We start from the raw sequence: 131,537 nt of genomic DNA on the forward strand, positions 1-131,537 counted from the left end.
TACGTGTGAAAACTTTCAATTCACTTTAGTAGTTGCCCGTGGAATGGCTTTCGGTGTCTTAAGTTCTTTGGAACTACAAATAAAAAACCGTCTGATAAGAGGCAATAAAACGAAATTGCAGCAATCCATTGCAGGTTTTAACAATTCGAAGCCACATGTTGCAGCCTGTCAAAGTCTGAGTTCCGCTGCCGAAGCGCATCGCGTGATTTGTGCCACATCTACATATATCTAAACTTCCCTGCGGATAAAGTTAACATGACAGTGAAAGCCCCAAACTTATGGCAAATATTGAATTTTGAATAACAACATGACATTTGATTTACTGCTGTCTTGTATTTCTGAAAAGGAATACTAAAATGTTTAAACTAAACAAAGAAAGCTTTGAAGGATAATGGAGCGCAACAAATCGAGTATCAACTAAGGAACTTAAACAAAATGAGGTAAATACCATTTTCATCTTTGAACTTACTGGAAAAATCCTATTTATGTGTGTACTACTTAATACCCATATATTTACTCGCACTTAAGTATGCATGGTAATGGTAATGGTAATCGACTTTTGACGTGTTCAATTTGATGCGGACCTTTGGACTTCTGGACTAAGGAGTCGTCTGTATTTGTTTTGGCCGCCAGGCCACAAGGTCAGGCCGTCGTCATCGTCGAAATTAATATCTGTAGGTCAAAAAGGTTAGGTGCCGCTATGCTAGTGTGTTCAAGGTAAGGCCTAATCGAAAACCCATATACCAGGCTCAACTGGTGGGTTCGATTTAGGGCGTAGCCAATGGCATTCGGATAAACAATCTCTAACTGGCTATGTACGTCGTCCTCATTATTGGGTTGACCCTATTCGAGTAGCCTGGCCTGGGATGTGGAAGAGTCGGGATAGCTAGAGCTTCGTCATCGAGAGACGTGACTAACAGGGACAGACCAAAAAAAAAAAGCCTGGAAAAGTGTGTCACCACGTGGGCCCCTGGGCCAAATCTCAAGTTTTTCCAACTGCAGCCGAAAAGAAAAACCCCCATGCACACGGAGGTTAATATGAGAAATGGGTTCAACATCTGCTCCGAGTTCTGGTCTTGGGTTTTGGGCCTGGGATTCGGTAAACTCGTTTAGGTTGCCGCCCTCATTGTGTTTTTTCTTCATTTTTGGCCGTGTATAAATATCCTATAGACAGCAGACAGCGGCACTGGAAAAATATTTTAATGTACCTACGATAGGCTGCTCCGGCGCTCTGCCGGCTGCATAGATGCAGGTCACAAGATAAATAGCACAGAACACGATTACACATATTGAACAAGCTGAAAACATGATCGAATTACTGCAATTTCGTGTGTAGCATTTTCCGGGCCAACGCCGAGGAACCAACCCGAAAAACATTGGTTCTGTAAATGTTTTAATTTGTTCCGGGGGAGGAGATGGGAGGGGGCTCTCGGCCAAATTAATTAAACAGACGTACATAAGTCATTAATCGAAAACATGTCGGTTTTAAATATTAGCATAGTCACGGCTTGGTTTCTAGACAACCATTACAAACAATGACCTTTACAATATTTTCCTGTCGGCAAGAAACCCATATCCAAATTACTCATTTCGAAAGATTACAAAATAATAAATGAGACCATTAAATCCACACCTTTATGTTTTCAAAATCTGTAAGGATATTAAATGTAACAAAGCATTTAAAAAATATAACGAAAACCTTAAGTATCACCTCGATATCTCTGACGAAATTTAAAATATATCATAAAATGAACTATTATGTTCAAGATAAAAAGAAATCATTAAGGATTTAGATATAAAAATCATTTATATTAGATATTATTAAATCAAACCATTAAATCAACACCTTTAGGTGTTCAGAACGTAAAGATATTGCACGAAGACATCATAAACCTTTTGAACATCATTAAGTAAACCCTAAGGATCAATCCCTCACGAAATTTTAAATAGGATCATAAATTGAACTATTATGTTCAAGACAAAATAAGTTCATTAAAGATTTAGATATAATACACTGTTTCTTTTTAATAGACAATCTATTACTTTTCGCTTCAAACCGTCAATGTGCTTTAATTTTGCGCCTTAAAAATGGTAATAAAATCACCAAAATAAGCACCGATATATAACATGCTATAATGACTTCATGGCTTAATTCCGAGTGTTTTTAAGTCACGAAAAAAGCTACAAATTACCTATTGTATAAGCCAGGGCGAATTTGTGGCCAATACTCGTTGTTAAATAATTGAAAGAAACGCCATTTGCATGTGCGAACGCAACCGAACACAAGAGCTCCAGGATTAATTGCGGACTCGTCCGCTTCCGATAGTTCTCAGGCTTGTTTATTATTGGGAATATATCAAGGTTCATTCGAGTGGATGTGGTATGGATGTGGATCTGGCTATGATGTTGTTGTACCTACCGGCGAGCGAAACGGGTTTGCTGTGCTGCTCCCACAAAAACAAGAGTGGGTTTTGCTTTGCTTTTGGGTTTGTTGTCGAAAGAGAAAGACAGCGAGAGAGAGAGGGAGAGAGAAACCGGCTTTCTGCGGTCTTTCTGCGGAGAATTCTCCCCGTCAAGATAAGCTCCACTAGTCCAGCTCGGCACTCTTTCCGGACCATTGGCGGCGGCAGTAGCACTTTGTCGTCGGCGCGCTTTACAACAGACCCGGATCGGATCGGCTATACCTATAACCAACGATTAAATCGTGATCGCGATCGGAATTGGAATTGAAATCGGGATCGAGTCGAGTAAAGTCAAGCGGTGGTATAATTGCGGCAATTTAATGTGGACGGTGAACTGCTGACGCTGCTGTACATACTTTTCAGTTTTGCAACCGGAGACTCCACTTTAATCGAACAATCGGACAAAAGAACGTTTAGCAAATTCGCCAAGTTCCCGAAATAATCCATGCCAGTATCGAGTTACGCCAAGAATGGTTTCCTAGTAGTGACTGACAGGTCTGCCGTCCCGAGATCCCCATTAATTTTCGAACCGATCTGATCGACTTTGATCTAATCCGAAGGCAAGGTCGTTCGGGGTTCATTCGAGCGAAGCACCAAATTGGTCATCTGAGCAGCTTAGAAAACACGGATCATCGAGAGCAGCGGTTCGGTTTCAATTTTCGTTCGGTTTTTTTTTGCTTTTTTGCTTCACATATACGATTTATTGAAGACGTGCTGCTGGACGCGGAAGGATAGTTTGTGAGAGAAAACACAAGAAAAACGTTGAAAAATGTGCCTCTAAATTAGACCCCAAATGTGCTGCAGCGATTTTAAGACATGGACTATTAATATTCAGTGCGGGTCCGAAAATGTCAATCACTTGATTACAGACGACAAACAAAATCAGTGAAGTGCTCGAATTCGGGTTGCATAAATAAGGCGACCACATGGAAAGTTGAAATTAAAAGTCAGACTGTGAAGATACGACGATTTTTCACTGGAGTTCGCAACGCAGCTCTTTTTAACCATTCAAAAGGTATAATTGAACTAGTTTGTATGTACATATTTAATCAACTGTGCGAGGGAGAAAATATATAAATCAAGTCTCTGCTGACGAGATAAATAATAAATAACAAATAATACAAAGGTGGAGGTAACAATAACTCTGCTTTGTAATATTATATTAGGTGATTTTTGAAAAATACAAAAAGGAGGTGCCAAAAAAATATACACCAAACAAAAAAGTTAACCATATTATACAATATAGCCTTTAAGTATCCTAAATAAATTGTTCAGAGATTCGGTTAATGATCTTAACTATGAAACATCGTTTATAAATAGACTAATCGTATTTCAACAGACCCCCCAAAATATCCCAATCTTTCGAACCTTTTTCCTGAAATCAATGATCTTGCTAGATGATTTCCCAGTAAACACCTATTTTGCATCTAAATTGGGGGATAATCCCCCATAAATACTCGAAACATGGAGCCATATGGTGAATCTAATCAAATGGTTTGCTCGGTCGGTCCATGTTGATGGATTACATAACGATGTACGTTGTACATTCATCTGTAAGCGACTGTTGCTGCAGGAACTAGCCAAGTCGGTAGAAATATATATAGATATCTGTATATATATCTGTAGCCACGCAAACACGATGGCTACCAGCCAACGCAAAAGCAAACAGAAACTCAAACTCGACTCAAACTGAAGCCCAAACTACATACCTGGGCACTTACCTGAGCGGCAAAAACAACATCGGAGCGACCTTGCCTGACCCACTTTACTCGGGGCAGTGCCAAAATTGACAGCTTTGCGGCATTTTAAAATTTATGCTGCAGAATTATCCATAATGGCTGTTTGGCTGTTTTTTTTATGTGCCGTACCGTGCGTGCCTGAGCATCGAAAATGTGCATTCGTGCCTCGTTTAGCAGTTGGTCCCGGTTCTCGAAAGTTAAACTTTTCCCGGCCATCGATCTGCCGCTTGCTTTCATATATAAAAAATCAGACACGCCGCTGAGGGGTGCAGTCATACGGCCATATAGCCATAGAGTTATATGGCATATAGTCATTTAGTCAGCCTGTCAGATGGGTCGACGGTCTATGATTTATATTGTATTTTCTTACAAGCCGAGCGGAGTCGGGCATACATATTTATTAATTGGGGGGCAGGCTGTTGGCCTCTACTAAAACGCCAAATTAGACTACTGGAAAGCCATTCGATCGCTGCATCCCGATTAACAGTGCCCCGAGATGGAGACGGAGTCGGAGCCGCTTAAAGTTAATTACATCGCGTTCGTTGCCTCAGTCTTTCGATTGCTGCGAGGCAACGGGACGCACATCCACGTACTTTGGCTGGTCGTAATGGCGACTAGTTCTCGGCGGTTGCCCAACAGTCTGGAGTCGTTAAAGTGTCGTTCAACCGGGGTCTTAAAATCACAATTCGGAGACTGAATCCGAATCTGAAGCCTTTTGGCCAACCGACCCGACCGACCGACCGCATGCAGAATGAAGAACAATAACCGCGCGAAGGCACATAAAGACATTTATTTATGCCCGACGCCCACAATGTCGCCGCTGCAGTCTGGCCCACAGTCAGCAGTCAGCAGTCAACAGTCAACAGTCCGCTCGTACTCGTCTCGTACCGCTCTTGGCCTAAACACTCTTGGCCAACTCTCAGCGCGTCCCATTTGCCAAAGTGGAAATAAATTTTTGCTTTATTGAGGAGAGCAATTATGGCCTACAACGACGCGGCGATCCCTTACAACGGCTGCAAATAGATTTTCTGTTCTTCAAAACAGCCCTGGCCTCCGCTCCAATCCCAGTCCGAATCTTGGTTGCCTTGCACTGAACGAAAAGCGTTGTAAATTGGGGTTTAAGTCTGTTAAATTGATTTTTATGGCGGTTATTTAAGGGTCAATGATTAGATAAATCACTCTTTTACATTTTTTTTGTGTTTATAAAGATAATTTAACTTTATGCAAAATCAAAACTTAACTCATGACCTAATTATATTCTTTGTTTAAAGTAAATGTATAACTTAATCTTTATTAAATATTATTTTTTAGATTTTATTTTATATGATTATTAGCTTGTATGACATGTCAAAATAGCCAGTTAAGGTAAATAAATAAATATTCAGCATTTATTAAAAGGATAATGCATAAATAACCTTCATTTTCCCAACTAAAAAATCGTATAAATGTATATACAGATATGTTATACTATAGGATGCAATTAAACAGTAATATTCAAAATATTATAAAATAATTGTGAAGATAAATGATACATTTATCATATAGCATACATTAGCAATATATTAAGAGGTGTAGTCAATAGTGAGACTCAAGAAGTATTTATTTTATAATTTGCATAAGAGTCCCAAGCAATCCTTTATTCCGCCAGTGTCGTAATGCCTCAGAGGCCCCTGGTCCGCCAGCCAACCATCAGTCACAGTCTTTGTCTGGCCGTCTGCGAGGCTTCCTTCATCCGTTGACGGCTGGTAATCCAGACTGAGCAGACTGAACCGAAGGCTGGCCAACGGCAAAGGCGTTTTTACGTTCGTATGGGCATCCACTATATAGGACGTGCAAGTCGGCTGGGATCGGATCAGATCGGTTGGTTGGATGGATGGATGGCTGGGCTCCTACGGAGCGAGCCTGGCTGTTTCTGTTGATGCGGCTTTACTGCAATCCAAACAAGCATTAGAAGTCGGCGGGATGGGTATTTAAACCGCGCTGGCAATGCGAAAATAAATGTAAATCAACTGGGCAAAGAGTGCTAGTGCCGGAGTGCCAGGGCCTGAGTGCATTTTCTTATAAGAGTTCACATAAATTAAGCCAATTAATTTCGTGTCTGCCAGCGGCCCGTGGCTGGGTGCCGATAAAGTCGAGATTCAATTTGAGTACTCAACACGCTGGAGGATCGGATGGGCGATGGGCGATCGCCGATCGCAGTGCCCCGGGTGGAATAGGAGACTCTGGGTCTTTGGAACTCGGGATCACTGTATCTCAATGTGGATCCCCGCTCTGGAACCAAAAGGCACAACCATCTCCCTGTATCTGTCTTCGCTGTCAATCCCACGCACCATTTTATGACGCTGCTCGCTGGGATTGCTGTTATTGCATTCTTTTATTTACATTTTTATTTTATTTTCACTGCGTTTTGGTAGGGATTGTAGGATCGTAGGAACCGTGGCCCGAAAACAAAGCGGCAGCATGACGGATACAAAAATGTAGAGTCGACAGGCGAGACGAACGAAAGGTTCGGGCGATGGAGGAAGGCGCGGGCGATGACGATGATGTTGGGGTTTCTTAATATCTATCAGACTCGATTCGAGATCCAAGACGTTGGCGTTGGCACCCCGACTAATCGAATAGTCTGTGGTCCAGCCCCCGTGGTCTGCGACTCTATGGATCCACATCCGAGTAAAATCTGCAGCTGAATACGAGGGTATTGAGGGACCCAAACAAAACACTGTTTGTGCTCTTCATTTACAATCGACTGTGAACTGCAGGCTAAGTTTCTGTACAGAGTTTCTGAGTTTCTCAGTCACTAGTAGCCTATGAACCTCGTCTAGGCCGCAGTGCGTTCGTTGTTAATTATAGGAAAATGACTGAAACAAAGGCGAAAAAAAACGCTGAAAGCCAACTGCTTGGAATTGTTGAGATGAAAGGAAAACATCATAGTCGGCCCCGACGATAATTAGAAAATCTGGGGAAACGGCCACAGTTCAACAAAAAAGTTTTCAGTCATCCATAACACGTACATATCTCTAATGTTGGTGATAAGTGCCAGTGTTATTATTCTCAATTAGGAACAATTTAAATGATGCCTTTAGTAATTATGATCTATGTGCAGCAAATGTTCCAAAACTAACTCACATTTAAAATATATAAATTCAAGACTTGCTTTACCGCATTTTAAAGCATGTTTGCTAAGAATTTACAAGGCACAAAGAAAATTCTTAGAAAGCACTTAGGTATTTGAGTCAACATTGATTTGCAGATAAGAAACCAGTTATAAGCTGAAAAGCCACCAAGCCTTGGATAGCTTTATAATTACTTTCACAGTTATCAGCATACAACATATCATATATCAGCTTAAGATTATAACTCCTATATCTTTTAAGATTGGTTTTATATTTCTTAAGGTTTTAAGAGCCCATCAATAAACCTTGCCCACAGGCGATTGAATAATCAGTGTTTGCCCAGCACTTTATGGGCCGCAATTAAAATACAGGAATAATATATTAAAAACGCTGCCGTTCTCAGACATGCAGTAGTTGTTATCCCTGTTGTTTCCATTTTGCTCAGCTATATTGCCTTTATGCGTATTTATTTTACCCAGCGAGGCGCACCCAGAAACACGCCCGCAGCTGCCGCAATAAAAACTTTATAGATGCAGATATGTACGTACACTGCAAAAATCGACTGCGAATACATGAATAAATGTACGTGAGTATGCTGACGAGCTGACAGACAGACAAAGGCCCAAAGACGGAAAGGAACGGCCGGCGGGTCTGGGTTCGGGTTCGGGCTTGGGCCCAGTCCCAGTCCCAGTCACAGTCACAGTTCCAGAGCCCAGACCACAGACCCAGCTAAGACCCAGCCCCAAACCCCATCGCCATCCCAATGCCCCACCCCCTGAAGTCCAAACAGGAAAGGATAGACGGGGCTTCTAGCTTGGTGAAGGACGGTCGACGGTCGCATGGGGGACACGAACGAACCACGAAATAAACGTTGATTACGAGTCTGCGCCGCTAGCTGCCTTCGCCGTCTGCTGGCGGTTGCACTGAGAAAAAATACTTGTAATTCAAGTACTTTATGAAAAGCGAACAGGATATGTTTTTGATCTTTCGGGGGACTTTACTTCCAGGTTGAAGATCTATTTTCTCTTTTTCAAATCAAAATACCTGACCCTCAAAGGCATTAAATTCAAGAAACATGTTTAACTTTGCAAGCAAGCACTTGGGAATTATAAGGAAACTTGTAGTTCTAAAGAAAGCTTGCTAAAATATGCTTGCTTGCTATTGTTCTTTGCCATCATAATTTATTCGTTTCTTAGGAAATATCATCATCTGAGGTTCGTAACAGTCTACAGTTTCCTATTTAGTAGTCACTTTATATAACTTATTTATAAAGATATAAAAATATTAAAACATTTAATACCTTGAAAGTACTAGGTCGATTCATCCGATAGCAAAAATAGATATTGGTCTGTAAATTCCCTAATAATCAAGATGCCAGTCCTTGAAAAAAGTTCCTAACTTAATAATCAATTTGTAATTCAATTCCAATTCAACCTAGTTTTTCTCAGTGCAGCAGTTTGTTGCTGCCCGCTGTCTGGCTGCGAGCTCTATTGTCGTGAAGCAGATTAGTTTGCCATCAGGTTCAACTTTATTTGCAACACAAATTTTCATTCTACTTGTGTGCAGCCACGGCGCAGTCGCAGCCAGTTGCAGTGGCAGCCCAGCCCGAATCCAAAAACCGAGTCTCAGTCCGAGTTCGAATCCAAGCCAGGTCCAAAAAAAATCAGACAAAAGTGCACAGCTCACGAAGCTGCGTGCCGTGGAAGTTGCAGTTGGATTTTGAACCGGAGCCAGGCCAGCCCGAAAATTGAACAACGCCCAAAATCTTGTTTTGCTCCAGAGTGAACTCACGAGCTTTTGGCTCCGCCGCGCCTGCTTTGGAGTGGGGATACTATAGACAGCCTCTATATCTATACCATAGGCTATAGCCTGTAGACCGCAGCCTAGACTGGAGACTAGACCACAGACTTGGCCCAAAAGCAGGAAGGCATCTATCATGGGCTGCGGGTCGAAGTTTACATACCCTTCACTTGTGACACCACAAAATATGCGGTCTGCTAAAATTTCAGACAGCCCTGGCGACTTGCAACCTATAAAATCGAAACTGTTTCATAAAAAAGGGAAACAATAAAGTTGCCACTTTTCCATTTCTAGCTTCCGGTTTTGAATCAAAATTTTTGATGGTTCTTTTTATCGATGTCGATATCCTTTATGGAAATGGCTGACTATAAACCGGACCTTAAATTAACAGGAAATAAAAATGGAAATGGAAAGCTAGCTAGCTTGATTTCAGTTTCTTGCAGGGAAATTAAGGAACTAGATTGTTAAGAAGACTTGTTATAGGAAAGGTTAAAGAAACAAGTCTTAAAATAAAGGAATATTTGTATTTTATTTTATTAGTATCATAATACTTCTTAAAAATATAAAAAATTGAAATTAATCCCTAATAGGTCATATTATGGAGATGATGATGATAATACAACCAAAAGCAATTGCTTAATTTTTTAACAACGCCACTAATTAGGTCATCAATTGAGAAATCAGGCCCCAGAAGCAGGCACTATTGTTCCCAAGTGTTCCCCCATTTCAAAGGCATTTCTGAGCAGCACAAATTAAGCCATTTTGGGTGGTAATAAATTCAACTGACTCATACTCCTTTCTGCGGAGAAATGTGGTCTTGCCTGAATCCGCGGCGTTATGTGAACGATTGTTTAATCCTATATATAGACGGGTGGAGAAGTAACAAATAGCGTAGAGCTTGTAGCGAAACATCGAGGCGTTGGCCGCAGATCCAGCTCGAGATGGAGGCCCAATCCAGAGACCGGGCTAACTTCATTGCCAGTGGTAGCAAAGTTGGCCAGGCAGGCTGTCTGACTGCTCCGGCTGCTATATGGTATATGTGTTAAGAGAAATTCGGTCAAATGGCACAAATATTGTGTGTGTTACAATTGTTGCGCAACAGCAATAGCAACAGCAGCCGCAGCCGGGAACTGCGAAACTGGGAACTTGGTATTGGAATTGGTATAGGAACCGAACCGAGAGTGGAACTCAACTGGGCCTGGCCTCCGATATATACTCGTACTTGCAAATGAATGCATTATCGGGCAGCCAGGCCAGTCAGTCCCAGTCCCAGTCCCAGTCCAGTGTGCATATATAACACAGATTCATTATACTGCAGCCTTTCTAAGCCAAATGCGGGCAGCAGCCAGAAAATATTGCAACACGCTGGCGACCAAAAGCGAGGGTGTCGGGTGGCCATAGCCTCGCCTCCAAACTGCAAACTGCAAGCTCTGTGCTCCATGTTCCAAGCTCCAAAACTTCCAAGTCGGGCTGCCTGGGATCCGACTGACATAACTGGTCATTGGCTTGTGGCTAAGGACTCGGCGATGCCACTTAGATGCAGCTGCACAAACTGGAAATTGGCAAATACAGCTAGCACGAACGGCGGACAAGACGGCCAAGACGGTCGAGACGGCCAAGAAACCGGATTGCCAATAGCTCACCGCCGAGCTGAGCTGTTCGCAAAAAAGTCTGAGCTCGCAATTTAAGCAGCCGTCGTTCCGTTCGGTTCGGTTCGTTTCGGGCCAAAAGGAGCTGCTCTGCTGCACTGGGGGAAAATTCTGAAATAGGATTTGCTTATTAACATTCCATTGTTTCACCCTACCATCAGTCAAGGAATGTCGCAAAAATATTTGAAATTCTCTATCCTCCTTATTAAAGTGTTTATCAATATAGAACTATAATTGGTTTCGACAATTTTGGATGATGATTTCAAATTAGTTATAATACAAGACTTTCCCACAAGGTACAGATAAGAAGTATTGGAACTAAAAATAGTCAATTATACGTTGCAAATAGAATAAGCCAACATATTGGCAATAATGGTATGGGCTTAAAAATATTTTGGAATTAAAAAAATTACCGGGTTAGAAGAACTGTTCTTAAAGTGGATAAGCATCAAAAACGTACCAATAATCCATGATTGGGTTCATAGTTCGGTCAGTATTTATAAAACATAAGTTCTTGACAACAAAAAAATTAACCATATCACATCACTCTATTAAAAAATAATAAGAATAGATAATGTCCACATGATAAAGGAACTACAATTACATATATATTATGTAAAGGACTGTCTTGATAGTTTTGCCTATTTTTTTTAATATTTCTGAGAGCAGGCAATAAAAATAAGTTTCTCAAAATATTAAGAGTAGAATATGTCGTTGGATTGGTATGAAAAAATGTTATATAGCAACCATATTGATTACCCTATCAGTAACATTTTCTCCCAGTGCATCACCTCCGCTTCTGTGTGAGTGCTCTGGGTCTCTTGGCCAGTTCTGTAATTACGTGGAGCACACACGTGAACGCTAAGGGCCAACAAATGGTTTCAATCCCAGTCCCAGTCCCAGGATTTGGTCAATGATTTCGCCGCGGCTACTGTCTGCAGGCTCCGGTCGATTTTCCTGTAATCGAGCATCCAGAACGGACGTTTTTCTTTGTGTCCCGAGATTGCCACTGGATGTCGGTGTCCGAGCCCCTCAATTTGCTCAACTGCTGGGTGCTGGGCAGCCAGGCACCCAGGCACCCTGGCACTCCAATAAGTGCAAAAAAGAAGAATGAAAGACTCTACACTGTCATTTCAACACCGTTTAATGTCCGCTGTCATTTGTGTCAGCGTTACGCTCCGAGTTTTATCATCTTTCACGCTGTTTGTACTTACCAATTTGAGCAATTTGGGCTAAGAAAACGAAAGCCGTCGCGATCTATTTCTCGATTTCCTTCGCTGGCTGCTGTCTTTTCATCTCCACCTAAGTACCTGGTATAGAAAAAAAGCGAGAACAAGCACATTCCCTAGGGTTTATGGAATTTTCATTAGAATAACGAGTTTTAAGTGCCGGACAAGAGCAGCAGCGGCAGCAGCAGCAAGTAGACCAGAAACGACCGCGATACGTTTTGAAAGAGTCTCGGAGAAATGCGTCTAAAGTACCGCTTGTAATTGTCGCACATGATTAAACGTAATAAAATTTTTTCGCGTTTAGACAGACGAGACGTGACCGCTTGAATGACCGCGTTACCAATTCAAGAACTTGGCTTGCGATGATGACGATGAACGATATGATATGACGGCTCGAGAACGAAACTTTAGCCCAATTATCTTCTATACATGGGGAGGTTCTTTCGGCACATACTCATGTACAGACAATTCAACCCATCCACATAATCCCACTCCACTCTCTCTGAATCGGATGAATCGACTTTTTATCTGGGGTCTCTTAATTGCGACAAGTTACATAAAGGTCATCACAGCTTTATGGTTATTTGCTGCTGGTTTTTTTTTACGAGTTGATAACGATCTTTCAACTGCAGTATAATTTAGCCCAAACAAAACGAAAGTTATTAAGTTGTCATATTAGTTTTAATTTGCTGAGAGACCCTATACATTTTGAAGATCGTGAGTTAAGTTTATTTCAGCACATTGTCAAGCTGTTGAAGAAGTTTTAATTGGTGTGGAAATATTTATAACTAATTTGGGAAATTATGATTTGGACCTCCATTTTTAATGATAGGTGAGAAAGTAATGCCCTTTAAAAAATGTTGGAAAGTGAGCTAATTCAAAAAGGTCATTATATGAGTTGGAAAGCCTTTTCATGAATCGATTTATGGTCTCCATTCTTTCGGCGAAACAAAAGTAATTTGGACAGCCATAACCTTTTCAAGTGTTAAGTTCATAATTTATGCCCATTTCAACATATTGCCAAAACGCTTTCGGCCCGCTCATTTCTCTTGCTCAAATACATATATGGCACGAAAAAAAAAACACAAGTACAAGCGGCGGAAAAACATTGACCAACTGGTCTTAATCGTTGTGAAAAGTCGCTGCTCAGAGCGATTGCATAAAGGCCTGAGTATTTTGTTAATTAATAATATTACAACTCGGCCGGCTGTTTGAGCATTTTGTTCACAGAGTGCCAAAAACAGAGTGGGGAGTGCGACAAATAAGCAGTCGTAGATCTCTTAATTGCATTATTTATCAGCCAGCCTCCGCTGCTCACTGCGGTTAAGTCGTACAAATTGGCCTCTTCTGTTGGTCATGGCTATGGCTTAAGGAAAAATGAAAGTGCAGCAGTATTAATTATGAAATCTAATTCGGTTTCGTAGCGCTGCCCAGTCCGCCCCGAACGGAAAATGAAAGTTGGTCATTCAGCCGTCTCGTGAACCGGACGCCAACTTAAAAACCTTAATACATAGTTCACACTTGCACACCCCAAGCTATCCGATCCGATCCAACTGCAGTCCAGTCCCGACTTTGGGCTTGGATTCGTCTTGGCCCACAAAAGTTATGCATTTGAACGATGATTCGACGTGGTTTTAGGCCGTGGTCAACGCGTTGCACAACCACTCTCGTTCCACAAGTCAACCTTTTGAAAATCCATAGATGTAGATCAGATGCCCCGATACCATTTAATCGATCAGTGATGATGCATTACAAGTCTTTCTTTAAATTGGCCCTCTAATTGAATTGCCTTTAAGCCCCGAATTAACACTATGCATTTGATACGCAATGCGTTGTAATTAAATTTAACAAGGTTACCGTTTTCGGTGGCAAGGAAATTCCGATTAGGGTTTTTCCCGGGGTCTTACATAACATTTCATAATTGATTTGGCGCTCTAGATCAAATTACCTATTACAGTTTAAAAGAAGTTATGGTATATTTTATGCTACATTTTGTGACATTTTAAAACAAAAATGTTAAATAGATCGTCAACCCAATAACATATCTTACTTGTACAATAATAATTTTACACGTTCATTTTGTACTATTTAATAATTAACATAGCTATAAGACTTACAAAATTAGTGCTCAGTTATAAATATTGTAGAAAATATTTACTAGTCAGTTATACAAGTAAGCGTGCACAATTATTGATATTATTATTACTATTATTGATAGAAATCTATTGTAGCTTTAATTGGTATATTTTAAAACTTTCATCCATTTGGATAGAAATAGTTTGGTTTTTTAACATATTGAACTATAATATGTTACATTTCTTGATTAGTGTTTTACCACATTGACATAATTTCGAAGAAGAGAAAATGCTGTTTGATTAAGCGAAACAATCTCTAAATTTAAGCCTTAACTTTTTTTCTATATTTGGATATTTTTTGGTACTGATGAATGAGCTGTAAGAGCTCCTTAGCTTTTTCCAAATACTAAGCCCCTTCTTTTTTGGCATCCCCCACTGATTACAGAAATGGCTTCCACAAGTAGCAGTCAGCCGGAGAAGAACCGATCACATGTCCCGCTTTGCCGCCTGGGAACGGAGCCGATCAGTGGGACGAGTGCCGCTGAGGAGCCCAGTGGGCAGAGGGAATGCTACTACTACACCCCAGCTACCTCCCCGCACCACCATCTCTACAGCCACCACCACAATCGTCTGAAGCAGCACCACCGGCACCACCATCATCATCATCATCATCATCATGATCATCGGCATCAGCATCAGCATCATCGGAACCAGCAGATCCAGCACCACTGGCCATCGCGACTGGGTCCGATTGGTCCCTGGCTGGGCGCAATGACCGCCTATCGACTGCTGACAATCAGCCTCCTAATTGGCATTCTGTGTCCACATCACGTCCAGGGAGCGGACCCCAAGTTCGATCCGACCACGCGCATGCGCCTGGTTCTGGTGCCGGCGGACGCACAGGTCAACTCGGTAATCTACAGGTTGCGTGCCACCGACGAGGAGTTCGACTATCCGCTGACCTTCGAGTTCGTGGGCGATGCCAGCGCCTCCACCGTCAAGGTGGAATCGCTACCCTGCACCAAGTACAATTCGGTGTGCCAGGCGAATATCGTACTCCAGCGGCGATTGGAGCCGGGCAGGTACTATGACTTCCAGGTATCGGTGAAGGACACCAAGGGCGGAATGACCACGCAGCTCTGCTCAATTACGGCCACCAATTTCACCACGCCGCACGACCTCATCTTCCCGCACAAGCCCGGCATCATAATGATACCCGAGGTGAGAACACTGCCCATGCCCATCCACATGTGCCCACGGTCAGAACGTTTCAATTACCAATTACAAGTAACGCCCGTGCAGACATCCGTCGAGGGGAGCCCATGGGCACTTGGAAAAAGTTCTAACGTCCATCTATAGGAGGTAGAAAAAGTGGAGAGCAAGTGGATATCGGTGTTGATTTGTTAGGAATACTTAAAGATCTCCAGTTTTAATATTTCATTACTATTCTTCATAGAAAAATCATTATAAATACAATTACTGTAGGACTTGGAAAAAGTTACAATAGGAATCTAGGATGAAGAAAAACTCTTGTTTGTTCTAGAACTTTAGGTTTTATAGTTATATGTTAGAAATAATAATATGATAGATCTTAACTTAATGATCAAAGGAATATTTCTAAAAAACCATACAAATTTATCAAAGAATAAGAACCTTTATATTACAACACCATTACTAGACACTTTTTGTCCCAGTGTAACCACTTTAATGAAGCAGTAATCAGATAAGCCATTAGAAGCACGTCTCCCAATGGGAAGATGCTATTCGTTTTTCATAAGCGATCCTCGTACACGATAATCATTGTTATGGTGCAAAATTACAAGCGGATTCGGACAGGGTCAAATGTGTAATTTACTCGACCGAAATATCATCAAAAGTTATAAGCCTCAACCCCGATTTATCTTTAAAGGATGCTAAACGCGGCACGGAATTGGATTATGTAATTGCCCGCAAGAATCCGCTGTTTCAGAAACCAGTCTACCTCGAGTTATGGGTAAGTGGAAAAGGAGATGACGATGGAGTTGGAGACCCCTACTAACCCAACGGATCTTATGATTTATGGATCGTACTTTTCGCCAACAGGGTTCTCCACTGTTTGCCATAAGACAAAAAATCGTATCTTCCGAGACCACAGAAGGCACCGTTTTCCTCCTGGGACCACTGGACTTTGAGAAGCAAGCCATGTACCACCTAACGATACTAGCCAATGTGAGTAATGAATTTTAAGTATTTATAAAAGATATAATTAGTAATATTATGTAATGGCCGCAGGATGCCTATGCTGAGCCTGGTCAGGATAGTCGCAATATAGCGGGAATGGAGATAGTGGTTATAGTCCAGGATGTTCAGGATCAGCCACCAGTGTTCACATCTGCTCCCCCAGTCACCAAACTGCCACCGGGAATACTGCCAGGCGATAAGGTAAAGCTATACCCCTTCTATAAGATATAGATATATATTTAATATTCTATACATATGACTTACAGATATTACAAGTTCATGCTGAGGATGGCGACAAGGGCAATCCCCGGGAGGTTCGCTATGGATTGGTCTCCGAGAACAATCCGTTCACCTCGTTCTTCGACATCAACGAAACAAGCGGTAAGTAAAAGATCTATTACCATGCGGAAGTATACTTAATTTCCAAGGCTGGAACATTTATCACGGAGATAACACACTTTAATTCCTCTGGCCAAGGGGTGCACATCGCACTAAGAATGCTTATATAATAGTTACTCTCGCCATCGTCCACTGTAATAAAATAAGATAACATCTTCATGGGACACTGATAGTGCATAGATAGTGAAAATTTTCAACTTTCTGCGGGCTCAGATGCATCGCGATGCAGATTCCCATAGAGATGTGATGTGGTGGGGCCCAAGAGCTTTTGCAAATATAGTCGCAGGAAGCAAGAAAAATGGTCTGCGCATGGGCAGCGGACTTAAAAATATTGACCACAAGTAAAGCAAGCAAAATAAATTGGACGAAAATCAGAGACCACAGGTAACAGCAACAGCAACAACAACAACGACAGCAAGGCGAGGAATAAGCCGCAGAACAACGTCAGGTAACCGATATTAACATAACTACCAGGTGGTGCAGAGGTGCAGTGGTGCAGTGGTGCTGCGGTGGTTCGGGAGGGAGTCGTCGAGTCAGGCAACCCGCTTTGTCGTCAGACTCGTTAGATAGAAACCCATCTTCGCCCCGCCTCCGGGGCCTCCAGGCCCCCCGAATCGGGAATCGCGATTCCAGCCAACTTCCTCCGACGTCAGCGGCAATACCCGTTCGTTGCGGCCAAGTTCTGTGCCGCAATTTGGCCCAAACCACCACAAGAGACTTCCTTGTTTCGTGCTAGTCTCGTCTCGTTGGCAGTAGCACTTTGATGACTTTGGCTATAAGGCCAAGAAGCTCTCCCCCTCTCGAATATAATGGCCAGGCTGGCTGTCTTCGAGGTACCCCCAACTCCTCCTCCCCCCACTCAACCCACAATTTCTTTTTAGCCATGTGCAGTGGGAAGCGCTTTGGCGAACGGCCTTTCAGAGGCCTGCCTGCCTGCCTGCCATGAAGATTCACAGTTTACTGGCTCTTCCAAATGAATTTCAAATTGGAATCCCTTTGGGGCAAAACAATTAACAGCCTTCTGCTCGATATTCCCACTGGCCGGGTTTATTAAGAGTGTTGTACCTATTTTTAGGCGGGCAGACACGAAATAATTATCTAACGGCCATAACGCATAAATATATATTATTTATTTGTCCTCCAGTCTTATTAGTTATTCAAATTGTTGGTGGCAAGGTTAATAAGCCAGTTCCAGACCTTGAGAATCTTGGATAATCTGCCGAAAGTCTATGGGTGGGAAACTTTTCTTTCAGGCTGCACAGAATCTTTGCATATTAACCAACGAAACGACCACCGGGAAAAAGTACAAGGCGACTGTAAGAAAAAAGCGTTCAATAAAAAATTGGAAAAAACATAATCAACGTGAACTGAACTTGGCGTGGGAACTACTGACTTTCTGCACCATTTATCAGATTTACTGATGACGGCTGGGTGAAAGAAAAAAGCGTTTATGGTGCCACAGACAGAATCTAAGCATTTACAGCTGCCTGGAGCTTTGAGTTTTTCCAGTACGCAAAACATCCCGGAAAAAATGTAAAACTAAAAAAAAAGGGTTTAAAAAAGTGCATTTCCCATAATTGACCTTCATAATTACCTTTTTGATGTGAATGATGGGTCTTTTCTGATAAAGTTATAGCTACCGTTTAGGAATACCACTGTATAAAACAGATAACAGATTTAGTTATTTGACAAAATAGTGTATTATATATTTTGCTAATTACTCTAAAACAGATTTTTGCCTAAGTTTAATTTCTATAGGTTACATTAGTCAGTTTTTGTGTGATACGTAGAATTATTTCACTTCGGATGCCCAAAAATGAAGATAGACTGTTCTCTGATTATAATGGTAATATAAAAAATCGTTATACAGTAATTGAAATGTGTTAGGAATTGCATTCTTATTAACCTCTACAACCCGTAAACGACGTCTTGAATTAATCAATGCTTCGCTTTATTTGGATTGCAGGTGAGATCTTCCTGATGCGACCCCTCGAGGACATTGCCTTCATCACGCATGTGGGTGATCCGGTGCTGCTCACCGTAATTGCGGAAGAGGTTAAGGTGGGTCGTGACGAGCCGCCCGCACTGGCCTCCACGGTCCAATTGGCGTTCTTTCTGCCCGATCGCACCAATTCGCCGCCGTACTTCGAGAACGATCAGTAAGTACCAGCAGGTTCCCATCGCAGCAGCCGGGGGGTATTAAAAAAAAAAACAGACTTTGGGGAAGTGGGGACTGAAGGGCAAACCTGCTTAACCACTATAGATCCCGGGTCCCTGTTCCCTGTTCCCTCCGAGTGCAATTTGGAGAAGTAGGAGTGATGTTGCTTATCCAAAAAACAAAACCCAAAACAAAAAAGACACCACAGAGCTGCGACCAACACAAACAACAAATTTTAGCCGCGTCCATTAGCATAAAGTCCTAAAATTCTTAGCATAGGCAACCACGATGACGGCGACAAGGCGACGACTTAGAAGACGACCAAGTCGAAGACGAGGACTATAAACTCTTCTGCTGAAATCAGCGACTGCAGCATCCATTTATGCGCACTAACTTTGAACTCGAGTCCGTCCCAGCCGAATTCCCGACAAACTGGAAACAGCCAACTGCAAGTCCAGCTGCAGTCGCAAAAAAAGCGATCTTGAATGAGGAATAGTTTTCAAACTGAGGAGAAGCCATAGATCATAAAATGATTTCCGAACTTTTCGACTTAAAGATTACATTTTTAATGAACCCTTTTGATGTTTATTATTTTCTTGATATAGGGAATGTGTTATGAGACGGATTTGTTAGATATTTGCTAAAATTGGACAAGAAGAAAGTCATAGTAAGGTGCCTTAACAAAAAAATGTTCCCTAAATTATTTAAAAAAACTAAAATATTCACAGTCAATATTTTAGAAAATCTAACAAATCTATCCTTATAACGCTAAAAACCTCTAATATTATATATTTCAGAAGGAATATCTTCAATAAGACATAAGAATATGCTTATTGCCTAGCAAGTTAGCCATTAAGTTCCCAAAAAACACTAAAGCCGCTAACAACCCCGAAGATTATATACCTTAGAAGGAATATATTTAATCAGTCATAGTCTTAGCTTACTGCCTAGCAAGTTTTCCATTAAATTCCCCAAAAAATAACAGAGAGATTGACCAATTTTTTTGAGGACTGTAGAGGTAGCTTGTCGCACGCCTTTACAACAGTGTACAGGCGTTCACGAAGTTCTTTCCCCATGCTAATCTCTGGCTCACGACTTTCCTCCGCTCCTCCCCCTCCCGCAGCTACGTCTCGAGGGTGGACGAGAACGCCCCCCAAGGCACCGCACTGACGTTCGTTGATCCCTACGTGCCGCGGGTCTACGACGATGATACGGGCAAGAACGGCGTCTTCTCGCTGACGCTGCTCAACAACAACGGCACGTTCGAGATTAGCCCAAATGTGGCGGAACGGAGTGCGGGATTCCTGATCCGGGTGCGGGACAACTCCATGCTGGACTACGAGCAGCGGCACTCGGTGCAGTTCCAGGTACTGGCCCAGGAACTAGGGCCAGCCACCAATCTCTCCGCTCTGGTCAACGTTACGGTGTACATCAACGATGTTAACGATAATGCTCCGGTTTTCGAGCAGCCCGCCTATACGGTGGAACTGCCGGAGAACATGACGGCGGGCACTAAGGTGGTCCAAGTCCTGGCCACCGATCCGGATTCCGGTTTGGGTGGCAAGGTGCGATACACAGCCGTTCTGGGCTATCTGAATACCTCCCTGAATCTGGATGCGGAGACGGGGCTGATCACGGTCTCCACCAACAAACACGGCTTCGATCGAGAAGTCATGCCCGAATACCATCTCTACGTGGAGGCCAGGGACATGGACGGCGAGGGGAATCGGGCTCAGGTGCCATTAATACTCAAGCTAATCGATGTCAACGACGAAACGCCCATATTCGACAAGGATCTTTACGAGTTTATACTCACACACGACTTGATGGGCTTCACCACCAGTGCAGTGATCCATGCGGAGGATAAGGACGCCACTGCTCCGAATAACGAGGTGCGCTACGAGATCATCAATGGCAACTACGACAATCAGTTTGTCTTGGACAAGGTGACCGGTGAGCTGACGGTCAGGGAGAAGATCAACCTGCGAGCCAAGAAGAATGCCAAGACGAGAAGGCGTCGACAGACGGCGGGATCTGAGGATGAGGATACCGACATATTCATCCTGACAGCCAGAGCCTACGATCTGGGTGTTCCGGTGCGCTTCTCCACCACCACCATTCGAATTTATCCTCCAGAAAGCCGCAAACGCACTGTGAAGTTTGTGGTGCCGGGACACAATCCGGACAAGGCCAAAACCGAGGAGACACTTTCGGCCCTCTCCGGTGGCAAGGTGTACATCCACAACATTCGGCCCCTGCGTCCGGATGAGCCAGGTGCCAAGGACATAGCAGCTGGGAATCCGGGCATCAAGGAGCGCAGTGTGGTGACGGCCACCGTGATTTATGACAGCTCCTCGGTGGTGGACATATCGGAGATTCAGCAGAGATTGTCCCAGCACAACAACTCCTATGCCATCATGCCGACGGACTCCTCGCGCACAGACGTAAGTGAATCCTTGGGGACGCAATGCTTCATTGCCTTTAATAGACCCTAACTCCCTTGCAGACCCAGTACAAGGCCGAGAACAAGGTGCTCTTCTGGCTGCTCATCCTGCTGGCCACCCTGGTGGCCCTGACCATCCTCATCCTGCTGCTCTGCTGCATCTGCTCCTGGTGTCCACTGTACGGGGCGGCGACGTAAGTAGAAGAACATAATATATAAATTAGATGGGTGGATTACATGGTTATAACAAAATTTCTTTAAAAAAGTTTTATCTTTGCAAAAATCGGAGTAGCATTCGCTTAGTTTACGTTGGCCTAGTGTACATAATTGTCCAGATTTTTAAATCAAGCATATTAATATTATTCCCACCTATCAAATCTTTATAACTGGCCTCTGTTGACTCTGTCGCTTAGTCGCAGTGATTAAAGCTAAGATGGAAATTGTGTAATTGTAAATACTGCACATTTGGAGTCTATAAAAGCTCCTTACGAATGCACATTTAAAAAGCCTTACAGTTTAATGGTTGCAATAATATTTATTAAAAGCTGACTTTCGAATGCTAAATTGGTCATGGGTGAGCCGAACTGCTAAAGTTAAACTGGCATACATAGCCTACCCATATGCAAAGTGGTCAAATATTTACGATGCCCAATAAATATTTGAAGCTGTAAACACGCAGTTGCATTTTGTAAATTGTAAATGCCGGCTTGAGTTGATTAACTGAGTCAAATGGGACTTAAACTAACCAACGACTATGTATGTACTCAGTCAAAATCCAAAACCGATTGCCTAAGATCAACTGGTGAACAAGTATTTTTAACATTTATGGGATAATTTACATATAATCAACAACACATCACAACCATTCTATCTATGTATAATCTTTTATTTTTCTCTTGTAGCAAAAGAATAGTTAATATCAGTAGAACTGAAGACGATGTGCATCTAGTGCATAGGGAAATGGCAAATGGAAAACAAACAAAATCTGTTCAGGTAGATTTTGAACTTTTTCGAATTCAATTGTAGTCGTAAACGTAATGCAAACGCACTTACCAAAATTTCAAATTGCAAAAGCTATCAATTTTAAGTTTTTCATTTTTGATTTCCTTATCGACTACGAAATTTTTTCACTTTGCACAAAAAAAACGATGGATATGGAAGTCTCTCAAAGACGTTTAATCTAACCTAAGAACTCATTTCAAGAAGCAGTTATAATCTATGTTCCATGTACTATGATCTATGTTCAATTAAAAATGTTTTGATATATCTACTTCATTTCTAAATTAATAATTATTCTTGTCAAGAAATAACTGCTTAGTGAAAAGTTCTCTTGATTCTTTGCTTCATATGCATTATTAATAACCTTAGAAATACAGTGCTTTTTAGGGCTAGCAAAAATCCTTAAAAACTAAAACTGAATCCCTGACCATCTTGCAGGTCGCAGAGTGGATGGGAAGACGCGATGCCTGGTCGGCGGAGAAACCTCCAGATACCCGAACGAAGCCCACCCGCTGGGAGTTCCACGATGGACGTGAGCAGCTTGACGAAGACGTAGGAAGGGCCCAGGATATCGGCGATGGACGTCACATCCAATCCGCCGAAGAGCAGCAGCGACGAGTTCGCATTAAGTATGGTTATAACCTGAAATTAAAACCAAACATTAGCTAAACTTTCATTTCTAAACTTTCAGAAATAACCGCACAGCCAAAGACGATCTTCATCTTAATTTCCATAACTCTAGGACTAATCTGATCAACGACCGCGACGTATACATGGAGGATGTGATTGAGAACCGGGATCTGGCGGAGGACAGGGAGCACATAACTAGGACTCGGGTCAACCGGCAGGAGTACGCCCGGAGGAAGCAGTACGACTCGGAGGTGCGCCACATAGACGATGATTCCATGCGGAGGCACGAGATTGACCGAGGAAGTGACATTGACTTCAACACGGCCCACAACAGTCTCAAGAGCAAACGGGAGCTGTTCATCAAGGACGGCAATGTGGAGATCCTTCAGCTGATGACCCGGGATAAGACCAGGGATGGCTTAAATCTAGACGATGACAATATCTACGTGAATGTCCCAGTGAAACCAGCGGGTAATCTCTCCCATCCGCAGCTCCTGATGGTGGACAACTCGGGCAAGGAGATCCTAATGCGCAGATTTATCGAAGAGCAGCCGGATGGCAAGCAGATCATCAGAGAGCACTATCAGATTGTCCCAGGCGCCACATACATTCAGTCCATGCCCAATGAAGTCCAGCAGGGATCGACATTGAAAGGTGACACCTTTCCATTGGGAAAATCGGGACCAAATAGCATAGTTTACTCCCAACTGGAACCGGAGGTTAAGGTAATACATACGCAGCCGGTGGAGGCAGGCGAAGGCGTCTCCCTGGAGCAGCAGATGCAGCCGGCGGTATCCAATCAGTCCCTCACTCACGAGCTGGAGAACTCACTAAAACAGCAGAATGCCCTGCTGCGGCAGATTCTTCTGGAGAAAGAGAAGCTGGAGAATGCGTACACCCAGCATGAGGTGGCTTTGGAAACGCAGAGTCTTCCCGGCCAGTCGATGGCCATAGGAACTCAGACGGATTGCGATGCTGGCACTCAGACAGAGGGACCGGATGCCGCCTTGGATCCAGAGATCACCCAGGCGAAACCCTCCCGTCGGAGAGCACGCAGCGAGAACGACGAGTCCATGTCGGAGGATGGATATGAGTACGTTCGCTTCAATCCACCAAATAGTCCCGAGGGCGTCTACTGGATCAAGCGGAGGAGGACGAAGAAACGACCTAGGCAACCTCGCAAGAGAATCGTAATGGTGGAGGAGGTCAAGCGCAAGATCCGTACGCCCATCAAGGAGGAGGAGGAGGTCCAGGAGAGGAAGAGGCGAGTGCCGCCCAAGAAACCCCTGAGGGAGACCAAAACGAGTATCCTGCGCAAGCAGTTGAGCGACGAAAGCCGCAAGGATCAATCCCGAAACGGGGAAAGTCAAACAGCCAGCAATCGCCACAGATCAGATCGCGAGCTGGTCATGGAAATAACCGATTCCATGGACGAACTGGCCAGTCCGGGATCGCACAGCATCCGCAAGATCCAGGTGGAGAAGTACTACAAGCACTCAGATGCTGATTTCGATGAGGACGACACGGAGTACTCAATCGATTCGGATGGGGATGAGATCGTGATCAGAACCAATTACCCCAGTCGACAGCAGGAGAACGATAGGTACCGCAGGGAGGAGAAGATCTATGTGGAGCCAGAGGAGCTAGCGGGACCCAAAAGAGCTCCTAGGAAGCCCTCTCCCACGGACTCCCAGCCAGAAGCCATGCCGCGTCTATCCAGACGCGATAGTTCCAAAAGGAACTCCTCCCGAAAGCAAACCTACTCGGAACCCCCACACAACCGAGTGTCCATCTCCAAGTACGAGTCCACCGTTACGGAGAATGGCAGGAAGCTTATGTCCACCTCCACGGAAATAGTTGGATCCAAGAGATCCCTAACCGATCGAAGTTATCAAAGCGAAACGGAGTTGGCGGGTCTTGAGCCGGAGGAAAGAAATGTACCCAAGTACATGGAGTGGTACTACAACAAGAAGAAGTCCTCCGTCAGTGGACGCACCTCCACGGAGTCGTCCAAGTCGCAGCCATCGAGCAAAAAGAAGGTGGGTGCTGCGGAGAAGCGGGTCTCGAAGACCAGAATCACAGTCCATCCCAAGGACCAGGAAGACGATGAGGATCCTGGTGGGCGATACAAGCCGGAGCCAGCGCCCAGGAAATCCCCACCGAAGGGCAGTCGAATGCTGAAGGAGGACCGAGCTCTCAACAAGCAGCACAAACCAAAAATCGAGACTGACACGAATCACCCACTGCTCCAGCACTCGGAGCACCGCTTCGAAAGGGAGAACGCCCTGGAGGTGCCTGCCGCACCCACCAAGCTGCCCCACTACATGTATCCCGAGACGCCGCCACATGCAGCTGCCATTAGTAAGGAATCCAGTAAGTCCAGTAAAGAACCGAGGCCCAAGCCCAAGCCATCACCCATCCGGGAGAACGAAGTCAAGGTGTCCAACTCGAAGATCTACGTGGAGCAACGGGGAGCGGGTAATCCCACACAGAAGCAGCTGAATGCCTCGACCCTGGAGGATGATCACGACTCCGGAATAGCCATGAACTCGCTGCTCAATAGCCTAGGACGACGAAATCCCATTGCCGAGAAAAAGAGCGTCTTCTCCATCGCCTACGACGATGTCAGCCGGGTAAAGAAAATCAACTCGGGGGGCGAGTCGCCGCAGTACTCGTAGGACGATCCGATCCATTCCAAACCCTACAAAAGGAACAATCATATGTGATAGCCTCAAAGGCTCCCTACCTGCGAATCATCGAACCAACACTATCTGCAATACTGTATAATATACACCAAAAGCCAGCATATGTTATCCCCCATATTCGTAGTCTACGGGATGTTGAGAAATTTTCAACTCGTTTCCGTGCACCGAAAATACTTGTACGTTAGGATCCGGATCGGTTAGCCGCTTTCATTTTACTCATAAGCCGACAGATGTAGTTCAAAGTTTTATATTTAACGTTATACCTTATAGTGTGGTTCGGTCGAGAGAGATTACTTCTCTAATCTTCGAGGCATTTGGCACACGATCTATTCGGTGACCATGCCCCGCCAACGTATTCAACTCTATCCTATATGCATAATATATACTCGACTATGTATGACCAAAATTGTTAAGAATATTTATATGGATAATGTTTAATGGATCTTTGTACATACATACATTTGTAGTTATAACCCACAAGTCATTACCAAGTGCTTTCCTAACAGAAACTTGTGCAAATGTGTATGTACATAAGCTAATGTATATTATGCAGTCGGATAAACAGATGCCTGCCATATTGAAAACACTTGCAAATATAATCTAATAAACCAGAAGCAAGTTTTTGTAAATACTTTAAATATAAGCTTATGCAAATAAATCAAATTAATCCCAAAATAGTCGTTTTATTACGGGCAGCTGGTCTACAAGATGCAAAAAAATTATATAAATTCTTTGGAATTCCAAATCAACTACAAAATAATTTTGTTTTTCATAAATAATAAACAGATTTAATAGGAATTAATTAACATTATCATTACATTATTAATTTACGGTTCTCAACGGGAAGTGAGTTCAAAATAGTACACAATTTCATTATATATCTGCAAAATAAAATCTCGCGTGAGTTCTGGCCTTACACCAACAAATTTAACTGGTTTGATGAAATTTTACCAACGGTGTAATGGTTATAATACTATGTATTTTGCATTTTTTTAAATGTTAAGAAGGTCAGAAATAATATGACGTTCTTACTGATGTTTTAAGTGATAACTGCTCAATTTTTTCCAACTGTTTGCTAAAAAGAAGTCCCCCTTAAAGATTGCAAACAAACATCTAGGGTTAATTGTAATGGGTTTTTATTCTTCACGCTCCCTTCAACTTCGCACCACGAGTGTTATATGTTTGTATAAGAGCTCAGAAGTTGAGGAGTGCGTACAGCATTCACGCTTTTCATATTAAGTACTTCTTTGCGAACCCCAGAAAAACAAAGAAAACACAAACTCAAGAACTCTCACCCTCAACTTAAGAATTCTCTTCTACTGCCTTGAACATTTGAGCGAAGTTACAAACAAAGTTGTTATTGGAGTTATAAGTTATAAATGCGACCTTAAACCAGTTTTAACTTTATAAAGTTAATTGAACAAAAAGGAAAGAGAGTTAAATTGGCAAGTTTTAAGTGTTTAAAATAAACTTAATTCAACTTTATTTTCCAAGTCTATAGTTCATAAATGGTTCCAAGAAAATCTTCATAAATTTGTAGAGTACAAAATTATAAAAAAATATAAGTACAAACACAACAAAAACAGAAAACAACACATTTAAAAAAATATTATTTACCAACAATTTCACCAAGTTTTACCACGGTGCGACGTCGAACTTGTATGGCAGAGAAGACTTCGAGCCGAACTGGGACGCTAAATATACTCATTCTCTTTGGGTTTAGTTAAACAAATTTTGTCGGCAAAAGCGGTTGACTGTGAGTTGAATGGCTTCCTTGAGGGTGGTGGAAATTCTCATTATATATTTAATTGCAGACGATACTCGAAGTTGTTTATTTTGATCAGACATCTTTCCAACAGAAAAGAAGATCAACATGTGCAAGTGCCTAGCCGGAAACGTAGCCTGCTGGTAAGTTGCCTTAAATAGATTAGTATTACAAAAGTCTAGCCTCTTGTAAGTTTAAGATAAGAGAGATTTCCGAGTGTAAACAAAAATCTAAAAGTAAAGCACCATTTAGAAGACTCGCTCAAGAATTATAAATAAATCGAGAACCATGAGTAAGACCTCAAATAAGATAAGAAAGTGTGCAACCACCTGATAGCTAAAGTTTCCTCCTATTTACATACATATTTTAAAGACTCCTATGAGAAGATCTGAATATAGAAAAAGTGCTCCCAGGGGAGCTGTATTTATATATAAAACAACAAGAGAACAATGCAATTTTAAAGCGGAAGCAGAATTCAGAGAAAACTGGAATACCCTGTGCGAATTCTCACTTGCGACTCTTATACATACAGGTTTCCATATCACAAATAAAAGCAATGAGAGCAGGTAAACAAACGAACCGCATGAGAATCTATAGGTACTCAGATCCGTTCTACCTGAAAGTGTTTCCACTTTCGATGGCGAATCATCGCATACATACAGCTGGCAGAATGAATTACTTAATTGTCCATGGAATCATACGCATAGTTGCTGTGAAAAAAATACGTACATGACATGCAACATGGTATCGTATCCACAGAAGACTACTTATTATTATTCCAGCTCACGCTTCCCTAAGCTATATATATGAATATACATACGCATATATACTTATGTGCTTGTTCATATACGCGCACAGTGGCCACAATTGAAAGCCCGCGTATTTGCGTATCTATAAGATACAAACATACAATGTGGTCATGTCGAGCATTTCGCAGTGCGTCGCATTAGTTTTTGCTTATGTACCATCTGGCTCCAGAAAGTCCTGGCTCCATCGAGGCGCGACGGAATTATTCCTTAAATACATATATCTACCCCCAGGAATCGCCATGACCCCGCCCCGTTGGTTTAAGCCAACAACCGGCAGCTCGTCGCCGGTTTCGCATTTCCCTTGGAATGCCAGCTCTTGGCCCTCAAAAAGTGGTAGCTAACTCCCTGATGGGGGTGAAAATGTAATCCACGAATGTTATTTGGGGTGCATTTTTATTAGACAACTTTTCATGCGTAATTAATTCGGAAGTATTGCATCATTTCTATGTGCTGCCAGAAGAACCCTTGGCTTTTCAACTATTAGGGCTAATGAGAGCAATTACACTGACCATGACCATTTAAGAACTAATTAAAATATCATTTTAGCCTATTTTCCAATTTACTTATGATTCATGAATACATAAATAGGTTTCTGATGGTGATCTCATTTGAAAATGCTTTAAAGAATGTGAGGGATGTATGTAAAATATACAGACAATGACTTTATCGCGTTTCTAGGAAAATATACAATTTCTTCCAAATAGTTTTATAAAACAATTACAATTTAATATATGTACTCTTATCTTTTCAGCTGCTTCAACTGTGCGCTTAGTGTGCTTATTTCAGTGATCAGTACATTTTTGGTGGTCATCATTGTGGTCGGCTTGGCCGTCTACTTTATTTACTACTACGAGAAGGAGGACGATGTTACCAAGTACACAAACAAAGTAACCGATAACATCCAGTCAGGATTCGACAAAATCAAAGATGCCTTGAGCAAATAAAATAAGGTAGGTACCTAATAACTATGAACAATAAACGATGTTCTTTCCTAAACCCAAAAAAATTATTATTTCAGATAAGTTCGCATTCAAAAATGTTCCATGCTTTGCATAATTCCATTAATCCAGATTAATTGCCACCAATTTACACAAACAAACACCGCCGGAGCCTTTTAGAGGAGTATAATTGTTAAACGTTTTCAGTAACAGTACAAATAAATATTACACCCCCTCTAATCATTACTGTGAATCTCCATTTAACAGAATGTTTCAACACAAAACAATTGTATGATTAAATATTTAAGATGCTTAAATTAAAAAAAAACAATAATGAATGAATAAATTTTAAAATGGTTTTACAATTAAAGCAAAAAATGTATAGCCTCTAAATTAATTGGGTACACATGCAATTTTTAAGGGAGGGGATTTATGCTTTCCAAATTTAATTAAATAATCGCCTAATACGAGTAACGGATATTGAAATTAAATATTGTTACATATTTCTTTTAGCGCACCTCTATAATGACAATCAAAACAGCATTGTCGACCATTATGGGTACATTATTTATTTTTACGAAAAGACGGATGTTCTAGCCTTTCATTTGTGATTAAGAAGTGTAACAAAAATATTTTTTGACAATATTGAAGTTAAAGATAATAAGTAAACTCCTTTTTCAAAGGGTCAATCCCAAATGAAAATATAAATATTTACATTGTCATAAAAATAAAACCGTGTACTTCCTAAAGTGCAGATACCGTGGACCTGCCATCAGAACAATGTCCCTCAGCCCAGCGGGCAATCTCCAATAAAATCGATATATTCAGAACCATTTCGAAGCCATCGACTCGATGAACTTCTACCAGGCTCCCATAAAGTTCAGACGTGCTGCCAATCGTTCGACAACTTCGATTGGATCCAAATCAGCCCCTTCGTCGCTCCGAAATGGAAACCCAACACGATGGCGGAGTGGGAAATCCAACATGGTGGAGCGGTGGAAACTCAACACGCAGGGGAAATGGGAGGTCATCGCAAGGAGTCCCCTTTTTCTGGAAGTCTGGTAACGCTCAAAACCAAACGGATAAATTGAAGATACAGGTTAAAAAAAAAAAAAATGAAACACTTTCCCTAGGAAATGTTCATTTAAATTAAACAGAAAATTTTAAATTCCGAGTGTGACCAAATGAATAGAGTCCCTTATTCCGGAATTACAAAATCGTATTATGGTCCAACAAATAAAGAAAATATAGGATCCAATATATTCCAATATAAACAATAATAAAAATGAATAGATCTGATACAGCTGTTTGTGACGATTATGAGCACCCCGATAGTCTAGAGTATATATTGGAATCGGTGTTAATGCCCAGCGATGGCAGTTTAGATTTTAAAACTTTGGCGGACGAGTACAATTCCGTTCTTCTGAACCAATGTCAATGCAATGGAGCCTGCGAAAAGAGTGAAATATGTCCCCATGGAGGTCAATATGAGTACTTGAGGGATGGTGTAGAATTAGTTTTAAAAAAATCCTCAAATCCCGTCATCGAGTGCAATGATTTATGCAAATGCAGTCGAAACACCTGCTCCAATCGACTTGTGCAATACGGTCCAAGAAAAAATCTGGAAATATTCGACTCTCCAGTATACGGATCCAAAGGTCTGCGCACTACAGTAAACATTCCAGAAGGTGGATACATATGCGAATATGCCGGAGAACTTTTGACTGCATCTGAGGCCAAAAGACGCTTGAACATCAATGAAGAACTTGGCCTGATGAACTATGTCCTGGTTTTGAATGAATACACCAGCGAAACGAAGCAACAGGTGACCATCGTGGATCCTTCTAGACGTGGGAACATCGGGCGTTACCTAAACCACAGCTGTGAACCAAACTGCAACATAGCAGCGGTACGAATAGACTGTCCCATACCGAAAATAGGTGAGTTTTATTGCTTGTTTTGCTCCAGCTTGTGGAGTAATGTATCGTATATCCCTAGGTATTTTTGCAGCTCGGGATATTCGGGCCCAGGAGGAGTTGTGCTTTCATTACGGCGGAGAGGGGGAGTATAAAAAGTTTGCATATGGAAAGACTTGCCTCTGCGCTGCCCCAAATTGCACGGGATTCATGCCAAACACTGCAATTGAATAAGAAATAAGTTAGTCTAGGGATGGGGATATAAATCTTTTTAAATACTTGCCGTTCAGAGCTTATTTTGCACTTGGTTTTCCAGCGGAGGCAGCTTTTCCTGAATCCATTTCTGAAGATCCGTAATGGAGGCGGTTTTCAGTTCGTGCAGAGTGTTTCTTAGTGGATGGAATGTGCCCTTGACTCCCAGTTTTTTAAGGGATTCGAAGGTCTCCACGCCCCAGTCTGGCGGCACTAGAGTATCCCTTTCCCCGTGGAACATTCGCAGCTCGGGAAGGGAATCCCCTTGGCTGTTCGCCAGAGACTCGTACACAACGGAGCCGCGGTTCAGGAACGAGGAGTGTGCGAATACGCCAGCCAAACTGGGTTTCAAATGATAGCCCGTATGCAAGGCCACGGCACCGCCCATGGAAAACCCACCCACGATGATCCTGTTCAGCGGGATTCCACTGGACACCTCCTCATCGATGAGCTGATTGACTGTCTCATAGCACTGGGTCATGCTCTTCCTGCTCTCCGGGGCGGCTATGTTCACGGACTTGCGGTCGAACCAGACATTGGACAGCTCCCCGTCCAACGGGGTGTACTTCTGCTTGGGGGCCGTGGGATAGATGATCTTTATGTGCGGATACTCCAGGTTCCCGCCGAGCAGAAAGCGCACCCATTCCAGAACATTGGGGCCCGTGTCGCCGGATCCATGGAAGAATATCACCGAGGCGGTGTGCCTTCCTGTGGCATTGACCGTTTTCAAGGCCGGCTTCATCTTTAATCCACCTTTGGATAGGTATTTTTAATATTGCACGATTGGAACTCCAAAGGGCAGCAGTGTGACCAGCTTAGAAAAAACAGGTGTTAAAAATCAGCTGTTGATAAATGATAAGGCTTAACTTTTAATTTTCTTTACTAAATTCAATAAATTCGTGGATATATATTCTGCATTTCTTTTATAACTGCCTGCATTGGTCTAGGAAATGTTTGTTGATTAGATCCATCAGGTTTAAAATTATGTATTTTATTGCTTAACCTCAACCTTTTCTAACCATCTGGCAACCCTTGAAATCTCGCATGTAAACAGGCATGCGTTTTCCAACACTCGCAAAGAGGAGAAAAAAATCGGAGTGGCAAGTGGAAAATAAATAAATAAAGTTGTGAGTAGCAGTAAATAAATCATAAAACCAGTATATAAAATATCGCACATCGAATGCTTTATATTAGCATAGTTATGTTGACCGATTACAAACGTTTTCATTAACCTACGAGCGTTAGTTACCTTCGAGTGAAAACTTCAATGAAACAAAGGGAGAAATTTACGGTGCACTTTCCCAGCTTATATACGTGGTTATGTACATATGTAGTATCTGTGAGATCTTGAGTTCCCTGGTGATGCAGATGCAGTGAAAATGTTTGCTCCGCATTGCAGTAATCTCTTACAACAAAGTTGCCTTTTCTCACAATCACAATCAATGGCCTTCTTCGTGAGTTCCATTTCCATGGCCTCCATCAGCTGTTCGGCACATGGCATTGGAAGTGTGGGTGTGCGTTTGTACATAAATGGCATGTATGTACTATGTACCGTTCGTTCGTGCGTGAGAGGGGGACAGGGAGTGGAATGTAAGTGAGTAATATTTGTTTATGTGGATGCAAAGTTCAACGGTACCTGCACTCACACACGCTCGCTCCCTGCTGATTACGCTATTTGTTTTCACCTACACAATCACACGGAGAATGTGTATAAGGTTTTGCCTCCTCATCATGATTTGGCACTATTTCGCCCAGTTTTTGCCTTATCACTTACTAACCAACAACCCGTCCTCACTTTACGCGGTAATTTTAAAACCGCACTTTGATAAACAAAGAGTAGAATCCATTTCCAACACATTGGAGTTTCTGAATTTATGCTAGGTAATTAACAGATCACGAGATTGGTCTTTCTATAGAAGCCCCTTTTTTATCCGAGAGCCATGTATCTCTTATTTTTTAGTGACTCAGATACAATGTTCGTAGCTACAACTGCACTGGAAAAGAATTCTTTTGCGAAACCTGCCTGTTTTAAATTGAATAATAAAAATCTAGCGATCCCGTAATGGCTATTATGGTAAAAATTATCTTTATATTTTGAGTTCTGATATTACAAGCATTAATATTACATAAATCATGATATTTTAAATTAGTATATCAAAATATTTCCTCGAATTTTTTCTAATCCGGTCCACTTTGAAAAAATAATACAGACGGTATAAATCTTTGAATATATTAAACAGTACATCATTTTATAATGCTTTAATGTTCAATTAATAGTGTAATATAATTTATAGTATTTTAATTTCTATCTTCATGATTATTTAACAAGACAATATCTCCATGAACAAATGTGTGAGCACCGTCATGACTCGATACGTCTAAATTTATTGCCATGATTTGATTGCTTGGTAACAATGATTTATCAGATACTGTCAGATTTGAGGGTATTAAACTCTTAAACGAAATATTATGAAAGCCCGTTAGGGCGAAAGTTACAATCATGCCTAAACTACTAAAAATGGAGACATAATAATAGACTGTATAAGAGAACAATTATTTGCTTTAATAACCTCCTTATAAGCATTTAAGAGAACTATGATATTATGTTGATTTAAAGATGTATGAATAAGTATTTATTTGTTGATTTTGGGCGGACTTTGAACGGATTTTAGTTATCATTTCAACGAAACGAAATTCCCAAATGTCTGGATGACGCGCGTAAAGTTTTCCAAAGTGCTGTATAGCCGTACATCTACCCTGCAAATTAATTAGTTGGGTAAATAAAACATTTGGAAATTCGTGATCCTCTAAAAAACCTGCTGGGCAGGTTAGACATTTCTCACCTGAAATGGAAAATTATGGCAGACAATTGTGCTTACCAAAGGTACCGATTTGTGAACATCATCGTTACGGAGCAGAAATCGTTCGTAAGCCGTGCGTTCATTCATGGTGTTCATAATTGTGGAGTTCTTTATCGCCACAACAAGGAGTGCTCACCTGTAAGCAAGGGTCCAAAAGAACCGAGTCACATGTAAGCATGATAGCGCTCTTTGTAACGCTCCCCGCCATCCGAGAGATAAGTCTCTGGGGTCTGTGGGGCACTCGAGTCCATTTCCCGGTGGCTAGAGCGGACCACATAGCAGTCAGTTGACGGGCTCTCTCCACGGCGCACGCATGATCGCCGGAGCGGATTTGCGGAGCAGAAGCTGATCGATCGTGCGCTTTCATTTTCACCCAGTCTTTGTTTGCAAATTACCATTATCGCGGGTGGAGTGCGTGCACATAAAACCCTGATTATAATAACTATAAAAACCATAACTCGTGAAGTGACAAACCTGAAAAAAGATCTCCTCAAGGATCCCTATCCTTATCCTTAGTTGTGCCAAAATGCAAACCCAAATGCATACCCCCATGCAATATGAGAGTCACATCTCCGACATGCCCACCCGCAAGACGTACTCCTGCCCCCCAGAAGGTTCGTTTCGGATTTTATAATGGGTCTACAGTTCAATTCGCAACGAGCTTGCCATTTTGTTACTTGGGCTTTTGGGGAAAAAAAACCACTGATCATGACGGTGCAAATTGCGAATCATGTTCTCTGGCGGGTCCCACACTCTAAAACAGCCCACAATGATTGGCGAAAATGCTTGAAACGCTTCTAGATTGTTATACAGTGAAGTCAGCCAAAGTCGAACGTGAGATGTAAAATATAATGGATTGAAACAGCATTAAATTTAGATGCATTCGCGCGTGTTTTTGAATATTTAGAGCCAGTTTAAAGGCGTTTTGGATATAATCATAGAAGATATCAGTACGGGAAAACTGGTTTGTGGTGACAATGCAAATTCCCATTGGATTATAGTACTCGCTCGGAAGAGTGTACTTGAAGAACTAAATGAGTTGTTTTTAAAGGTTCTTTATATGCAAAAAACCATTTAATTGGGTTAGTTTTCCTATCGAGAAACGGTATATCTCTAATACTAAACTTTTCCAAAACTAACCAATTGAATACCAAATTTATTATTATATCTTTACAAAATACTCAATTCGTTCAAAAAATAAAAAATCCCTATAAGATCTAGAACGTATTAAAGCTAGTCGTATCCCACCATTCAGCTATCTCAGATATGCCTAAAATCCTACGTCATTTCACACTTGGAGGATTTCTTTAAAATGCCATCTTGAATTTTTTTTTGCAAATTCACAACAGATTAGATAATATAATAGAATATATAGCCTAAGCTGATTGTCGATCTATTTGCAATGGATGGGGTACAAGGGTTACAGGGCTGGGTTGCAAAGTATGTAAGTTTCTAACTATTAGCAGACTATATAATATGCTCGTTAAATTCATATTTAATAACTAAATAATTTTAATAAATTAAATTCTCTAAGGGTCATTTTTTCCGGAATACAAGTCAATTTTCAAGTTTAATTACTATTAATAAAGCTAATAACATTAATAATTCCGATATTATATAAATATTCTTTTCCTTGACTTTCCAGAGGCTGAGATGAACAACACTTCGGAAAGTTGTTCCATCTCGTCGAATTGTGGCGGTCGGTTTGGATCGGTGCATTCGACCCTAGATGACCACGATGCCACGGACGACGACATGACCTTCTGCATGTCCAACTACGCCAAGGAGGCCCTGAAAATGATGTACATGATGCGATCGCATGGCATGCTCACGGACGTGGTTCTGGAGGTGAAGAGGGAGCTCTTTCCCGCCCACAAGGTGGTGCTGTCCGCCGCATCGCCCTACTTCAAGGCCATGTTCACGGGCGGACTCAAGGAGTCGGAGATGTCGCGCGTCCAGCTCCAGGGGGTAAGTAGAGCTCAAGCGCGGCCCTTAACTGGTTGGCTTAATAGATGAACAGTTCGTCCATTTCGCTCTTTCAGGTCTGTCCCACGGCCATGTCCCGCATCCTATACTTCATGTACACCGGCCAGATCCGTGTGACTGAGGTGACGGTGTGCCAACTGCTGCCGGCGGCCACCATGTTCCAAGTGCCAAACGTAATCGATGCCTGCTGTGCCTTTCTGGAGCGCCAATTGGACCCCACAAATGCCATTGGCATCGCCAACTTTGCCGAGCAGCACGGCTGCGTTGAGCTGCAAAAGAAGGCGAATGTGTTCATAGAGCGGAATTTCACACAGGTTAGTAATCTCTTATGGAAATCCGTCCAGAGAACTACAACTTTTGATTTTTCTTTAGGTGTGCCAAGAGGAGGAGTTCCTCCAGCTTTCGGCCTATCAGTTGATAGCCCTGATTCGAAGGGATGAGCTTAATGTGCAGGAGGAGCGAGAGGTCTACAACGCTGTCCTCAAGTGGGTGAAATACGACGAGGACAATCGACACTGCAAAATGGAGCACATCCTGGGCGCCGTGCGTTGCCAGTTCCTAACGCCCAACTTCCTTAAGGAGCAGATGAAAAACTGCGACGTTCTGCGTAAGGTGCCCGCCTGTCGGGAGTATTTGGCCAAGATCTTCAAGGACCTAACGCTGCACAAGTGCCCTGGTGTTAAGGAGAGGACGCCCAACACCACGCGAATGATATTCGTGGCCGGCGGCTTCTTCCGGCACTCACTGGACATTCTGGAGGCCTACAATGTGGACGACAAGACGTGGACGACACTGCCCAACCTGCGCATTCCAAGATCCGGCCTGGGCGCCGCTTTCCTCAAGGGCAAGTTTTATGCGGTCGGAGGCAGGAATAACAACATTGGATCCTCCTATGATTCGGATTGGGTGGATCGGTACAGTGCCGTTAGCGAGACGTGGCGTCCCTGTGCCCCAATGTCCGTGCCGCGCCATCGAGTGGGCGTGGCCGTCATGGACGAGCTAATGTACGCCGTGGGCGGATCCGCAGGCATGGAGTACCACAACACAGTGGAATAGTGAGTATAAAAAATTAACTAAAAAGAGTTCAGTAGTATATATTCAATCAGTTGCTTTTGGTCCTATACTAGTGTTATTTAAAGGAATTCAATACTTAGAGGTTTAGTATCTTTAATGTTCCCTGTATAAAATAGTTTTAACAAAAGCGTGACATGGATCTTGATAGTGAGGGGGAGTTTATTTATCTTTCAAAACATTTTGTTTTCGTACTATCTATACACACTAAGTTATCATCGATTTATCTGCTACCGCCAAATAATAATAAAATATTATAATCTTCTTTAGCTACGACCCAGAACTCGATCGCTGGACCCTCGTACAGCCGATGCATGCCAAACGTTTGGGTGTGGGGGTGGTGGTGGTCAATCGACTGCTCTATGCCATCGGAGGTTTTGATGGAAACGAGCGATTGGGCAGCGTGGAGTGCTATCATCCGGAGAACAATGAGTGGAGTTTTCTGCCACCACTACAAACGGGTCGCAGTGGAGCGGGTAAGAATGACTAGCCATCCTGTTATTATCTCCTATCCAACTAATTTCGAAATTAATTACAATCAGGTGTGGCGGCAATTAACCAGTACATCTACGTGGTAGGAGGCTTCGACGGCACCCGACAACTGGCCACTGTGGAGCGTTATGATACCGAAAACGATACCTGGGACATGGTGGCGCCAATCCAAATCGCACGTAGTGCTCTCTCGCTGACTACGCTGGACGGAAAACTATACGCAATTGGTGGATTCGATGGCAACAACTTCCTGTCCATCGTTGAAGTCTACGATCCGCGAACGAACACCTGGACGAAGGGAACGCCACTGAAGTCGGGAAGATCTGGTCATGCGTCGGCGGTTATTTATCAGCCAGCATGTTCCACAACGTTTATGGACTACGAAGAGAGCGATGCTACACAGCCAGATGGAAGTAACGACGAGGGAAAACAGGGGAATACACCACAAAATCCGTCCGGCGGTGGCAGTCCGCATTATCCCGGAACCGCGTCCAATATGCAGTTTCACACGACATTCGGGATGAGCGGATGCAATAATTGTGACTCTGATATAGATATAAAGCCAGAAATCCCTCCAGAACCACATAGTTTTCAAATCCCCGCCATAAAATCAGAGGAGCTCACCAATCCAAGCTGCCCCTGGGCCAAAATGCAGCAAAGATTTCGAAGAACTGCACCAAAGCCTTCTTCGCCTCAGAGGGACGGAACCCCATTAGATGCGCAAGAAGCGTATAAATTCGATAAAGCGCGAAAAACCTGCATACTAAGCACAGCAGCGAAAGTTTTGCACAGTCACATCGAAGGTCGCCTGCGAAAATTAACCTCGGCAAGCACATGACAATACGAATCCGAACCTCACGCTTAGCCACAACCAAAAACATCATTCATTGTACAAATCCTGATCGTATCCTCTAGAATTCCATGTTGAGAAGCAGCATTCCATTGAAGTATATTGCTAGTGTGTTCGCTAGGTGATATTTAGTCAAACAGTTTTTATGGCATCCATAACATAACTGGCGCTCTTCAGCCCATTTTATAAAGATTGATTAGGGTTAATAGTTGATTAGTGGAAGGAAAGTTTCGTATTTTATATATTTTTTAGGCATCCATACTGATAACTTGCATATTGTACTTTTTTTAGAATAGGACTATTAAAGGAATTATGTGCATCCATTGTAACTCTTAAGAAAAAACAAGTAATATAAGAAACAAAATATAACAAAAATATTATACAAACTTAAGAAATTTATTGTTTCAAACTTTTTTTAATCGACCGATATATAAATTATACATTGAGGTTTATTTATTGCGCCAGGAAATTACGGTCGTCTTGTGACTCGCTCACCATGACTGTGTCATTTATTTCATTTCAAAGATAAATTTTTGGGTTTTTTAACGACTATTAGTGTATTTTGTTTATAAGCAACGGTATTAACAAGTTCAAGATTAGAGACTCCTTTGTTTTCGGGGCCTTGGGGGATTAAATGAAACATGTGTGTTGTCGGTTATGGAAACAATGTTAAGTCCCCCCATTTGCAAGCCCTTGATTGCCGACTGCAACAAAATAAAATAAAAATTAAATTACTTATAATATCTACGAGTGACTTTATATTCTGAACCTACCATTCTTCCAGGGCCAAGACCACGGACCTTCACTCGCACTGTTTTCCAACCCAATTCAATGGCTTTCTGTAATGCAATTGTGATATTTTGTTAGGTTCAAATTTAGCCTTTGGTGGTGTACATAAAATAATATAGAGAGAATCATGATGATTTGATTTCTGAGTTCACAAAGTGTTTAGATAGATGGGCAGATATGTCTATATGTATCCCAGGATGGTATATAGAGAGAATCATGATGATTTGATTTCTGAGCTCACAAAGTGTTTAGATAGATGGGCAGATATGTCTACATGTATCCTAGGATGGTATATTGAGAGAATCATGATTTGATTTCTGAGCTCACAAAGTGTTTAGATAGATGGGCAGATATGCCTATATGCATCCTAGGATGGCATTGCGGCTAAAGAATATATTATATAATAATAATAATATAATATATAATAACACTTTACAAGGATATAAATTAGTTTGGGTGATTTGATCGGACCAAATATTTTTAGTCTTACAATTACATTAGATCACAAAGGTTAGTATTGACTATTTGGAACATCTTTCATCCGAGATTTAACTTACTCCACTAATGGTAACAGCAGTAGCTTGAGCAGCGATGTTGGTTCCCTTGCGAGTGTTTTTGAACCCCTCAATGCCGCAGGATCGTATCAGTCGGAGGACTCCTAAAAGTAGTATAAAACTAAGTAATATATCCAGGTTATGGGAATGGTCTTCCAATTGGCCAACCTTTGTGATCCGTGACGGAAATAATTGTGTTGTTGGGCGAAACGCGAATGTTACAGATGGGCAGTTCGTTGAAAGGCAGTCCATTAAATAACTGGGTGGCGGTGCTGGCGTCCGGGAAGAACTTGGCCTTGCTGTGATTAAATAAAGCAAAATATTATTAAATATTTCAAGAAAAGATCAAAACTACCAACCGGTTGATAAGTGTGTCGATGTCCACCGTTTTTTCGCCCACTGTTCCCTCGTCTTTGGCCGGCAAAGATGCCAGCATTTCCTTGCGATCCTCCGCCTTCCGCCAGCACACGCTCGTGTGTATCCTGGAGGTCTGGAGGGGCACAGCTGGCAAGGTGATACTCCGAAGAGCACTTAAAAACACGGTTTTAAGTGACATTTTAAATTTAATTCGCAGACGGTGTACAAAAACCAAATTACATCACACCGCCAGTCTGGCAACACTGGCAGTGTTGGCTAACTCGCCACAACAAGTGGCCACGCTTCGTGGTGGCTGGCGAAGAGCAAGAAGAAGACTATTTTCACGTGTTCTTGTTTAAAGTTGGTTTTGATTCCGGTTATCCTCGTGTAAAATGGCTCTGAAAAGGTTGAAGAGTGAGTATTTAATATGCCCTTTATGTTAGTAAAGCTCTACATATTTGTGTTAATCGCGCAGCTAAAAAATCCAAGCGATTGACCGGTCGCCTGAAGCACAAGATCGAAAAGAAGGTGCGCGACCACAACAAAAAGGAACGTCGCGCTGCCAAGAAGAACCCCAAGAAGGGCAGCAAGAAACAGAAGCTCATCCAGATCCCGAACATCTGCCCCTTCAAGGAGGACATCCTCAAGGAGGTGGAGGAGGCCAAGCAGCGCCAGGAGGCCGAGCGCTTGGCCCGCCGCGAAGCCTTCAAGGTGGAGCGCGAACAGAGCAAGTTCAAGTCGCTGGAGTCGATGGTCGAAGATGCGGACATGCGGAGCACCGTGCACGGCATAATGCACGAGAACGATGCCCAGAATGAGGACGGCAAGAAGTACAAGAACGCCGTCACCAAGGAGCAGTCCCTGAAGCAGTACTTCAAGGAGTTCCGAAAGGTCATCGAGAACGCAGACGTTGTCCTGGAGGTGGTGGATGCACGTGATCCGCTGGGCACCCGCTGTAATGAGGTGGAGCGCGCCGTTCGCGGGGCTCCGGGCAACAAGCGACTGGTCCTGGTGCTCAACAAGGCCGATTTGGTGCCGCGCGAGAACCTGAACAACTGGATCAAGTATTTCCGCCGCAGCGGTCCCGTCACCGCCTTCAAGGCCTCCACACAGGATCAGGCCAACAGACTGGGACGCCGCAAGCTGCGCGAGATGAAGACCGAGAAGGCTATGCAGGGATCCGTTTGCATTGGCGCCGAATTGCTCATGTCCATGCTGGGCAACTACTGCCGCAACAAGGGCATCAAGACCTCGATTCGCGTGGGCGTCGTTGGCATCCCCAATGTGGGCAAGAGTTCCATTATCAACTCGCTGACCCGCGGCAGATCCTGCATGGTGGGCAGCACACCAGGAGTGACCAAGTCAATGCAGGAAGTGGAGCTGGATTCGAAAATTAAACTGATTGATTGCCCTGGCATTGTGTTCACCGGCGGATCTGAACAATCACATGCTGTTCTGAAGAATGCGCAGCGTGTGGGTGATGTGAAAGACCCATTCACCATCGCCGAGAGCGTTTTAAAGCGCGCCAGCAAGGATTACTTCTGCACCATGTACGACATTACAAGCTACGACACATTCGAGGAGTTCTTCGCCAAAAAGGCAGCCAGAATGGGTGAGTACATAAAATTATACTGAGTGTTAAAGATAATAATGTGTTTTTTACTCTACCCATAGGCAAATTTCTGAAGAAGGGAGTACCCGATGTTGTGGCAGCCGCACGAAGCGTCCTCAACGACTGGAACACGGGCAAAATCAAATACTGCACACAGCCCCCGGAAATTCAGGAAGCGCAAAGTGTACACCTTAGTGCCTCAATCGTACACTCCGAGGCCCGCGAATTCGATGTGGAGAACTTCGAGTCCATGGAGACAGAGATTCTAGAGCATTGCGCTGTGAAAACTGATGACATTATGGAGATCGCGTGTACGGGTCCACTCGAGATCAGACAACCGCGTGAAGAAGAGAGTCCTGCCGAAACATTGAGTGCAAATGTGGTCATAGACGAGAAGGAAAAGCCAGCGAAGGGTCGCAAGCGAAAACTGGATGAAGAAAAGGAGAAGGTTGATCCCAGCCTGCTTTTGGAAGGTAAGCTTAGACGGATATCCCGCAGTGGAACTGTGTTAACATCTTAATTTATCTTAATTCCAGAAAACCAATCCCTGAATAAGGGCATCAAACAACTGCAAAAGCAAAAGAAGAAACAGAATGTTCGCAACGAGAAGAAAATATCCAAAATTACAGACGTTCTGGATAACTTTAGCTTAGGGGGATCTTCTTCGAAGGCAGAGAAATACGATTTTGATGAAGATTATGTGATTGAATAAATTCTGCCTTAGTTTTAATCATTTAATAAATCTGTTGATGGTACACTGTAATATAGAAACGTGTAATGTCTCCAAAAAAAACTTGTAAATGCCCCTTTATTACTTCGGATGATTTCAGCCACTTCAAATGAAATTGATTTCGGGTTATCAATTGTTTTTGTAAATATATTGAAATTTTATTACAATTTTTTAAACTTAACAGTATAACTGCACTGATTAAATATTTGATCATATTGAAGCTATTGTATGTATTTTTGTCTGGTCATCAGACTTACAATGCAATTTTACATGCGGAGAAATTTTTAAAATCATCCTAGTAACTTTGCTCATGAGTACGTTTAAAGTTGTTACTATTTTTTATAGTGCTTTTTTGGAATTAAAATATACATACAATAGGCATGTTCCTATTTTCTTTATGAATTTACTGAACACGGTCTTCCTTTAACAGTGAGAAAAATGGTAACAATAGTTTTACGTGGATCGCATTTATTCTTAAAACGAAATACATACAAGGCTGGGACCCTAGGATGGCCTACATACGGTTTGGTTTGGTACAGAGGTTAAAAGATCTAGCGCACGGATTTTAACTAATACACCAAATCCTCAAATTGCCATTTCCTACAGGTGGAAATGCAACCGAAGTTGGGGCTTGTGATTGTGAACAATGAATAGACGAAGGATGATTATAGATTTAATTAAAAGAGTTTTAAGTTACCTAACTGATGTACCTTGGTTCAATTTAAACATTTCACATAAAAGATGTAATATAAAAAATGGATGTATGGTTATGACAACGAAAACAGTCAAAATATCAACATAAAACAAATAATGTTCGAACATGACATATGCTTTCTTAAAGCCAATTGCATTCCTATGCGCTAGATTCTAAAACCGTGTCGAGTTGAATTAATATTGTTATTTTTTATTAGCCTACGATCTATGCAGTTACTACTGAACAGTTTTGTATTTCAGTGATGTTTGGTTTTATTTTGGGTGGGGTATAAATTATGGGCTTGGGTTCTTTTAAAAACTTCGCATAGAAAACGGTAGTGGCTTCTGAATGTTCTATCGTAACTAGACTATCTGCCATTCTCGAAACTGTTAACCCTGATGTGCCTTCCGTTAAGTATGTATATATATAAGTTAAATATTTATACATATCATATAGCTACTGGCAATGGAGCTCTAGCCCCACGCGTCGGTACATACTACATGTGTATATATATATAGAGTGAATCACAGGATTTCAATTTTTGCTAAGTATTTTTAACAATCAATTACTATGTATTTCGCCCCCACTCGCAGGCCCTGCTCGACTCCACTCCTCCTCACTTAATGCGACTCAGATGCGTTAAAATTAATTTCGATGTGTCTACTAGCAGTAATTGAAACTTGTTTCGTAATTATGTATATTAACATTTAAAATGATTTCTTATGCAGTCCTTTGTTGTTCCAAATTATTGGTTGTTTAGTGCTTAGCTGGCGGCTGGATCTCCTGCCCGCCACGCACCTCCATCTCGTCCTCGTCGCCGGATAATAGTCCGTCAGGGCGCACACCTGTCGGCACAGCCTGGTCAGCAGCCTCTGCGCCTTCCGAAGCAGTTGGCGCGATCGCCAGCTGCCCACCTGGTCGCATCCGCAGTCCAGCGGCTTCGCCAGGTGATCAGATGCCGGATGAGGTCCTGCCGAAAGGGCCTGGAGCAGATACTGTCACCGCAGGTGGCTGAAGTGCACCTCCAGCCAGCAGGGGCAGCCCATGATGTCCTGTCTTTTGTAGGCGGGGCCCCAGCCCTTGGCGAAGCTTATCTTTATGCTGAAGTAATCGACGGGTCCCATGTGGTGATGTCCTTGCTGTTCCATACTCAGCAGTTGAGCCCTACAAAAATAAATAAGTAAGGAGGTATTAATATATTAGTATGTAATATAATAATAATAGAAGGGGTTGTAAAAAATGATGATTATTACGATTAACATCTTAATTATAATAAAACAAAAATAAATAAGTATAGAGATATTATTAAAGTAGTATGTAATATAATATTAACAGAAGGGGGTTTAAAAAAAATTTTTTTAAAAACTTTATCCGCAATAGATTATTATTATTAACGTCTTAGTTATAGTAACTTTTCAAAAATGTACTATTGTTATAAATGTAACATCAAAACTTATTAATAAAAGTACCTATACAAGACTTGAATTATATAAAAAAAACTAAAATTTAAAAATTTAATATTTTTTTAAAATATTATTTAAACCCAGGTCTTACCTAATTGTTTCAAAGGCCTTCAGGCAGTAGCCGGGCATCACTTTGCACACACGGTCCATGTTTTCAGCCAGGGTGGGCGAATCCACAAAAACGGGTGTATTTCCACGGTTGTAGATCCAAACATCGCCGTTCTCCAGGCTCAATGTGACCCCTGCAATGCGTACTCCGGTTAACATGTGCCCACCAAGATAAACAGCCTTCCTTCTTACCCAATCCGACCTTCTGCCGCGTGGTTTGCACCGCCTCCAATTGGACCTGCTTGCCTGCGGGAGCAAGGTCACGTAGGCACATGCTGTCCCCCCCACTGCCCACGATCCCATCCGTGTAGATATTGACTGCTTTCGTTCTGGCGTTAAAGAACTCCCCGACTCGGTGGGCCATCTCCCAGTAGGCGATTTGGCACCAGACCTTGCTGTTGTGATCTGAAATTTGCAAGAAAACTAATTTATAAGACAATGGTTTTATGGAGAAATATCCATATATGTAAAGGAAAATATAAAGTAACCGCTTATAAGGTTATTTTTATATTTAAAAATTTGAAACTGACTGTATTTAAAAAAACTATCACTAAATATTGCTCATAATTCTTTATACATATTTTATCAATCCCCACTTAATGGGATCCCCAGCTCATATCTTTCACACTTTACAGGGCGCTTGGGTAAACGCTTTAAGATTACGATGTCAGGTTAACTTGCTAATTTATTGGCCAGATAGTGGAATCATAAAATTCTTAAATATGTCTGCGATAAAGTTATTCCCATTAATAACTATTATTTAAATGGCAATCTTGTAACCCGCATACAAATTGTGGGCTGAAGCGGTAATAACTCTATCGTCGGCCCGTAAAATGTGATTTAAAATTGTCATAACACTCGGGCGATATCGGGGGAGTACTAAGCGCCTATATACCATGCCATATCGTTTGAGAATACTGAAAGAACGAAGAGACGACGACTACGAAGACGGCGAAGTGAGCGAGTCGCACATTCAAACAGGCGCATTCACATTACGTTCACACTCACTTGTGTGCTCAGACATTTAAATGGTAATAATTTTGGCGCCAGGGCATTACGTAAACAGACCGGCGTCGCGTATTCGGTATGTGTGTGGTATTCATTCGCGCATATATCGGCCTGTGCGGCCGTATATATGTATCTTCATATATGTATGTGGTACGCAAACCCACAGAGTCTGTTTATGGGTTCATTTGTATATTCCGATTCCGAACGCGTGTCGGGCCAATAATAAAGTGAGAAACAAGTGCAACTCTTTATTCGAAATCCTTGCTAACGAGATTCTTTGCGGAATGTTTATGTGTGGGGCTTTAAAAAACAAATTATTTTATATTTACGACCGCATTAAACCATGCATAAATTTCAAATTTTATATTTAATTAAAAGAATATACCTATGAATATCCCAGAATTAGTAAACAAAATGCGATGAATTTAACTTTTGCAGTCGTAAAATCGGAGAATGCAAACATTGCGTATACGCCACCGCATCTGTATTTTTATAATCATACGTATATTACGTTAATGCCTACTTCAGATGACACCATTGCCCATTGCGATTACCATTGTCAGCATAAACACACCCTTGTCTTGGGAATTTATCAATCAACAATGGCATAGAGTGCATTGTCAGACAACACAGTGCAAATATCGCGCATACGCCATGGCGGCCGAATTGCCAATTGCAACAATGCCAGCGGGTCGATAGTCGATTGCTGGTGCAGTTGGCCAGAACGAGGCACACACAATCTACACAATCGCTCAGCTTTTCGGAGGGGAAATCGCAGGGAAAATCGCGGAAAATCGCAGGGAAAACGGCCAACACAATGGACAGCACGCGCTCGCCGAGAATAAATCGGAACGAAAAGGCCGAAAGGCGCTAAAGGCCAAGCCCAGGCGGGCGGCAGTGGCGCCAAGTAAAAATATATATCGCAATAAATCCGTAGACGGCTTTTAAAATTTTGCATGGCAAAGAATGTGCCGAAAGGGGAGCGGGGGCGGGTGTCAGAGGTGCCGAAAGAGGGGCAAGCGGGGTTAGCGGGGGCGTTGGACGCTGCAAGTGGCGCCTGTCCGATGTTTACCTAATTAGGTCGACGCCGGCGATTCCGTCGCGTCTCGCCATGGCCACGAAAAATTGTTTACCCCAGCGGGCTGGCGTCGCCACCTCGCTGATTCAAACGAGAACTACCCAAGATTGTGGGGCCGTGAAGTTGATCCCCCAGCGAAAGGTGATTTGGAAAATTGGGGAACCATCAAATGGAAATTGTATATTTACTTGGGAATTTCGACAGGTTCCACCGTATACTTTACAAGTTATGTGCGATATTTTCATAAGTTTCGGTCTTGGATAAAAAAAATTCCTCAGGCATTTTTATTTGGAGATGGGAAATATTGAAAATGTGGTATTCATTTTATCTGTATATTTTTTTAAATCAAATAAAATGTAGAATATAATTGTCCATTTTTTCAGAGGCGTTTCTTTATTTGGATTGGATATATTTCTTTAAGATGTTAGAAGATGAACTTTAATACATGTTCTACAGTTATAATATTACATTTTAAGTATTTTCCAAACGATTTTCAATTCCTTGATCTTTCAGAGCTTCTATTTATTTAAGGCCGTTCATATTTGGAAATTCTTTATAATGCAAAATGCGTTCAACACTGAAACGTCTGCTTGGAGGGTTCTGCTTGAAAGACCTGCCTACCTACTGCAGTTTTTCCTGTACTACATATTTGTAAATTCGTAGCGCCGCTTCATGGCTGTTGGTTCCCCTTGCTAATATTTATGTAAGTAGGTACATAAATGTACATACATTTGTGTTAGATGCCCGAATCCACGGGCTGCTACATCATCTTTAAATTTAGAATATTTTATCTTCAATCTGTATGCATGTGTGGGTCGAGGCAGTGGCCTGTAAGTTTGTCGGTGGCACACATGTGGTGTCTTCGGGGAAACACGGATGTTCGACTTGTGTGTGCTCCAATTCAGTGGAGTCCCACCGGCGATGAAGTTGCAGCAATGCAATTAGGTGATTAAATCGATTGCTCAAGAAGGCAGAATAAAGGTATCAGGACGAATGACCTAAGCATTGGACAATCCCATCCTAAATAATTTGTAAGATGGTATCCAATATTTGTTTTGGTTTTTTAGAATATAAATTAAAATTTTGGAGAGGTATTCTTAAATCCACCAAATTTAGGAGTCCCAAGAGTCCCAAGAGAGAGTTAATATTATAATCTTTAAATAAATAATCTATAATATTTATTGCTTAGCTGAACCCATTGCCAGAAATGCCTAGTAAACCACCTATTTATACCGCTTCGAGTTCAAAGAGTATGCAAGCAATGTGCATTTGTCAAAAGTGCGATGGGAATCAATCAATTTGGAATTTCAATCTATTTTTAACTGGCCTGTCACCCAATCGTCGTAAAGCCGCAACTTAACGGTCCATTTAAATGTAATAGTTTTCCGTCGTTTTGTCGCCAGTACAATGCCATAAAAAAGCCAAATGGCCGAGATGGTGTGTGTGTGTCTGAGTTCTGGCCAGTTTCAGTTCCACGGTGCCGTCTCAGTCGCCGGGTAATGGTAATGCCGTGAATGATATCATAGCCCCCGTGGGACCCGTAGAGCCCCTCAAGCCCCCCTAACCCCTTTTAACCCCCTTCTCGAGCACTCTTGTAAGTTAGCACTAAGATTGTGGCGCCATCGAGAGCGCCAACTCACCTCGCTCCTCGCTCTCTCCCTCTCTCCCGCTCTCTTTCGCTCAGTGTTGCCGCCGCCCGTGTTTGTTTTTCGCTCATTATTTATTTTCATTTCGTTTTTGCTGTTTTCGCTTAAAAGTTAATATCAATATAGAAAGTGACGACCTGACGCGGCAAGCTGGCGCCACTATACAACAACAACTTGCCAGCCAGAGAGAGCGCCGCTCACACACACTACCTCAAAGGGGGGCCCACACACCTACATGGCAAAATAATCGCAACACTTCTCGCTCTCCCACTTTGTTACACTACAAGAAATCAGTTCAATAGAAGGGGGAATTGAATATATTTTTTTTATAATATTCTTCGTAAATTTGAGTTCTAAAATCTGATTCTAAATTATAATGTTTCGAACCGTATACCCTCTACACTGATCTTACGAATATATAGGGCAGTTTCTTATAGTAGCTATAGATTTCGACACATGGTATACATTTTTTCTCCCTGTGCACTCTCCCAATCACCTGATAAGCCGGGGAGAGCGAAAAGAAAGAGAGGGGCTTTGGGTGGCAAACTCACCTTTTCCATCAGTGGTGAACGACTCGAGGAGAGGCGTCTTGAAGATGCACGAAATGCTGCTGCTTTGGGCACTCCACGTGCTCAGCGCCGCCGAATTTGCATCGTTCTGCGAGTCTTCCTCGGAATCTGCAAGAATCGGAGAGGGTCAGTAAGCCCGGATCGAAACTCTATAAGCTCTATAGCGGAACCAACCTGCATCTCTCAGTCTCTGCATTTTTGAGCGTTGGTATGGCGGCGGTTGGGCTTCTGGAATGACAAAATAATAGTTGGGATTTCATTAGATATCTAGCATACATTATCTATCTATTATATACATTATTATAAACACTTTAACATATTTTAGCACTTTAAGTAATATTACTATTCTCTTTGATAGCATTTTGAAAACTCAATAAATCTACAATAGTTTCAAGTTGGGCTAAAATAATTTTTAAGAGCTCTGAATAGTACTGGATAGTTCATAAAAGATTGATTTTCTTGTAGAATTAACAACTAATATGAAATAAATATAACAAGTTTATGAAATTGCTTCACGGCCTTGATTATATAAAAATCCTTATCTCCCCCTTATCAGCCGAATGCAATTTTAACCATTTGCAAATGGCAAACGCCATGGATGATTACACACAATTTCGAGTTAATCAAAAGTTCGAGTTATAAATGCGCGTCTTCTAGTCGGGGCGCATATAGGATGAGATCATGGTTCGCAAAACTAATACATACTAGTGTTTGAATATTTGAACGGCAAATCGAAGCGAAACAAAAACAGAGGGATAGACAGAGATGGAGATGGCAATAGAGGGAGAGGGCGAGCAACAGAGCCAAACAAAAACAAAGGCCAGAAAAAAACCAAGAAGAAAAGAAAAGGCAGTCGAAACAAACCCAGGCGTAAGCGTAAGCAAGCCAAACATCAGCGCGGCGATATAAAAATAAATAATCTTTGCATATCAGGCAGCCGCACTGGGGGACATTTTATTTTTATTGGCGCAGAAATCGTTTGATGTGCGGCGATCTCCGCTCCGAATCCCCGAATCCCCGAATCTCCGATCCCCAATTCCCAATCTCCGATTCGGATGGCGCTGTGTTTTTAATCTCGCTTACATTCTACTCGGCTTTCAGTCTCTCATTTCACTCCCAAAAAAGCAAACGGAACAGGTCGTATCTGGTGGCCAAGAGATTGTCGCAGACAAAAGCCTCAATGAATTGCCTGCCAGTTAGGCGGATATTTCTCATTCAATACAATAAATTCAATAATTTATGAAACGTCGCATTAACATTTAATAGGTTGCATTAAGGATTTACTTTGAATTATTATGCAAAAGATAATAAATATTAATTAAAGGAAATAAAATGAAAATTTCCTAATGTTTCTTCACTTTGCTATTCAGAACTTTTACTATCTAAGTAGTTTAATTATCGTACGACTTGATAAATATGCTATTGAAAAAATGAAGTCAAAAATTAATTTATGGGACTTAAAGGGGCACGGCAAATATGTAAAACAAGGCAGTTATAAACGAAATCGGCTTTGCATCTAAATAGCATTGATTAGCTTCGTTCGACTCAATTGAATGCAAATCAAAGCGATTCATTTGAGGCAAATTAAGATTCAGCAAACAAAAAATGGCCATAAAAGAAGTGCACATTAAGGCCGAAAAAAGTGCCATCAGAGTGCAAGAGGTATGGATCTGTAGAGAAGATCTGTGGTAATTCGCTTGGTATTCCGACGGCGCATAAATCGCTTGATGTGCCTCGTCAACGGCGCCCGGCTACTCGATCCGACTCAAATGTACCCAGATCGCGGCGATTCGCCACCGCCGCCGGTCCCCAAGCCCCAATGTACCAGTTAAACCTGATTACGAGCGGCCGCGTCATCGACGCCAACGTCGAAAATCTAACAATTCTTAAATAAAAAAAAAGAAAAGGTAAAAAATAAAACACGAGCGCCGCAGCGAAACCGAAACTGAAACCAAAGGGAGAGCCAACCATTCCAGCTCGCCGTCAACAATCTGATGGATGGATATGGATCGTATGACCAGTCGGCGAAATAGGCAACTGAATATTCACGGTTCTGGGTTTCGGGTTCTGAGTTCTGGGCTTTAGGTTCTATGTTCTGGCAAAAGAGTGCCAGTCTATTGAGTCAGATTCCAGTAATTGAAAGCTTGGCAATTCCACCAAGTGGCCACTGTTTTGTTTTATCGGCCCTGCTCCAGATTCATATTCCGATTTGGATCTGATTATTCTTATTTTTAAAGGAAATTTAAGGTATTTCCCTTGGGACCTGTTTAAATTATTTGAACAAAATGATGAATAATACATATATTTGATTTAAATGAACTAACTCAAAGGTAACAAAAGGTGAGATATGATATGATACTAAAAAAAGTACAAAACAAATACCTTTTTAATTTGAGTATGCTATATATGTATTACAAGTTTATTAAAAATAAAGAAATATTGTGTGTTCTTTACTGTGTATTTGTATTTTCTCTTATTGCCAGAGCCAATCTAAGATAATGGTTCAAGAAAATGTAAAACTCAGCGCTATACTTTTCCAAGTATACAACGTAATTAGTCAAGTTCCCCCCTGCAAAACCATTGAATTGGCCCAAAACGATTTCGGCCAGCGCAAATATGCCTACATGAGTGTGTATCTGTGGCCGATCCGATCCACAGGAACACACAAAAACCCTCAACCGCACAGGCCCCGAGAGCCAGACTTTATGGGCAAGAACCGCACCTCTCAATGAGATCGGATGGATGGGGCCGAGGCACGCAAAATGATCCTTTTTATGGGTGCTCGCTGCGAGGAAGGGACGTTGGACGATGGAGTTGGAGTTGGAGTTGCTGGAGCCGCGATGTCCAAAGACCCAGGCACCGATCGCCGGACCACTCGTCGTTACAATTCCTGGAATTGTGTTCCCCGGCCGATGCGGATGGAATAACATTATCGACTTGTTTAATGTGTTCGGCGCCATCATTAAAAAACCAGTCACTGTCGGGACGTCGTCCATCCGCCGGCCAGACGACGATGACACAGCCAGCAGAAGGCCTGTTCCCAGTTGCCAGTTGCCTTTTTCCAGTTGCACAGGCACAGGTAAAGTGGCACAGGTAAGCGACCAGGTAAGGGAGGCTGTATCTGTATCTGTAGCTGTATCTGCCGACCGGCACGAACAGAGTCTTCATGTTTCCCAAAAGATTGTGTTTTGTGCACAGGAATGTCGGTATAGACATGCCTTTTTGCCATCACATCTACAGTGATTATCGGTTAGGGGAAGACTCTGAAAATGCTGGCGAAAAAAGCGCTGATCTTAATCTTGGTCGCTATTAAGTAAAACATCAGCAAGTAAACGTATGCAATTTCCTAATTAATTTGTTCGCTATCTCTTCGATTGCTTTTACTTTTGAATTACCCTAATTAGGCCTTTATATTACATTTTTTAATGGCTTATAATAAAGTTTTCTTGTTATGTTTCAATTAATAGAAATTAACTTTTACATCTATTTATACCACAAAAATTAAGTGGGTCCCATTAAAATGTAAGTACATATTTCGTGATAAGGATTCCCATTCATCGGGTCCACATATTAAGTGGTATTTAGGAAGAAAGTTGCATAGAAGTTCGGGGAATTGATTCGATAAGGTCTGGGGACTGGGCACTACAAAACAAAGCTCCGTTTTTTGGAATTTGATAAGTACAATTTCTATAGATATTCCTAGAAACCCTCTGATTTTCTTTCTGCACATGGGGTTTGGTTTCAATTTGAGGTTAGACAGGCTGCCCGTATATAAAACCACTGCCGATTGATGAAAACAACCCACACAGATGATGTATTACATGCATGCAGTTTAGTGCTGATATAATAGTCCGATTAGATTAACACTAGAACGGCGATCCATGTGCCCATACAGTTGTAAGCTCGGCCGAGTCCGGGTGATACGCACGTTCTAGATAACGTTCAATGTGCCCAGTGGAACTGTTGGCCGGGGAAGTGGGTTAAAAATAAATCGCACTCATCTATCGCTTTCAACCGTGATGAAACGCTGATTCTGCGATGTAAATGCATGGTGCATCTTTCAATCTGCATTCGGATGTACGAGTATAGTGCCCACACAAATGCAAATACTATATCTACGTGTATTTTATACGCCAACAAAGTGTGTGCATGCGCGTGCTAAAAATAAAAACAAACAAATCGGAATGTACATATGTACATGCACATGCTCCGATGTTTGCCCGAATGTACATTGTACACAGTGCGAATGGGATCTCTAAATGATGCGCCAACTAGCTGGTGGCGACGGATATGCCGCGGCCTCAGATACAGTACAGCCCCCATAAGGTGAATATTTAACTGGTAAACAAATTTTATATAGGTCATCCAATAATATTTTTGTTCCCAACCTTTGAATTCTTCTGAGCTCACTTAAAACAAATAAAATTCTTAGAAGCTATAAATTAAAATTTGATATTATACTTTACTTTAGTATTTTCAAACAAAGTATTTCCCAAAGTATTTTCGAGTCTGAGAAGCAGCCAATAAGTAGGCAACGCTTTTATTAATTAAAAAAGGTTTATATTAAAAAATGTGGGTTTAAAAAGTTCATATTAATAAGTTGTAATTAAATAATGTTGACGATCATATTAGTTAATTAATTATTGTACACGAATTTTGAAAAGAATCTCATTGATTTGATAATAAATAAAAAATATTTCAGTATTTTTTATCATATATAATGACATAATATAATGAACAGATCATTTTCAATAATGATTATTATTGTGTTTTGATTTTTTAAATACTTTTATGATCCATTATTTTTTCTGTTTTCAAGATATTTAAAAATCGATTTTCTGAGAAGGTGTACGAGTTTTTTTAAAAGCTTTACAAGATTGTGTGTCTTGATCGATTGGGTCATGAAAGTAGTAGGACTGTAGTTCGAGTACGCGGACGAGTACGGCTAATGGGTAATGGGTATGGGCAATGGGTAACGGACTCCGCCGACTTTGCTTTAGCTTTAGCTCTTGCGTTTGCGTTTGCGTTGGCGACGACGCCTGATTATTTCCTGGCGCCAGTTTCTAAATTTACGCAAATTATTTTGAAAAGAATTTAGTCGCCGTCATGTTGGGCCGACCGTTTGCGTGGCGCTTTCACGCACATTCTCCGCCGCTCTCTCCGCCGCCCCACGTGTGTGTCTGCGGGCCGTGATAAAGCGGAATAAATGAGCCGGAGAGCGGTGGATGCGGTGGGTGTGTGCGTGCGGTATCGGTGTCTGTGTCTGGGCAAAAGTCAAGGCGGCGGCGCACAGTGAGCGCACACAGAGAGAAAAGTTCTTGGGGTACTTAGCACCCACTTATCATCCCCAAATTAAGATTTTGGTTTTTATGATATCGATCAGCAATCGCTGCATTGTAACCATTAAAAAAAACTAAGGGTCTACTTTATGGTATTTTAGGATTATAAGTTTATACTTTTACATTTTTCACCTCACAATAAAAAAAATTGATTTATCAAGCCAAATTATATACAGCATTTTATTGATAGGTGTGGGATTTGAACTCGGACTTTGGTTATATGTTATATGAACGTGCATTTTTCACCTGACAAAAAAATAGATTTATCAAGCCAAATTATATAAAAAATTCTATTGATAGGTGTGGGATTTGAACTCGGACTTTGGTACGCGGTATATGTACGTGCTTGAATGTAAATTGGTCTTCTTCACATAAAAGGGAAAAATAAAATTTAAATACATTTGTATTTAACTATACAATTAAAATCATATATCGCTCTGCTTTTTTTCTGTGCAGGAACTTGAATTCAGTCTTCTGCGGGAGCAATTTAATGCCCAATACAGATACAGATGCACCTTGTCTCTGGCTCTTTTGGCTTTGCTCCGACTCTCCAGACCAGACCGAAAAAAAATCCACTCATAAATACAATAACCCACACCACTGCAGAGTGCAACCCATGCTCGTTTGCGAAAAAAATAAAAAAATTGGCGAGCGGCGGCGTTTTCGTATGGATTTCGCATGCCGCATCGCCGCTGCACGAGTGTGAGTGCCTGTCTGTGTGCCCTGGCGCCACCAAATACATGCACACCGCACACCCAGTGCACTGGTGTGCGTCTGTGTGCCTGCACCTACAGTGGCGGGCACAAGTATTGGCACAGCTGGCGCTTAGATTGCTATTAGCTTTCCCAAGAGCCATAAAGATTCGGATAAGGTATGAATTTATTGGGGGGAAATCCATAGCAAATGAATTATAGTCGATCTACCCTTTTCGATACCGGAAAAGGAATTGATCAATATCAAATCTTCCCAGAAACCTTCCGATATTTATATCTATATTTATTTAACATGACATACATAGATAATCTTTCTGAAGAAACTCAATTTTATTACATCCGGTTCAATAAAAAAAATTGGGAAATAGTAATGCTTCTGCCAATATGTTGTTTTCGCATAAACCCCCTGTTCTATAAAATAATTTGTAAGTAGGTTTTAAAGTTTTAGATATTTGAAAAAAAATGTTGTGTCGAAAAAACAAGGATCCCAAGAATCGCTTAAGTCCCTACAACAATTTTATGAATGAAAGAATAGATGGAAATATATTGTATCTATGTTATATTTCACAGAAGTAATATCATTTTTTAAGCTCTATATATGTGAATAATCCTCTTTGAAAGACCATTTTTAAAACTCTTAAAAATATCATCTTTCAAAGTAGAGCTCTGCAACCTCCCAAAGTAAAAAACGCTACCTGATTCGGGTTGGTGCAGGATGCGGAACCAGTGCAGCGGATTGCAGCAGGTGTAGATGCAGTCGTGGGCGGCGGGACAGACGGGCAGTCGCTTCAGCTCCTCGCCGCTCCTCATTCCCGCCCAGAAGAACAGCCGGCTGGCGGTCACATGCTGCTCCGGATCCGCTTGCGTCGCGCAGGGGATCAGGATGCACTGCAGGTAGGTGGGAGCGGTGGAGGCGACGGTGGCGCCGGTCGGCGGATCCACGCGACTTTTGATCGCCAGCAGGAGTTCGGTCATCTGCTTGCGCTTCAGCTGCTTCATCAGTGCATCGAACTCCTCGCGTCTCCGTTTCACACTCTGCACTTGATTTAGTGGCTGATGGGCGGTGGTGGTGATTGGAATCGTGGGTGTGGATCCACTGGTCGTGGACTCCGAGGCGCCGCCACAGCAATTCCGAAACATGTTCGCAAAGGTGGTGGCACTCAGCATCCGGCGATCCACCTGCTGAACCTGAACCGGATTCCGTTCCCGTTCCCGTTCCCGTTCCCTCTCCCGACTCCGCTCCTGATCGCTTCCGTCGATCAACATATCGTCGCAGGAGCTTGCGCAATTGCAGCCAGGAGCGGTACAGCAGCGGTCGGATGCTGACGGAGGCGGTGGCTGTTGCGGTGACAACGGATCCTTGTGATTTGGCAGGCGGCGGTACGGGTGGCTGTTGTTGTTGATGTTGTTGTTGTTGTTGTGGTGGTGGCTCAGACTCAGACTGTGGCAATAGGAGCCGGAGTTGGAGCCGGAGCAGTCCATCGCGCAGGACATGGCGCTGTAGGGCGGCGGCGGCGTCTGTTGGCGCATCGCCAAGGAGTCCTCCTCCTCGTCGCAGGAGTAGCCGGAGCAGAGATGAGGGCGGGGTCGATGTGGAGGGGGCGGCGGCCGTGGTGGCTGGACGGCCGGCACTGCTGGCGCCCCATCGCACGGACCCGGATTGTTTCTGGACGCATAACGCCATAGTTCTTTCTTCGTTTCGCTTGGGAATATCATGGAGGGACATACAGTTTTGCGGTAACATCGATCCTATTGTATGCGCATTATTTGTAGTTGACTAACTTGGTACGCGGACTCGACGGGGCCGGCTAGTCACGGTAGGTTTACTTTCTTTCCCTTCGGTTCGGTTTTGGTTCGGTTCGGTTCAATGTGGGTGGGGGGTTGGTGTCTGTGTCTGAGTCTGGGAACCTGGGTTTCTTTGGGGTTGTGGGGAAGGTGCGAGGGTCTGGGGAACTTGATAAATTGTTTTTTACTCCTCGTATCACTCGCTGGCTTTGATATGCTTTCGACGGGCTTGATATGTGTCCTCCAGTGGTGTGCACTCTGCAATAAAAGAGGAGTACGTTGATTAGTCACTGGCCTAATTGGTCTGCCGAGCATCGTTATAAGCACTCGAGTTTATGTTAAGCAGGGGTGGAGTTCAGAGGGGGTTGGGGCATAGTATTTTTACTTTACAAACAACTAAATTACTTGAATTGAAATAAAATGTCTTGTGGTTTTTATTTCTTATATATTTTGTTGATATGCATATCTTTATGATAGTAAAAAAACTTATTTACGAGCATAATAACATAGATTGATAAAAAATTGCTTGTCTTTATTAATTTCTATATAATTTATTAATATTTGTATCTTTATGATGGTAAAAATTTTATCTATAATCAGATAATGGAATTCCCAAAATAGTTCTGAAGTCATAGAACTATCACTTGTATTATCAAAACAAAAACTCCTTAAGCTTGTTAAATTAAAAAAAACATTTATATTTAGAAATTACTATTTATTACAATAAAAAAAAATTTATTTTGGGTAATTCCGCATAATAGTTTAAACATCCTGCCTATAAAAAGCTTTGCCTACTTTTTGGCGCCTGCTCAGTGCCTTGGGTTTCTTTTCCCACCCCTTTACAATTGATCAATTAATCAAAAAGCTATTATTTTTTAAGCCTTAAAAGCGATTTATCTTGTGCATTTGGAACAGAAAGCCTAGAAAAGTACGAAAATTAGAAGTTTAAACCTATTTTTAGTTCGACATGAGTCACATTCTCCTTTAACAAACAAGTTTTAATGGCCCCCCTTTTCCGATTTCCAGACTACGCCCTTGGTGGCAGGAAAGGAATCTGCCTGCGGATCGCTTGAGTGAGTAATGCCCCCCGCCTCCAACTCACCCCCCTCGCAGACGGACAGCCGACGCCAGTGCAATATGCAAAAGATCTGTGCGGCAGCATCAGCTGTCGGCGGGAAAGAGACGGCGCGAGGTGGGGAGTCGGAGGTGGGGGAGCAGAAAAAGAAAGAAGGGGGAAAGGGGGAACAAACGAGGAGCGCCGCAAATTAACAGCCCAAATACGTGTGTGTGTGTGGCCCATGCGAGCATTTCCATTTTGTTGCTGGCATTTCTTGCGCTCCTTATCGACGACAAAAGTGGCGCCGCCGGCATGACGGCAACAACAAGAAAAAAAGCAACAAAATTACGAGTCAGCCCCACAAACACGCTCACCAACACCAACAACTCACACACACTCGTTCGCTCTCGCTCACTCACACTCACACTCGCAGAGAATGCTTGCGTGCAGAGGGGGAAAAAAAAAACAACAACAAAAAGGCAGGGCGGCGGGCGTGCGAGCGAGAGGGAAGCGCCTGGCGCCACTGACGTAATAAAAGAAATAATAGTAACGATGTCGGCGGCAGAGGCGTCGTCGGAATGGCGCCACACCAACACACGCGCGCCGCAGACAGACACACGGACACGGACGAGCGACGGTCGGTTTGTCAGCCGGTTTGACAAGTTGAAGAATCAACAATTTAAGGTTGAGGTGAGGTGGGTTTGGAATAATCTACCGTAGCCGTGGTCAGAAGAGAGCGCCCGTGTGTGGTGGAATCCGGGGAACTCTCGAGAAACTCTTCTGAAAACCCAGCAAGTCGGGAACCTTAGGTTCTTCAGGGGTTCTTAAAGTATTTCTTCGGATCCGAAGTTCTACAATCGAACTGCATTCAATCAGAACCAAAAAAATAGGTGTAGCTATCAATCAGGAATCAACAAATTGTCAGGATTTCTGTGATTTAAAAAATTTTTTAAATATAATCTTAAATCTTTTAATAAGGAGAATTGCAATGAATGGGTACAGAAATAAGTTCAACATTTGGTGCAATCGTAAAAACAAAGACCGCTGAACGATTAGTACTTCAGCAAGTTCCAGATAAACTAAAAAGAAGGTTTAATCTATAGATTTAAAAAACAAAAGTTTAGATTTATTTATGGGAAATATGAAAATTCCATCATAATGCGCATTGCGAAATCAGCACTTTGAAAGCAATAAAAATAAATATATTTCATATATTTAACAAGCAATTGAAAGAAAGTCTGTATAAGCAGTCTATACTCAAGACTTTTTATTCAAAACCGCTGAGTGATTGTTTTCCACAAATTCGCATTCACAAATTCAAGCATTATATATACAAAAATATGCACTTATGTACTTTCTGATAATGAAAGCATGACTAATTGGAAGTCCAATTGGAAACAATCGCGATTTGGTAACAGATACTCGTACCTAGATTAGGAGATACATATGTATTAAATAAAAAATAATTTATGAGGGGAACTTGGAAAACTAGCCAAGTTGATAGCCGAGTAGTACGGCACTCTATATAACAAATATATTGAACAAATAGAAGATAAACTTATTTCGCAATTCCTTTTTACTTTCTTCATATAAATTTTTAGTCGTAGAAGCCTACACAATTCCAAAATAAAAAATAGAAGAACGAAGGTTAGGTATCTTAGATCCCAAACTCTTTATAACAGTGTACTTTGCATAATCACGAGTGCACATCCTCGAAAAAGGTTGATTTTAACAATTCTTAAAAGTGGGAAAAGATACTTACTGTTTTAAGATTGTTTTGCAAGCGGTATCCGTTTTATTCCTTTCTTTTTGTATAATTATAGTAGATGATATGTAAGTTGGTATTTGATATGTTATAAAGTTCACTTGATATTTTGTATTTTACATTGACTGCAGAAGAAATGAATTATTAAAGTTGCACAACGGAATTGGATTTGTTAAACACGTGCCGACGGGCTTTTGTTATTGGATTGGTAATCGCAGTCGTATTTCTCTTTTATTTTTTTACTGGTCAGTCACTTTTCGCTATGCATATGTATGTATGTTTGTGGGTTTATTTAATAAGGTGCGAGTAATGTGTTGATTTCGGTTGAATATTATGTTGAAGTAGCCGAAAGCCGAAAGACAATAACAATTTAAACGTGGTGGAAAAGGTGTTTTATTTTTTTTCGCTGGCCTGCGATTTGAGCTCTGCTTTGGTTCTGCCGGCGTCGCTGCCACCGCTATATACATATACGTATGTTTGTTTGTATACTGGCTAACAATTGCATTTCTTTAATTTTTTTCCGATTTCAGCCCAGTTAAAGTTTAAACTCACTTTATAATTTGACCTATCTTTTTACCCCCCGTTTCTTATTGATTTTTAATTTGCGCAAACACCAACAAACACACACGCAAACGAGATCGAAGATCCGATATCCGGGCGAAGAATTCTCGCTCTTTCTTCGCCCACAAACCCACACATATGCATAGAACTCATAACAGCAAAAAAAAAGAATCTATAAGACTTTTCGCCTGACGATTTCCAATCCACTTCGGTTTTCACTTCAATTGATTTGCCTCTGCTGCACTCACACTTTTCCTATTTCCTCCTTCACTTTTTCAGTTCTGAAGCGTACAACAACTCCACTGCACTTGTTTGTTGTTGTTTACGACGCCCGCGTTTACAACAACCTCACAAAACTCGTAGCCGTTGCGAAAATTAACGAAAAAATACGGAAAAAAGGCGTTAAAGTCCGAGTTTCCTGCATTCAAATCGAACCGAAAATCGTTTACCAGTCCCGACACACAAATAACAATTTTTCGGAATATTTCTCGTGGCAATACGTCAAGTATCCATCTTTTTGTTGATATCTTTCGGATTTCTCGAACGGCGAACGAGCACACAAGCGGCGCGGTTGAAAATTGTTGGGGCAATGAGCGCAGCGCTCTCGAAAAACTATACGGACGGCCAGTCTTTGGAGCTGTGGGGAATAACTTGGCCGTTGAGTTTGCCAGCAGGCAGAGAGAGTTTTAAAAGAAAAATCGAGAGAGGGAGAGTGGAACAGAACATTCACTAACCAAAACATAAGAAATAATCCTTATAAAATATTATTTTTATTTCAATTGCAATATGTCCTAAGCCTCTTCTTTGTTTTGTAAAAAATAAATCAAAATAAATCGTTACGATATCTTTAGGATTGTCACATCCCTACTTCGAGCGCAGAACCAAGAAATGCGAACTGAGAGAGCTGAGCAATCCGTTGGATGGCATGGTGAGTTTCGTGCCTCTCCCGCACACAGATACAACTTGCGCACGCACACCCACACTTTGCTCAATGCTGGCAGTGCCGTTGGAATTAGTGTTGGCAAACGCGGTCATTTTCAAAATTAAAAAAAAATATTATTTTATTTTACGTTCTTCGGTTTATAATATATTTATTTATAATTATTAGATGTTCTAAATAGTAACATTCTTTGAATTGTAACCCAGAAACACTTTACATAAGTTAAATTAAATTGTATTTATGTAAATATTATATGATAATGCATTTCAAAGGTTAAATGAAAAATATTCTCGGTAGATATGGGTCGGTTTATATTGCTAAAAAAAAAACCCAAGCGCAGTACCTGAGGAAGCAGAATCGACATTTAGCGCGGTCAATGCTGCCGCAAAATGTGATGAATGGTTGTGATCAAGGGCATATCAGTTGCATTGCCTTGCCCATGTCTGCCCAAACATACGGACAAACACACGACCATACAAACTGGCGCCCTGCAGCGTGCCTACACACACCGACACACATTTAAAACGCGCACCGAGGATGGGGTCCCACACTCAGAGAAAATCCGATATGATATGTCTTTATATTAAGGAGTAAAGTATCTTGAAGATCACATAAAATTTAAAACTCTCATTTGCAAAAAATTAGACTTGTAAATGCTCAATCTACTTCCATTATCTCAACTTTATGGGATGTACGATCAGGTAAGTTTGAGCTATTGATTTGGCAAATATAACATTTGATCTTGATCTTAACAAAAAAACAAATGTCGACCTAATTTCAGATGCCGAACTTTCTCCCAGTGCCGAGCAGACGCTCCAGCAGGAACCCTGGTTCGTCAGTTCCAGCTGAAATACATAATTGTCTCTCGTTTGGACGACTCGAAAACACAAAAGCAAATAGGCTCCCGTCATTACGATAATAACAGGTCGGGAACAGGGAACACAGGCCACTTGTGGAGTGGAACCGGCAACCGCCGATCTTGGCAGCAGGAATTTGATCGCGTCGTGAGCGTTAAATAAGCGAGAGTCGGGCCCCTGACTTGTGGATGGGGTCTTGGTCTTGGTATTACCTCCGGAAAGGACGGCAGGAGTTTGAATACATTATTTTCTTATGAACCAAAAGACATTCCGCAAATGCTAAACAAATAATACGACAGCAAGGAGCAACGTCCCAGAACGCGTCTTACTTAAAGACCCTCAATTATTAAGCAATTTCGTTTTTTACATAACTTCTTTCTTAGAAAACTATTAAAAAAAGCTACAATTCTAACCTTTTTAATTAGAGAAGCTTTAAAATTTGACACTTCCTCAAGATGTTGTTAATTCACATAGTATTCAATTGGAAATCATTGTGTTTTTAAAATTCATTCAATTCAAGCAGATAGTATATCAAATAACTTATTGGATTTGAGTTGGAAAGCACTACGCATTAAAAAAATAAGATCATCAATGAAGATCTCGAAAGTTTCGGCGATTGCTGATTTATAAATCTCAATCGCTTAAACATTATATCACAGATTTGATGATGGGGATACTTTAACACGTGCCTATCTGAAGAGAGTACCTTTATAAAGCTGACGTCACCTACATATAAACAAATGCACAACGCTGATTAGCATAAATATGTGTTTTGTGTGGGATGGGGTAAGGTATATGGTTTCGGTGATATAGTAGATGGTCATCTATGAAATCTTAACTCGCTCGGCTGTTTACGCGTTGGCATGTTGGGAAAGTATCGGGTTTCCGATTCGGCTTTTCTTAAAAGACGACAAAACCTGTGGAATTTGTTCCATTCAGAATGTTTTCCTAATTTGCTATCTGAAGAATTCTCGGAAGATCGGTGGTTGCTAGCGGAAACTAATCTCGAAAGGGCGGTGGATCTGAGAAAAGGTCAAAACCTCAGCTACTTCATAATAAAAATTTCCCACATTCTCGTCAGATTAAGTTAATAAGCTGTAATGGTACTTGTTCTCCTGACCTTCTGTTACGTCTAAGTGATTGTTCAGTTGACAGGGACCCACTTGGGTGGTCCCTCATCCTTGAGAACTCCTCACTCGCATTCTTGGCGAATCTGCTGCAATCCACTATCAGCAGCAGACTTCCTCTGAAAACCCCGAAGCTGACGAAATTCCTGGCAGACCTGAAAACCAGTTTAGCATCGTTCCATCATCTTCTTATCCTGTGCAATTCTTTGGGATTTGATTGCCCCTTAACGAGTTCCAGCCTTTTTTATTCATTGGTATTCCCAGTGCCGTCTCCTCTACCCTTGGTTTTGAGTTTCATAAGCTAATTTTCGAGAGTTCATTCAAAGAAGATAAATCTGAGTAGCGTGTGTCCCTTGAAGTCGGAAGAATTTGTCTGGCCTTTGAGCTTTTAAAAACCAAATCGACTTACCTGTTCATTTATATCACCGGTCTTCGTTTTGAGAAAAAGGTAGAATTTTTTAAAACTATTTACTATAAACTATTTTTTAAGTTACAATAGGTTACATATAGTATATCAGTAAGTTTTTTTCTGTTAGTTTCTTTATAATTAAACAATATGTTGTCACTAATCTTTTTAAACTTGTTACAATTTACGGTTGTTCTCTATTAATACTTAAAAAACCTAGGTTTTCTGTATAACATTTTTAAAAAGTATTTCCGGTTGCTTCCAATACTTTTGTTGATTTCTTAATTAGAAGTCAATTGTTTACTTTTGTTTATGAATACAAATTAATTTTTTTAAGACAACTTTAGAAGAATATTCTGTTAATTATTGTTTAATTATTAAGTATTTCACATGCACTTATTAAAACAAAACTTAATCCGGGGTAATAATGGCTTACCTCCTGGATATTTGGTCATTTCCCGATTTCTTTGTAACTGTTTTTAAATGGTTCCTTTTGAATGATTGTTTTGGATGGCGCGCGATTATATTCGAGAAACGCGATTGGGGCGGAAGTGTCCTGTGGCGCATTTCTAAGCCAACTAAGCGCCGGTCGTGGCCGGACTCGTCCTTTTATAGGCGAGGACTCGGCTCCGCCGGTTTGGTGCGCACTGGAGACTCCTGCGACTGCGACCACTGCGCAGGGATTCGGATATGGAAGCGGACTCGCCGGCGGCGGCGGCGGCACGGAGGATTCATTGGACAAGGCGCCGTCGCCGCCGCCGTCTGAAACTGAATCGAGCTTACGAGTCAGTCGGTCCACCTCCTTGGTCCTTCGTCCTTCGTCCTTCGCACTTCTGACTCACTGCCAGTCCCCGCCAGCCATTCATGCACCAAACTGGCACTCGTATGCAGATGTATGTCGCTGTGGACATTCGAGTTTATTGTCTTTGCCATCCTTTTTTGTGGCGGCCAACTGGGATGTTTTGGTTTTTGTTTGTTTTGGTTTTTGGCTACCGGACTCGGCGGAACTTGAGAAGGAGACGTTTATTGTTCCCAACATTTTCATGTCCATCATAATTCCAAGTACTTATACTATCTATATACTTATACTATCTATATCTTTAATTATTCTATTGTAACTAAAAAAAGTACATTCTAAGGAAAATCGAACTGTATTTTATATTATTTGGATGATAACTACATATTTGGCTTGTAAATAATTAAACATTTATAATTGTTTTAATAAATTATGGAAGAATAAATTGTTTTGTAATATATTCCCTCTAATAAATCAGAAATTAATTAGTTATCCCTAGCAATCTAGTCATGTTCATCTTGAATAATACATGTACGCATTATTAACAGTCCCCCCCACCGACAGACCAAGAAATCGTATTAAATTGAAAGAAATTGGGGACTGCAAAAAAGCACCACGAAGTAAGTACATAAATTTTTAGTTGGCGTCACTAGGCGTCTGGTCTAGTCGCACTGGTGTCTAAGCTGAAATGAAACCTATCTGCGCGCCATTTCGTTTTTCAAATGTTGGCTGCCGGCGACGGCGACGATGGCGACTGGCGGCCGAAGTTGGCCTAAACCGCACAGCGAGCCCTAGACGCAGACACTCCGATGGGAAAGTCGGCACGACCCCGTCAACCTATTGGCAGCCAGCGGAGAAATCAAGACACCGACCCTCATTAACCGGCAATTAAGTGGTTAATTCGAATGCAACGAGGTCGAACCGCAAGTCCGTTGGTATGTCAAGGCGGATCTTGTAAGTTGAGCTAAAGGAATCTTCCAGATCTTTAAAATTCGATCCTAATAGCTAAAACTAATCATATTGTTTTGACCTTAAGAAACCGAAAACTTTGAACCCCTACAAAGGCTTCAAATATTACTCATACGACCAGTTGCCCAGATTAAATATACCTTTTAAAAATGTTTTTTATTAATAATTGTATTTAAGGATACTTTATTAATTTATTAAATTTACTGTCATTAAGTGCGGGAAAATACAATAAGTAATACATATAATAAAGCTCTAAGTAATTTTCGTTGATCCCATTTTCGAGATCCAAAAACAGATTTATCAGTTTGAGCAGCTTAATATTTTATGGGTTACAACTAATTAGGGGACTTTATTAATCTCTTAACTTTGATCGACAGGATTTGATAATAGGATCAGTTATTGGTTAAAGTGTAGAAGAGATGATATCCCCGTAGAATCGAACCATCCGCGGTGTTGTCAACAAAAACAACGACCAGATAGACGCGACAATAACTCGTCATCATCGACGAGCCGGCTATTTTCGCATCTAATTGTGAGAGCAGCGGCGTTTGGCGCGCCAATTGGTGGCAACGGCAATAATAGCGGCGCCCAGTGGCGCACACTTGGCCCGTTCGCAAATCAAAGTTCTGCGTATCCGCATCCGCTGGGTCCTGCTCCTGCCCAGAACTGCGGCACTGTCTGCTCCTGGTCCTGTCGTCCTGCCTGTCGTCGTGCCATTGTCGCCGTCGCCGAAGAAGCAACGACGGGCGACTGGTCGCCGCAATCGTCTGTCTAAGTCTAGCCTTTGGTTGCACTGGGAGAAACTAAGAGAGTTTGGGCAAGAACCTTTAAAAAAAAAAAACAGCTTCATATATTCATAAAAAAAATCTTGAGATACTGGCTACCCTGTATCAAAATATGTTGCCTACTTAGTGGATGTGAGAGAGTACCTCCTTTTGAAGGAATCAAATGTACTTAGAATATTATATTATATTCTGTTCATGACAAAAAAAGGTGTTTATCTGCTTTATATGTATAGAAATCCCACCGATTTTAATATAAATTGGTTAGAATTATTAGCTCTTTAAGTTTCAAGGTAACTTTCTTCCGAAAACTACTGTTCCTCGTAAACGGTTTCGGAAGAAAAGTACCTTGAAAGGTAGATTTAGAAATTTTTCCTAGACAAAAAATATTTATTTCAAGGTAGTTTTCTACCGAAAATTTTTGCTTGAAACTTCAAGAGCAAAATTGCCAAACCTATGTTTTACGTTGATCCTAACCTTTTTTGTCTAGACAAAAATTCTAAATAAACCTAAAATATTTGTCCATGACTTTTGATTATTTAAGATGCCATTTTATAATATTTTTAAAAAACATCCAAAATAATTTTACTTATTTGAGAGATGTTAAGTATTTGATTTCCCCCAAATATTATAATATTCTGTTCGCATTCTCAAAGCGATACCTCCACTTTGGAACCACTTTATCTCCGAGTGTACCGCATGCTAGCTGCTCCATGTGGGGTGGGTATGGGTGCGTGGGCTTCGCCTCGCATCCCTTCGCGCTGGGCGGACGCGGACTGCGACTGCTGCCGACAAGTTGTCGTCTTGGTGACCGTCGCCAGTGGTTGGCGTCGCCGACTCAGAAATTTGCAACAATTCCCGAGCGCGCCGCCGCTACTTGTTACGCACTTTGGCGCCTCCGCACAACAAAATGTCCCTTACGGACAGGCAACTGCCGACTCTCCGACGCTTGATTCTGCGCCAAAAACAAAACACAGACAGACACAAAACACGGTCTCCATTGATGTCGATGCGATGGCCCCCACTCTAAGCATAATTGTTTATAGAAATGAAATTCTAATCATAATTGGTACAATAAAAAGAAAAATAATCATTCCCAATAGGATTGCACAAAATAAGGAAAATCATTCCATTTTAAATGTATAAAAGGTTCACTAATTTTCTTAAAGTCTTCTATTGCTTAATCTTAGGTTTAAAAAAAAAGGTTTAGCCCCAGTAAGTACAGGCGATGTGGTTTCGGTGTGTTCTGTGAAATGGTATGTTTTATTTATTATACTCCTTGAAATTATTTCAATTTTAAAAGTTTGTTTTTCAATCTGCGAACATATGTAAGTTCAATTTCTGAAGTGTTTGCTTGGTGGTAGATACAAATTAAACTACAATAATTATTGTATATGCGTTTACATTCTTAAACAGCTATCGTATTTTGACTGTTCTTTGCTAAAAAGCATAGTTTTTTAAAGTGTATGCAAAACTCTCGCAATTGAGTCGAATTTCCCTTAGATACAGAACATGAATTTCAATAAAAAATGACTTAAAAACAACATTGAAATGATAGTGTCGATTAAATTAAAAAACGAGATAAAATTAAAATGCTCCACAACGGATTCTTACAACAAATATCTCTCCGTTGTGTTACAGAAGTAAAATGAAAATTGCGGTTTTTTCTAATTTCAAGTGTTGTGTTTGTGTGTGTTAAACTAATTCTTTCCGACCGTCGGATTTTCGTTAAAGTTTAAAAGTCAAAATGTATCACAATTTTGATCATTTTGTTATAATAAACACGCTTCCGGCTGCACCTTTTACAGTGCTAATTATTTAGTACACATTTATGCTGAATGTCTCGATTATCTTTAGTGGGTCTTGCACAAATTTGATTCAATGAAACCCAAAATGTATTATAGTAAAAATTGTATATTACCGATATTTACAAATACCAAACAACAAATGGATATTTATAGTTGCACGTTTAAATGAGTATGCATGTGTCGCGCATATATATCGGTGCTTAAAATTTTTAAACGTAGTTATTATATTCCCTTCTTAATGCGGGTTATAGTGAAAGCCCAGTTGTTCGATGACAAAAACAATAAAATTACCAGAATGTTAATTTACATATTACAGGGTGGATTATTCTTTATAAATCTCTACAGAAAATGCCGGAAAAGTACTCCTTATCAATACAAAATGATATAAGTATGTACAATGAGCAAAACCTACCACTTGATATTTTATTTATAAAACATGCCTCTCTCTACCTTTCTTGTACAGTGCACAAAATTTTGGATAAAAGAACGTTTCTAACAAACTATTATCAAAATTTATTGATGGTTGAGTACTTTCTCAATTTCAGTGTGAGATTTGTTTACCCTGTAGCAATAGTTTTTGTGTAGTATGCGTAAAAATAAACACGGTCGTACATATGTAAGTATTGGATACATAATTCATACCAACATATGCGTAATTGAGTAAAGCAATGTGAACTCGGCTACATAATTTCACAATTATTTGAAACGCCTCAATCGAAGGAAAAGAAAATCTTGCAAAGCAACCTAATCAATTTGATGCCTGGCTTCGGTGATTAATGCTAAGAGGGCATCGAGCTTAAGATCTTTAAATCGTTCGAAGTGGTTCATAAGCGGCTGAATCGCATCCGACTCGATGGCGGCCGAGATGGTCTGGTTCTGAATAGTGCGGTTTAGGCAGGATGCGACCTGTGCCAGAAACTCCCGCCATTTTTGCCTGTTCTCCTCGCTGAAAGTTGATTCACTTCCGGAAACGTATATTTCTTCGGCACGAAGTATAAGGGCAACCAGCGAAAGGATTCCAAACTGAAAATGTAATGGTTATTGGACCAGTCTATAACTAGGTAATGAGGTTAACATACGCGACTGCAAAAGATTCCAGTCAGTTTCTTGTCGTTCTGCGTAATGCCGGCTGATATGCTCACTAGGATCTCAAAAGTGGCCTTGTTAATGTGCTTCTTGAACTCTGGGTAGAGTGCGTACAAGATTCCTTCAACGTCGTCTTTGTCCTTTTTCACCACTGTCTGCAGGGAACAGAAGACACCGCTCCACACGACCCATCGAATGTTTTGATTCGCAATGAAGGGCATAATGCGGCGCAGAAGTATCTGAAAGGGTTATAATCGGACATATAACATTTTTAATAATAATCAATCTTGAATACATTTATCTTTTCGAAACCTCCTTTAAAATACCATAAGAGACAAACTCACCTTTCCCTTGCGCACATGCATCATAGACACCACCTTGTCAAATGCCAGACCTGCCCTCAACTTGTTGACCAGCGCAGCGTTCGTCTCTACCTCATAGTTGAACTTGTTCTTCAGATGCGGATTCATGGTCTGTGGATTGGCGGCTTCGGCCGCCCGCTCTTCGGGCGTTTTGTTGGCCATTTCCAGCTGCTCAAGGGCTGCGATGCGCTCGGCCTCCTTCTTCTTTTTTAGCTCTATGGTGGCCATCACCTCGGGGCTTTCCAAATCCTCCAACTTCAGCAGATAGCGATACAGCGTCTCGATCAGTAGCAGAATGTGACGCGACTTGCGCATGCTGCTGGGATTAACATCATGGCTCGCTGAGGGTGGCAGCGGAGTCGAGCTCGTGGAGGAAGAAGTTGCGTTCCCGTCTGCACCGGCAGTCGATTCACTGCTCATAATGTCGGCATCGATGATTTTCCGCGGCGCTGTCACACTGCCGTACTGCAGTTTTCCCAGGGAGTTCTCGAACTTCAGCGGCGAGAATATATAGCCCGTCAGATTGTTGTTGTTGCCACCTGACCCATTGTTCGTGCTGCCTGCCGTGCTGTTTGCGTTTTCTGAGTTGCGACGCTCGCGACCGTGTCCATTGCGAGTGCCATTCTTGTTGCCCAGCTGCACTAGAATGAGCTGCGCATGGCCACGCGGCTGGGTGAGCGGATGGTTCAGCTGGTTGTCCTTGTGCGCCTGGCTGTTCCGCATCTGCCCGTTCTGCTGGGCCTTGCGCTCCCTGAACACCGTGTAGTAGTAGTCGTCGATATACGGCGTGTCTGTGTTCAGCTGGGATAGCTGTATTCCGATTAGCCAGTGTTTGTCACGAGTGCTCATGAGGTTGGCGTACTCATCGTACTCCTCCAGAGGATAGTTCCCTGTACCATCCGGTCGTCGTCCCATTTGCTGCTGCTGCATCTGCGTCTTCTGGCGATCGCTGGCCACGGATCCGGCCCGGCTCTGCTGCATTTGGCGCACCACGGCCGCCTGCTGGAGCAGAGGATGGTTCTGCTGGATCTCCTGCACCAGTCGCATGTTGAACATGTTGTACATGGAGTTCGGTGGCTGCTGACCTAGTAAACTGGTGGCCGCTTGCAGCGGATGCGGCGGCATTCGCGGTGGCTGCATCTGGTGCGGATGGGGTGGCTGCATAAAGGCTGCCGGATGCAGGCCAGCCGCGCGCATCGCATTGAAGCTTGGGTGCATGGCAAAGTTGTTCAGGGCCGTGGGCAGGGCGTGCGGATTGGGTAATGGTCGCTGGTTGCCGCCGGGTAGTGGAAAGTTCGGCGGCATGTGCTGCGGCATGAGCGGATGCTGCGGCATTTGCGGTATATTCCCGGGCAGACCAGGCGGGTAAATGAACCCTGGTGGCACTCGGTTGCCTCCCATGCCGTTCAGTTGTTGCTGCGACGGCGGTGTGGGCAGTAGCTCGGGCAGTGGATGGGGACCGGGAAAACCCAAATTTGGCCTGGGTGGAGAGGTCTGCGGCGTTCCCATGAAGCCAGGGGGTGCTGTAATTAGGGGTTTAAAAGTGTCAAATCTTGATGTCATAGAAATCCGTTTTACGTGGCTTTTAAACTTCTTATCTTATATTAATGCACTTGGTGAAATTCATTTTCATAAAGCTGATTAGATACTTGACTTCGAAATAATGCAATCCGTTTTATCAATTTCTTTAACTCACTTCAACTGTTGGGACTTAATATAATCTCAGAATGGCCTTAGAAATTGTAGATACCTTTCTTGCATCATTGTCATTTATTATAAGCTATATCTTTGTTGCAAATTTTTTCAACTGACCACTGACTGATTCTTGTGCTCCAATTCGATTTTTTCTTGGTTTAATAAAAAGCTGCTAGGAAAAATTATTAGGTAGTATATTTATCTTTAAAAAAAACATTCAAAAGAGAGAACCGGCATCGAAAAAATGGATTTTTGCTCACCCTTGTGCTGCGCTTGTTGGGGCGGCTGCTGCTGCGACTGTTGTTTCTGCTGCTGCAGTTGGAGTTGCTGCAGTTGCTGCTGCTGCAACTGCTGCTGCTGCAACTGCTGTTGCTGCAACTGCTGTTGCTGCAACTGCTGTTGCTGCAACATGGTCGGCGTGGCGACCTGCTGCCTATTGCCCAGGCTGAAGTCATCGAACATCTTGCGCTCCGCCTGCTGCTGATTTTGCTGTTGCTGCTGTTTGGGCATGGATTGCTGGATGATCATATTGCGTTCTATGTCCTCGAGGGTCGTGATCTTGGGGAAACCCTGTGGAGGCAGTGGGAAGTTGGCATTCGCCTCCGTCGGAGGTTTCATTTGTTGGAGCTGCGGCGGCAGATGATGTTGTGGTTGTTGATGTTGCTGCTGCTGCTGCGGCTTGAAGGCGCTGCGCATGGGCTCCCGGAACAAATGCTGGTTGTTGGGAAACGGCTGCGAGCCCCAGACGCCCGAGTCCAGGTTAATCCGATTGCTTAGGCCACTGGCCTCGCTGTCGGCGGTAAACGTGGAGAGGTCCACGTCGTCCAACTTCATCGAGGAGAGGTTCAGCTCCAGATCCGAGTCGCCGATGTGCCGCGACTGCCGGAAGGGGGCATTGAAGGGGGCCGGAGTGGAGCCGCTGGACGAGGGCGCCGAGGATAGCGGATTGGGGTGCCGCAGGAAGGCGCCGTTGCCGTGATCGGCGAAATCCGCACTCCCGCTGGACTCGGCTGGCCGTTTGCGCATCCTTTCGCCATTCCCGCCCAGCCGCACCATCGTCTCGTGGGCCTCCTCCCAGTCGCCATTTATCGCCGATCCGAAGGTCTCGTCATTGAGGGCATCGTATTCCGCCTCGGCGATGCGTCCGTCGCCACCTTCATCGTCCTGGGGAAACATTTAAGGCAGGTAAATTAGAAATCCGTACATTTTACTGCCCCCGGTGGCCTTCGATGCCCCCTTCTATGCCTTTGCCGAGTGAAAAGTTTAAGTGTGCGTCGTTCATCGGCCGTTCCCCTGATGGCCCCGCTTTCCCCAATTTCCCCGACGCATTACCAGGATCACTGCTTACCGGTAGATTTGTGTCAAAGCCGAAAAACGAGTCATCCATGGCGATAAATCTATTGCTTTACAAAAAATTATCATGACTTGTCAGTGACAAGTTGTCACCTCACTAGAGGTGGAGAAACATCGATGTCAGATGTTTTCAAAACATCGGTAAAATCGATGTTTTACCACCTCTACTCCTGAAATCGAAGAGGAAGACGAGCTAACTATCGGCGTATTAACAGGGCCCCTGGTACAGTACATACGCTGTCAAACCACCTTGTATCTTGTCATTGCGATCAACAACCAAATCATCTGTCAGATGATTTAAAATGACAAAAATAGGACCTCCTTAAATCGATAATAACAATAAAAAGCAGTGTTAGAGGTTCATCGTTGCTGCGATGTTTTTAAATTTGTTATCACCTCACAATGTGACCAGAGCGGCTAGGGTGGTCGATAAGTGTTATCGATAGTTACTCCATCCATATATTCGTGTACCGGCGGGATTTCTAATGTAATAAAATAAATAAATTATTATTAGATAATTTAAACATATTATTTAAAATTTTATTTTTTCGTATGTGGAATGACTTTGGAATGGCGGTTGTAGTTTTCTATCTAAAGATAACCTATCAATTTTATCGTAAGAGTATTATTTAATGAAGTTTAAGATATTTTACTACTTTTGAAATGTATTTTAAGGTGTGTATAATTTTGATGCAAAACAGATGTGTGTCTTAAATTATTATTAATTTTACAAGTTTAAACTCTGGTTATGAATGGAATAATAATACTTGTATTGTATTGGGTAAATAATTTGTTTTTTTAACCCCCATCTATGCAGTCGATATTTTGAACCGGTTCCAGCTGCCGCCAGCGCATCTCTAATTTACTGGTTCCTGAGTTATCGTTTTAGACGCAACGCCGATGCTGTTTTTCGTTTCCATTTTCAAAATAACATTTTCAACAAGTTAATCAGTCGAAGTGGGCAAAATGAAGAGGAAGACAAGCGAGATTTGGTGCTTCTTCCGGGCGGTGGACGACACGTATGCGCTGTGCAACATCTGCAAGGCGAAGCTCTCCTACAAGACGACCACCACGAATCTAAGCAAGCACATGAACAGGATGCATCCCACGGCGGGACTCGGTCGGTCGAGCAATTACAAATACCAGTCCAGTAGTACACTGGACCGGAACAAGGGCAAGCCGCGCAACCAGACGCAGGAGCTCATAATGGTGGAGTTCGTGAAGAAGCACCCGCGCATGCTGCAGAATCCTACGTGGGAAACGCGCAGCAATCTGGAGGAGCTGTGGGAGGAGCTGACCTCCAATCTCAATCGGCACGGGCCTCCGCGAAAGGATGTGGCCACCTGGAAAAGAGTCAGTCCACCTTTATCTCTTCCCATGTCCACCTATTTAATTAGTTTATTTATTTCCAGGCCTTGAAGGACTGGAAGCGGTTCATCCTGAAGAAGGTGGAGAAGAATGAGTTGCACAACGTCCCCTTCGGCACCAGCCTCGGCCCGTCGGAGGAAACAATAGCCACCTTGTGCCGCCTTAATGAGGATGTTAGTCAAATAATAATGAAGGTATCCGACGACGATGAAATGCAGGAGAACTCCAACACCGAGTTCGACATGGACGATGTGGAGGACGTGGTACCGGAAGAAGACAGTGGCGCCCTTCAGAACTCCGCCGAGTACGTTTACGAGCCGGAGGAGAGCAAAGTAGACATAGACGACCCCCTTTTCCTGCAGTCCAGCAAGCGAGCCGCATTGGCCGACAGTCGAATGGCGGAAGAGGACACGGCGACGCTTCTGGACAAGATTAGTAACAACATTGGGATGGTCCACGATGCCGCCAATGGCGCCCATCTAGCTCTCAATGAATTCTTCGTCCTGTACAAGCAGAAGCTGTACGAGGACAAGCGGCATCACCTGGCCATTGAACAACTAATGGCCGAGAAAATAGAATTGAAAAAGAAACTCTTGGAAATCGAGCAGCGAAAGTTGTCGCTAAAGTGACGCGATTCACATACCATCAAGTAATAAATCGGTAGTCTTAATAGTCTAAGCATTAAATAAACTAAGTATTCCATTAAAATGTTGCCTAATTCTATCGCTTTTCAACTTGCCTGCCCCCACTTGACCACTTAATATACACATTAAATTAGCATCCTTAAGTTTTATTTCTGTGACATTTAGCTGATTTGTAATTGTTCATCATATACTTCCTTTAATATTTCTTTGAATTCCAGGGGATAAGATGCATCGCTCATGACAGCATCGTACACGTATTCCACATTCTGAGGGGAAACAAAATGTTAAATGAAAAGTTGAAGAGAGGTAGAGCACAAATTACTTACCGATTTCTGTGCCTCTATAATGGCGGATTTACTCTCATCCGCATCACTCAGCCCGTTCAAGTCCCCGCAAGCAATGAAAGGAACTAGCCGACGGTTAACATCAGAACCTGTTTTCTGTGCGAGCATGCGGATATCATCTCTCGCCGGGTTGATAACTTGCGGAATGTAGCCGGCAGGCAGGCAAAAATCTGAGCACACCACAAACGCTTCGATGCTTGAAGGACGCGAACTAGGCGGCTTGTAGATGTCGAACTTCTTGAAGAATATCTGCATTTGGGAGCTCAGGAGCCAGGTGGCATTGCCCTTAAAGATCTTGGCCACAAAAGTGCCTCCTGTTTCCAGCACACAGGTTGCAATGCTGAGGGCAGCCACCAGCAATTGGTGCTGCATGTACTCATCCATTTCGTGGACACCGGTGACATCGGGCGCTCCATCGCAGACCACCAGCTGAGCCTTCTCTTCACCGCCAAAGTGACCGATGATGGCTTCGGCAGTCGACTGCTTGGTGATGTCTCCCTGCAGCTGGATTATCCCTCGGATGGGAGCCATTGCCTGCAGATCCACGGCTATGATCTTCACGGCGGCCTTTTCGTCGTCCGTTTGACAGGGATCGTACAGCTTACGGGAGAGCACCTGGGACCAGCTTCCAGGAGCAGCACACAGATCCACGGCCCGCTGGACACCTGGTTAAAAGTGTGTTTAAATTACCTATTAGGGTGAGAGTTGAAAGCCATAAAGCACCTACCATTTAAAATTCCGTAGGCCTCGTCCACGTGGAGCAACTTGAAGGCACTCCTGGCCCTCCAGCCCTCCTCCTTGGCCTGGCGATAGTATATATCACGTTTATCCTTTGATGTTTTTCCCATTTTTAATTATTTTGCCTGGAGAAGGTTTCTCCCATGCTGGGAGGAAATAATAGGGATGGTCTGGGGTGGAACTGGTTCTCGTGTGCTGTGCGAAATTTAAACTTAGACGAACTTGATTTGGGGTGTTCTCTGTACAGTACTACTATACCTTTCAATATATTGAGATTTCTTTATAGATATATGTAACACCCACTCACGAAACATTTTAAAATTTAGAAAGCCACATGATTTAAATATGGATTAAAAGGCATTTATAAAGAGGACTTTAATCTCTTGAACTCCAATCAGAAAAATATATATTTAATAAAATCTCTAAAGTACTTAATTTTGTTTTTACAATTTATAGCATTTTGAAGTTTTACAATGTAGCTATCATCCTAAATCCATTAAATTTGTAGTAAGAAATATATAGTTATATAGAGTATCTCTGGAACCACTAAATAAATGTACTGTAAAACGACACGCAACATGATACTGGATTTTAGTAACTTCGAAATGCGGTCACATTCTTAGCGCCAGAGCTTTAAAAACGCGCATTACTGAGTTTTATCCTAATTTATTGCTTAAAATGCATAGAATACCATTGCCGTTGGTGCCAGACCCTCGTCCCGAGGCCTCTGAATATGTCACGATGTCAAAGGTCATGTGTCCGCGCAACCTGATGTAAGTACAAAGGCACTTCGGTCTATAACCACGTAGATTTCCCAGTATTGCGAAATTCTGGTTATCCTGCTGCGAGGACATCTAAGTTCCCAAATATATCTCATCTAATACCTGCATTTGATCCAATTTCAGAGAATGCGAGCTGTTCTTGAAGGTTTTGCAAAAGGAAACCGATGCAGTTTTTCATGGCTTTTCCGAAAGTGCTCAAAGTTGTCTCAACCTTTCCAAGGAGTGCATGCGTATGAAGAATCCCATTGTGCTAAAGAAGGTATTTGCCACTGATTTTCGATGATTTAGCATGTCTTAACCCGTTAATTCAGACTACGCAGAGTCTGGACGAGATCATTTGCCGCGCACCCAGCGGCACCCCGGCATACGTAGACGCGATTTTGGCCCGAAGTGTGCTCTATATGAAAACTAACCAGCATGCGGTATGTCCTTTTCTACAAACATCTTGAAGAAATTGTATTAACAACCCTATTTCATTGTAAGATCGCCTGCAATGACTTGTTGTTTTACGAGTCCCTACCCGAAACTCTCAGGACAACAGAGGGAACTCTAGTCTCGCAGATCCTTCTTTGCATAAGCCTCTATATGAACCGGGAGTATCAAGCATCGAAGGATAAATTGATTTTCTTAAAAGACCTTATTGGTAATACTAACAATATATTTTTTATGTATTGTCAAATTAAATGATTTTCTTTTTCAGAACAAACGCCGGTGTCTGAAAAAAGTGGTGAGTATAGCAACATATTTTATTTTCTAGTTATTTCCATACTAGCTTTTAAAGATAACCATAGTAAAAATAGAAAGGAATAATTATTTTAACAATGTATCCTAGAAATTGGACAGTTTTTATGTCTTATAACACAATATGAGGAGAGAATCAGCCAAGCTAGGCGTAATGTTGAGCTTAGTGAGAAAGTTGAAAGCAAGGACTTAATGCCTTTCAAGGGTTTTAAGCTTACTCGGAGAATACCATTTGCCAGTGAAGTCTGTGAATACTTGTAAGTACAGATCGGTAGATTTACTAAACCTTTAATATAATGATGAGGTTCTTTTGCAGTGAAAAATCCAAAGAGAAGCCCGCCGGGGTGTTCGCCTCAGACGATATTCCCAAAGGAGAAATTGTTCTGGTCGAAAATCCTGTGCTCTTCCAGTTCAGTGCTCCATTCCTGAACTGCGATCTGTGTGGATTGCACCGGAAGCAGCTGTACACCTGTGATAACTGTCGTTTTAAGACCTATTGCTCAAAGTTGTGCATGGAATCCGATGCGGAAGTCCATAAATTTGAGTGTTACGGGTATAAAATTGGCCTGATACCAATGCTAGAGGCTTCGATACTGTTTCGATTGTTTCTTCGATCCGGGGAATATATACTTCCGGCTTTAGTTGACTTTGCGATGGAAGGAGGGTATGTTAAGCGCCAATTATCGTGAATTCATAATCACAGTTGCATTATCCCAAAACAGAGTAGTCAATAATCCCCGCGACGCTTGGACCTTTATACAGGAGCATGCCCAGGAAGAAGATAAGGAATACAATCTTATTGGAGAATTCCTTGCCACAGCGCCGGACTATAAACTGCTTACCAAAGAAAAGTATCAGGAAATTGTAACCACAGCTTTCCGTCTGTCTGTTTTTATCTACAATGACCATGACCTCGCAGATAAATATTTTTATCTGCTGGCTCTTGGCAAAACCGACATGATTAATGTAATGTCGGCGATACTTTTACGGCTGGGTGCACACGTTCTTTTAAATTCCCAGCGAGCTGAGCTCTACTATCCGAAACCCGGAGAAGGCATGAATGAATCTCATGAAGAGTTCGCCAAGTGTGGTGATCTTCCGATATCAACTGACCGTATAAGCGCAAATGCCTTTAGTTACTATGGTGTAAACGCAATTTCAGATTTTGTAGACTGCTACAATAACATTCATGATAGTGTAGATGAGTTCGAAAGTGAGATCCAAGAAAAGTCTTCTAAGGATAGTCCAATGTTTCAGTTTGCTGATAGACTTCAGTCGATATGCATTCAAAAATTTGAAATTGATACTGTTGAAGATATTACAACCGCGAAAACCTTACCCGCACACCAAGTATATGAAGTTTTTGATATCTTTAACACATCAAAACGTTGCCAGTTGCTGACAAGTTTTGCCAAATATTTTCACCAATTCATTCATCAATATTTTAACAAAATTGAAAATACTTTCCAAGTAAAAAACACGTTTTGTGCTACCTTAAAAGCTTTTAAACAGAATTGGGCGACTGAAAATGTAAAAGTTTTGTGAGTATATTCATTTAATCCGTAGACCATTTCTTTATGATTATGATCTGTTTTTTAGTTCGCTACCGAATGGAAAATTTTTAGGAGTAACAGCAAAAATCGTTGCTGCCGGCGAGGAATTAGTTGTATGCCCCGATTTTCTGAGGCATCGCGATCAGAACATATTACTGGATCTGGCACAATGCAAAGATTTAAATTGTTCGTCCAATATTAATCGTGAAAAATCAAGTGTAAGTAATAATTATTTTTTGAAATCCTTTACTATTATTTATATAAATTTTTACTTTTAGCTCGAGAAGCAGCCTTCTCCAGAGTTTTTACGACATAATAAGGCATTCATATTCGCAATTAACGACAAAATTTCTAATTGGAAGCAGGCTAGACAAGGTTTGAATGGAATAATTGAATGTATGATGAATGTTTATTGATAATCTCGGGTGCTATAATTTCAGATGTAAAACTTCAACTGAATTTGTCCATTTTATATGGCACCTACAATAGTTTTCTTGCCTTGCATTGCGCCGAAAAGGATGAGATACGTTTGATGGGGGTACTTAAATTCTCCATGTTTTTAGCCATGAATGGTTTGTAGTTGTAAATTAATTTGGATTCTGGATTGATCTAGTCTCGTTCCTCATTTAATACAGGTTTTTTGCAACATGCCAGTGATAATATTTTGAACTTAGTTGAGTTAATTGAATTGGATGACATATATTTTAAAGATGTCCAAATCTACAGACAAGTCTTTCGTGTAATCAAGCGAATTATGGAACAATACATTGACATCATGTGAGTTTAAAATGTTTAATAGCGCTTAAATGGTAATTACTAACTATCCTCTGCAGGATTGATTGTCCGGAAGTTGGTCCGGAATACCCCAAAATGGTCATTGCGAGCTGTTCATTGATTTTAAAAAGACTGCAGCTTCATACCGAAGCTCTGATTGATAACGAAGAGGCCTCATCTTTGTACACTGAGTATAGCACCTATCACTACAAATGGAAGACAGTACTTAGCTCCTATCTTCAAATGCCACCAGGTTTAAGGAACTATTTAACAGACTCCAAGAAGTGAGTTGATTTCAGCTAACTGTTTTCATGGAGTTTTTGTTAAAGTCCTATAAGCGTTGTGTTTAATACAATCCTGTTAATCCTCACATAAGAAATCAATATAATGAAATATGTTTTTATGTTATTTGAATACGAGTAAATACATATTCCAGTTAATTTATATACATGTTATAGAAAGCCAAACATTTTATATTCATTTAAGTTAATCATATGATAACTTTATATTTCTTACACTAGTTACTCAACAAAAAAAATATAAGTCGGAACTCGTTACTTAACTCACTTCTTAATGACTTAGTTTTATCTGTTGTAATTGTTCATGCTTTTGGCCAAAATGCAACTACCATTTTTTTGTCTTTTTGTATCACCTACGTTTAATAAGAACTTGACTATTGTAACTTTTTTTTTTTGACCGTAAACACGTTCCGGTCGAAATTATTTGATTATGAATTTCGCCTAAGTAAAAGACTTCCGAATATTGAAAGTTATGCTCGCATACTTCTGCACGTTCTTCCATCTTGCCGATCTTACCAAGAATGTAGCGTTGTATTATCACGTCTTCGGAGCTCGCAGATCGTGAGGGCGAGCAGCTGGCGGAGATCTATATATGGGCGCCCAGCTGCTGGTGCTGCATTGAGTTTTGTTGTGTCGTCGGTGCTATGAGAGTGTTTCTGGTGGTTCTGAGCTTGTTGGCTGTGGCGGTGGCCACCAGGTGTCCGTTTTCGGCGACGGAGCCCTTGTCCCGTTCCAAACGGAATGCTTTTGAAATTCGTCCCGCGGTCAGTGACGGAAGTTTGGATGCCTTGATCAAGGACTTTATGCCCAAGTACAATTCCAACAGTGTGCACAACAGTTGGACCGAGCCTTCTGCTCCTCAACAGGCTTTAAGGTGTGGCATTCCGCCTCGCAACTGCCTGAATGATACTCGAAATGTGCACTACCGAACTTTGGATGGATCGTGCAATAACCTGTTGTATCCGGAGTTTGGAATTTCCGTTTCACCATATCGCAGGCTCTTGCCTCCCCGTCAAGTGGAGCAGGCTCCGAATGCCCGACTAATCTCCTTGTCCCTGTACGGCGAGCAGACGAGGAACGATCTGTTCCGCACCATGGCGGCCATGCAATGGGGACAGTTCGTGGCCCATGACATTAGCAAACTGAGCACACAGGGAGCTCCCAAGGATTGCTGTGCCGAGCCACGTCATCCCCGCTGTCTGACCATTAGTCTGCCACGTGGAGGACCCATCGCCTATCACACGGGCAAGACCTGCCTGCACTTTGCTCGCAGTGTGTCCGAAGCGGATGCCATTTGCCCGAAGACTGGATCACCCTATCCCGAAAAGCTGTCGGTGGACACTGCCTACCTGGATCTCTCCACGGTCTATGGCAACAATCCATCGCAAAACAGGAAAGTGAGACTGTTCAAGGGCGGTCTTTTGAGGACAAGCTACACGAATGGACAGCACTGGCTGCCGGTAAGCCAAAATGAGAATGGCGAGTGCGGGTCCAAGAGCGAGTGCTATAGTATGCCCGACAAGCGTAACCAATTATTGCCCACCATCGCCGTGCTGCAGACTCTGCTGGTGCGGGAGCACAATCGTCTGGCCGAGAATCTGGCGCTGATTAACCCCGACCACGATGACGAGCGCATCTTCCAGGAGGCTCGCAAGATCAACATAGCCCAGTTCCAGAAGATCACCTACTACGACTGGCTGCCGCTGTTCGTGGGTCGCACTTATACCTACCTGAATGGCCTGATCTATCCAGTGGAGCCGACTGAGTACGTGAACGACTACGATGAGACAGTCAATCCTGCTGCCTATGCGGAGTTTTCCGCCGCTGCCTTCCGCTACGCCCACAACCAGATTCCCGGCTGGTTCTCGTAAGTATTCGATTTGATATAGCAAGGTTTCATTATTTAATATTAAATTAATTTTTTGTATAGGCTGGTTGCCCCCGATCGCAACTCTAACCAAACGCTGCGCCTGAGTGATTACATCAGTCGAACGGAGACCATCCGCTTACTGGATACAGCCGACAACTTCGATGCTCTACTGAGAGGTTTGGCCACTCAGCTGCACAAGCGATCGGATGGTAACATCGATCGGGAGATCAAACACTACTTCAACCGCAAGGAGTTCGAGGACTACGGATCGGATCTGAAGGCTATAGATATTCAGAGGGCACGAGACTTCGGCTTGGCCTCCTACAACGATGTGCGAGAGTTCTGCGGATTGCGTAGAGCTGTGGATTGGGCTGATTTTGCTCACGAGATTCCCGGAGAGGTAGCTTTTAGTGATAGTTATTGTAAATCGGAAGACTGTATTTAATTTTGATGTAGAAAATATCACTGTTGCGTCGATTGTACGCCACTCCGGATCATGTGGAGCTAGGTGTAGCTGGAACTCTGGAATACCATGTCCCAGATGCTCTTTTTGGACCCACTCTATTGTGTATAGTGGGAAAACAGTTCCTGAACACACGTCGCGGCGATAGGTTTTTCTTCGAGCGAGAGAACGCAGGTGGATTTACACGTGGTAAGTGGATGTTATTTATAAAGACAACAGAATTTTAAAATTCCCAATTCACAGTTCAACTGGCAGAGATCCGAAAAGTGAGCCTGGCCAGCTTGTTCTGCAACAACGCCAACTATCTGCATTTAATTCAGCCAAACGTATTTGTATTCCCGAACTCACAGTAAGTCAATAATTTTTTTTATTTATAAACTATCTCTTTTATATATTATGTCTCTATCCATAGCAACTTACTACTCAACTGCAATTTCATACCCCAAATCGATCTTAGCAAGTGGCAGGATCTCACGCCTCAACGTGTACACTAATGGCATTACTAGTAAATGTATCTAAAACAAATTGGGCTGCCCAATTTGTTCTTTCAGATGCCGAAATCTTTATTAATTTGCCTATCATTTTTGGCAATAACTATTTTACACAATCCAATAACAAAGTGAATTTTGTTTTTGAATTTGTGATATTCTGTTTAAAAATATTTACTTAACTAGCTCAGATATTTATGTTACTTTACGGATAATCTTCATTGAAATAAAGATGATTGTTAAAAAAGTATACAATTGCTATTTTGTTTGGTAATAATGTGTTGTCCTAACACAATTTATATTTTATTAGTAAATATCATAGACTCGGTTGCAAGCTCATCATTGAGTGCTGATAAACATCAAAGCATTAAATAGTTGATTCTTTATGATCAGTTAAACAAATGGCACGCTACACTTGTTAATGAGTCTGAGGCGAATTAATAATAATTTTGTAAAAAAAAATACAACTTAACGACTATAACTTATATTTATTTAAAGAGAGGATCGATTTGACGACGTTTATTTTATACATAGAGAATAAGATGCAAAAAACAGGGCTAAAATATTATAAAAAGTTAAACGCTTAATACAAATTTTTAAAATTATTAAAAAACCTTTTATCGTTTTTTTAAAGGTTTTGACCCAGTTTTTATCTCAGTAAATGTCTCAGTGTAACAAATTGTACTATCATTGTTTAATCCCATACAATCAGCCCGTAAATATTTGTGAGCAACCACAAATAAAGTTTAAGAAAACTTTACCCAACTGGGCAAAGAATAGCTTTTCTACGAGTATAAAATTGGAAACCGTTTGGAGTGAGACGTAGTAAAACAGTCACCCAGTCACCATGCAGTTCTCCGTTTTCTTGATGACCATCTTGGTTGCCGTGCTAATAGTGCTCAGCCCTCCGACCACTGAGGCCATCGATATAAGACCGTATATCGAATGCCTTTTGCGGAATTCACTGTGCCCGTGGGGTAACCCAGCCACCACTGGAACCACATAATAAGAAAGTTCCATTGTTGACTCAACGCGCCTCTTGATAAAACTCACTGGACATATAAAATGTACATATATAATGAATATATGTATTCTTTTGTATTAAAATATAGAATTTGTTTCAGAGAATACTATTTAGTTTTGACAATCAGGGTATACTTTTTATCTTCATAACATACTAGAATTTTAATTTTAAAACATCTTGATGGCCTATATTTAAAAAATGATGTCTAAATATATTTCAGAGTTAAAGTGTTGAAGTACACTTGACCTTAAACTATCCTATTATTCTCTTTTTATTCTCTCTTTATCAGACAAAAGCAAAAATAATATATATCCCTTGTGTCAGAACCATAATAAGAATCGCAATTTCAAAGCCATATCTTAGCTAAAAATCGCACTAGCCTCAAAAAACAACGCACGCGAAAGTCGTTTAAAGAGGAACTTACAAGTCTTTCAATTATATTTTATGTGGATTTTTATGGTTTGTTTCTCGGCACAGGCACATGATTGGCTTCGATTGTAACTAAATCCGTTGATTGCCTGATTTCGACCTTGAAGTGAAACTCGGTCCATATTTATGTGTTTATTATCCGACACGAGGGAAACATTTCGATGCATACTTTCTGGCAGGCTGGCCAATGAAATTGCGGAACCGGAAACAACTAACGGCGCACTAGTGTTTGCTTAATTCCGTTTGTGTCTCATTTTATGGATGTATTTTATATGACCGATACTGTATGGCCAAAAGTGTTTATGATCCACGGCCAGGGGAGGGACATCAAACACTGTTTTCGTGTTGACAATGTCTGACGTAAACAGGACACTTTCCGAAATTGTTTACGAGTGGAATTGATAGGGCTGTGTAACCGATTAGGAGGCCGCTCGAAAGTCAATCAGAATCACTCAAATGATGCGTATCCAACACGCAAAAATGATGACGACATGTCAGGGGGCATCATGTACATATAATAAATACTGAGGCGGAAGCCCATGGGAGTGCATAAATTTCGACTCGGCATCGCTGAGTTATCGCCATCATTTGCACAATAAATGACAATATTTTGCAACAGCAATGGCATTTCAAGTTGGGCACCAATAATCTGCTGCCGCCATGACAACGATTTATCTCTATATGCCAGTGTTTCGATTTGATTTCGTTCGTAAATTGGCCGAGGGTGTCAGCATGCGATTTAAGGTTGAAAAAATCAGTTTGCCGGAATCTTTAAGAACCATTTAGCAGCCACACGCCAGCGCCAAGGTCGCACAATTGACTCGTCTGGCCCGACCAACTATTAATGCATTGTACGGGCGCCCAATTGAGACGAGATAATGAACATCGGGCCGAATCAAGCAGACGGCCAACTTCTGGAACTGTAACAGCTGCAGGCGTCCAAATTGGCCATCCGACGGGAGTCGGTTACCAATGCAAGCCATCTCATTTGGCCTTTGTCTATGCCCCTGTGTGCCATAAAGTTGGCCCACTCACTGGCAAAAGTCGGCACTCGAAGGAAATATGAGAGCCAGTTCTCTCTTAAATGTGGCTTTTGATATAAGCATAACCAAAAGTCCTCTAACTCACAATTCTGCTTAATTTTAAGCCCAAGAGTTTTAAATTCTTCTCCAAAATGTAATGCAATTTATGCATAAGATACGCTTCCTTAACATAATTGAATAAAAGATTTTAAACTTATAAACATTTAAGTACTAACACATTAAAAAAGTTTTAATATTTTTAAATTTTCTTTTATAATTAAGTTCTTTATATAGTATAATACGAATTTAAGAGCTAACTAAACTTCTGGTAAATGCATTCAAAAAATAATTGAAAGAAAATATTGACTTATAAAGGTATCGTAAAATTACTCAACAACATGTTCTTAAATTTTAGATATTTTTTATAGTTCATATAAGAGTGAAATCTACTGAAACCTATAATTTTTTTACAAAGTGATATATTTATATTTATACTTTAACTCAATTTTATTAATTATCTCTATTTTTGTTTTATTTTCTAATATTTTAAAAGCTGTATTTTTCACACAGAAAGATTCAAATATTAGTAGTGAAATGTTTCCACTTTAAAGGATAGTTTATTTTATTTTCTGAATATCTTAAAAGGTTTTTCCCAGTGAATGAATAGTTGGCCCTGGGCCAAGCAAACTTATTTGCCTCTTCAAACAGCAAAGGGGCGCAAAGCAAGTCATTTGTAATCAAAATAAAAGCAACTTTAAATTAAACGCTTTGCCATTTAAATTCACTAGAACTCAGACAGGCATACATCTATGTTTAAGGCTTAGTTACAAGCGATTTCATTTTATATTTATCGAAAGCTGTTCAACTAATTTCTGTACATCTTTTTAATATCTGTGACAGTAACAGCTGTGTTTCCCAGACAAACAGAGAATCAAAGCGGCACACTGAATAATTCAGATCGTGATTACCATTCATATGCACTCACATGCTGGTCGGTCAATAAAAAATAATTGCCTACCCCCCGAAATACCATTAAATCCTGGTGTCCGTAGACACAAAAAAGTGCAGAGATGACAGGACTGTCATTCTCACGTTTAAGTGTTTACTTTGGCTATCTTACATCTGAAATGACAGTCGTATGGAATATTTTCCCAATTTCCTGCCGGGACACTTTTATGACCGCAAAACCTGTTGAAGCGTACTCCGATGGCTTAAGAATAAAGTAAATTAATTGGCGACCTGGCGGAATTACTTCATTAGCTGCTAATTGAATTGCCTGTCTGCTGAATGGTGCTGTGGGAAATCAACCGGAATTTCACCGACCGGTTGGGCTCTCGACATGATTAATATTGCATTTTGTCAGTGGCGAGACAAAAAACAGACCCACTTGGATGGATGGACCCGCAGACTTTGGGGTCCATGAAAGGAAAGGCAAAACGAAGGACCTGAGAAGACAGGATGTACCCTCGTTTATGTTGTATGAATAGAGTCTACTTTTCCGGTCCGTCTCCTTCACCCCGGCTATTAATCTCAATTTCAACGGCAAACATTCAATCAACCCAAAGGCAGGGTGCAAGCGGCTTTCGTAATTAAAGGCACATTAAACGCTCGTTAAAATTAAAGTGCCACTTAAGGCCCGGTTCGGAAATATCTGCATCGTTTCCATGGATCCTCCTCCATTACAGCCAACTTGCGACACTTAATGGACTACACAAATCGAGAACTATCGGCAGTATTGAACGCAATTAAAGCGGAAAAAGCGATTAAATGGAGCGTGGAAAAGTGGCTTCGGCATATTTTTGTTCCTCAGAGCCGAGGAACTTGGCAAAGTACTTTAATTTCAAAAACCACCTTATTAAAATTAAGGTAGAAAATACTTATACCTATTTAATAACATTCTTTATTACTATTATCCCTTATATCATAAAATAATACAAATAATCTATAGTATATATAGAACTAAGAACTGGATCATCCCTCGTGATAAATATTCCCTTGGCATAAAGAAGAAAATAAATTATACCATGTTGATTTTAATGTTTTTGTTGAACAGCTTTGTTTATCCATAAACCAGTTGGTTTATTTATATAATTTAGGAATTTGTTAAAGTGCCTGTGTGTGTATGGCTCAACTCAAACAGAACTAAAAGCCATAACAATTTAAATTTACCAATCGAAAAACAATTAAGCTCTTAAGTCTAGTGGTGCAGAGAGATACACATAAATACTATACTTGCATAGATTTAAGGCAACGAAAATCCAATTGAAAATATTCGAGAATTGTTCACAATTTTTGGTATTCGAGTAGTTGTTGGCAAAATCACTTGATGGGATTGTAGTTGAATGCAGATTACGGCTCTGAGTATCGTCCTGATGCCACTACCCGTACATATCTGCCTGATCCTTGTTGGGAATCAACCAAAAAAAAGTGCATAAAATTTATTCTGGCTTGTCGCTGGCCATAAAATTGTTGGTAAAGAAGTGCCATAAAGCCTTTAATGGCGCGACTGTCTGTAATTAAAATCCCACACGCGCTGTCGCTCTCATTCTCCTTCGGCATGGGCATGCATGGCGTATACGTGATGTGAGTGAACTCCAAGCCGATGCGACTTTAAAATGCAGTTCAAGTGCCATAATTAAATTGTAAACGTTTTTTGTTGGCCCCCATTCTGGTTCCTTTTGGTTTTTTGTTAGTTTCGCTATTTACATGGCAGCTCGGAACATTGTCTGTGGCCGGAATATGACTCCTGATTTATGGCCATTTGTTTTTCGCTTACCAAACAGGCTCATAAATACACAAAAAATGCCAAAACAAATAGCAAATAGTCGGTAACAAATGGCGCTGGCCTAAATGGGGGGGAAAGTTGATACAGCTTATGTTATGCAAATGCCAAAATATCAAAGGGACACGAAGTTACTAGCTAATTTAACAGCATTGCAATCATTGCGAAACTTGGTTCGTGCGCACGATGCGTATACTTAATTTGCCTGTGGTAAATAATGGCAAAGCCATTGCATTTGGATTTCGTGATTTCGCAGAGCAATATCCGTTAACGCTTTTCCCTTTGCATTCGCTTCTTTATGCCATGCGCCGAGCATTTGCCTTGGCCCGGCCTGAACCGAGTCGGACACCCGATAAGCTGCGTTTATTGGAAAAGTTTCGATGCCCATGGCTGGGGTGCCGCTTCGACACTGATTTGAATTTATATCCCAACAAATTGTGCGGCATTTGCCACTGCGCTAGTTGCATTTTAATTAGATGCCAGATGCCAGCCAGTCTGAGTGCAATTAAAACTTATAAAATATCACACTAACCGAAAACTTTTCAAATTACAACTATAATATTTTTAATGTATTCAAAAGTAGTGTAAACTAATTCTTTACAAATTTACTCGTTTTTATTATAACGTTGCACATTTATTTTCATAAATATTTTACAGGAGTGAGTAGTTATGAAGATGCTAGGAAACATCATATATTTTAACATGCTGGTTGTAGCTTTTAATTGCCCTAAATACATATATTCTAAATATTTTATAGTTTGCTAAAAAAACAGATGCAAGATCCCTTCCTCGATTGCACCTATTGAATTTTGAAGCAGAAAGCCCTTCAACAATTGTTCCCCATAACAAAAGGTATAATATAAAATAGGAAATATACTTAAATAAAATATGAAAACCATACACAATGGGTTGGAATCTTGAATGTTTAATATCGTGCGCTTATAAAGGCTTAATTTTATCGATAAAACCAAACAAATCTATTTTTCCCGAGTGGAAAACAAACGTCAGAACTGGTAGATTAACAGCTTTGGACTGGCCACAATGTGACATCTTCTGGTCACGCCTGTCCAAGCTGGCTGACAATTGTGGTGGGCGCTCCATTTACGCAAAATTCATTAACATTTACACTCACTTCATTTTTAATGAACTGACAAATCTGTGCGGCTTCCCCGACCTCTCGCCAGACCATAAATATAAATCCGCGCACACACGCAAATTTCGTCGCGGTCACATAAATCTTATTCCAAAAAATTACACAGAAATTACCCATGCGTATTTATATGCAAATTAAGATGTTTACAATATTCCCGATGGCTACACTTTGATCTGGGCCAAAAAATGCGATGCGATACTCGAAGGCGTTTGCTACGCTGCCGGCAAACAATGAATCATAATTTTATTTTATTGACGAATGAGGTATTTGACTCTTGCGACGGCAGCGCCGTCTGTGATTCCCGTTCCACGTAAAGAATCGGAAAACAAGCATTTAAATATAGGACTGCACAACACAATTATGCTAGACTGTTTTTCAAGTGGCACTGCGAATGCTCTTCAAATAATTGAGGGGTGTACTAAGCCTAATGCTATTCAAAATTTACACACATTTTTTCAGATCCATAACAAGCTATAATAAATTTTGTTGTGACCTCTTTAAAGGAATCTGATTTAAGAAAAGTTAAAATAATTTAAGTAAATGCAGGTAAGACGTTGTTAATTAATAAAAATAAAGTTCTAAATTCCAAAAAAGTAAAGAATACTGAATAGAGAATTATTTGCAAAATTTAAATAAAAATCGCCATTTTAAAATTTATGCCAAATTCTTTTTTGAGTGTAGAAAGCACTTTAATGAAGAAACTTAAATTTGATTAAAGTAAACATTAAAATAACATGATTTAACAAACGCCACTTAAAATTCAACGAGAACGCTTAAATTAATTTCTGTTTATATATTGTTAGTCATAAAATTCTCAAAACTGATAAAACATTCCACCTAATTAATCTCATCATTGATATATATTTTGCTTGATATCTCCCAGCGAGCAAACCCACCGTGCTAATGGCGCCTCCCGTAGTCGAGTAAACGGTTCGCGGATTGAGTAGACTTAACAACTTGTTTTCCGTGTCGGCGTAAATCAAATGCCACTTTGTTGTGCTGCTCATTCCGCTTTTAGGATGGGGGGAAGTCAATCAAAATATTATTGTATATCGTACAAATGGAAACCGTCGGCGAAGCCGTCACTCTTTGCTCTCACGCACACACTCGCAACGTGTGGTGCAGCGAAAGGGATCACAATGAGCAGCACCACCCATAAAGCACCACCCACCGCCCACTCAACCACCCAACCACCCATCCACCTCCCACCCTTGTGCCATATAAATGAGCTCCAAGTGCCGAGTGTGTGCGTACTATGAGTATGAGCTGATGTTTTTCATGGCTTGTTTACAATTAATTAGGATTGTTATGCCGCCATTCGATTCAATAATTTCTTTGTGCTAGGCGGTATTTTTTAACAGCCAGTCATAAATTTGCGGTCTTGTTTTGGTAGCGAGCATTAAAATCCGGAATCCGACTGCATTTATGGCCAACGTCATGACCAAGTCTTTGCCTTTGATTTTTCATTGATCCGTTCATTTATTTTCCTTAAAATGCATTATAAATTGCTATGATCTTAAATGAAATCGAGCAATTCTGGTGAATTTGGAGAACGTAAGTTCATTGAATTACCTTTTTTAGAATTTTTTGCTCACGTAATTGGTATTTTTAGATATTATTCTTCAAAAAAATAGGATATAATAACGATTTCATCGCAAAGGTAACTAATTTATACAAAAATTCATAGACGTTCTATTGTTCTATTTTAATATTATTTTTACTAAAATGCACTCACTGCCTGTTTAATTAAACATCTGATCAAGGAATCATTATCATATCAAATACTAATTATATGCTAACTTCAAAATAACCGGTTGCCGGCAATTCTTTGGGCGTGTTTATTAATATTTTGCAAATCCATTGATGGTGGACCAAGATAAACCAGAATCGTAGACCTGCCCTTGATGATTTCACGCCGATTGGTTAATGGAATTATACCGACTTCTTGCTATTTAATATTTATGTATGCCTGAAACTTAAAATATAAACATAAGCTGACCATAAAAAATGCATTGGCTGACAGTTTTAGACCTTAAGACCCATGTTTATGTGTCATGCATCATAATTATAGCTGCTGTCATCTATTTTTATTTCAGTCGAATATGAACTGCGACAGGGTCGCACGCCTTTTATAAAATGATACGGAATATATTAAATGCAAACAAAATGTATATGTATGAATAACTGATAGCTCGTGCCATTTGATGAGCTGAATTTTGCATTTTGTTAAGAATTATTTACTGTACTTGAGAGTTTGCTGTTTAACATCGAAAGCTTTTAAAAATGTATATTAACGAATTCCTGATTTTATCAGAAAACTAGTTTTGAAATCGATCCCAACTGTTTATATTGAATATATTTATATGGGTTTTCAGGGAGGGGTTATAAAGTTATAAACGAGAAGATGCTTAACAAAATTAAAAAAGTTATTAGTCAGTGTCTAGTAGTAGTATATTTTTTTGAGGAAATATTTACAAAGGAATGTAATATATTAAAATAAGTGTTAGAAATAATTTAACGACCATACGAATTTAATGATTTCTTTTTTCCGGAAGCAAGTGTGGGTGATTTAGCATTAAAGTCGTCGCCTGGGAAAGGACGAGTCAGCGATTGAATTGCAGTTTACTTGGTGTTTTGGCAATTCAACCATATTGAGCTGCTGCCTCGTGTCAAAACCAATGAAATTTGCTTTTATGAGTACACTCCTACGGGGAGTAACTACGTGCGAAATGCTCAGAACAATGCCATGCGACAACGCCCACAGCAAACAACAGCTACAAAACCAAGAAACCAGATCTGTGTTCAGAGTTAAAGGATGAAAAGGTTTGGGATGGTACTAAGCAAACGCATAAATTAAGCACACACAGCGGCCAGTCGAAAAGTCAAGGATATCAACTATCATATCACCAGCACAATTCCCAAATGGAATCATCAATCCGTACGTGCCAAGTGGATCCGGCCACACAGGCATCTTTTCTATAATAAGGGGATGCGATAGAAAAAAAACTGGGTCGGTCTATATATATAATCCCAAACGCACTGTCCGATGTGTTTGGGGTTCCAGATGCATTGGGGTGGCCCTGAAAACTACCTTTTGGCACTCATTAGGTGCCTTAAAAGTAAGTTGCTAATGGGTTTAAATAGATTTAAGATAGTTATTTATACATTTATATCATTTAATTCAATTAACCATCTCAAAACGAAATACTTTTCATTTAGAATAAAAAATAAATTAGCAAGCTGATATAGCAAAGATTATAATTTAAGGTCTACTATCTATCTATCTATGGGTATGCAAAATGTTGGTTTACAAACCCAAAAATATTTACATCAGATAGTGCTTTATAAAAAGTATCTTAAATTCCTATGATAAGCAATGGTGGCTCACCCTAGTCAGCCTTGTGGATTTTTCAGTATTTTCACTTGTTTGGACTCATTAAAGATACTCGACATCCCCTCGGTTTCCCCTCCTAATTGCAACATGTGCGCCTGGTTGGGCAGGCTCCTAATTAATAGAGTGTTATGCAAAGCAATCAGGGGGGTTAAGTGGTTGGCGTTCAAGCGATTTTGCAGATCATAAATTCCATTCCATTTTTCCACCACAAATTGATGGCCGCGGAAAGTAGGCAACGATATTTCACGGCTTGATTGGTTCGGCACGCCCACCTCATATGAGGGGGTTCGTATATATAGGGATGCCTATGTAGGGCTTAGGGAATCTGGCACATCGTCCATTTGAATTGCTAACATGGCTCATACATATAAATGAAATTGAGAGTTTATTGCATGGTCACTGGGATCGGTTTGGCTTCATTTCGCCAGCCAGCCATCGCCTCTTTGCACCGAATTGCTTATTTATCCCATATTTATGCGTTATGACGGTCGCAGGCACACACTGCGTATGCGTGATATGAACAAAGGCGCATCGGGGAATTTAAAATGGGTGTGCTCTGCTCAGCTCAGAGAAAGGCTTTTAGGCTGCCCCGTAAATTGAATGCTCCAATTGCTTTCAGTCTACTATCCATCGAGACAAGTGATAGTAAATTTGCACAAAATGAAACCCACTCAAATTTATTGTGCGGTTGTGCCAAAGTAATGGTTATCTACGAGTTTATTTTTTTGTTCTTCTACCATGTGTGTTCTTGGTTTATTTTTGTTGTGCGCATAAAAATGATGAAGTTCATCGAAACTATTTGACAGCCTTTGACTTTTATGTCGCATAAATGTTGGTGGCCCATTGATGGAAAAGGGTCCCGACCCAGACAAACAGACGCAGAAAGTTGTTTCGGTCGCCGGCCATAAAAAGTGGAGCGCCTGGGCGTGTGTTACGGATTAGCATCTTGTATCTGGCATTAAGGAGTTGTCAATATTGTCTAAACACCAGGAATAGAACATCAAGCAAATTTGCCTGTCCATCAGTTTAGAAGATATATGAATTAGTTTGTTATTGGTAAGGTTATCATATTTGAATATTTAAGGTAACTTGCCATAAAATAAAGAAACTGTTAATGTCTTTAAAAAATTCTTTGTGTTTAAATTGCATCAATTAAAAATTTGGGTACTATAGTAAAATTAGCAGAAACCTTTTTCAGATGTAACTACCAATAAAGTTACATCTGAAAAAAAGTTTCGGTATTCGGAGAAAATAATATAAAACATTTTACGCTCCTAAGGTTTCTGCAGATTTTGCTATAGTACCCAAGTTTTTAATTGATGCAATTTAAACACGATATTTTCCATGTTATCCTGCCATTTCAAGGATTTTTTCAGAGAATGTTCTGGATTTTAAACAACGCATTTTACAGAGAAGGATTTCGGCAAAAATTTCAGATTTTAGAAGAACTCAGAGGAAATGTAGCCAATTTGTGGGCTAAATTCCCTGGACCTAAGCCCCCAACTAACGATGTGTTATGTTGCATAAGCTTTTCGGTCGTTGTAATATTTTGCCAGCTAATTGTGAAGTAACACCCAACTTGTGCTTACCTAAGTGCAACCGAAAATGAACATTAATTCTAAAACTTTTGTGCAAATGAAGTAAAGTTTTTGCGGTTTCATTTATTCATGGCGGCCACATCTTGGCAACATATGCTGCACTTTATGAATTAAAAGCCATTTATTTCGGGCTGCATACACGACAAGTCTGGTCTGCCCGCTTGACAAATTGCATTCGCTGATATTAAAACTAAATTCTCTGGGACACTTAGTTATGGCATGGTAATTAGTCACTGCTCACAAGCACAAGCACATACTCAGCAGTTTTCCCGCGAATATTAGCCAATTCGCGACTTTGGTTTTCATCCATCGTCTAGACTTCAGACCGAAAAGCGAATTTGTGCGCGAGATAAGGATCTTAATGGCCCGGGATTATGATGCAGTGCGATTTCGTCTATGCCCTCTTTTTACTGACAGTCATTAGCCAGTCGCCCGTTGAACCCTCGTCTGGATAATCCCCGACTTGATCCTTATTCTTTGTAAAATGAAATATGCGGGGAGTATCAAATAAATATCTTCTGTCTACTGCGTTTTATTCACTGAGAAAAATGTAATTGAAGGAAGGTTTTTCAATAGAAGTGTAGCCAAATCAAGGCGTACAGCCAAAAGAACAACTGTTTTGAGCTGCTTGCTACTACTTTTTTAATGGTTTTTCAAACGCAGTTTCTCCAAATCAAGGCGCAGAGCTAAAAGGCCTACTGTTTTGAACAGCTTGCTTCTTATGCTAACAATTGTCATCATTTTAAAGAAAGTTTATTTTTTGACCAATTTTCGCACTTTTATAAGGGGTTACATCATCTTTTTTTTAGGAAAAATGGCAAAAATAAAAAATTTCTAGGTTCGAATGCCAGTGGATTGGAAATTAAACTTCGAGCTCAACGAGGTATGACATTCCTTATTCGGACGTTTTGTAGCAATATGGCAGACAAAACATTGATAGTTTAGGTCGAAAAAATGGGTTTTAGATTTTAGTCAAAAATACTAATTTTTTAGCGGTTTTTCATTTTTTATTGGGGATTCCATCAAGTTTTGCACTTTTATAAAACCACATCTCAGAAATAAAACACCATCGACCTTTTTGAACAGAGAATGAACTACTAGTTTATTGCGGTTCAACGCGATTCGATTACAAGTACGATACTAAAACTAGAATTCAAACTATAGCTTTGGGCTATACAATTATTGGCCAGGACAACTATATAGTTTAATTGACCCCAACTTGGAATATATTTGTCTAAAGTAAACACAAACAAGCTGGAGAGGCGCTTGCTGCTCATATCACAGTTGTGTGTGTGTAATGTCTGTGGGTGGCACTGGAATGGACTCCGGAGATGGCTTTCTCCTCCAGAGAAAGGGGTTGCGGGATGGCTGGGTATGGTGGGACCCCTTTAAAAAGCCGATCCCCGCTCCCCAGCCTCGTCGACTGCCACCGCGGCCTCCTTAACCTGCGGTTTGTGGCTGCCTTTGCGTCTGGCACGCCAATTGAATTTGGCCCTGAGACCCTTGAGAGCGCTTGAGCTCTTGAGCGCTTTCACTTTCGCCTTGCGCACTTTGCCACTCGACTCGTCACCACTCACGCCCCCTGCCACGCCCCCCGCCCCCACTGTGGCCAGTGGGCGGGTGATGCGCGTCAGCTTGAGGCGTGACCGAGAGATGGCCAAGTCATCTGTGAGCTCATCAATGGAGCACATGGTGGGCTGTCGCTGCAGTGGTTCCGCGGGAAATTGCAAATCCTCCTCGAGCAGCGAGTGGGCATCGCCCACCGATGACAGCTGGGATATTTGCGTCTGGAGAGTACGGCGTGGGTTATCGAAGAGGTCCTGCCGACTGCGATTCTGTCCTTGCAAATGGCTGCTGTCCAAGGACACGCGGTTCAGTCGTACCGCCGGACCTGTTGCCGCCCCATTGCCATTGCCACAGCCATTCAATCCCGTCGTGGTCGTCGTCGTGGAAGTCATGGTGGTCCGAACGCTGTCCTGTTGGAGGAAATCAGAAGAAGCATTATAATATCTAAGACCTTAGTTAAACTTCCTTAACTCAAACTTTCCTAACTCAAAGTTTCTGTATGTTGAAATAGTAAACTATTGGGAAAAGTATTTTATAACTAGAAGCTCAATAATAATAATAACAATAATAAAAGTGGTTCGAGTTATATAAAGCTTGTCTATGATTTATAAGATTTATATCATAAGCTCAGCTAAATTCTTTTAAAATTTGTAACTTGCTAAATAAATATAACCACTATCAAAGTAAATTGAAATTAAAATGTCAGTGTCAAGGAATATATAGAATCCTTACCATACAAAATCTTTTATTTTCAAATAACATTAATGTTTAAAAAATAACATGTGTTATTATTTTTGTAAACAATTGTTATTGGTTTATCGTTGGTAGTTTTGTAGAGATAAGTTCCACTTTAGGATTTCTACTTTTTCTCTCAGTGTACTCACCGTTGTATGAAGTCGCAAGGAACCCGTCTGATTACGCCGCAGAGCGCTGTAGGTGTGGGGCAGCCCTCTTCCTTGGTTTTTGCCACCCAGTCCAAATTGTCTAGCCAAGGTTACCTTAAATGATTCTCAAGCTGTTATAAAATCGCTCGGGGAAGGTGAAATGACTCCCTAAGATTGTAGGTTTTTTCTAACGGCTAAAAAAAGCTGTCAAAATTAAATAACTATATCTGTAGTTAAATAATTTTTTTAAAATTTACCTATACATTTCTGTCTAAAAAAAGTTGCATGAAAACCAATTTTTATGTTAAAACATATTTTTAATTCAATTTAAAAGTGAAGGTTTTCTTCTGCAGCAGAGTCTGCACACCTAAAATCGATTTCTTGAAACCACGACTTTAATGAAGCCAATAAAAACTAATTTCTGGGGGCTGGCTCACCTTGAAGGCCTCTCGGAACTTGTGGCTCATGATGTTGTAGAGCAGCGGGTTGATGCAGGTGGAGAGGAAGTAGAGGACGCCGGACGTGTAGTCGAGGATGCTGAACACGTCGTTGAACCACTGGGACTCGATGCCCGAGGAGGAGCCATAGACGGCCATCAGGCGCTGGGCGTGGAAGGGGGCCCAGCAGATGAAGAATGCCACGGCCACAGCCACTGGAAAATGGGAGGGGGGCTATGATGCAACCATGAGTTATATCGGATATTTCATATCCTGCTTACCCAGCATCCGGATGACTCGGGTCTGGGCGCTTATCCCCCGGTTCACATCGTAACATCGCCTGGGAAGCGCCTGCAGGAGTCTGCTCCTCTTCAGCTTCACCCCGATGAGGACGTACAGCACGCAGATGGCCGTCATGGGTCCGCCGAAGAACAGGAAGCCCGACACAGCAAACACATGGGCAAAGAAGTCGTTTTTCATCTGCAGCAGACATATCGCACAAAAAAACATACACTTTACCAGGCGAAACGATATGGTTTTGGCTGCCAGCCACAGCCGCAGGGCCAAGGCTGTAAATTTGATTACCCTGAATTGAGTCAACCATCGTAAAAGATTGCCTCTGATTGATCATGTGGTGGTTGTAAATTCAGAAAAGTCAGGTTTCGCGTGGGAAACTCGTAAGAAAATTTCAAAAGCTTGAATGCATAACTTTTATTTAAGTCTTCCTAAAAGGTTTTATCTTCTTTGAAAAATGTTACCTAGGCTAATAAAACGTTTATCGAATTACGCAGTGTCGTTTTCTTCACCGCATTTTATATTCAAAGTAGGTTTAAACCTAGAAATCCTTCTTTTACGCATCCCTTTCTAAAAGACTTCAACAATTTAACAAGCAATTACATAACTTAACCAAACTCTTAATTTCATTATTTTATTTCAGTTAAACTATTCCGCGCTTTATTATAAAATTCAATTTGCTATAAATTTAAAGAAGTAATCAGACCTATTACATTTATTAAATTTTTAAGCAGTGGCTGTACAGCTTTAGTCAAAAGGCTTTTATTAATAGAATGATTCTGTCAACAGGAAATGCCCTAAGGTGTCAACGACCCACCTCAATAACTCAATTAACCTGGCACTGGGAAAACGATTAAAGGCCACCCATCAATCATACGCACCGTGCACGAGGATCCCATGCCCTGCATCACCACCGAAAACTGGATGGCTTGGGGCAGGGCCAGCAAAAGGGCGGCTATCCAGATGGCAAATATGAACTTCACGGCCCGTGACAACTTGGACATCGTGTGCTGCCTGTATCGAAAGCAGAACCAATTAGGAAAGTTTCGGGGAAAAATTGAAATGGGCAGTGGTATTGGGATTGAGTGGAAAGGTTGTTTCCTCACCTGAACGGATGACAAATGGCAATGTATCGCTCGACGGTGAAGGCGGTAATGGTCAGAACGGTCGCATTGGCCGCCGTTTCCGAGAGAACGCTTTCCAATATGCAGATGCTGTCGCTGAAGGGATAATTGTCCGGGTGCCAAAGGTTATACAGGTCCTGGGGCATTCCTAATGGAGGAGCAGCAAAATACTCACAATAATAATTCAACAAAAATGTGCGGGTAAATATTTGAAAAGCTTATTTACTTGGCGCAATGTTTACAAGTCAAAAGCGAAATATTTTGATACACAAAATTCAGTGAATAAACAAAACCAGGGCAATAGATAATAATGTATTTCAAAATGTAATACAAATAAGGAAATATTGTTTATTTATACACTGCAAAAACTTAAATAGTATTTATATATTCCCTGCTAATCTACCTATTATAAACATATAATAAGTCTTTAAGGAAGCCTGATAGGAATCAAAATGATGATCTACTTATAAGAACACCTGACTTCTTGTTTATATCTTAAGCATCAACATAATTAAAAAAATATATTTAATATATAATTCTTTAACTCTTTTTGATATTTGCTTTATCGAACCGATGAACTTTGTCTATGAAAAATATAAAATAATATTTTGTTACTCACCGGAGCACAGCAAGATCATGTCGGATATGGCCAGGTTGAACAGGTAGAAATTGGTGGCCGTGTGCATGAAGTTGTTCCGCGATATGACGATACAGGTGATGAGGTTGCCCAGCACCCCCGCTATAAAGATGAGGGCATAGCCCACGCTGAGGGTGGCCAGCAGGGAGAGCGGGGTCATCGGGGTCGCCGTGGGCAGCAGCTCCTCGGGTTCGAGACCCTGCAGCAGGCTGGTTAAATTGTCCGCCGAGATGTTCAGCACTTGGGTCAGATTCAAAAGGAATTTCTCATTGTGAAACAATTGCAGATCGGTTGCCAGGAGACCGGAACTGTTGCTGGGCAGCATTTTCACTGCCATGGGTGTGTGTCAGTTTGATGTGGTGTATGTTGTATGGTGTATGGTGTGTTGTGTTCTTTCGCTTCCTCAAGTGTGTGCGTACTATTAATTTCGAATTTCTCCGGGATTCTCAGATCCCTGCTTATGTATTTTCAATCGATGCTCTCGCTCTCAAATAATATTTTCATAACGCCCCTTACGGGGGCTCATCATTTTCGACTCAGGCCAGTGCCACTCCACTTAAAATCTGTTGTCATGGGTGTGGGATTAAATGTTGTGTACGGATGTGTGCAATGGGGTGGACCTACAGATCCTCCGATGGGACCTCTATTAGTTCACATAAAAAAAATGTCTTTTTAAATTAGAAGCGCTACTCTTAGGCCAAAAAAATAAATATATGTGATTACTTGTTTTTTAAAAAAATGTATAAGCATTTCCTTAAATATAATTGATATAGACAATATAGGGTTACCTTTTTGGCAATGATTAAGTTATTACAGATTTAAAATATGCTTTGAATTAATTTTTCTAAAATCAACTTTTTTTAGAAATATTAAAAAGTCAACATTTGAATAAAATTGGTTGAATTTAGAAGCAGTAAAATTGTTATATACAAGTAGTATAAAAAATTTGATATTCTTTCACTAAATATCACTCACATTCTTTTAATGTGCTGATACTTCAGGCTCAGACCACTTTGATAACTTTAAGTGAACATATAAATGTCTAGGAACAAGAAAACTCCACAAAGCTTAATTCAAATCAACCTATCAAAACACTCACTTATAAAATGTAAAACCACATGTCATATAAAGTTATACCAAAATTGTTAACTAAATGGTTTGAGTTTACTAAATTTACATAAATTATTTGCGCCATTGGGTCTGTTCATTGCTGTTAAGTAAAGTCGTAAACTTTTTACTTGCTATGGTCCACCCCACAGAGACACGTCGTCTTAAAGTGTGTTTGTGTCCTATTTACCTGGCATCCTGGAAAGGCCTTTAACTGGCAGGCGGCACTCAGCCAGTCAGGCAGTCAGGTGTCCTGAGAAGAAAGGACCAGGCTCAGGGAAAGTGGAAGCTGAAAATTAATTTGAATTGCTAAGTGGCGTTTAGTCAAAATATTTGTGTACACAAGATGAACTTAAGAATGTTGCTACAGGGCTTAGGAGACGACTCAAAAGGAGACGACCCCCCCAAACACCTGGTGGCAAACAAATTAAACGGGCTGCGAAACTCAAGGTCAGGTGGTGGGGAAGATAAAGTTCCCAATGGACACCGGGTGACTTAATAACATTAACATAGTTTTGTTCCATTCAGATGATGAGTGTTTTTTTTGTTTTTGGCCGCTGTTATTCCCATTGTGGTGGCCATATTTTGTTATTGTGGCCGTGCTGACCGTTTTTGGATGTTTTCATTATCATTATCATAAAAAAGTTTCTACAATATATGCACGGCCAAAAGAATGCTGTCGAATTTGGTTTTATTATATTGTATATTCAATCAAACTGGTTTTCATTTTTTCATTTTTCTGTTTTCGTTTCGGCGTCCGATGTCTGATGTCTGATATCTGATGTTCAATGATGATCGACCCTGTAGCATCCCACCGAAAATTATGCATCCGCCCATGTATGAGTTTTGTATTTGGTTTATTATTATTTTTCATATTTGCGCTATTTTGTTTTGCATATATTATTATAGATTCTGCACCATTAGTGCTACGGGTCAATGGATTTCACTGGCAATGTGGTGAGATCTTGAGGCCCCGATAAGGCCTTATTTATTTCGCAACTTGTTTACAACTGTTTCGTCGCTCCTGTTTCGGGGCTTTTCATTCCACCTAATGACCATTAATTATATTTTTCGCTGGCTATCGTTTGTGCATTTAAAACACGTTTAATTTAAATTTGTCAAACGATGCCTGCCACATTTTTCGGAATGCATTTATTTTTTATGGCTTTGAACTGTTTTGATTTTGTCACTTTGTATTCGCATTTGCGATCATTGCACTTTGTACACCCCTGTCCCCACCCCTTCTTTCACTCACTTTCTCTGGGGTTTCTTGTTTTATTTCTCGGGTATTTTATTGCAATACAGCTAATCAGTTTTTACCATGTGCTAAATGTTGATTAATGAACACGAAAAGTTGGGGTTAAATTAACACGCACACTCACACTCACAATTAATGGCTTTAACTATTTGTGTATGGCACTGATTAATTCTGGTACGTAGAATGATTCTCGGAACCGAAAAATTATGACTGATGGTTTTCCCGTTTCTTCGTTTTTGTACGTCTTCGAAAAAACATAAATTCAAGAGCGACGGCGACGGCTACAGCAAGGGGCCGCAGCATCCGAGTGACTGGGTTTTTGGCCAAAAAATCTTGGCAACAAAGCCCGTTCGGGCCATGGTCGTTAACAGCGACGCAACAGAGACGCCGGCGGCGCAGTCGACGTCGGCAGCGGACAACTACCGGTTGCTTTTCGTCACTTTTCGGCTCTCTGCGACGGCGCTTTGGGGTCTCCGGTCTTATATGAAGGGTCCCCCGGCAAAAGGGTAATCAAAATGCAAATAGTACTGAAGTACCATGCAGTTTATCTTATTTAGTGGCCTTTTAATTTGGCCAGGGCGGCAAATTGTTTGATTATTATGTTAACAGAGCCAAAGGACAATGCAAATGGCGACCTTGCCGCCACTTAACCCTCCGCTTAACCCGCAACCGCAATCAATTTAAGTCAAGGCAGCCCGCGAAAGGTGAAGTGGTCACTCAAAGAATAAAAACGGAAATTTATAAAAATTGAGCTAGTTTCCGCAGTCAAATGTGTTAGTTCTATGGCTAAAAGGTCACGAATAATATAACTTAATTAATATTAAGAGTTCCAACATTATATTAGTATAAATCTTCATTATTAATGTTGAATCTTTAATTGAAGTGGATAAATATAATATATTGTAATATATTATATTGGAAAACAATAATAAAAATAAATATCTGGCTAGTTCTATATTTACAAAATACAAATTCTTAAATTGTTAAAAAAATATTAAATATAGAAAACAATAAAACGTTCGTAAAAATATTGAAAAACCCATGTCTTTGGCATCTTAATACAAGTTGGCTACCGACTTATGCACTTTTCTATATATATACATATGCAGTTTTCCTGGAACACCTTTATATAGCATGTAACCCACACGGTTTATTGCACTTTTCTCTGTCGTATTTTTCCTTCCTGAGGCACAGCTTCGAGGACAACTAAATTGCTTAAAATTAATTTGTGAAAGCACTTTGTACGCCGTTGAGTCCCAGCCATCAAGCCATGGAATTGGACATGATGCCGTGGTTTTATGATCAGTCAAAGGGAGATTTTATGAGGCCCCCGGGACCTTACTTTTATGGCCATGTGCGGGGCAAATCTATCAGAGCTTTGCGGCTCATAAAATGTGTATTTTCCTATCCCGGCGGCTAGTGCGATATTAAGAGCAAACAACTGTGGCAGTATCTATAGAATACTATCTATTTGTATGCGATGTGTACGGGGCGCCAAGCGAATCGAATTGTTGGGCACACAAATCAAATCCATTGCATGCATTCAATTTCTCAATTTTTATGCAAATAATACGAAACAATTTTTTGGCACTTAATCAAAACAAAGTCCTAAACAAACAATGGGTTTTTGGGAGGGAGGTAGGGTGGTTGGGATAGCGTCGAGGGTCTGGGCTGCTCGCTTCTTTGTCAGGGACCCTTCTCCATTTCCCTCCTAATCTTTTCAACGAGTATCTCATGGATTCAAAGACAGAGCAAATACGCAGCACGTGCTGCAAAGACATTCCCAGTCAAAACTTTGGCTGCCAATTGTTGACGAAAGCCGGGAAAAAAGTGGCCAAGGGAAATGGGAAATTGGGGGTGATTTTCGTTTTGCCTTGCTCCTTATGAGCACTGGGCATGACATCAGATCTTTTGAGTCGGTCTCTTGTTTGGCATTTTGAAGTTTTCCCGTCGCCTTTCGCCCAGGACTCTGTCATCGGGCGACGGCGGCATCCTCGTCAGCAGTTTAGTTGAATTTTTGTGCAAGTTTCCAATTCATTTAGTTTTATTGCACCCGGAGAGGGCAGGCCAAAAGTAATTTGCAGTTCGACCAACCCGTTGCCGCTCGCTGCTTTCCCTAACTTTCACCTAAGTACAGGCCACATTATATTTGAGTTGGGGCTTATACAAATAAAATATGAATGCCGTCTGGCAGAACAAGATAGTAAATGTGGACCCGAAACTTGAAATATTTTAAATTAACTCTTTTGGTATCTTGGAGCATCTTAAAGTGGTCATTCAAAAAATATATGTGCCAATTAAAAAGCATTTTTGCTTAAAAAAATATTTATAGAATTTAACTTTATGTTGTATTTAAAAATATAAATTGTATGTTATGAATGACAATAGGTTTTTGGATGATTTTTTTCATAATAATAATAAATAAATAATAATTTATGTTGATAAATATTTTGTTATACACCTTAGGCTTAATTGTCAATATCAACATTCAGCTTTCTGCCACATTGAAAAATACCAAAGCCAATCTTTTTTTTGTATTTAAAGCTCTGTGATTTTATGAATGGCTAACAAATGGTGGGAAAATCACTCAATGCGTTGGTTAAATTTATGGTTTAAGTTGTTATTCGATGATTTCAGTGTTTCATAAATTGTATATTGGCAGGTTTTTATATTTTTGCTAAACCGTTTAAGGGTATTAAAAATTTCGCTGCTTGGCTTCAGCCGCATAAATTTATTATACCCTGGCACGCGTTCAACAAGTCGTTGACAAAATTTCCGAGCCCGTGGCTAATTGTGGCCTTCGATTGGCCAAATGAAGTCGAACTTCTACATGCACCAAAGAGCCTTTCAAATAATTGAATTCCCCACCAAAAAGAAAAGAAGAGGTGTGCGTGTTGGCCAGGGTTCATTTGGTTAAAAGCCTGGCAATTGCCCTCATCGACATGCCATTGCCGACTAAGATGCCCAATTTCCAACATGAAAGTAGCGCACTTCCCATAAACTTGGGCCAACGGGTTGAATGAGTAATGCGAGTAGTTGAGCTGAAAGCGTGGGCTTAAGAGTATCAACTATAAGTATTTATAGTATATATTATATACTATGTTAAGGGATACTTTCCTCTGGGGTGACAGTTCAATGCTCGCGTTCCTTGGGAAGCCAAAAGGCCAAGGACTCGCGCATTTAGTTTAATTGCACTAATTAGCCACATCTAAAATAACATGACGCGTTTAAAAGTGCCCGGTCCTCATTTCGGCCTCGTTCATCAACTCAAGACGAGCTAATCAGTGTTTGTGGCCAGAACATTATCATTTTCGTTTCCACCCAAACCCATTACAGTCGTAAATCAAGACCAGGTCCGGAGATCCCGAGAACTTGGACCAACTGCTGTGACCTCAAAGCTGCGGTCGACCCTTTTCGATTAGGATCTGGCAAATCCTTTGTCTCTCCCCCTGCCGGTGGTCCACATGTGTGTCAAAGGGCATTATGCTAATCAGCATGATGCCACCGGCCAATTGAATCATTCCGAATCACAGAATTACAGAAATATACTAGCCAGCGGGACAACATGGCGTATACGCAACGCACAAAGGTCAGTGGGCGAAGCACTAATATTGATTGTCCTCACGCTTCCATTATTTACTCGCAGCTCATGAATAATCCAGGGAATCGACTTACAGATTTCGGACAGTGATTATGTGGGGCAGCATTAATTTATCGCGCGTTTAATCGCATTTACGCCGGAACAAAATGTGTGGGAGGTGTAATCTGTTGAGGATGTGATTGGTCCACAGAAAGATATACCCTAACGCATTTTATCTCGACATCGAAAATACGGTTTTTTTACAAAGAAATTTAACTATTAATAGACTTTAAATTATTGTTTATTGTTATTTTAAGCTCAACAGAAAGATTTCCTGGGTAGTGCGAAAATGAAAACAATTTATTAAAAAATATTCCTTATAATTTATAATAATATTAATAAGAAAGTATCCCTGCCTAGTGATTATAAACTATATACTTAATAAACTATGCCACCATTTAGCTGGAAATTAATTTTAAAACAAATTACAAATAAAATTATGTTAGGTATTTTGTTTTAATTTGATAGACTAATTATAAAATTTCGCATATACATATATTTTAGATTTTTATGTCTTACAGTTTTTGCTACCTGTTGATCCTCTGGTTATTTTCTCTTATTTTTATGTATATTTAATTTCGAATATTCTTGTATATATCTTCTACGATTAAAGTCAAAGTTAGAGATGGGGAAAAACGCAATTCGTGCGGCTTAATTTACACTGTGGCTGCTCGTGTAAGAAGAATTACATCATAATATCGTTCATCCCGTCCGCAGGCATTTCCCTAATATCTAAAGGCTCTTAAGCGAGCCCTAAAACCCGGATTGTGGTCACGCTCAGACAACCATGCCAAATTGGACTGAAAATTCTTCAGCGGGAAATCCTTACCTTCTCCACCACCACCATAAATATCATTAGGACCAGAACAACAAGAGCTGGTCCAATTGAATCCGAGAGGCCCAAGGCGATCCAAAACCAGAACGGAGGATAATGAAAACAAATCCACAAATCTGCGGACGAGGCCCGACATTAATATGCGGTTTTGCCTTCTGAAAAGGTCAGGGAAGGGGAAATCAGGCCGGTCTCATGTCCTGGAAAACAAACACATTCATTCGCATACTTTATGATGTACAAACTGCTTTGATTTCCCGTTTATTTTCCTGGTTCTCTGAGGTCAGAGAGTGAAAACAATCGAGGCGGGCGGGCCTACGACAATAAATATTAAAACTAAGTGCCAGTGCTTTTAGGCCATTTGCAATTTCAATTAGCCGCGCGCACAACTTGCCAGTCAATTGGATCGAGTGCCGCTTATGGACACGCTCTATAAAACCAGCTGCCTGCGACATTACTCATCCGACAAGTAAGCCGTAACTCAGGGGTAGAAGGTGAAGGAGCCACAGTCAAGGTGAAGTGCATGAATTTATGAATGAAATTAAGACCAAATGTTTGCGTTCCCCCAAAAGAAAAGAGAAAGCCAGACAAAAACACGGAGAGCAAAAGGGCCAAGAACCGCTGTTAGTTAACATTTGGCTAACAGAAGCCGTCTACAACCGACTTGATGGCCGCAAGGCAACTCAGTCTGTCACCGACTTTCCTTCGCTTCGGACGTGTGCGGGCCCAAAAAAATATAAGCCTTGGCTAAAATAAATCCATTAAAATGATAGTTAATTTAAAAATATAGTAAAGTAGTGTTATCAAATGGGAAAAAAATAAAAAAATCTATTTTTTAATAAATAAAGTGTTTTAATGATTACGAATATATATTTATTCCCAGTTTAACCAGAGTTATTCTTAAATTCCCAAGCGATTTACAACTGATTAAATATTTCCCAATGGTTGCCTAGCAAATTGCAAAACTAATTTTCCGTTCAGTGATTCCGTTTTACCGAAATCAAAAGGGTTTAAAAAAAAACCCACGCGGAAGTCCTTAAACGACCCACTGAAAACCCAAAAAAAAAGGAGACACCTTGTAAGAAAGAAAAACAAATACGGATACGACTTGACTACAAAGAAGGACACAATACGCGCAGCAAAAGTAAATATGCTTTTGTTATTTAATCTAGCCTTGCTAGAAATCAACATGTCGATGGCAATTTACTCGGGACGCTTTCTCAGAATTTAAAAAAAAATCAATTTACCGTGTTCCTAAATTGCTTACCTTTGGCAACCGCAAAGTTTAATTAGAAAGTGATAGGGCACCTGGGCAATGCAACTAGAGTGCGGTTTAAACTTGTTCTCCAACTGAAATTGAATTTCAAACCCTAATATGGTCCGCATGGCTTTGCCCTGGCTGATTGGATTGTATAATTGCGTCTGAAGTCGCACAATTGTACACCGAATCGAAATCAGCCGGTGACTCCCAGCTCTTGGCCAGTGCCCAATCATATCTAAATCAACTTTCACACCTCAGCTGGCAATTCAATTATTTTTCCAATTAGTTTGCGTCAATAAGATGTCGTCATCTCAAGACTGACCCCTCGAGATTCGTGGAGCCTCTATGCGAGTAGCATACTTTCTGGGGCTTTTTAAACGCCTCGAACAGAAAAATAACACTTAACGAACAGGAAACATAATTAATTAGACGTATCAGCCAAGAGTCTGGCTTCTAGCCAATAAGCCAACTTGGCATTAACGATGACTCGGTGTTCTTTGCCATACATGTACTTAAACTCTAACCCCAGAATTTGATTTCTGGCAGCAGGGGAAACCCATTTCCAAACGTGTTGGCGGCATAATGAGTGAAATATTACCCCTCATGGTGTCTTTAAAATCCGGCATGTGCTGGGATCCCAAATGGGCACCTAAATGACAGTCGGGGGTGAAGAAGTTTCCCTTTTCCAGAGCCCAAAAAACTCCCACACATGCAATCAGGGTTCGTTTCACTCATCATGGCAAAAACCGAGCAAATAGAAAAACTTTTTCATCCACATCTGTATTTGTATTGATTGCCAGCAATCTGTATTGCCAGAGCTTAAGATGTTTACTATTAATAGAGCCAAGTGCCAAGTGTCACATTTTATACAGTGAAAAATAATTCAACACTGATTGTATTTGAACATGTTTTTACTTTTTAAATACAATTTTTATTTAACTCTCTCTTTAATGTGTTGTTGAAATATATATTAAAATTAAATAAAAATATCCCCTAGTTGCAAACAGAAAAATTATAAATTTATTAATGTTAGAAACTTTTTTTTTGATATTAGAGTAGTTTTCGATTTAAAGTAATAATTTTAAAAGTGTATGAACCCCATAAAAAATATAAATACCTTTTTTTGGAAGGAATCTGGTCAGAATAAAACCCATAAGACTCTAAACAAAGTTAAGTACAAATTAAAAAAATTTAATTTCTTAAAAATGACTACCAACCATCTTTTACTGGAAATCGAACATTACATATTATTGTGATAGATGAATATTAAAATATTTAAGTTTTAAACGAATTTTGCTTATGAGAAACTCTATTAAAGACTCAAGATTATTTCTAAATGAATAAATTCCTGTCAGAAATATAAATTTAATATATTTAAAACGCAATCATAATGAAGAATTTTAATGTGATGGCCAAAAGGCACTGTGTGTAAAAGCAAGACTACTTATGACCTCTTTAGTTGTCATTTTTTTTTTGTTCAACTAGAGGGCCACATGTTTACCATTAATAGAGCCAAGAGCGGTCTGACAAGTGGCAATAGGCAAGTGCTTTTATTTCTGGCTTAATACGCAGTTTCCTTGTCGAGCCTTTGGGCCACCTGATGCCGTTTCTAAAAAAAAAGTTACGTCAGCCTGGCTTGGGGGATTCAATTTAAATTCATCCTTGAGTCTAATGACTTTTAATGTTGTTTGCTTCACAGGCGGGTGAGCAATTTTAGGGCCTGTCGTCGACTGCTTATCGGCCATGTGCCACAAAGGATGCGGCAGCGGATACGCCAGACAGTATTAATAACGCATTGATACGAGTGGGCGGCCGATTTGGTTTTGTTTTTCCAATCGAACTCGTGGAGCACGAGGTCCGCAATTAATCGACGATAGCTAGCATGTTGCAAGGCGTCGCCATCGCCATCACCATCGCCAACGACAGCAACGATGATGGCCTCAATCAATCATTCATGGCTCATGTGTCGCCCAGTCCCAATCAGATGCCCTCCATCGCCACCACCATGCCCAGTCCCAGCGAGAGCCCCGAGCTGCTGCTGCTGAAGAATGACAAATTCCTAACACATGTCGCCCATCTGCTGAACATAACGACCGAGAATCTTTCCAATCTCCTGGGCTCCACGAATGGCACAAATGCGAACGGCACCATGGCATCGGATTCGCCGATGGACGAGTCCCTGACCCTGCGTACCGCCTTCACCGTCTGTTATGCCCTCATTTTTGTGGCCGGCGTGCTGGGTAATCTAATCACCTGCATTGTGATTTCGCGGAATAACTTCATGCACACGGCCACCAATTTCTATCTGTTCAACCTGGCTGTCTCCGATCTGATATTGTTGGTCTCAGGTAAGTTGGTTTTTCCAGGAACCATCAGGGCGTATGCGTAATGTCACCGAATATTCTTCAGGCATCCCTCAGGAGCTGTATAACCTTTGGTATCCGGATATGTATCCCTTCACGGACGCCATGTGCATCATGGGCAGTGTTCTCTCCGAAATGGCTGCCAATGCCACAGTTCTCACCATCACAGCCTTCACTGTAGAGCGATATATTGCCATCTGTCATCCCTTTCGGTGAGTTTTTAGTAGTTACTACCTTTATTATTGCTAAATTCTCATTGAAAATGTATCTTTTACATTGCAAATAGTGTTTTTTTCAGTGTTACTAGCTCGCTTTCATTAACAAAGTGGGGCACGCATAAATAGGACACACCATAAATAGATAAATAAAACTTGATAAGCGTCAGTCAAACACAATAAAATGATACCACACAAATACAATACAAATTATAGGGCCTATAATAATTCATAATTAAACAGTCAGGTTGAGGGATGATAAAATAAGTCAGGCTTGACAACAAAATTCCGAACCTTTTCAGATATCCATTATCTTTTATTTATTGACACTAATTAATAGTCGGCCACACAAATGCAGGTACGCAGTTCATTAAAATCCATGAAATTAGATAGCGATGAAAGGATTTGATACATAGAAAATAATTTATTCATTAAATTAAACAGCAGCTACCTACATTTGGACCTTAAATTCCCTATGGTTCTTTAAGCTAAGCAATAGTATTATTCAATTTACATAAAAGTACAAATGCTTCCTTAAATACTATAAATGTGTCTGGATCCATTCATAATTTTCGTGTATTGTGTTGAAGTGAAACCCATATTAACTTTATTTTCTTGAAAAGGAACAAAGAATTTGAATGAAGAACGCCCTCTAATATAAGCACAATTTGTGTGTTCCAACTTACCTTTAACTTTTTCAAATTTGCGAATAAATAAATAGCCAGACATGGAAGGGTGGGATGGCTTAGAAATGACATTCCAAACCCGATTACAAAAGTTCTTCTTTCAATCAAGATGGGTTTAAGTATTATTGTTGAAATAAAACGATATTTCGGTGTTTGTTATTTTTTAGTAGGTACTTTGATAAAACCTAAAGGTTTCGCCCGTTTACGAGCTTAGCAACACAAAGGGATTAAATCTGAATCTTATGTAATGTGCCTCAAAGTTTTTCCGCCCCCATTTCCTTTTTGTTTTTAATGAGGGTTGTTTCTATTTTAAGCACACAGATAAATTAAACCAAAATATAATCTCCTTTCTACAAAACTAGGACAAGATTGATGAGAAAACTATTTTAGTTTCGCCTTTCTATGAAATTCCTAACACTTTTATTTTATTTACATCCTTAAACAATCTGACATTTATTGTAACTCACAGCTTGAAAACGTATCTTAAAATAAGTTAAATACTCCAGAGCTCTGCTCTCAAGTTTCAAAAGGAAGCTAAAAGTTAGAGCTAAAAATATATTCATAGGAAATGTTTGTGTTCCTTCCAGTTTACACCCACACTTAAAGTAAATATTTATATTAAAATCAGGCTGATGGTCAGAGTTTGAGTTTAACTGCCATCATATATTTTATACCATATCAGCCCACGTTGGAGGGAAAACATTTACATCAACTTCCCCGTAATACTTAACATATAATGCAGCCTAATCTTTCCGTCATTTTGTAGGCAGCACACCATGTCAAAATTGTCGCGGGCCATTAAATTTATATTTGCCATTTGGCTGGCGGCCTTCCTTTTGGCCCTGCCCCAGGCCATGCAGTTCTCGGTGGTGTACCAGAACGAGGGCTACTCCTGCACGGTGGGTAGAACCGAGTTTAAAGCGGAGTAGAGTCCAGAATGAGTGTGCTATTCCGTTTTTATCCCCCAGATGGAGAACGACTTTTATGCCCATGTGTTCGCCGTCTCTGGATTTATCTTCTTCGGTGGACCCATGACAGCGATTTGTGTGCTCTACGTGCTCATTGGTGTGAAGTTGAAGAGGAGTCGCCTGCTGCAATCGCTGCCGCGGAGGACCTACGATGCGAATAGGGGCCTCAATGCCCAGGGACGAGTCATCAGAATGTTGGGTAGGTGAGTTGAGTTGGCGGCTTGATTGATTAAAGACAGCAACAAGCCCCCTCCCCCTGATGAAACCAACGCTCCTGCCTGTCAAAACTTTTTCGCCGAAAGTCTTAAATTGAAAATTTCTGTCAACATATTTGCGTTGGCGACACATCAAATGGGGGATTCCCCGTCCCCTTTCCTTTGCACTTGCGTCATCTGGGTTGAATGTGCCCTCTGTTCCTATTTGTTTTCACTTTCTGCGGTGTCGTTAATTTTTCCCCACCGTCGGTGTATGTGAAAAGCTCTTAAATGGCCATCCAGCGAATGAAGTAAAGGTGAAGCCAGGTGGCACCTCAAAAGTAATCAAGTCGAGGCACTTAAATGCGCTGAAGATTGCGGGATACATATACCTAACTCGAGTAATGGAAAGATATGTTGCTGGGAATAAGCTATATTTGATATCATTAAAAAAATTTTTGCCATTAGAAAAATTAGCCTTTTGTATTTAACATATAACTTTTTAAAGGTAGGCAAAAATAATTGTTCCCCTTAAATATTTGAACTATCGCTTAACTACATTGTTTTAATCTCTTATACTTGTATTATAATAAATATTGTTTTTACTCAATAACTTAAAGATCAAATTAATAATTAATTTCTGTATTTTCTACTTAAGTATTATAGTTCAGACAGTATATTCTTTAACATTTTCCTCTTTTTAAATGTTGCTTGTGTTGAGTTTTTTATGTGTAGGTCAAGGCAAGTTTTAAAAACCAAAGATCAAATTTCCTTTTCAAGCTAGAAAATAACCCCCGATTTACTGTTGCTTTTAACTGGAAATCCACAGCCCATTGATTCTGTTGTTTACCACTGCCCTCGGCTTGCTAAATAAGAATTGATGGGCCAATTCAGATTAAGCCCTGGGCCTTAATAATAAATTAATTTAGTTTGAGGGAGGGCAAAAAAGAAACAAATGGCTGCACTTTCGTTCTCGCTATTCAGTTAGAAAAAGATTTCCATTTTGGCAACAGGTAAAACCCATATTTCTATTTAAGGGCTTGGCTATCAAACTAACGAGTGTTCGGAATTCGGTTGCCCAAACTATTCGATTACTGGGGATATAAGAGATGAAGTCCAATTTGTATCTGTGACCTACTTTTGCAGGGGTATTTAATACGCTCCTTATCCTTGCCCGTATTTGCAGTAGCTGTAGCCGTCGCCTTCTTCCTCTGCTGGGCTCCCTTCCACGCCCAACGATTGATGGCCGTCTACGGACTGAACCTGATTAATATAGGCATCAGCCGGGACGCCTTCAACGACTACTTCCGGATACTCGATTACACGTCCGGTGTGCTCTACTTCCTCTCCACCTGCATCAACCCACTGCTGTACAACATCATGAGTCACAAGTTCCGCGAGGCTTTTAAGGTAGGACTGGGATTGAACCTTTTATTTTATATTAATGTATAAATAATGGGGTCTGTCCATTAATTCTTCAGGATATTTTAAGCCCTTTAAGCTAATTTACAATCCTGAATATTAAAGCACAAATAATAAGGACTATTCCCTCAAGTCCTAAAACTTTAAAACACTTAAAACAATTACCAAAAAAAAAAATTTTTATTAACTTACATGAAAAAAAATCTTTGAAATTTATAAATTTACTTTGAAACAAGTTCATATAGTATATAGTAACAATACAATTAATATACATAAATAAACATTTAAAATTTATTATAAATTACTTTTTTAATTTTAATAAACTAAAGTTGTATTTTTTTTATTTTTTTCACAGATTACTCTCACAAGGCAGTTTGGCCTGGCCAGGAACCACCACCACCAGCAGAGTCAGCACCACCAGCACAACTACAGTGCTTTGCTAAGGCAAAATGGATCGATGCGTTTGCAGCCGGCCAGTTGCAGTGTGAATAACAACGCCCTGGAGCCCTATGGATCCTACCGGGTGGTGCAGTTCCGCTGCCGGGATGCCAGCCACCAGTTGTCCCTGCAGGACAGCATTCGCACCACCACCACCACCACCACGATAAACAGCAACAGCATGGCAGCCGGAAACGGAAACGGAGTGGGCTTGGGAATTGGTAATACACGGAGGATGCGAAAACAGGAGTTCTATGGTCCGGTTGTGCCGGGAACTGCAGTTCCCCACCGAATGCTGCAGGCTCAGGTTTCCCAACTCTCGTCGCTGGGCGATGCCAACTCCCTGTTGGAGGCGGAAGTGGTGGACAGGCACTACGCCTCCGGTCGGGCCAAAAGAGCCCTGTTGGCCACCAAAAGTGGTGCTCTGCTGGTGACACCCACCCAAAGTGCTGCCGACCCCTCGGAGGTCAGTCAGCCTGCCACTCGGCTCAAGCTGACGAGGGTGATAAGCCGCAGGGATGAGGTGACCAGCCACAGTTTGCCGGATCCGGAGACTTGTCAAACGGCATCGATTGCAGGTCGAAGTTCCCGAAAATTCCCCTGGCAAAAGCGGAGGCAAAAAACGGAGGATCCCAGCAGCGAGAGCGGCTTGACCTTTGGCTCACCCAAATCCCAATGATTCCGGCTGGCTGATAACTAGAGTTATGCTTAGTTAGGCATTGTTTAGTTAGCGCAATAAACTTTCCGATCTGTAAATAAACCAGAGAAAGTCCAGCGATTTGCATGCAAATTTCGGTTGGCCATAAAAAAAAATAGAACGAATGGGCAAGGTCCAGACGATTTATGTGAGGCATAAAGCCGGGATAATGAGGCAACAAAGCGTCGTGACGAAAAATGCCACGCCCCACGCCCCCGCATCTTTTTGCGATGGCAACCGCATCGCACTCATAAATTAAGTGTTAAGTGTTGAGCTACCAGCAAAATAATGTGAATAAATAAAGAATGTTGCCTACATTACAGCGAAATCCTTTTAACTGTTTGCTTTCTAAGCACAATGCATGCCAGTAACATTCACCTTCATCTGCATTCCAAAGGGGCGGGGTCAGGGGTCAAAGGGAAAATTGGAAAAAACAGGTAACATCTCGGCTTTTACTCGTTGAGTGTTTCCTAGAAATCTGTTCGTGCTCTTTGCGACATTTTTTTCCTTACAGATTGGCAGTCTTAGTGCTGCCTCTCCACTGAAAAAAAATAGTCAACCAAGAATGAGAAATTAATCTGAGCAACTTTTCAATACAACAACCAAATAACTTCATTAGCTAGAATTTTACTAAAGAATTCGCGATTGCAGTTTTGTTTCTTCTTATTTTAGATGCAAAATATAAGAACCGCGAATTCTTCAGAAAAGTATTATCCAACATGACAAAAAAGATAACTTCAATAACTCATTAAAAAAGCGCGAATTCTTTAGAGATCCTTTTAATGACTGTTCCTCAAAAGGTAGAAATTAATAGATCTTTTTTGATAGGAAGAAAATACATATTTTTTGAATAAGTAAACTTTTTTTGCTGAGTGTAAATCAAGTCCCCTTGTTGCAACAAAGTCGTTTCAGTTTGCACCTGGGAAAGTGTCGGAGGAGGTCCATTAGTCAAGGGGGCTTTGTAGGCTAGGAAGTCCGGATTGAAACGAATGTTCAAGGAGTGGCAAGTGGCAAGAATGGGTTTATCCTGCGGTGAATTGGCACTTGGAGTAAAGGGAGAGTGTGGTATTAGTACCACAAAATAAATCTACTTAAAACTGGGACAAAAATTTAAGAGCTGATATTGTGACCAAACGAAATTATTAATGGCTCTTTGAAAGCAGGCAAATAAATTCACAAGGAAGCCAAAAGTCAAGAGGCTGGCTCTGAAAAATTCAAAGCCAAATTGTCGCCTCTTCACCTGCCTAATGAGATGTGTGAGGCATTGTTGGGCCAAGGGATTGGAGTTGTCGTTTGGTTTCATCTCATATATCAAATGGATATTTACCCATTGAATATCGCTTAGCCGGGGCCCATGTAATTCCACACAGCCCGTTGGCAGGAAACCGTAACAATGGGCTTGCCTTTGGGGTCCTGCCACTATGAACCGCCCTCCGCCATTCATCATCGGAGATGGGGACTCTTTTGTGGGGGAGCTCTTAGTGGCGGATGCTGGTTGGGCGGGTTCTCCATCAATAAATCGTGCGGCCTGCCGCCGCCTAGTCAATCATAATCTGACACAATAAAGATATTAATCAGAGCCATAAATTTACTTACGGTCTAGACAACCAGTTTAACGGCCAACAGCTCGCACAAAGCTCCCTGACGAGGATGAAAATGAAGATGAGGAGTTCTCCGGACTTTTTCCCTTTCCCTATCAATCTAGAACTTTAATAAGTCCGGCGGAGCAGCTCGCATATTGTCCCGGTCATTACGCGCAGACATTTCAGATTACTCTACCAGTTTATGAGCGACAAACTTTCACTTTTCAAAGCGGCAAATTCATTTTTCGTTCCCTCCCCTATTAGAGGGAATACAAGAGCTCTTGGACCCTGAGTGGCCATATCCACATCCACATCCATGTCCATGTCCATGTCCATGTTCAGATTTTAAAGCCCACACATGCATGCTGTCCGGTCATTCTGTGCGGGTCCTTGTCTGCACCTAACGAGCCAGCAAAGAGCTGGACAAAAGTCGAGCCGAGTCACTTTGAACCCATCACCGGGTTCACCCAGGATCACAAGCAGGCAGGCACTGAGAGAAAATAGTTCGAGTACGTTCGAAAACGGTACTAAAGAAAACTTATAAAAGCGTTATTAGTATGAAGTCAGAAATTAAATAATCGACTGGTTGTACAAAGTCAGGGAACAAAGGTAAGCAAGTTAAGGTATTTATTTTAATTGATACTTTTAAATAATTAAATAAATTATTTAAGTTACAATTCAAGGTAACTATAGTTATGAAAAATGTCTATTGCATTTAATGTAAGCCATGATAAATTTTAAATGTTGGAATAGATACAAATTGTAAAATCCCATAGGATCGATAAGTTACTTAGGGATCAAAGATTGGCTTTTTGGGATCTATAACAAATATGATAATGAAAATGGCTCTTTGCGTAGTCCCTAATTGATTAGGAATAACTTGTAGCACCTAGAATTATGAAAAATAAATTAAATACATAATATAATAATTTACATTTTTAAATATATATTATTTTAAAAATTATTTATAATTGTACCTAATTTCAAACATTCTTTTCCCTCAGTGATTATAAAAAATGAACCTATACGGCTGAAAATCCTATTTCTAAAGTTAGACATGCCAACAAATTAGAATGTTCAGCTGCCGTTCAATTAAAAATTTGCACAAAAATGCGGTCAGGTGGGCTGAACAACTATTGTGGAAAACAGCTCGAGTGTCCTTGTTATGCGCTTCAATTAAAGTTGTGTAAACACGCTTCAAAGGACACTCTTCATGGGCGACTTATGTGTTTATTTACTGTGCCCCGGCCTGGCCCCCACTAGATCCGGGGCGAACTGTTTCGATGAACCCAATTGATTCTTTTGTTGCCACTGCCATGGGGGTCAACTCTTGCCCTCCGCCGATGGATGGCAAATAAATATTATTCTCTGTGTGTTCTGTGTGCTGCGGCTCAGTCCGATTGTCGTGGTGCATAACCGATTTACACTTTAAATGCTGTGCCATGTCAGAGCAGAAATTTTAATTAAATACGAGTCGTGGTTATTCTCGATGTGCAGAGTGCCTATATAGTAATATCCTCAGCATCTGTCCCTCGCCGCAGAACAATACTGAAAATTAAAATAGCAACAAGAGGGCCAAAAAGCGATGGCAGTTTAAAATTCAAGCGCCGTCAACAGCTGGCACTGGCAGTTTTTGACAACGAATTAGAAGCCCCGACCTCTGCGCACAGTTCAACAAACTAAAAGTGTTTGCTTTATGGCCTCCCTGTACTCGATGTACTTGAAGCCCCATCATCCCATGCCCCTTCTGCCATCCCCATTTCTTTAGCCCAGACAAACAAAACAACATTCGCAATCCCCCAAAAGCAGACAACTCAAGATTAGCTGCGCCACAAGTCGAGAGCCAAAAATAACTTGAAATATTTCGCTCAATTGCAGTGGCCAAAACAATAAACCGAGCAGCCTTGACCATGGAGCGTTGAGCATGAGCATGAACCCATCCGAATCCCAGACTATGGATCTCTTCTGGATTCGAAGCCCTTCCTTGGAGAATTGCACTGGGATAATGTGGGGAATTTTTTAATTAAAGCTAAAAAATTAAACAAAACAAACAAAACAAAACAATTAAACAAAACATTATTAAGTAACTATGTATACAGATTTCAAATTACAGCTCGTAATATCAGAATATAATTAATAAACTTTAAAGTATATTGTAATTTATATATACTTATAAAAATATCGTATAGCCTAGAAACATGTTGGCAGACTTTTCTTGCAGAGATAAAACTGATATATTAAGTTTGATTATAATATAGGAAAACATTTAATGCTTAACTGATTTATGAATTTTAAGAATTTATAATAAAACGATTTAGTAATAATAAAGAGTAGTCATCATATTATAGTTGTGTAAAATAGTATTCTAAGTATTAAAATAAAAATCGAAAATCACAAGATGCTTAAGTTTAAATCTTGGGAGACATATTTATGTATTATCCAAGCTCGCATCGAATCGAATGTTGGAACACATTTTGAATATAATACGATGATTATAACTTTACCATCTCTTAAGTATTTTTTCACTAACAACATTTTTAGAGCAGTAACATTTTTCGCAGTGTGTTTATATTTTGTTTTCGTTTGCCAGTGGGTCCCACGCCGAATACGAGTACCCGGGGTAATTGTCCTTAAAGCGGCGCGAAGAGCCACAGGATTTACTTGGAACTTTCGCCGAAACGAAATCAGAATTTAATCGCCATACTGGTGGATGTGTGTGTGTCTACCGACATCTTGTTTGCATTTTGAAACGTGTCTGAGATAATTTGTTTGGGATTTAACGCCATCGGTGCTCCGTAGTATCTGAACCGCTTCCTCGGCAGCTGTTTTTCCTGTTGTCGACGTCAGTGGAGCTGAAACTACGATGGCATCGAGTTGGTCAATTGAAATTAAGCCAATTTACATAGATCCCATTAATTGAGGCCACTCGTGCAGGGGAGCATCAGTGCCATCGACAAGTTTTCTACAGTTTCAACTGCTCGCTCCGGTCCAAAGTAAAGTTTATTAATTAGCATTGGCTTGGGAACGGGACAATAGGTCCTTGGGCGCTAAATAAAAAAACATTTTAATTGTTTGACAGCCTCTTGTTTATTTGCCATTGTCGCTCATCCAACAATTTTAGTCATTAATGACTGCATTTTCCATGGACTGCCTCGCATTACTTATTTCTACTACGTAATCGAACTTAATTCGATCTAAAAACAGACTAATTAAAATTCCAATTCAAATAATCGATTTAGTTATTTATTATTTCAATTAACTCTGCTGACCAATATTAAGCTTTTGAATAAAGAAAAAGCGTTAAATACCATTGAAGAAAATGTAATTAGCAAATCATATGTGTTTTTGGTGCATAATAACTAACATTTTCACGCATCAAGTATTTAAATTAATCAAGAGATAATATAAATTTATTTATTTAACTGCTGCCAAAAAAATCTAATTTGAAACTTAATTAGACAGGTACTTCTTATTGTAACCAATTCAAGCGATATAACAAGCTTTTAACTCAATTAAGTACAGTTTAAGGAGAAAACACCCAAACTAAGTACAATCTACCTAATGGATTGCCAGAACTGTCAAGTTAAGGCCTGGTAATTGTTTTGAAACTGTCGCTTACACAAAATATTGTATACAAATTCTAGGAAGCAAGTTAAGCTTACAATTAAATTGAATTCAAAAGTCAAAAGCAAAGCTGTTTTGAATGACAAACAGCCATGAGCATTTTCCTGTCCACCAACACACAATAGTCGTTCCAGTAAATAAGCATTTAAGGGCATTAAATGCATGTCAGCTCTGAGGAAAACCGGGCTCTTGACATCATATAGACCAACTTTCTGGATTCTTTAATTGCTTAACGTAGCATGTTTGCTAAAAATGTCCAAAACATTTCTTTTTTCATAATATTCGACTTTTTACTTTACATTTCCGTGCAAAATATGGCGAGGAAAATTTTGAAACTTTTTTCACGCACGCAAACTTTACAAGCAAGAATTTATAAAAAGGTCATAAATTATATCCACTTAAAAAGCTTAGGAGATCCCTGAAACTTTGCATATTAAACATATATTTTTTGCTGAATTTACTTTACATCAAATATAAAATTCAAGCATTACATAAAATCAAAAATGGATATCGGACGTTATCTTCGTTTAGAGACATCATTATTTGTGTAATTCAAGAGCTGACTGTTTTTACAAGCGCGACCTTAACTTTTCGATCCCTTTCGATTCTAATGATTGCAAGTCACGTTCAATCGAAACCGAGAATGAATAAATTACATTCCCTTTTCATAGAGAAGCATTGTCTTATAATGTTTCCATTTCACTGCCAACTCGGTTAGCGAATGTTAAAAAATCCTACATCTGCTGGCGAAATGAATTCAATTAGGTTGATATCTGGCGAATGCGAATTAAATGGCAAACAATTGTGTAGAAGCCATTCCAACTATTTCGAAAAGGGGCTAGAATGGATGGTAAAATAAATGGTAGAAGAATGTGGTAGAGGACTGTGTCCGCTGTTCGTGGGACATGTTGCCAACATCCGTTCCACAACAAATCACACAAAGAAATCGAGCAGCTGTTGGCATGCCGCCCATGAAAGGGGGGCCCGGTTCGGCACATGGCAGTCGGAAATGAGTTTAGGGAGGGGGGGTGCCGAAGGAGGTCCTTGCAGGAACGTCTGGCACGTAGCTTACGGTCTGCTGAAGCAACACGCGTACACATGGCAATACAACGGCAATCGTTACGAGGACTCCTGTTCTCGGACCCCCAACTGCTCGACATTGATGCGATGTCTGCGGCTTTAACCGACATTAAATTGCTGATTCCTGGCAAGTCGGCCACTGCTCCTCCGCATGTGGTCGGCCCCCCATTTGCATTGAGTCTCCGGTCGCGGCCTAATTGAAATGGTTTACTGACACATTGATGCCAATGGATTCCGGTTCGGTTAGCCCTCCAGAAACGTGGCTGTCGGCAATTAAATGTCAATATTTTGGGGCATCTGTTGATCAGCATTTAGCAATATACGAAGGTGCCCTACAAATCACTAGGGGTTTGAATTCACCTATAAATGTAGTTTAAGGTGTCTAAAAGTATGCAATAATATACATTAAATTCAAAAGCACAATGAATTTATGTCGACTATGTATTACTATCTCTATATTTTATTCACAAAAAAATTAAGAAGTTATATTTATACATTATATAAAACACAAATAAAGTAATATTAAAGACATGAGTGTAAAAATGGGAAAAAATAAGTATACAAATTTTTAAAAATGTGCATTTTGATAGGGTCTTTTTTGAAAAGACGTTTTTTTTCAGTCTTATAATCTGAATCTAACACCAAAAAATATGCATACAAAAATGCTTGATCGCTTAGATTCTCTCCATTATTTTACGTGGGCCATCAATAAGTATAGAGGCTTACGTTTGATGTTCCTCAGACCAATTCAAGTTCAAATTAGACAAGCACCCAAATGACTGCCACGAAAGATCTGCAGACGAAGGAGGCTCATTTATTATGTTGATGAGAAAATCAGCAGCCAAGTGCAATGCAGCACAAGCCGAGCAAACAAAGCAGCTCAACATGGAGTACAAATGAGCTGCAAAGTCTTATCAAATTTGTCACGAACATTTTGGACACAAATCTGGATGGCTGGATGGCTGGCTGACTGGCAAGACAAGGAGCCATAATATTTGAAGTGATTTCCACTGCTGACACAGCAGCAGCAGCCAAATATGCAAACTAGCCGAGCGCCAAAAAGCTAAGGTTCCCATACATCAAGTGACCTTTCGCCAGGACACGCCTTGTCCACGTCCAGAGTCCTGAGTCCTGTGTCCGGAGTCCTGGCAGTGACTTGTAGCCTTGGGTATGGGTTCGAGTCCCCGTCTGCAGGACAAGCCACAAATCAAGTGCAAGCAGCGCAAAAACGCCAGCAGACGAACGAACATCGGTCAAGACCCATAAATAGCACGCCCACATTTAAAACACTCAATGCATAAATCAATGCTAAATAAACAAAGGGACGGGACAGCTATCAGTGTTGCCAGGTGTTCTACAAGACATTTTTTTACAAGAAGAGGACTTAAAAAAGCTGACTAATAAAGTCGGAATATAGGTTGCAAGAGGGCCAAGTAATTAATTTCTTCCTTTTGACGACCATTTGTTAGAATAAAAAGAGTGTTTACTATATTTTATAGTCCAGGGTGCCATAAAAAACGTTATGGTTTTAAAAACACTTATGAAGGTGTCTAAAAGTATGCTACAAAATCTTTTAGGTCTTGAAAAATTACTTAACACTTATAGTGCTTTAATCAAGAGAAGTTATAATTGTAATTACTAGGAAATCCTAATTGCAGGAAAAATCCCATATAATATTTTGAAGATATCGCCAAGCTTTAAAATAATGTGAAAATATTGGAAAAGCCAACTCTTATTAAACAAAAATGAATGCGCTCCGAAGCGCTCTACACTTTTTGTTTCGCTTTTCTTTATGAAATGTTTACCGAGGACAGGCAGGGAAATAAATGAAAAACGCCTCCAGGCCGAACAGGGCACATTAAAATTATAAATTTTCCGCAAGCAACAGAAAGGAACTGAAATAATATGAAAACAGCAATAAGTCAACAGTAAATCAATTGAAGAAACATTTTAACGCGATTCAATTTTGATTTATGCGCAAACGAAATGACTCGCCGTCACTCAGGACCAGCCGGTACATTCTCAAAGTATATAATTGCCAATTGATAGCGTTTTACGAGCCAGCAAACATCCTCTTGGCCAACGTCATCAGACGAATCGATTTGATCATTGACTTGTCTGTCTATTTCCGCTCAGACTGGTCCATCGGTATTAAAACTTATTTGCCAACCTGTCGACCATCTTGCATCCGAGATTAGATCTTTTCCAACAGATAGTTTTTCAATTTAAATATTTTTAAATTTACCTATAGATAGGGGTGTGCTAGTGCTTTGAAAACACTTTGAAATTTAATTTCAGGTGCCTAAAAATATGCAACAATATATTTTAAAGTCAGAAAAAAAACATTTTACGCAGCATACTTTTACACACCTGAAATAAAAAATATAAGGGATTTCAATTATTACTATAAGTATATTATAATTATAGTACTTCTGTCGATGTCTTTATATTAAATATTTTATCATAAGCTGGACTTTTATTTGCACTATATTTAAGCTAACACTGAAGGGACTGGTATTTATGCCTATTCATTGGCACTAAATCAGATGGCTGAATGGATGTTTGCCCATTAAATCAGATGGCTGGCAAATATTAAAAATGTGATTATACTTAAACAAGCACTGCGTCCTCTTTAAGCCAAGTGGGTTTTAAGTGCCGCGATGCACATTTAGTGAGCTGTTGCTGCAGGTGGCAGGAAAGAAAGCCACTAACTTAATTGCAAGTTTCACAGAGCCCCTGGAGGAAAAGGCCACAACTTTAGTTACTGCGTCTTTGGGTTGCAACTTTGCGCAATTTAGTGGCAGTGGTTGTGGCATGTGGCCGCTCAGCTCAAGAAAGTGAGTAAAAATAATCGTGTAATAAAAATCCATCAACTTGAAATAATAATTTTGTTATTGCACAAAAAATATTCGTTAGGGTATTTAATAAAAAATTATTATAAAATATTATATCCTTACAAATATTTATTTAAAGTTTAGCAGAAACATGTAACACAAATTAAGATAATTTGTTGCATTTAAAATTTTTTCAGTACTCTGATAAAAATTCGTCAACTTGAAAGTTATTATTTTATTTTCCACACACCAGTTATCTTTTAAGTCTTTAATAAAAGGGTGTCTATCTCGTAACAAATTCAAAACATTTCTTTTAGCACAAACTTGTAACTTATTTTGAGCCTTTCATTCTAAGCATAACTTCCCTAATTCCATTTGAAACTAGGTTTATACTTTATAACTTGTTGAGAAAAATAACACGACATACATACTTCGACTTTTGTTTGTTTTTAAATAAACCCTTTAATGAACACAGCATTTCTGTGCTTTACAAATAGCTTGTTACTTTACAAAGCACATTTAAGGCCTTAAAAAGGGTTAACCGATTGGTTTCGCCCGTTCACCTTGACTGAGCCCCAGGATGAAGCTTTGCCGGGTAAGTTTGGGAAACTGCTTGAGGGAACTTTGCCACCCGACCAGAAAACACACTGCAATGGCAAACAATGCATCATTTGCGCCCTGCACAATGCATAAATTAAGCTGCTAAGTAAGCGTAACGAGACAGCTCCTCGCCGCCATCCTCCAGCGTCCTTGTTCCTGTGGATGAAAGCCACAACCTCATCCTTATTCTCGGGCGAGACAATGTGGACGCGAAACCCGCTCTGATGAATGTCACAGCGGTGCAAATGCGTCTGGAATTTTGAGAACCATGAGTACAGTCAACAAGAAGTTTATTGCCTGCTTGCAATGACAAATAGTATAAAACATTTATAGACATGTAAAAAAAAGATATTTGAAGTTTTAAATATCTCAAGCTATCTTATAAAGATATACATACACCACCCTATTATACCCCTTCAATTCACTAAAAATATTCAATCCAGTTTCAAATATTTCTGAATTTTGAAACCGAACTAAACTAATCTACAACTAAAATTTTCACCGTGTAGTTATCTTCTCTCATGAGCATCAGTTGAATCCTGGGTTTGTCGTGTATATTCGAGAATTTATTGCTCCCTCGCTTTAATGAGCAGCTAACTACATCTACAAGCGCATAAACAGTCCTTAGAGGCATAGCCTCTCGAATATCTGGAACAATAATAAAATATTTTTAAGGCTCTTATAATTGTTTTCTACTGAAAATAAATTTTTTCAAGATTTTACATATACAATTTTTAATTTATTATTCCCATGACGCTCTTTCATTGTTTTAAATGCTTTTCGTGTTCAAACGCTGTTGATCCTAGCCTATGTTAAAGAGAACAACAATAATTTTCAGATCGCACGGATTGCTTGAAAATATAAGTTTATTGCTTAAATTTATTTGAGTTTTAAATCTTTAGAGAATACATTTAATAGCTCAGCTTCTTTGCTGTTGATTATAAAAGTCCAAGGTTCATAATGCAAATCTTTTTCATCTACAAAAAAAGCGATTTGAGATTTAGTCAACTTTAGCTTTCCGTGGAGAAGGAAGGAAAATCTAAAATGTCTCCGGTTTTAACATTATTCGGTATATTTCTCATCTCATCTATCGCGAAAAGATCAAGCGCAGATATTCCAGAATGCAAATACAGAGAAACTATCGATATCTCGCGCTATAAAAAATTGAACGACACTTATGTATATGAAGGTCTGGAAATTCCCGCTAATTTGACTGGGGAGTACAGTTTTCGGGAACTTTCGGATGGATCCAAAGTGTCGGCTAACAAACATTTAAGGGCCTGTATCTGCAAAGATAGGCCCTGCATCCGGATCTGCTGTGCCCACAAGGATATTTTGGCCAATGGGGAGTGTAGTGATGGCCTCAAAAAGGAGATTTCTCTAAGAATGTTGAACCTAACATTTGATGATATCATACAGACGGACCCCAATATTACGGAGCTTAGAAAGATGCCCCAATACAATTCTACTAAAATGATCGTCTTAAGGGAACACTTTCAACCCTGCGACGAGGTTCTTGGTTTAAAGACAAATGAATACACTATGTTAAAGGTTTGATTACAATGTTCCAACTGCCTCCCTGCCTAATTCAAATCTTTATAGGATGGATCCATACTTCTCCACCCCACCGCCGAGATGTTGAGCAACGACCAATACTGTCTCTTTCCCCAAACTTATTCGGACTTTCCGGAGATCTTATGGGTTGTTAACCGAATGTGCGTAACAAGATACATTCCGGCTACATTCGGGAGTAAGGATACTTATGGGCTGATACTTTTCTAAATTTTTAGTATTCTGTTACTTCTCAATTTTTAGTTTCTATAATATCGCTAGTATGCTTCATCTTGACTATGGCAGTGTATTTGTATGTTAAGAAGCTCCGGAACTTACTTGGAAAGTGTCTTATATCCTGTCTATTCTGTTTGTTCTTGGAGTACCTCATCTGGACCCTAAATAAAATAAACTTATTATATATGGTTTGCACTCTAGTAGGTTAGTAATTGAATTTTTATTCGGATAGTGTCTTAACTTACATTGATCTTGTTTATAATATTAATCTCTTTTAGCATATTCTCGATACTTTTTGTCGATGGCATCAAATTTGTGGTTCGCGGTAATCAGCTATTATTTAAGGAAACTTTTCACTTCCCTGAATCGCCATGAGCCACGTAATGCATTCTTAAAGTACAGCGCATTTGTTTGGATCTCGGCTGCTATTCCCACAGGAGTAATTTATATAATGAACCAGATTTGGGGAGAGGATCCCCAAAAACGGTACTTGACGCCCCTGGTTGGATTTGTAGGATGCGTTATGCAAAGTGGGTTTGATATTAAAGTTGTATCTAGATAGTTAGGACTAATTAAGAGTGACCTATTTTGTTCCGTCCACAGACTGGGGCTCGGCTTACTGGATCTTTATAAATGGCCCGATTTTGATCTTGACCACCTTCAGTTCAATCATGTTCATCCTGACAGCCATCCACATTTGGAGAGTAAAGAGGGAGGTCAAAAGGTTCGCCAAACAAAACGAGAGAACGAGGCCCTTTCTCGATATCGATATCCAGACGTATGTACGAACTGATCTTTTTAGAATTAATGCGTATCTCATATACCAATCTCAGTTACCTGCAGTTTCTTCGGCTCTTTGTCATAATGGGCGTATCTTGGCTTCTGGACAAAATTACGTCTTTGGTGGAGGACTTCCATTACTTGCTGGGTACCATCATTATAGATATATCCGTTTATTTAAACTCCGGCTTTGGTATAATCATATTTGTGCTGCTTATCCTCAAGGCCAGCACACTTGAACTGCTAATGAATAGGTAAGTTCCACTTGATACTGTCTCTGGGCCCGAGTAACCTTTTTGCTGTCCAAGCAGAATTCGAGGAGGTCGGAAAAAGCCGGTTCAAAGGACCCCAATAAGGCGGCGTACCATTCATTAAAAATTATAAATACTAAGAACCAAAAAAACATTTTAAGCTACATCTCACAAGAAATGTATTTCCAATTGTCAATTATGTTTCTTGTAAAAAAATCCCCGCAGCACAAGAGCTTGGCCCGTTGTGGTAGGTCACAATTCTTTTGAATTTCGCTGCACAAACATCCTGCCCCCTATAAATGTAATACCCGAAATCTATGCCAACGCCATTTGTCTTATCGCTATCTAAGCAAGTGCTATGCCTGCGACTTTGGCAGCCACTCAATTTGCATAATTTTGTGTTAATTGAAAAAGTTTTGTTGGTGGCCAACGAATTTATTGCCCGGCAGCTGGGTTGGCAAACTGCTTAAAATAAGTCCTGCGAGTGATGTGATTAATAATGTAATTGAAACGCCCGTGGGGATATTTTGGCCAGGATCAAGTCGAGGGCCGATGGTCTATTTAGGCTGAAAACATGGCCAAAATGACAGCCTAGGAGACGTGCGAGCATTCGACCAACACGCGCAGAGTTATGCTGTTGACTTTGCTTACAAATCCACTACACAGAAAAATATAATAATAAGAGAGGAATATTATTAGGAAATAAAAATATTTGTTTTTGAGTTTATATAGTTTAAAATATTTCTAGTGATCACAGAAACTGCTTGCATCGAATAAAAATATATACCTGTATTATATTTTCAATTTTGTACTTTGAAGTGTAGGGTATTTTTTTCCAGTGTGGTCCTGGTCGCCAGTTGGTGGGCACGTGTTAGGCGGTGGATGGGGTGATTCTTGGGGTTTGGGCCATGTCATACTGTGGTTTTATATTTCATGACACAAGAAGCCAAAAACAAAAAACAACAACAAAGGCGTCAGCAAATTGCTTACACTTACACTTTTTGGGCCCGCACATTTTATTTAATTTGATGATTTCATTAAACAAATTGCCCAGCGACAAGTTCTTTCCCCCTTCTTAGTTTTAACTCGAATGGCTGAGTGTGCGTGGGTGGGCGGATTAAGGCCATTACGAATAGTGTTGCCTAAGTTTGGGCGTCGGTAAAAGCCATGTTAATAAATGTTATCTTTATTTGTTAAGCACAATTTTCAATTTAATGTTATAATATTTTGGTGTGCTGAAATTGTAAAATTTAATCCTCAACTTATAACTTTTTATTATAAATAACAATAATTATAAATAAATAATTTATATATAATTTTAAAGGGGGCACAAACTTCACTTTCATTAACTTGGCAAGTTTATAATTTTTAATAACAAGATTGCTATTCAATAAGATTTAAAGATTAATAATTTGTAATTTATTAGATTAATATAAAATAAAGTAAACTGAATCAATTCAGTTCATTTTGGATACCTTAAAACATTTTATTACTATCCCCTAAACTTTATTTTGTATATGAACAAAAAATAAAATGTATAACCTATTCATTATGCATAGGCGCTTATTAAATAAACAAAACCTACAAGTACCCAATTTAATAAACCAATAGTTTAATTAAATTTTATTTTTAACCTAAGTAAAAAATGGCTAAAACGACAGCACCGAAATGAGAAGGCTTGAATCCACCGAGAAGCTAAAGAAGAAACAATTAAAATTGGCCTAGGCAGAGGTCGGACAGACGTAAAGGGAGGCACTACCCTGCGCGGAGGAGACACTGATTTCAGCCATCGCCGAATGACCTTCATCTTCATCAATTCGAATCCTTTTCGCGCATACAAAAAAAGGAGTCTCGTCCTTGAGTTTCACTTATTCAGGCCACTGTGTCTCCTGGCATTTTGGCTTCACAAGTAATCTGCTTTAATGCTTTCCATTATCGTTCGCTGTGGTTTTCGTCCTTTCACGCCCATCTGTGAGTGTTTGCCTTTGCTTGTCTGCGTTGTGGGGTGTGGGCGTGTGCTGGGGGGTGTTGTTGTGTTTAGAAAGTCGGCTATGTGATGTTTGCTGTTCCGTTTCCGTTTTGCCGACACATGAAATTTACAACACGCGACTTGCCATTTCAGACAGTAAATTTTTTGGCCACCTGTGTGAGTGTCTCGTTTCATTTTGTGTGGGTTTGTCTCGGCGTCTAAGTGTGCTTGTGTGTGTGCCTGGGGGCGTAACATTTAGCGGTATCCTATGCTTGTGTTGGGCTTACACTTAGACAAATCCGTTATCAAAACACATCCAAAATCAATTAGTTTAAAAAACATGTAGGAGGGTATCATCAACTTATGTTAACGTTCTAGGACTTCGCTTTCATAACAAATATTGACTTTGATTAAGAGGTTGGGAAATTTAAATGATATATTATAATTGACAATTTTTTGTATTAAATAAGTATAAATTTTTTGAAACCTTAAAACCTTACGTGTTAAGGATAATTTCTCATTAAGATTAAGGGTTGAAGAAAATGCGACTATTTTCTGCTGAGTTATTTAAATTGTTTAAATTGTTATTTAAAAAAAAAAATATTTGAACATTAAAAATGATAGTTAATTAATAAATAAATAATAAATAAGATTATAAGATAGTGCGTTCTTACTTACGCATTCCTTAAGTAAAATTTCCAATTTTCAAAGCCAAGAATCAGTGGCCTAAAAATAATGTTTAAATATTTGAGCAAAAATATGTATTATTTGTATTAAAGTTACTTTAACAGATATTAAATCAGACAGTAAATTTAGAAAATAATATTTATTTTTCTCCGTGCAGGATCTAGCGTTGACTGTCGCTTTATCTTTGCTGTCGACGCCCTTTGTGCAAGTGTACTTTGCTCGAAATTTACTGCAGTGCCAAAGTTTTCAGCAAAATTACGGCCATAAAGTAGCAGTCAGCAGAAGGTGGCCACCACAATAACGTGGCCGTAATTAAAGGTATCCTGCTGAACATAATTTCAGCAACATTCCGCCCACCTATAGCTTATCAAAAGCCGAACTCGCCGCTTCTCGGGCATTATATAAGTAGCTGTTTTACGACGACCTCGTCGGCGAACTGCTTAAGAATTCCGGACAGGAAAGGTCAGCAAACACGGGCCTGTGATAAGACCCGGCATTTGTCAGTCCCACAAAGATCACATCGCAGGAATACGTGACACTGAGGCCGGCGTGCTGCTGGAATTCTGGTCTCTCGGAATGTGGTTGTAAGCGCTGGCTAATCTGGTTCAAAAGTCTATGCAAATTCCAATCAATATTCCCTTTGTTGGATCCTCAAATACATTTAGTGCACTTGCTTTGGCCACGTGTTGCTGTCATAGACACATAATTCCAATAGTCAGAAGGAAAATTAAGTTCATGGTTGTAAGTAGCTCTATACAGCTAGTTAAAGTTCAATGCCTTTCTATAAAGTATCTTAAGAGTATATATAAAGTATCATGTATCTTAATAAATAGCAGCTCGAAAGACAAAGTCTAAGCATAGCACTAGTTAATAACTTGGATCTCTTTTATATTTAATATAATTTTATTCTATAACCTTAAAGTTGTCTCCTTAAAGTTGTATAGATATAACAAAAGCGGAACCTGCTCCCTCGCTTTCGATTGCCAATGGCCAACGACCACTTGATCTCTGACCCATGGTCATGTCCAATGTCGAAGGGATCTTTATGACAGCCGAGCAAGCCATAAAAAGTATTTCAGCAAATAAAGCAAGCTATTGGGGGGTGGATGGGGGTTTTTACACAATTTGCTGGTAACGAGCCATCAATATTGTATCTTTCTATGTTATCCTCGGGCGCTTTTATGGCACGGAAATGTCCTCGTCTGACTGTGCATATCGAAATTGGTAATTGTTTGGCCCGGTTGATTGTCACGCAGTTCGGTTAGAGTTTTCAATTTGCGCCCTGAGGCCTTCTGGCGTAGGTGCGAGCACTTAACGTGGCTTAAAGCACCGAAAGAGACAACCACACACCCACATGTCCCCACGCAGAAAACCAGCCAACCGCGTAATCATGGCACAGCCCACATTAGATGGCGCTGCTCGAATAAACCACACACAAAATAGAAAAATAAAGAGAAAAAGTTTCAAACAACAATATTTGAGTGGTGCCAAATGTTGCGTATACGCAACGTAATCAATTTAAATGTTTTTTTTTCTCGGTTTAGCAGCCACTTTTGCGGCGACGTTGGTGAAATGCGATTACTGCACCTATAAATTTGCGGCCTAATGAAAGCGCCCAGGTATTGCGGTATAATTCCGGCGAATTATTTCATTTGAATCCTCGCCAAAATCGTGAAATTTTTGCACACCACACCGCTTTTGGGCGGTATCGTTTGAATGGAAATTATTAAATTCATTAGCGTTCATTTGCGCGAAAATGTATCTTTAATTGCTTTCCCGGAAGCGGAACAGTGGCAAAACGAAAGGAAGCGAAATGGAAGCGAAACGAGGAAAGCCATGAAAAACTTTTAACCGGAGGGAGGGCGTTCACAAAGGACACTAAACAGTTGACAATTCCGCTTTGCCGGCACACGACTCAAATGTTCATATTGAATTAGTGAAATTGCAAGCATTTTCTGCTGCACTCCGGCGAACGATATGAAATTAAACTAAAATGTGGCCAGGCGACTGTATAAAAATTAAATTCTGTAAAGGATTTGAGTTTAGTACTTTTCGGTTTGCTTCTATTTGATTTTTATATAAAAAATTCATTCTCTTATTATTAAGAGGTAGGTAAATTCCTTATCCTGAACATATCCTGCTTAAAGATGAACATGTTTATTGTTTTTAAAATTTTCTTAATTCCATTCCACGCTTGTATTACAAATAATACAAAGCCATTTGATACGTAAGTAACAAAGGCAGTATCTGCCTTAACCGGCACTTTGATATATTATTTATAT

General features: G+C 40.7%; 16 protein-coding genes and 1 long non-coding RNA gene across 31 annotated transcripts; 10 read left to right on the forward strand and 7 right to left on the reverse strand.

The window, feature by feature from the left end:
• The first annotated feature begins 2,641 nt into the window (after positions 1-2,641).
• LOC119558402 (cadherin-86C) lies at positions 2,642-26,286 on the forward strand. 4 transcript variants are annotated; one of them, XM_037871936.1, is made up of 12 exons: positions 2,643-3,477; positions 14,513-15,288; positions 15,977-16,060; positions 16,150-16,275; positions 16,339-16,488; positions 16,554-16,668; positions 18,653-18,845; positions 19,968-21,288; positions 21,333-21,481; positions 22,190-22,280; positions 22,725-22,915; positions 22,978-26,286. In XM_037871936.1, exons 2-12 carry the CDS (start codon positions 14,515-14,517, stop codon positions 25,592-25,594), a joined length of 5,811 nt encoding a protein of 1,936 aa, XP_037727864.1. In that variant the 5' UTR covers positions 2,643-3,477; positions 14,513-14,514; the 3' UTR covers positions 25,595-26,286. The 4 variants fall into 4 exon arrangements, with proteins under 4 accessions (XP_037727880.1, XP_037727891.1, XP_037727864.1 ...); XM_037871944.1 differs by having other exon boundaries at positions 21,351-21,481; XM_037871952.1 differs by lacking the exons at positions 22,190-22,280; positions 22,978-26,286 and having other exon boundaries at positions 2,642-3,477.
• Positions 26,287-27,342: 1,056 nt separating this feature from the next.
• LOC119557361 (protein midgut expression 1) lies at positions 27,343-29,376 on the forward strand. The gene is made up of 4 exons (XM_037870102.1): positions 27,343-27,377; positions 27,436-27,529; positions 28,947-29,145; positions 29,214-29,376. The coding sequence occupies exons 2-3, from the start codon at positions 27,495-27,497 to the stop codon at positions 29,137-29,139; spliced, it is 228 nt and encodes a 75-aa protein (XP_037726030.1). The 5' UTR covers positions 27,343-27,377; positions 27,436-27,494; the 3' UTR covers positions 29,140-29,145; positions 29,214-29,376.
• Positions 29,377-30,336: 960 nt separating this feature from the next.
• Positions 30,337-31,298, forward strand: LOC119563339 (probable histone-lysine N-methyltransferase set-23). The gene is made up of 2 exons (XM_037876686.1): positions 30,337-31,073; positions 31,132-31,298. Exons 1-2 carry the CDS (start codon positions 30,419-30,421, stop codon positions 31,281-31,283), a joined length of 807 nt encoding a protein of 268 aa, XP_037732614.1. The 5' UTR covers positions 30,337-30,418; the 3' UTR covers positions 31,284-31,298.
• On the reverse strand, positions 31,062-32,115 carry LOC119563340 (lysophospholipase-like protein 1). The gene is made up of 2 exons (XM_037876688.1): positions 31,333-32,115; positions 31,062-31,269 (listed from the first exon to the last, which is right to left on the reverse strand). The coding sequence occupies exon 1, from the start codon at positions 32,041-32,043 to the stop codon at positions 31,336-31,338; it is 708 nt and encodes a 235-aa protein (XP_037732616.1). The 5' UTR covers positions 32,044-32,115; the 3' UTR covers positions 31,062-31,269; positions 31,333-31,335.
• Positions 32,116-32,369: 254 nt separating this feature from the next.
• LOC119563335 (kelch-like ECH-associated protein 1B) lies at positions 32,370-38,952 on the forward strand. Of its 4 annotated transcripts, none has more exons than XM_037876682.1 (6): positions 32,370-32,428; positions 35,808-36,130; positions 36,205-36,462; positions 36,521-37,203; positions 37,490-37,695; positions 37,762-38,952. In XM_037876682.1, the coding sequence occupies exons 2-6, from the start codon at positions 35,816-35,818 to the stop codon at positions 38,547-38,549; spliced, it is 2,250 nt and encodes a 749-aa protein (XP_037732610.1). In that variant the 5' UTR covers positions 32,370-32,428; positions 35,808-35,815; the 3' UTR covers positions 38,550-38,952. The 4 variants fall into 4 exon arrangements, with proteins under 4 accessions (XP_037732610.1, XP_037732609.1, XP_037732608.1 ...); XM_037876681.1 differs by lacking the exon at positions 32,370-32,428 and adding an exon at positions 33,161-33,182; XM_037876680.1 differs by lacking the exon at positions 32,370-32,428 and adding an exon at positions 34,438-34,776.
• Positions 33,565-34,776, reverse strand: LOC119563342. Its single transcript, XR_005222125.1, has 3 exons — positions 34,637-34,776; positions 34,145-34,540; positions 33,565-34,058 (listed from the first exon to the last, which is right to left on the reverse strand). It is a non-coding gene; the product is annotated as an uncharacterized LOC119563342 (long non-coding RNA).
• Positions 38,953-39,009: 57 nt separating the features above from the next.
• Positions 39,010-40,529, reverse strand: LOC119563341 (30S ribosomal protein S11-like). Its single transcript, XM_037876689.1, has 5 exons — positions 40,264-40,529; positions 40,073-40,203; positions 39,908-40,008; positions 39,335-39,400; positions 39,010-39,265 (listed from the first exon to the last, which is right to left on the reverse strand). The coding sequence occupies exons 1-5, from the start codon at positions 40,458-40,460 to the stop codon at positions 39,158-39,160; spliced, it is 603 nt and encodes a 200-aa protein (XP_037732617.1). The 5' UTR covers positions 40,461-40,529; the 3' UTR covers positions 39,010-39,157.
• LOC119563337 (guanine nucleotide-binding protein-like 3 homolog) lies at positions 40,527-42,666 on the forward strand. Its single transcript, XM_037876684.1, has 4 exons — positions 40,527-40,675; positions 40,737-41,873; positions 41,936-42,346; positions 42,410-42,666. Exons 1-4 carry the CDS (start codon positions 40,654-40,656, stop codon positions 42,583-42,585), a joined length of 1,746 nt encoding a protein of 581 aa, XP_037732612.1. The 5' UTR covers positions 40,527-40,653; the 3' UTR covers positions 42,586-42,666.
• A 70-nt stretch (positions 42,667-42,736) lies between these two features.
• On the reverse strand, positions 42,737-60,966 carry LOC119563338 (mothers against decapentaplegic homolog 6-like). The gene is made up of 8 exons (XM_037876685.1): positions 60,638-60,966; positions 59,826-59,953; positions 55,917-57,264; positions 49,344-49,397; positions 49,152-49,277; positions 45,061-45,273; positions 44,852-45,002; positions 42,737-44,461 (listed from the first exon to the last, which is right to left on the reverse strand). The coding sequence occupies exons 3-8, from the start codon at positions 56,935-56,937 to the stop codon at positions 44,296-44,298; spliced, it is 1,731 nt and encodes a 576-aa protein (XP_037732613.1). The 5' UTR covers positions 56,938-57,264; positions 59,826-59,953; positions 60,638-60,966; the 3' UTR covers positions 42,737-44,295.
• A 7,198-nt stretch (positions 60,967-68,164) lies between these two features.
• On the reverse strand, positions 68,165-72,688 carry LOC119556014 (protein PAT1 homolog 2-like). 2 transcript variants are annotated; one of them, XM_037867786.1, is made up of 5 exons: positions 72,566-72,688; positions 71,478-72,381; positions 69,505-71,045; positions 69,154-69,399; positions 68,165-69,097 (listed from the first exon to the last, which is right to left on the reverse strand). In XM_037867786.1, the coding sequence occupies exons 1-5, from the start codon at positions 72,602-72,604 to the stop codon at positions 68,819-68,821; spliced, it is 3,009 nt and encodes a 1,002-aa protein (XP_037723714.1). In that variant the 5' UTR covers positions 72,605-72,688; the 3' UTR covers positions 68,165-68,818. The 2 variants fall into 2 exon arrangements, with proteins under 2 accessions (XP_037723714.1, XP_037723724.1); XM_037867796.1 differs by lacking the exon at positions 72,566-72,688 and adding an exon at positions 71,335-71,386 and having other exon boundaries at positions 71,478-71,822.
• A 761-nt stretch (positions 72,689-73,449) lies between these two features.
• LOC119553778 lies at positions 73,450-74,656 on the forward strand. The gene is made up of 2 exons (XM_037864389.1): positions 73,450-73,923; positions 73,983-74,656. Exons 1-2 carry the CDS (start codon positions 73,537-73,539, stop codon positions 74,565-74,567), a joined length of 972 nt encoding a protein of 323 aa, XP_037720317.1. The 5' UTR covers positions 73,450-73,536; the 3' UTR covers positions 74,568-74,656.
• Positions 74,657-74,712: 56 nt separating this feature from the next.
• LOC119553787 (putative tRNA (cytidine(32)/guanosine(34)-2'-O)-methyltransferase 1) lies at positions 74,713-75,844 on the reverse strand. The gene is made up of 3 exons (XM_037864401.1): positions 75,654-75,844; positions 74,909-75,591; positions 74,713-74,848 (listed from the first exon to the last, which is right to left on the reverse strand). The coding sequence occupies exons 1-3, from the start codon at positions 75,772-75,774 to the stop codon at positions 74,744-74,746; spliced, it is 909 nt and encodes a 302-aa protein (XP_037720329.1). The 5' UTR covers positions 75,775-75,844; the 3' UTR covers positions 74,713-74,743.
• A 440-nt stretch (positions 75,845-76,284) lies between these two features.
• Positions 76,285-80,355, forward strand: LOC119553753. Of its 2 annotated transcripts, XM_037864358.1 has the most exons (14): positions 76,285-76,437; positions 76,570-76,705; positions 76,758-76,868; positions 76,930-77,089; positions 77,147-77,173; positions 77,279-77,444; positions 77,504-77,851; positions 77,910-78,728; positions 78,787-78,958; positions 79,019-79,115; positions 79,181-79,312; positions 79,376-79,517; positions 79,574-79,798; positions 80,334-80,355. In XM_037864358.1, the coding sequence occupies exons 1-14, from the start codon at positions 76,343-76,345 to the stop codon at positions 80,338-80,340; spliced, it is 2,637 nt and encodes an 878-aa protein (XP_037720286.1). In that variant the 5' UTR covers positions 76,285-76,342; the 3' UTR covers positions 80,341-80,355. The 2 variants fall into 2 exon arrangements, with proteins under 2 accessions (XP_037720286.1, XP_037720294.1); XM_037864366.1 differs by lacking the exon at positions 80,334-80,355 and having other exon boundaries at positions 79,574-80,264.
• A 69-nt stretch (positions 80,356-80,424) lies between these two features.
• Positions 80,425-82,857, forward strand: LOC119553768 (peroxidase-like). Its single transcript, XM_037864378.1, has 5 exons — positions 80,425-81,680; positions 81,744-82,083; positions 82,140-82,335; positions 82,390-82,495; positions 82,559-82,857. The coding sequence occupies exons 1-5, from the start codon at positions 80,458-80,460 to the stop codon at positions 82,638-82,640; spliced, it is 1,947 nt and encodes a 648-aa protein (XP_037720306.1). The 5' UTR covers positions 80,425-80,457; the 3' UTR covers positions 82,641-82,857.
• Positions 82,858-95,218: 12,361 nt separating this feature from the next.
• Positions 95,219-101,628, reverse strand: LOC119550523 (pyrokinin-1 receptor). 5 transcript variants are annotated; one of them, XM_037859263.1, is made up of 9 exons: positions 101,474-101,628; positions 100,276-100,374; positions 98,961-99,218; positions 98,324-98,489; positions 98,099-98,231; positions 97,205-97,403; positions 96,924-97,138; positions 96,487-96,600; positions 95,219-96,012 (listed from the first exon to the last, which is right to left on the reverse strand). In XM_037859263.1, exons 2-9 carry the CDS (start codon positions 100,280-100,282, stop codon positions 95,425-95,427), a joined length of 1,680 nt encoding a protein of 559 aa, XP_037715191.1. In that variant the 5' UTR covers positions 100,283-100,374; positions 101,474-101,628; the 3' UTR covers positions 95,219-95,424. The 5 variants fall into 5 exon arrangements, with proteins under 5 accessions (XP_037715191.1, XP_037715200.1, XP_037715175.1 ...); XM_037859272.1 differs by having other exon boundaries at positions 101,468-101,628; XM_037859247.1 differs by having other exon boundaries at positions 101,406-101,628.
• A 4,954-nt stretch (positions 101,629-106,582) lies between these two features.
• On the forward strand, positions 106,583-114,292 carry LOC119551647 (pyrokinin-1 receptor). Of its 3 annotated transcripts, XM_037861086.1 has the most exons (7): positions 106,583-106,959; positions 108,776-109,424; positions 109,486-109,651; positions 111,107-111,239; positions 111,309-111,507; positions 112,689-112,912; positions 113,280-114,292. In XM_037861086.1, the coding sequence occupies exons 2-7, from the start codon at positions 108,959-108,961 to the stop codon at positions 114,039-114,041; spliced, it is 1,950 nt and encodes a 649-aa protein (XP_037717014.1). In that variant the 5' UTR covers positions 106,583-106,959; positions 108,776-108,958; the 3' UTR covers positions 114,042-114,292. The 3 variants fall into 3 exon arrangements, with proteins under 3 accessions (XP_037717014.1, XP_037717030.1, XP_037717022.1); XM_037861102.1 differs by lacking the exon at positions 113,280-114,292 and having other exon boundaries at positions 111,309-111,511; positions 112,689-112,906; XM_037861094.1 differs by lacking the exon at positions 106,583-106,959 and having other exon boundaries at positions 109,320-109,424; positions 109,497-109,651.
• Positions 114,293-124,824: 10,532 nt separating this feature from the next.
• Positions 124,825-126,606, forward strand: LOC119551751 (probable G-protein coupled receptor Mth-like 12). Its single transcript, XM_037861281.1, has 6 exons — positions 124,825-125,331; positions 125,383-125,530; positions 125,596-125,772; positions 125,847-126,098; positions 126,172-126,346; positions 126,402-126,606. The coding sequence occupies exons 1-6, from the start codon at positions 124,825-124,827 to the stop codon at positions 126,604-126,606; spliced, it is 1,464 nt and encodes a 487-aa protein (XP_037717209.1).
• The last annotated feature ends 4,931 nt before the right edge of the window (positions 126,607-131,537 follow it).

The sequence above is a fragment of the Drosophila subpulchrella genome, chromosome 3R (genome assembly GCF_014743375.2).
Source record: "Drosophila subpulchrella strain 33 F10 #4 breed RU33 chromosome 3R, RU_Dsub_v1.1 Primary Assembly, whole genome shotgun sequence".
NCBI lineage: Eukaryota > Metazoa > Arthropoda > Insecta > Diptera > Drosophilidae > Drosophila > Drosophila subpulchrella.

Coding starts and splice junctions, on each gene's coding strand:
- LOC119558402 (XM_037871936.1), top strand. CDS start 14,515: ATGGCTTCCACAAGTAGCAGTCAGCCGGAGAAGAACCGATCACATGTC. Junction 16,669..18,652: donor CGACATCAACGAAACAAGCG/GTAAGTAAAAGA, acceptor TTTGGATTGCAG/GTGAGATCTTCCTGATGCGA. Junction 21,289..21,332: donor CGGACTCCTCGCGCACAGAC/GTAAGTGAATCC, acceptor TGCCTTTAATAG/ACCCTAACTCCCTTGCAGAC.
- LOC119557361 (XM_037870102.1), top strand. CDS start 27,495: ATGTGCAAGTGCCTAGCCGGAAACGTAGCCTGCTG. Junction 27,530..28,946: donor GCCGGAAACGTAGCCTGCTG/GTAAGTTGCCTT, acceptor TTATCTTTTCAG/CTGCTTCAACTGTGCGCTTA.
- LOC119563339 (XM_037876686.1), top strand. CDS start 30,419: ATGAATAGATCTGATACAGCTGTTTGTGACGATTATGAGCACCCCGAT. Junction 31,074..31,131: donor CTGTCCCATACCGAAAATAG/GTGAGTTTTATT, acceptor GTATATCCCTAG/GTATTTTTGCAGCTCGGGAT.
- LOC119563340 (XM_037876688.1), bottom strand. CDS start 32,043: ATGAAGCCGGCCTTGAAAACGGTCAATGCCACAGGAAGGCACACCGCC.
- LOC119563335 (XM_037876680.1), top strand. CDS start 34,689: ATGCAAACCCAAATGCATACCCCCATGCAATATGAGAGTCACATCTCC. Junction 34,777..35,807: donor GTACTCCTGCCCCCCAGAAG/GTTCGTTTCGGA, acceptor TTGACTTTCCAG/AGGCTGAGATGAACAACACT. Junction 37,696..37,761: donor AACGGGTCGCAGTGGAGCGG/GTAAGAATGACT, acceptor AATTACAATCAG/GTGTGGCGGCAATTAACCAG.
- LOC119563341 (XM_037876689.1), bottom strand. CDS start 40,460: ATGTCACTTAAAACCGTGTTTTTAAGTGCTCTTCGGAGTATCACCTTG. Junction 40,204..40,263: donor ATCGACACACTTATCAACCG/GTTGGTAGTTTT, acceptor ATTTAATCACAG/CAAGGCCAAGTTCTTCCCGG. Junction 40,009..40,072: donor TTCCGTCACGGATCACAAAG/GTTGGCCAATTG, acceptor TACTACTTTTAG/GAGTCCTCCGACTGATACGA.
- LOC119563337 (XM_037876684.1), top strand. CDS start 40,654: ATGGCTCTGAAAAGGTTGAAGA. Junction 41,874..41,935: donor CAAAAAGGCAGCCAGAATGG/GTGAGTACATAA, acceptor CTCTACCCATAG/GCAAATTTCTGAAGAAGGGA. Junction 42,347..42,409: donor TCCCAGCCTGCTTTTGGAAG/GTAAGCTTAGAC, acceptor TCTTAATTCCAG/AAAACCAATCCCTGAATAAG.
- LOC119563338 (XM_037876685.1), bottom strand. CDS start 56,937: ATGATATTCCCAAGCGAAACGAAGAAAGAACTATGGCGTTATGCGTCC. Junction 49,278..49,343: donor GCAGAGACTGAGAGATGCAG/GTTGGTTCCGCT, acceptor CGATTCTTGCAG/ATTCCGAGGAAGACTCGCAG. Junction 45,274..49,151: donor GTTCACCACTGATGGAAAAG/GTGAGTTTGCCA, acceptor TGCAAATTTCAG/ATCACAACAGCAAGGTCTGG.
- LOC119556014 (XM_037867786.1), bottom strand. CDS start 72,604: ATGGATGACTCGTTTTTCGGCTTTGACACAAATCTACCG. Junction 72,382..72,565: donor GCTTTGACACAAATCTACCG/GTAAGCAGTGAT, acceptor ATGTTTCCCCAG/GACGATGAAGGTGGCGACGG. Junction 71,046..71,477: donor CCAACAAGCGCAGCACAAGG/GTGAGCAAAAAT, acceptor CCCTAATTACAG/CACCCCCTGGCTTCATGGGA.
- LOC119553778 (XM_037864389.1), top strand. CDS start 73,537: ATGAAGAGGAAGACAAGCGAGATTTGGTGCTTCTTCCGGGCGGTGGAC. Junction 73,924..73,982: donor ATGTGGCCACCTGGAAAAGA/GTCAGTCCACCT, acceptor ATTTATTTCCAG/GCCTTGAAGGACTGGAAGCG.
- LOC119553787 (XM_037864401.1), bottom strand. CDS start 75,774: ATGGGAAAAACATCAAAGGATAAACGTGATATATACTATCGCCAGGCC. Junction 75,592..75,653: donor GGCCTACGGAATTTTAAATG/GTAGGTGCTTTA, acceptor ACTTTTAACCAG/GTGTCCAGCGGGCCGTGGAT. Junction 74,849..74,908: donor TTATAGAGGCACAGAAATCG/GTAAGTAATTTG, acceptor GTTTCCCCTCAG/AATGTGGAATACGTGTACGA.
- LOC119553753 (XM_037864358.1), top strand. CDS start 76,343: ATGCATAGAATACCATTGCCGTTGGTGCCAGACCCTCGTCCCGAGGCC. Junction 76,438..76,569: donor ATGTGTCCGCGCAACCTGAT/GTAAGTACAAAG, acceptor ATCCAATTTCAG/AGAATGCGAGCTGTTCTTGA. Junction 77,090..77,146: donor TTTCTTAAAAGACCTTATTG/GTAATACTAACA, acceptor TTTCTTTTTCAG/AACAAACGCCGGTGTCTGAA.
- LOC119553768 (XM_037864378.1), top strand. CDS start 80,458: ATGAGAGTGTTTCTGGTGGTTCTGAGCTTGTTGGCTGTGGCGGTGGCC. Junction 81,681..81,743: donor CAGATTCCCGGCTGGTTCTC/GTAAGTATTCGA, acceptor TTTTTTGTATAG/GCTGGTTGCCCCCGATCGCA. Junction 82,496..82,558: donor TTTGTATTCCCGAACTCACA/GTAAGTCAATAA, acceptor CTCTATCCATAG/CAACTTACTACTCAACTGCA.
- LOC119550523 (XM_037859237.1), bottom strand. CDS start 99,315: ATGGCAGTGAAAATGCTGCCCAGCAACAGTTCCGGTCTCCTGGCAACC. Junction 97,139..97,204: donor CCGAGTCATCCGGATGCTGG/GTAAGCAGGATA, acceptor CCCATTTTCCAG/TGGCTGTGGCCGTGGCATTC. Junction 96,601..96,923: donor AGTTCCGAGAGGCCTTCAAG/GTGAGCCAGCCC, acceptor GAATCATTTAAG/GTAACCTTGGCTAGACAATT.
- LOC119551647 (XM_037861086.1), top strand. CDS start 108,959: ATGTTGCAAGGCGTCGCCATCGCCATCACCATCGCCAACGACAGCAAC. Junction 111,240..111,308: donor ACGAGGGCTACTCCTGCACG/GTGGGTAGAACC, acceptor TTTATCCCCCAG/ATGGAGAACGACTTTTATGC. Junction 111,508..112,688: donor ACGAGTCATCAGAATGTTGG/GTAGGTGAGTTG, acceptor CCGTATTTGCAG/TAGCTGTAGCCGTCGCCTTC.
- LOC119551751 (XM_037861281.1), top strand. CDS start 124,825: ATGTCTCCGGTTTTAACATTATTCGGTATATTTCTCATCTCATCTATC. Junction 125,332..125,382: donor ATGAATACACTATGTTAAAG/GTTTGATTACAA, acceptor AAATCTTTATAG/GATGGATCCATACTTCTCCA. Junction 125,773..125,846: donor TATGGTTTGCACTCTAGTAG/GTTAGTAATTGA, acceptor AATCTCTTTTAG/CATATTCTCGATACTTTTTG.